At 52.2% G+C, this 130,016-nt stretch overlaps 42 protein-coding genes and 1 non-coding gene across 43 annotated transcripts; 17 read left to right on the top strand and 26 right to left on the bottom strand.

The window, feature by feature from the left end:
• Window positions 1–440: 440 nt before the first annotated feature.
• On the bottom strand, window positions 441–2,156 carry BDZ83DRAFT_722146 (uncharacterized protein; the record flags this gene model as incomplete). Its single annotated transcript, XM_060512443.1, has 1 exon — window positions 441–2,156. One exon carries the CDS (start codon window positions 2,154–2,156, stop codon window positions 441–443), a length of 1,716 nt encoding a protein of 571 aa, XP_060361496.1.
• Window positions 2,157–11,365: 9,209 nt separating this feature from the next.
• BDZ83DRAFT_632145 (uncharacterized protein) lies at window positions 11,366–12,056 on the top strand (the record flags this gene model as incomplete). The annotated part of the gene is made up of 1 exon (XM_060508946.1): window positions 11,366–12,056. A coding segment is annotated over exon 1 (163 nt), but the record flags the coding sequence as incomplete, so codon positions are not given.
• A 2,377-nt stretch (window positions 12,057–14,433) lies between these two features.
• Window positions 14,434–15,495, bottom strand: BDZ83DRAFT_722145 (uncharacterized protein; the record flags this gene model as incomplete). Its single annotated transcript, XM_060512442.1, has 1 exon — window positions 14,434–15,495. The coding sequence occupies one exon, from the start codon at window positions 15,493–15,495 to the stop codon at window positions 14,434–14,436; it is 1,062 nt and encodes a 353-aa protein (XP_060361494.1).
• A 9,483-nt stretch (window positions 15,496–24,978) lies between these two features.
• Window positions 24,979–27,263, bottom strand: BDZ83DRAFT_585377 (uncharacterized protein; the record flags this gene model as incomplete). The annotated part of the gene is made up of 2 exons (XM_060505842.1): window positions 24,979–26,994; window positions 27,210–27,263. The coding sequence occupies 2 exons, from the start codon at window positions 27,261–27,263 to the stop codon at window positions 24,979–24,981; spliced, it is 2,070 nt and encodes a 689-aa protein (XP_060361493.1).
• A 1,208-nt stretch (window positions 27,264–28,471) lies between these two features.
• BDZ83DRAFT_755237 (aldo/keto reductase) lies at window positions 28,472–29,638 on the top strand (the record flags this gene model as incomplete). The annotated part of the gene is made up of 3 exons (XM_060514583.1): window positions 28,472–28,807; window positions 28,864–28,884; window positions 28,940–29,638. 3 exons carry the CDS (start codon window positions 28,472–28,474, stop codon window positions 29,636–29,638), a joined length of 1,056 nt encoding a protein of 351 aa, XP_060361492.1.
• A 1,489-nt stretch (window positions 29,639–31,127) lies between these two features.
• BDZ83DRAFT_585330 (uncharacterized protein) lies at window positions 31,128–32,732 on the top strand (the record flags this gene model as incomplete). Its single annotated transcript, XM_060505838.1, has 1 exon — window positions 31,128–32,732. One exon carries the CDS (start codon window positions 31,128–31,130, stop codon window positions 32,730–32,732), a length of 1,605 nt encoding a protein of 534 aa, XP_060361491.1.
• Window positions 32,733–34,392: 1,660 nt separating this feature from the next.
• On the bottom strand, window positions 34,393–35,718 carry BDZ83DRAFT_654799 (uncharacterized protein; the record flags this gene model as incomplete). The annotated part of the gene is made up of 2 exons (XM_060510751.1): window positions 34,393–34,916; window positions 35,490–35,718. 2 exons carry the CDS (start codon window positions 35,716–35,718, stop codon window positions 34,393–34,395), a joined length of 753 nt encoding a protein of 250 aa, XP_060361490.1.
• A 1,366-nt stretch (window positions 35,719–37,084) lies between these two features.
• On the bottom strand, window positions 37,085–39,015 carry BDZ83DRAFT_785980 (major facilitator superfamily domain-containing protein; the record flags this gene model as incomplete). The annotated part of the gene is made up of 6 exons (XM_060515642.1): window positions 37,085–37,390; window positions 37,451–37,513; window positions 37,604–37,788; window positions 37,860–38,347; window positions 38,434–38,518; window positions 38,577–39,015. 6 exons carry the CDS (start codon window positions 39,013–39,015, stop codon window positions 37,136–37,138), a joined length of 1,515 nt encoding a protein of 504 aa, XP_060361489.1. The 3' UTR covers window positions 37,085–37,135.
• A 439-nt stretch (window positions 39,016–39,454) lies between these two features.
• Window positions 39,455–41,569, bottom strand: BDZ83DRAFT_706088 (quinon protein alcohol dehydrogenase-like superfamily; the record flags this gene model as incomplete). The annotated part of the gene is made up of 1 exon (XM_060511522.1): window positions 39,455–41,569. The coding sequence occupies one exon, from the start codon at window positions 41,567–41,569 to the stop codon at window positions 39,455–39,457; it is 2,115 nt and encodes a 704-aa protein (XP_060361488.1).
• A 174-nt stretch (window positions 41,570–41,743) lies between these two features.
• On the bottom strand, window positions 41,744–44,729 carry BDZ83DRAFT_585306 (uncharacterized protein; the record flags this gene model as incomplete). Its single annotated transcript, XM_060505836.1, has 5 exons — window positions 41,744–43,182; window positions 43,729–43,921; window positions 43,980–44,030; window positions 44,091–44,327; window positions 44,388–44,729. Coding segments are annotated over 5 exons (2,262 nt in total), but the record flags the coding sequence as incomplete, so codon positions are not given.
• Window positions 44,730–45,005: 276 nt separating this feature from the next.
• BDZ83DRAFT_632117 (Fructosamine kinase-domain-containing protein) lies at window positions 45,006–46,502 on the top strand. Its single transcript, XM_060508945.1, has 4 exons — window positions 45,006–45,147; window positions 45,221–45,339; window positions 45,390–45,966; window positions 46,038–46,502. Exons 1-4 carry the CDS (start codon window positions 45,075–45,077, stop codon window positions 46,301–46,303), a joined length of 1,035 nt encoding a protein of 344 aa, XP_060361486.1. The 5' UTR covers window positions 45,006–45,074; the 3' UTR covers window positions 46,304–46,502.
• Window positions 46,503–46,654: 152 nt separating this feature from the next.
• On the top strand, window positions 46,655–47,869 carry BDZ83DRAFT_632116 (3-ketoacyl-CoA reductase). Its single transcript, XM_060508944.1, has one exon. It carries the CDS (start codon window positions 46,722–46,724, stop codon window positions 47,676–47,678), a length of 957 nt encoding a protein of 318 aa, XP_060361485.1. The 5' UTR covers window positions 46,655–46,721; the 3' UTR covers window positions 47,679–47,869.
• A 217-nt stretch (window positions 47,870–48,086) lies between these two features.
• On the bottom strand, window positions 48,087–49,256 carry BDZ83DRAFT_654794 (putative cellulase; the record flags this gene model as incomplete). The annotated part of the gene is made up of 1 exon (XM_060510750.1): window positions 48,087–49,256. The coding sequence occupies one exon, from the start codon at window positions 49,254–49,256 to the stop codon at window positions 48,087–48,089; it is 1,170 nt and encodes a 389-aa protein (XP_060361484.1).
• Window positions 49,257–51,985: 2,729 nt separating this feature from the next.
• BDZ83DRAFT_462708 (Alpha/Beta hydrolase protein) lies at window positions 51,986–53,695 on the top strand. The gene has a single exon (XM_060503245.1). It carries the CDS (start codon window positions 52,364–52,366, stop codon window positions 53,435–53,437), a length of 1,074 nt encoding a protein of 357 aa, XP_060361483.1. The 5' UTR covers window positions 51,986–52,363; the 3' UTR covers window positions 53,438–53,695.
• Window positions 53,696–53,835: 140 nt separating this feature from the next.
• On the bottom strand, window positions 53,836–55,157 carry BDZ83DRAFT_743348 (uncharacterized protein). Its single transcript, XM_060513139.1, is given in 5 exon segments — window positions 53,836–54,189; window positions 54,247–54,407; window positions 54,456–54,586; window positions 54,596–54,599; window positions 54,761–55,157. Coding segments are annotated over 5 exon segments (600 nt in total). The 5' UTR covers window positions 54,979–55,157; the 3' UTR covers window positions 53,836–54,103.
• Window positions 55,158–55,565: 408 nt separating this feature from the next.
• BDZ83DRAFT_755229 (amino acid transporter) lies at window positions 55,566–56,797 on the bottom strand (the record flags this gene model as incomplete). Its single annotated transcript, XM_060514582.1, has 4 exons — window positions 55,566–55,898; window positions 55,952–56,381; window positions 56,434–56,589; window positions 56,652–56,797. 4 exons carry the CDS (start codon window positions 56,795–56,797, stop codon window positions 55,566–55,568), a joined length of 1,065 nt encoding a protein of 354 aa, XP_060361481.1.
• A 1,924-nt stretch (window positions 56,798–58,721) lies between these two features.
• BDZ83DRAFT_585275 (peptidase family M1-domain-containing protein) lies at window positions 58,722–60,917 on the bottom strand (the record flags this gene model as incomplete). Its single annotated transcript, XM_060505833.1, has 7 exons — window positions 58,722–58,845; window positions 58,898–59,388; window positions 59,444–59,935; window positions 59,995–60,112; window positions 60,169–60,397; window positions 60,449–60,533; window positions 60,600–60,917. The coding sequence occupies 7 exons, from the start codon at window positions 60,915–60,917 to the stop codon at window positions 58,722–58,724; spliced, it is 1,857 nt and encodes a 618-aa protein (XP_060361480.1).
• BDZ83DRAFT_632108 (peptidase family M20/M25/M40) lies at window positions 60,842–63,493 on the bottom strand. Its single transcript, XM_060508943.1, has 7 exons — window positions 63,052–63,493; window positions 62,964–62,995; window positions 62,827–62,894; window positions 61,976–62,760; window positions 61,592–61,915; window positions 61,422–61,538; window positions 60,842–61,360 (listed from the first exon to the last, which is right to left on the bottom strand). The coding sequence occupies exons 1-7, from the start codon at window positions 63,114–63,116 to the stop codon at window positions 61,282–61,284; spliced, it is 1,470 nt and encodes a 489-aa protein (XP_060361479.1). The 5' UTR covers window positions 63,117–63,493; the 3' UTR covers window positions 60,842–61,281.
• Window positions 63,494–63,564: 71 nt separating this feature from the next.
• BDZ83DRAFT_706064 (uncharacterized protein) lies at window positions 63,565–64,697 on the top strand (the record flags this gene model as incomplete). The annotated part of the gene is made up of 2 exons (XM_060511521.1): window positions 63,565–64,457; window positions 64,513–64,697. 2 exons carry the CDS (start codon window positions 63,565–63,567, stop codon window positions 64,607–64,609), a joined length of 990 nt encoding a protein of 329 aa, XP_060361478.1. The 3' UTR covers window positions 64,610–64,697.
• A 581-nt stretch (window positions 64,698–65,278) lies between these two features.
• BDZ83DRAFT_722131 (aminotransferase) lies at window positions 65,279–66,559 on the bottom strand (the record flags this gene model as incomplete). The annotated part of the gene is made up of 3 exons (XM_060512441.1): window positions 65,279–65,464; window positions 65,530–66,297; window positions 66,350–66,559. 3 exons carry the CDS (start codon window positions 66,557–66,559, stop codon window positions 65,279–65,281), a joined length of 1,164 nt encoding a protein of 387 aa, XP_060361477.1.
• Window positions 66,560–66,917: 358 nt separating this feature from the next.
• Window positions 66,918–69,403, bottom strand: BDZ83DRAFT_462648 (fungal-specific transcription factor domain-containing protein). Its single transcript, XM_060503244.1, has 3 exons — window positions 69,181–69,403; window positions 69,000–69,123; window positions 66,918–68,912 (listed from the first exon to the last, which is right to left on the bottom strand). The coding sequence occupies exons 1-3, from the start codon at window positions 69,292–69,294 to the stop codon at window positions 67,177–67,179; spliced, it is 1,974 nt and encodes a 657-aa protein (XP_060361476.1). The 5' UTR covers window positions 69,295–69,403; the 3' UTR covers window positions 66,918–67,176.
• A 1,393-nt stretch (window positions 69,404–70,796) lies between these two features.
• BDZ83DRAFT_654787 (mitochondrial carrier domain-containing protein) lies at window positions 70,797–71,817 on the top strand (the record flags this gene model as incomplete). The annotated part of the gene is made up of 2 exons (XM_060510749.1): window positions 70,797–70,898; window positions 70,966–71,817. 2 exons carry the CDS (start codon window positions 70,797–70,799, stop codon window positions 71,815–71,817), a joined length of 954 nt encoding a protein of 317 aa, XP_060361475.1.
• A 1,059-nt stretch (window positions 71,818–72,876) lies between these two features.
• Window positions 72,877–73,575, top strand: BDZ83DRAFT_585315 (uncharacterized protein; the record flags this gene model as incomplete). Its single annotated transcript, XM_060505837.1, has 2 exons — window positions 72,877–73,116; window positions 73,189–73,575. The coding sequence occupies 2 exons, from the start codon at window positions 72,877–72,879 to the stop codon at window positions 73,573–73,575; spliced, it is 627 nt and encodes a 208-aa protein (XP_060361474.1).
• A 199-nt stretch (window positions 73,576–73,774) lies between these two features.
• Window positions 73,775–77,136, bottom strand: BDZ83DRAFT_755221 (family 2 glycosyl hydrolase; the record flags this gene model as incomplete). The annotated part of the gene is made up of 3 exons (XM_060514581.1): window positions 73,775–74,907; window positions 74,971–75,274; window positions 75,322–77,136. The coding sequence occupies 3 exons, from the start codon at window positions 77,134–77,136 to the stop codon at window positions 73,775–73,777; spliced, it is 3,252 nt and encodes a 1,083-aa protein (XP_060361473.1).
• Window positions 77,137–79,173: 2,037 nt separating this feature from the next.
• On the top strand, window positions 79,174–81,500 carry BDZ83DRAFT_462559 (general substrate transporter). Its single transcript, XM_060503243.1, has 7 exons — window positions 79,174–79,603; window positions 79,665–79,686; window positions 79,749–80,027; window positions 80,084–80,205; window positions 80,262–80,611; window positions 80,682–81,159; window positions 81,217–81,500. The coding sequence occupies exons 1-7, from the start codon at window positions 79,394–79,396 to the stop codon at window positions 81,394–81,396; spliced, it is 1,641 nt and encodes a 546-aa protein (XP_060361472.1). The 5' UTR covers window positions 79,174–79,393; the 3' UTR covers window positions 81,397–81,500.
• A 1,225-nt stretch (window positions 81,501–82,725) lies between these two features.
• BDZ83DRAFT_785950 (fungal cellulose binding domain-containing protein) lies at window positions 82,726–85,698 on the top strand (the record flags this gene model as incomplete). Its single annotated transcript, XM_060515641.1, has 7 exons — window positions 82,726–83,140; window positions 83,194–83,269; window positions 83,320–83,440; window positions 83,503–83,786; window positions 83,842–83,980; window positions 84,068–84,243; window positions 84,319–85,698. The coding sequence occupies exons 1-7, from the start codon at window positions 82,818–82,820 to the stop codon at window positions 85,696–85,698; spliced, it is 2,499 nt and encodes an 832-aa protein (XP_060361471.1). The 5' UTR covers window positions 82,726–82,817.
• Window positions 85,699–85,968: 270 nt separating this feature from the next.
• BDZ83DRAFT_585297 (class I glutamine amidotransferase-like protein) lies at window positions 85,969–86,849 on the bottom strand (the record flags this gene model as incomplete). Its single annotated transcript, XM_060505834.1, has 2 exons — window positions 85,969–86,256; window positions 86,361–86,849. The coding sequence occupies 2 exons, from the start codon at window positions 86,847–86,849 to the stop codon at window positions 85,969–85,971; spliced, it is 777 nt and encodes a 258-aa protein (XP_060361470.1).
• A 482-nt stretch (window positions 86,850–87,331) lies between these two features.
• On the bottom strand, window positions 87,332–88,914 carry BDZ83DRAFT_722123 (major facilitator superfamily domain-containing protein; the record flags this gene model as incomplete). The annotated part of the gene is given in 4 exon segments (XM_060512440.1): window positions 87,332–87,439; window positions 87,452–88,290; window positions 88,345–88,727; window positions 88,787–88,914. The coding sequence occupies 4 exon segments, from the start codon at window positions 88,912–88,914 to the stop codon at window positions 87,332–87,334; spliced, it is 1,458 nt and encodes a 485-aa protein (XP_060361469.1).
• A 1,857-nt stretch (window positions 88,915–90,771) lies between these two features.
• On the top strand, window positions 90,772–93,456 carry BDZ83DRAFT_585355 (FAD dependent oxidoreductase-domain-containing protein; the record flags this gene model as incomplete). The annotated part of the gene is made up of 1 exon (XM_060505840.1): window positions 90,772–93,456. One exon carries the CDS (start codon window positions 90,772–90,774, stop codon window positions 93,454–93,456), a length of 2,685 nt encoding a protein of 894 aa, XP_060361468.1.
• Window positions 93,457–95,330: 1,874 nt separating this feature from the next.
• Window positions 95,331–96,227, bottom strand: BDZ83DRAFT_654779 (uncharacterized protein; the record flags this gene model as incomplete). The annotated part of the gene is made up of 1 exon (XM_060510748.1): window positions 95,331–96,227. The coding sequence occupies one exon, from the start codon at window positions 96,225–96,227 to the stop codon at window positions 95,331–95,333; it is 897 nt and encodes a 298-aa protein (XP_060361467.1).
• Window positions 96,228–96,919: 692 nt separating this feature from the next.
• Window positions 96,920–98,428, top strand: BDZ83DRAFT_632066 (uncharacterized protein). Its single transcript, XM_060508942.1, has 2 exons — window positions 96,920–97,851; window positions 97,953–98,428. The coding sequence occupies exons 1-2, from the start codon at window positions 97,113–97,115 to the stop codon at window positions 98,381–98,383; spliced, it is 1,170 nt and encodes a 389-aa protein (XP_060361466.1). The 5' UTR covers window positions 96,920–97,112; the 3' UTR covers window positions 98,384–98,428.
• Window positions 98,429–99,157: 729 nt separating this feature from the next.
• BDZ83DRAFT_654777 (uncharacterized protein) lies at window positions 99,158–101,257 on the top strand (the record flags this gene model as incomplete). The annotated part of the gene is made up of 4 exons (XM_060510747.1): window positions 99,158–99,215; window positions 99,570–99,893; window positions 100,042–100,310; window positions 100,466–101,257. The coding sequence occupies 4 exons, from the start codon at window positions 99,158–99,160 to the stop codon at window positions 101,255–101,257; spliced, it is 1,443 nt and encodes a 480-aa protein (XP_060361465.1).
• A 401-nt stretch (window positions 101,258–101,658) lies between these two features.
• Window positions 101,659–102,872, bottom strand: BDZ83DRAFT_461878 (putative NADP(+)-dependent dehydrogenase). Its single transcript, XM_060503241.1, has 2 exons — window positions 101,999–102,872; window positions 101,659–101,909 (listed from the first exon to the last, which is right to left on the bottom strand). The coding sequence occupies exons 1-2, from the start codon at window positions 102,702–102,704 to the stop codon at window positions 101,737–101,739; spliced, it is 879 nt and encodes a 292-aa protein (XP_060361464.1). The 5' UTR covers window positions 102,705–102,872; the 3' UTR covers window positions 101,659–101,736.
• Window positions 102,873–103,171: 299 nt separating this feature from the next.
• On the bottom strand, window positions 103,172–105,561 carry BDZ83DRAFT_632058 (peptide N-acetyl-beta-D-glucosaminyl asparaginase amidase A-domain-containing protein). The gene has a single exon (XM_060508941.1). It carries the CDS (start codon window positions 105,448–105,450, stop codon window positions 103,516–103,518), a length of 1,935 nt encoding a protein of 644 aa, XP_060361463.1. The 5' UTR covers window positions 105,451–105,561; the 3' UTR covers window positions 103,172–103,515.
• Window positions 105,562–106,369: 808 nt separating this feature from the next.
• BDZ83DRAFT_t223 lies at window positions 106,370–106,450 on the bottom strand. Its single transcript has one exon. It is a non-coding gene; the product is annotated as a tRNA-Gly (tRNA).
• Window positions 106,451–107,533: 1,083 nt separating this feature from the next.
• Window positions 107,534–110,061, top strand: BDZ83DRAFT_585352 (uncharacterized protein; the record flags this gene model as incomplete). Its single annotated transcript, XM_060505839.1, has 3 exons — window positions 107,534–108,761; window positions 108,815–109,925; window positions 109,983–110,061. The coding sequence occupies 3 exons, from the start codon at window positions 107,534–107,536 to the stop codon at window positions 110,059–110,061; spliced, it is 2,418 nt and encodes an 805-aa protein (XP_060361462.1).
• An 81-nt stretch (window positions 110,062–110,142) lies between these two features.
• On the bottom strand, window positions 110,143–111,126 carry BDZ83DRAFT_585303 (uncharacterized protein; the record flags this gene model as incomplete). Its single annotated transcript, XM_060505835.1, has 3 exons — window positions 110,143–110,739; window positions 110,799–110,876; window positions 110,965–111,126. The coding sequence occupies 3 exons, from the start codon at window positions 111,124–111,126 to the stop codon at window positions 110,143–110,145; spliced, it is 837 nt and encodes a 278-aa protein (XP_060361461.1).
• A 1,156-nt stretch (window positions 111,127–112,282) lies between these two features.
• Window positions 112,283–113,941, top strand: BDZ83DRAFT_632044 (uncharacterized protein; the record flags this gene model as incomplete). The annotated part of the gene is made up of 4 exons (XM_060508940.1): window positions 112,283–112,543; window positions 112,635–112,986; window positions 113,041–113,356; window positions 113,431–113,941. Exons 1-4 carry the CDS (start codon window positions 112,433–112,435, stop codon window positions 113,936–113,938), a joined length of 1,287 nt encoding a protein of 428 aa, XP_060361460.1. The 5' UTR covers window positions 112,283–112,432.
• BDZ83DRAFT_632043 (major facilitator superfamily transporter) lies at window positions 113,942–115,848 on the bottom strand. The gene is made up of 3 exons (XM_060508939.1): window positions 115,551–115,848; window positions 114,682–115,475; window positions 113,942–114,628 (listed from the first exon to the last, which is right to left on the bottom strand). The coding sequence occupies exons 1-3, from the start codon at window positions 115,724–115,726 to the stop codon at window positions 114,135–114,137; spliced, it is 1,464 nt and encodes a 487-aa protein (XP_060361459.1). The 5' UTR covers window positions 115,727–115,848; the 3' UTR covers window positions 113,942–114,134.
• Window positions 115,849–116,549: 701 nt separating this feature from the next.
• BDZ83DRAFT_706012 (uncharacterized protein) lies at window positions 116,550–118,069 on the bottom strand. Its single transcript, XM_060511520.1, has 2 exons — window positions 117,515–118,069; window positions 116,550–117,463 (listed from the first exon to the last, which is right to left on the bottom strand). The coding sequence occupies exons 1-2, from the start codon at window positions 118,032–118,034 to the stop codon at window positions 116,613–116,615; spliced, it is 1,371 nt and encodes a 456-aa protein (XP_060361458.1). The 5' UTR covers window positions 118,035–118,069; the 3' UTR covers window positions 116,550–116,612.
• Window positions 118,070–119,113: 1,044 nt separating this feature from the next.
• BDZ83DRAFT_632037 (uncharacterized protein) lies at window positions 119,114–122,264 on the bottom strand. The gene is made up of 7 exons (XM_060508938.1): window positions 121,659–122,264; window positions 121,350–121,601; window positions 121,130–121,295; window positions 120,581–121,077; window positions 120,400–120,516; window positions 120,149–120,335; window positions 119,114–120,093 (listed from the first exon to the last, which is right to left on the bottom strand). The coding sequence occupies exons 1-7, from the start codon at window positions 121,796–121,798 to the stop codon at window positions 119,197–119,199; spliced, it is 2,256 nt and encodes a 751-aa protein (XP_060361457.1). The 5' UTR covers window positions 121,799–122,264; the 3' UTR covers window positions 119,114–119,196.
• Window positions 122,265–122,986: 722 nt separating this feature from the next.
• On the top strand, window positions 122,987–127,022 carry BDZ83DRAFT_461709 (family 18 glycosyl hydrolase). The gene is made up of 8 exons (XM_060503240.1): window positions 122,987–123,425; window positions 123,496–123,940; window positions 124,022–124,139; window positions 124,192–124,305; window positions 124,367–124,797; window positions 124,851–125,457; window positions 125,529–125,698; window positions 125,762–127,022. The coding sequence occupies exons 1-8, from the start codon at window positions 123,082–123,084 to the stop codon at window positions 126,911–126,913; spliced, it is 3,381 nt and encodes a 1,126-aa protein (XP_060361456.1). The 5' UTR covers window positions 122,987–123,081; the 3' UTR covers window positions 126,914–127,022.
• On the bottom strand, window positions 127,017–127,871 carry BDZ83DRAFT_755205 (uncharacterized protein; the record flags this gene model as incomplete). The annotated part of the gene is made up of 2 exons (XM_060514580.1): window positions 127,017–127,118; window positions 127,170–127,871. The coding sequence occupies 2 exons, from the start codon at window positions 127,869–127,871 to the stop codon at window positions 127,017–127,019; spliced, it is 804 nt and encodes a 267-aa protein (XP_060361455.1).
• Window positions 127,872–130,016: the final 2,145 nt, after the last annotated feature.

Genomic DNA, 130,016 nt, shown 5'->3' with positions numbered 1-130,016 from the left:
AAGTTCCATGTCCACTTGAGAAGAAAGAAACCCAAGCTTGGCCCAAAATCTTTCCTTACTCCCCTGCCCCGATGGTATATCTTTCTGTCGATCCGTCCAGCTCAAGACTGTAGTGAGCCTGTGAGGTGTTGCTTGTCCAGAGTCATAGGAGGAATATCAGTAGCGGGAGGCTGTCGATAATCCGATGACTTGGTTAAGAATGTAAAAGAAGTGAAAATGAATTTGTGAGTCAACCAAGTCTCGGATGCTGAAATGTAAAATGAGCCACCTAACCCCTTGAAAAGAACACCATATGATTCGTAAGAGCGCGCCGGACCGTCCAACCCATCGTTCAATCCTGCAGTGTATGGGGCTGAGGGTCAACCTCTCCCTCATGCAGGTCGTCAATAAGGAAAGACATAGGTGTGCATAGTCGTCGTAACGTCCCGGGACCAACAAGTCTACGCCAGAATGCCGCTCTTGCGCTTCTCGGCGCTGGTCAAGACCAGCATGGGCGCCTTGCGCTGTCCGTCTGCTACTTCGACACCAGCACGTTGGGCCGAGTTCTTGAAGACGCTGGCGAAGCTGTTCTCACCGCTCTCGTTGCTGCCAATGCTGTCAACACTCTTGCGAGTTCTTTGGCGGGAGCTTGGGCGGTCGGAGCCAATAGCTCCCCAACTGCCGTTGGTCGAAGTTCTTGAGCTAGGCAGAGAGCAGTCGATATCGCCGGCAAGGCTGCCGGATCCACTGCGACCAGAGTCAGACTCATTGTCGGTGATGGGGGTGCCCGACTCTTCCTCGGCACTCTCTGAGACCGGGCTCATGCTGCCATTGGAACTGCCAGGACCCTTTCTGCGCTCACGTCCAGCACGGACAAGGTTGTGGACTGCTGATCGGCGGGCGCGGGTGGCAAAGTTCTTGCTTCCCTCCATCTTTGCGATGGGCTTGGCCTTGAGCTCCTCAATGGAAGGGGGTCCGCGAGGCTGACGAATGGGGTGCTCGCCGGCGCGTCCCTGACCGGGTCCATAGCCGCCGGACAGAGGGGTCAATGGGAAAGAGGCCGTCTTGGGGCCAGCGGACTTGGGAGGCTCCTGAGAAGGCGAAAGGCTGGCCTGGTTGTTACCGTTCAGAGCAAGCGACATGACCTTCTTATGGCCACGGCGGAAAGCATTCGCCGACGGGGGAGGCAGAGGAGCAACCTCAGAGGGCGACTCGTAACGCTTGGGAGGGGTCGTAGTACGGTACGGAGTGGCGTGGTTCTCGGGAGGAGGGGACACCTGGACGCGAGGAGCTTGCTGCTGCTGCTGCTGCTGCTGCTGTTGCTGAGCCAAGGCGGCGTAAATTTGAGTCAGCTGGGCCTGCTGGTCGGTTTGTCCCTGGTCAATGTAGTAGCCCTGTTGGCGGGTAACGGGGTCATAGTACGTGTAGACCTGTTGTTGAGGCTGCTGCATCTGTCCCATCATCGACTGCTGAATGCTCTGAAGCTGTTGCTGCTGCTGGTACATGGCGAGCTGCTGCTGCTGAATCTGTTGTTGAGCGCCTTGCAAGTTAAGGCCCTGGAATTGCTGAGCGGCGGCCTGAACACTGAGAAGCTGTTGCTGGAGACGCTGCTGCTGCTGGGCAAGATACATGTTGGTGGCTACCAGCTGGGCATACAAGCTCGGGTCCATCTGTTCCTGCTCATCGAAGTGAATCTCAGGAGGAGCAAGAACCTGCTCAGCACTGTAGTGCTGGCTGGAGGGAACAGACTGGTAGACCTGCTGTTGCTGTTGCTGTTGCTGCTGCTGCTGCTGACCAGCATACCGAGGAAGGGCTGTCTTGGGACCGTTGTACTGGTTACCCTGGGCCTGGGCATACATGTTGGAGCTCAGGTTGTTGCTCCTAGCAGCAAAAGACTGAGAAGTGGGCGAAGCAACATTGGCGTTGTTGGTAGCAGAAAAGTTGGCGGCGGTAGCAGACTTCGGGGCGGTTCTCAAACCAGCAAGAAGATGCGAGCGGCTAGTACGGGGAGTCGGCGCTCCATTGTCGGCGGCGTTGCTGCCGGGAGTAGCGCTGGACAGCGACAGAGGCTTGACGGGACCGCCGCGACGCGAGGCGAGACCTCCGCCAGGCATGGCGAGGCTGTTGCCCGAGGAGAAGTTTGTGGAGTTCATTTGAGCGAGACCGCCTGCATCCATTGCTCAGACGGGAATCGATGTCGGTCGCGGAAATGAGCTGGCGGAATTGCCGGGTTATCCGAGTTGTCAAGACTCGGGAAAGAATGTATGGAAGCCTTGCGAGCGGCTGAGGCGACCGGGTCGAATTACAAGAAGGATAGTGGAAGAATGCGGGGCGCAGGCTGTCAAGAGAGATATTATGATACTCGGTTGGCAGTTCTGTCCGTGAAGGCAGTTGTGTATCCGAGCGATCCTTTGCGAAATCCGGAGCTAGCCCTGGAATCGTAGCAAAGGAGTGTCGACGGATTTGTTGAAGGTGCCAAAAAAGTCGAAATCCAAAAATCGTCAGTGTTTTGGATGATATTGATTGACGGCGTGGGTGATGGGTTGAGATTAGGTGGTCGCGTAACCAGGCGTCGAGGTCAAGGGAAGACAAAAAATGATTGTAATGACGAAAGAGTGGGCGACAATGTGATGCCGATGAAGGTGTGTAGACAGCACTGAGGCGTCTAGAGACTCTTGGCAAGAAGCGTTTGTGGTCGAGGAAGCAGGTGCGGACCACAAAGAACCGACTTTTCTTTGTTAAACCGATGTCGGAAGGCGCAAGCGTGAGGATTTTCGCTACCGAGTTGGCAAGAGGGAAAGTTAGGCAACTGTAGCTTCCTCAAGAAACTGAATTATTTGGGTAGCTGCGAACCTGATGATGTGCGTGTGCCTGGGAGAGATTGCGTTGCTTTGCGTCGGATGAGACGGAGCGGTGCTGAAAATTAAGAAGTGGACTTTTTCTCTGATGTATTTGTTGCGAAGAAGAAACGGATGGACGAAGTCGAAGTAGAATACAGTCGATTAAAAAGTGTTTTCTCGGATGGTTTGGGGTCGTTGTGTGTCGATGGTCAAGACAGGATGCAAAATGCACAATGCGATTGCTGGCGGGATGGATAGGGTTCCTTTTTGTTCCTATTGATTTCGTCTCTTTCGGAAGATGGGGGGATGATTGTGCGTGTGGTGGTGGTCGCGCGTGATTGCGGAGTGGTTGTGGTGAGCAAGCCTTCCAGAACCCCTGAAGAATTTGTGCGGTTGGTTGAAAAAATGATGCGAGACGGATCTCAAGAGAATGCGAGAGCTTTTTGGGCTTTGTGGGGGTTTTTTTTTTTTGTTTTTCTTTTCTTTGAATTTTCCTTTTTATCCTTCCAAAAGACGACGACGACGATAACGAACAAATCGCAGACCAGAGCGGCGGGGGGAAAGAGGAGGGGGAGAGAAAGGTTGAAGGAGGGAAAAAAAGAAGGGCGGTGAGCTAACGAGAGGAAGAGAGGGCAAAAGTAGAAGTAGAAGATGGAGACGGGCAGCGAGTGGACGGCAAGATATGGAGATGGGATGTGTGCGAGTGGTGCGTGTGGTGCGTGGGTGGATGGGTGGGTGCCGCCGCGGCGGCGTGGGAGGGAAGGAGTGGACGAAGCACAGGCAAGGAAGGCAAGGGGTGGATGGATGGTGTGGTCCAGTGGTGTGGGCAGCGGCGGCAGCAGGAGGCAGGAGCACCCAGCAAAGAAAAGAAGGGGAGGCAGCGCCAGCATCAGCACCAGCAGGAGCATATCGCTACTGCCAGTTTTGAGAGAAAAAGAGTCCAGCCCACTGAAGCAGGAGCAATGGAGCGGCGGGAGACACTCACAATGGAACGGATAGGCAGGAGACGGGGGTGGGTGGAAGGTGGAGGAGAGAGGGGGGAAGGAGGGAACCAGACCAGGACGGCGCAGGACGGCCAGGGCAGACAAGGATGTGAAGGGGCAGGCACCAAGCACCAAGCAAGCGCAGCATCCAGGGGAGCCCAAAGAAAGTGGAGATGGGGACAAGGCCAGGCCGCCAGACAAGGCCCAGGTCCTGCCAGGTCGACGGTCGTGATGCACACCACCCATGGTTCTACAGGTCCACTTCCACACCCAACTCTACCAACTCAAGGCGAGCGCCTGACCAATCAAAGAGAGTGGAGTCAGAAACGGGCGACAAAATGGACCAATGATGTGATCAAGAACCGAGAACAAGGGTCTCTCGAGTGGGTCAGCCATGTCACACCCACCAGATCCAGATGTACCTTTGTGCCTTGCCTGGAGTGCCTTCCCGTACCGCACCCTTTGACTTTTTTTCCTTCCTTTTCATTTATGAAGGTGCACTAGAAAGGATAGAGAACTCCTGCTGTGTCTGCATCTGGACTTTCCATAATGGGCAGACTCCACTTTCATCTATCCACCACAGCATGCAGGAAGAAGGAGACAGGGAGGGCACCTACCAGCAAATACCAGAAAGATGAAGGCGAAGCCGCAAGAAAAAACTAAATAGACTGCACGAATTTTACCAGTGGCACACACAAAAATTACCTGAATATTCCGTACGGATACCTCAAATGTCAAGCAGGGCAAAGTCGCGTCGGCAATGCGGCGGCGGCCTGACGGGTCCCGCTGTGGCTTCATCAAAGTTGAGTGCTGAGGCAGATATCCAGTCGAGGAATGCGACTCGGTGACAAGGCACGGCCAGGGATGGTTACTGACGGCAGCCGAGCAGCGATCCCATTTCTTTCTCGTTTTCTTCAGGTTTGATGTCTTGCTTTCTTTCCGGACACTCTATGGTATTATCCGCATCTCTAAGAGCAAACCCACACGGAGCAGGTACCTTCCACAGTAAAGTGTACCCGCGCGGGTCATATCCGGCAAGACTTGTCTGTTCAGTGCTGAGTGTATGCCTTGCCCCGTGTGTTTGTATCCTACATCAGCCGAACCATCCCAACCGTGAAGTTCGAGTTGACTCATGCTATCATGACGGATGCCTGACCTCGCGACGAAGGACGGGATTATGTATGTTGACTCATTACAAGCCTTAGGATAGGCACCTATGGAGACATCTTATGGTGCATTGGGCATTGAGCATTGAGAATCATGAGGTGGCCATGTCAGGTGCTCTTTTGCTCTTCCATCGCTCCTGCTTCAACCAAGGAGACTTGGGGTCACCTCATCCTTATCCCGAGATCGAGGTACTGAGTACCCGACGGCTACCCCAATTTGGCTAGTCGATGTGATGAATGGAAGCCCCATCGGCCAATCACCGCGTAGGTAGTCTTCCTTAGGCCAGGAGACGTGACTCGAGGTCAAAGGTAAACTCACCCCTCCATCTGCAATAATGTGCCGCCTTGGGCAAGTGTCTTTGTACCTTGTCTCTCGGTCTCTCCTCCTTCCTCAGCCTTCAGGCAGTATACTTGAGGAAGGTACCTTTGTCACTTCGTCTACGGAGTCCTGCGTACCTGTCTGCCCATACTGTTTGACTATGTAGTAGAGTAGAGTTCCTTGCGACCTCTCTGCCAGCTGCAAGTTCTAAATGCATCCGAGAGCTGTTGCTGGCCTCGCGTTTCTGGCTGCAGCATCCTGCACATCACTGGATTCTGTCACCCTCGCCTCCTGCCCGTAGGGGAGTAGCCGCTGCTGCTGCTGCTGCTTCTTCTTGATAGTTGTTCACAATTCACATCTCTGCCTGTCGTTGCAACTGTTTCCAGATTCTGGCCCAAGCATCCAAGCCATGTGTGCACAGCTCATGCAGCAGTGCGATGCATCCATCATGTCCTGCATCGAATCAAACCTGAAGACACACAACACCACCGTCACCCTCCATCACACCCAGCGAGTGACCCAATCCCAAGGACCTTGGGACCCAAGGGCGGCGGACCAAAGGCCAGCAGCACTAATCCTTTGAGCTGGAGCACCAACATTCCACGGCCCTTCGCCCCGGCACTCGCTCAGACTCCCGCGCCATCACGGAGACCATCACCCGCCCACCATCCAACACCATCCAAGACATCCATCCAAGACAACAACCGCCTCTGGCATTCTATCCCGTCTGATGGGAATCTCTTTCCCCCCTTCCCCTTGCGACATAACATTGCCTTGCTTTGGGCTTTGGCACCGATTTCCGCCATCGCCATGCCCAAGAGGAATGACTCCTCCTCCTCCTTCTCCTCCTCTTCCCATCATCTGTTCCAACTTCCAGCCACAGCACGAGCAAGCATCAACCCCCTCGACTCCATTACTGCATCAGCAACAGTCTCATCGTGATACTGCTCTTGATCGGATCCCCCAACTTAAGGTGCCCAAAAGTACCTACGAATACATCTTGTGGCCCTGGTACCACCAACACCACCACCACCACCACCACCGCTACAACCGCATGTCAATGCAAAGCACCATCACACACCACCAATCTAGGTACCACTTTACCTCCACAGTAGTGCACTACCCACCATTCTCCAAGTTGTGGCCGTTTTCAGGGGCTAAACTCTCGCTAGAGCCCGGATCGCTGGTCTCTCCGTCTATTGGGTCTAGCTCTTGTTCTCGCTCGCACCGCTACATCGAACATGCTTCCATACCACCATGCCTCCTTTTGGTCAACATTACGATACCGGCCTTATGGAACATGCTCGCCATAGCATAACGTCTCGGTCCAGCTTGCATCGAGAACCATCCAATCCAAGCAGCCGACCATTCGCCGGTGTCTAGGACTCCAGATCCCTTGCGAGGATCCCAACCTCTCCCCGTCTATTCTATTTCTGTGCTGATCAACACGGAGCCGAACCTCGCCCACCTGGCAATGGGGGAATCCACCGCAAACGCCGTCTCATCAATCAGCAACGATATCGACAGCCGTTCAAACATTGCCAAGGTGGCCTTTTTTGCCGCAACACTAGAACAATACTCTGGTGATCCTTTACCACCCTCAGCCAGAACGGCAGCCGCACCCGATCGGGCCCTGCCACGCTCCCCATCATTAAATTGGGGGGCCTACCCTCGGCGTCCTCGGAAATATAGTAACACTTTTGTCATCTACAGATAGTTCGACAGTCATTGATGTCCCGGTCGCGAGTTGAATGCCCGGGTTCTTTCTCTCGGGACCATGACTTCGACCACATTCATCAGGCCGTGTTCCTACTACAGACGATCGTGCTCAAGAATGATTGACATCGGCACAAAGAACGCTTCGCCGCACACTGGACGAAAGCAGATTGGCACCGACAACACGGCGGCGGCACCTCCATCCCCATGGCAAGCGTTGACTGCTTGGACCTCTTCCAGGGGCTCCCCCCGTACACCACACGATACTTTCCACTGATGCCGCATCTCCCCGCCAAGGCTTCCCAACTTAATTATCAGCGACTCACGGGTAGTTCATCATTTCTTCGCAAACGCAGAAAAAAAGAAGAAAAAAAAGAGGTCAATCCCACACGCCGTAATCTGTTCGCCTGAAGCTGAACAGCCCCATTACTATTGCGCGTCTCTCTTCGCTCTTCTGGCTCTCCGGCCCTCCCGCTCGTTTCCTTCAAACAAGGCGGCATAAAGTCTGATGCCGTCCGCTCTTAGCTTCTCTGAGAAGAACGACAATCGGGGCAAGCGACATCAGCTGTCTCCGTGTCTCGCTCCCAGCATCTCCCTAACCCATTGTCTGCTGGCCCTGTTTCCCATCAGAAAGCTTAGGGAAGCCTGTTTCACCTCCTTCGATAATACGGTACATGGCGTCGTGGCACCTGTACGCCTTTCTTTCGCTATACACCTCCACATGCCGAGGTACCCCGCCATCACGCAACGAGTCGTCGCTCAGAATAGCTCCTCGCCACCGAGCAGCTTGAGGCGACACAAGTGTGTCTCCCACTTCCCACCTGCTGGACTCGTCATTCTGCACCATGACTTTTCCGTCAGCTCAAACATGGTGGGAAGCTTCGCATTCATGTTCTCAATCAACATGAGAGTACCTTCAAAGTCAAGGTGTTCCTGTACAACTCCACGGATGCCAACTGGTGTCCTGAAGCTGGGATGTTGAGCATGCTTTCTCGTCAACCACTCAAGACGGAACACGCTGGCGCAACCGACTAGACCTCAGAAAGCCGTTTTGAGCCCTCATTCTCCTTCGCCCGCCCGAACCAAGGCTACAACAAGTTAGCAATGGACAAGGAGGTGGGACAGTGGCCAACGATGGGGCCCATATGAGATGGACCCACGAACTTGATGGATACGAACCTGTCTGCCACTGTGTCCGGCCACCCCAGGTTCTTACGGAGACTTTTCTCTCACACTGCCTCTTGATCCCCTTCTGTTTTCGGCCATGTTTGCCAGGGGAGGCCACGCCTTGCAAGGTTTCCAGCAAGGGGCAAGGAACCTGAGACACACCCGCAGAAGAACACTTCAAGTCCCAACGGCGTTGTCAGTTCTGTGCGCCCGCTAGGATGTGGGCATCAAACCTCCTGAAAAGTACCACAAGGTGACATTCTTGACGGATCTCGACGGGATAGGCCCACTTCCGGGCTGTGACTGTCAGCAAGGAAGGTCCCGAGGGCAGGCCTGTCGCGAGAGCATTTTCGTCTCAATTGGCCGGTGTCAAATTTCAGACACTTCAAACTCGTCCGCCTATTGTCGCGCCCAACTGCCATCGCATCACATTCCGATACTGAAAGGTGGCCTTCTTCCAGAGTCACATCCAAGGAGTCGTGACAGGTGCTTGGTGGCGATAAATTGGGTCCCAAAGGACCCAACTCCATAGGCCTTGAGAGGAAAGCCGTTCAGCCCGCTGTGAACGAGACACGACGGACGGTGGCTAACGTGCCAACTTAGCGTTCGCGGCTATAGCCCCTCCCGGCGCGCCTTGAGTTAAATTGCTTTGGGGAAATACGGGCCTCGCGACGCCGCAGACGCGTCTGCCCTGACCCAAATTGCGCGATGAAAGAATTTGTGGCTCTTCCTGCACGAGTTGCAAAGCCACACCAGCCATTCAATCCTAAACCCTCATTTCATTCACAATCCTTTCCCACGTTGCTGACAGGAGCCGAACCCCGCACTGCGAATATGGCGTTGCCGGCTTCGCGGGAATAGAGGGATTTTGGTAGGAACGGAAAATCATTGCACAGAAATGGCATGGCATGGCTTTGAAAGCTACCCGCCGCCCACTTGCTTGTCCAACGCTTTGTCATGAGCAATGGAAATCGATCCTTGCCTCGTTCCACCGTTCGTCCCATCATGCAGGCCGGCTCTCAAGGGATGGGTCTTTGAACCTGCCGCCGCGATCCGCCGGAGTGTTGAGCCCGACGATTGGTATCATCACTACTAGGTGCCCTCTGATCATTGCCTTACAAGTGCGAATACATTCGAGTTCGGTCTTGGTGACGCTTGATCACATCGCAAGGCCCAAAATACATGGTGTTGATATGTAGCACTACTTGACTTCGTGTCAACAAATCTCGAGGTCGCAGTGAGATCCCTCGCGGAATGGGCTTTGCGAGGCGTTCACGACCCCTGTGGGAAAGAATACCGGGAGACAAAATGGCATCCGGACCTATAGCCCATTGCAATGTTTTGCCCGCAGACGACCGCCTGCATGATGCATTCTGCAAGCCCTTTCTCGGCGAGCGCTTAGAACACTGCTACAGCTCGTCAAGAACGGATCTGCAAGCCTGGAGATCGCCAACGTGGCTCCAGTCAGTCGATTGCCAGCCCTCCACCTTTCACTCATCGATCGGCGGCCCAGCTGCTTGGGCCCGTAACCGCCGGAGGTGACTACAACAATAATCTTGTGATTGGTGCTGAGCAAGTCGACGACAGCAAGCAAACCCCATATGAAGGGGCTTCCTCTGCGTGGCGTTCCCGTACCCCGCTGTCGTGGTTCATGGCGGGCTACAGTATTCCCTATGTTCATGGCCAAGACTCTTCCTACTATCCGGACGAGAGATTTCTGATTGGGCGAGGTGGCGCCTCTACGGTATCTTGAGTTGAGGCGATTAAGGATTCTGTTCCAACAAGCGCGCAAAGTACAGAACTTGGGCTGCCTCGCATGTCATTGCGTTTTACCGCCGAGGGGCCAGAGATACTTGGTGAAAGCGCCACGAGGCGCGTCAATGACCAAACTAATAGCCGCAGAGCCGGCACCAGTATCATGTATACTACAGAAAGACGCAGGCTCTTCGTCACTCAACTATGGACGTTACTATTTCCGATTCAACATCATGCCCGTTCAACGAGAAATGACTAGCCTGAGCAAGCTGCTGGCAACAGGGTCTAGATGTCAGTCGGCTTCAGCCACACCTAATCGCATCCTAATGTACTGTTTTCCAAAGATTCCGGACAGTCACAACGGATGCCTCTCCATTGAATAGGCATTTTGCGGGACCGCCAGCGGTAAACAGACCTCGTGGTCCGTTGAGGAACATCAAGCCCATTTGGACACAGGAGCAGATGGTCCTCGAAAATCGTTGATCCGCACTATGTCAGCGTTCGCTCTACACAGCCGAGTACCTCGGCGAACGACACTGGACCGACGGGTTTGTCACTCTTGTTTCAAGTCGACGACATCTACGCTCGACAAATTGGGGCATCGACAGGGCAGAGTATTGCTGTTTCCAGTGTTTTGGAGGCGACATCTCACTTGCGTCGTGGAAGCACCGACTGACATTCTCGAGGCAAGCGTTGTCGATCTGTCAGTCCGCCTGCTATGGCAGAAATCACGACTGCGAGAGAGCACTCGGAGAAGAGTACACTAAGAATGATAGAGGCATACTATCGTGCTGGAATAACGGTCAGCCTACTGTCTGAATCTGGAGATGGCCAATCGAGTCACCAAGCGGAATCTTCCAATAATATGGTCAGCTCTGAGGTGCCGAGACCTTCTTGGTAAAGAGAACCTGATGCGTTCTCTGGCATCCTCCGCGACGTATGGCAACATCAGCTTTGCCGGCAAAGCGAATGGAATGTGCAAAAGTGTGTTATCAAGGAGCGTGGGAGTGTGGATTTTGGCTCGAGGAGAAGAGCAGTGGCCTTGTTTCTGAGTCTTGCGGATCGTATATGTATCCACGCGGAGGACGGACGCTGTGCGGTCACTTCTATTCGCCTCTGATGATGCTGTGGCCTGGACTGCGGCAATTTTCGAACGGCATGAAGATAGGCTTAACCAAGGGCCTCTTCGGCGGCCAACCCCTCTCACTGAACCTAAGAGCCAATGAGGGAACACGACTGCATGTCCATCCTGGACATGTCATAGGGCTGAGATCCTCGGAGAGTAAGATTATGTCTCCTGCTGTTCGTCTCCTTGCTAGCTCTTCTTTGACGGCTGCTCATCAGCCAATCAAGTAATCTTCCTATCAATCTTCGTATAGTAAACCAATAAGCTACCACGGCAGCTTCTGATGACGGATCCTGCGGCTCTCTCTTCCTAGAACTCACTCTACCCAGGGTACAGCATCCTCCCGATTGCTGTTACCTGGCAACTTACCGATACGTTTGGGCGCCATTCAACCTTGAAAATGACCCTATATCAGATTCCCACGGAATCCTTTGATGAGGCCAGGACTGCGCTCACGTCCGAACTCGGTAAAATTGTAGAAGATCACTAGGCTTCGACGGCGCCTTTCAAGTGTGCGGAGGTCGGTATCAAGGTCCAGCTGTCGAGGCGTGACTGTCAAGGATCGAGAGGGTGGTAAGCAGCAAGGCAGCTGACGTGGGCGTGATCTCACGATCTGCTCATGCGAAGAAACGCCATCTCCGTCTTGAGCTTGCAGCTCGTCCCCTTGGCCATACCTTGGCCGAGTCTCCGCGCTGTCACCTGGGCATGGTGTCTCACGGCAGAAGGAGCTCTTCGTGCATGGCTGATGTCGACGTGTCAGTTTGGTCGGTTCAAGCAATTAACATGAACGACGATACACCGCTACCCTATGGAGGGACTGTCGCCCACCCCTCTCTTCTCCAGACAACCCACAGCGGGTTCGCTGATCAAGATCCTACGCGCAACCACCACCGCCATTCCCAACAGAACGGTGTATCTGTGCGTTGTGTGTTACACGGCAGCCGTCAGTTGAAGGAGGTTATCGCAACTGCGAGCGAACTTCTCTCATGGAGAAGGAGAGACCACACACATACACACACATACACACACGTCGACAAAGGAGGGTAAACTGAAATCAGCGCAGCTCGGCTGTAGATACAGACGCATCGCAAATATGCGGCAGCTGGTCAGTCGGCCACTCTCGCCTGTTGCCGGATGCCTACAACGGTATCAACTTTCAACTGCCTTTCCCGGTTTACCCATGCCCCCCCCCCCCCGGGACCGTGAAAGTGGGGATCGAGTCCACGAACCGGCAGCCTAACAGGATCCGCCGACTTTCAAGAACCCCGTTCATTCTAGCCAGGTGGGGTTCGTCTGGCTGTTCTGGAATCTCCCGAATATGAATTGAGATGAGGAGGAAGAAGAAGAAGACAAGAGAGGATGGGACCCAGAACAGGGTGAAGGGTATTAGAGTTCTCGAGGGTGTGGTGGGCGCAACCGACCTTGTCCAGGTACAAGTGCATCCCAAACGCGATCACCGCCGCAATTGAGAAGAAGCTCGACTGGGGAGGCGGGATGCCTTTTTCGAAACATGGCCGATCACCTTTGAGCTAACCCTTGGCAGCAAATCCAGCTGCCGTGAGGAGATCACGGAGACTTCTTGTCATCGGAGACTTAAATCACAAACGCTGACTTGGTTTGGGACTTTGGTCTCCGTACCCCACGCTCGATCTCACGGGAAGGCAGAAACATGAGCACTAGGCATCATCCCACCAACTTGTGTCTTCTCGGGAACGATAACATCGGGTTGCAAGATTTGCCATGCCAGGAGGGGTGAGAATGTTCGTGGGTCCCGTCTGCCTGCGAGGTGCCCTGGGAGATGAACTCGCGAACCCCCCCCCCCCCCCCCGAATCGAAGCTAACGCTCGGAACTTTGGGTTAAAGGATTTGATCCTCAAGCTCAATCTCAGTAATCGAGCTGACGGCCATCAGAATCCGCTAGCGCCCGTGCCTGTTCCCGCAATATTGCCCGGCGCCGGGGGGTTGGGGGTAAAGTAGGAGGCTTGGTGGATCGTCTTCGGGTTGCGATGATATGCGATGGAGCCTCAGGGGTACGAATAGTGATAGATGCTTACCTTTTGAGTTGACTCGTTTAATCTCACCTAGGCAACTACTCCTGATGCGACATGTCCTGCAATGGAACCGGAGAGAGACTCAGAGTATGAGATGGAGCCCTCTCACATCAGCTTTCGTGGGCCGCGCCTGAGGTGGAAAGAACTTTGGGAGCGTCTTTGACGAGCCTCGTCAAGAGGACTTGACTGGAATCTTCCTGCGTGTTCTTGGCTGTTCGCTGCCTGGACGAAAGTCCCGTGAGACTCTGAAGATCAATAACTAGACCAGGTGAAGTCTCTTGGCGAGAACCAAGCTGGATATCCTACTCACACGGAGCGTGGAAGGAATATGCCGGGAGATGGCTCGCTTTCTTGCATCACCTGCCCTAACTTCTTGTCTACATTGATCTCTGTTTCTGTCTGGTTCCTAGATAGCCTCTCGGAGCAACTCACAACCAAATTGACGCTTCAAATGAGACCCAAGTGACCCTCTTGTTTCCCCATTGAGACTGCCCGGAAGACTTCCCGTTGAGATCGTGGGTGTGTTGATAGACTTTCAAATCAGTTAGCATAGAAACTAGAATCGAACCAACTGATACCTGAGCCTTACCCCCCGTGGCTCAACGCTAGTCTCTTAAATGCTGGAGTATATTTTTGACTCTCAAACAGCTCACAAGTCGGACTTAGGATGACACGCGCACGTAGACATAGCAGAGGTATTGAAGATAAACTTATTTCGGATTCGCCTCGGGGCTTAGATACATACACATGCATACCTAGATACTCACTCATACACTGAGCCTCTTTGTCTCAACTACACACATGCTCCCTCATCCTTTTTCCGCAATACAGACACAAAAAACACTTAGCAGCATCGTAAACATCATCAACTCATAAACATCGTGAAGCGTGAAATTGCAAGAGGGGGAAAAAAAAGAAAGAAAATCTCGAGCCCATCTGTCCACCAGTGCATGGCCCCTTTTTCCGATAAAGAAAACCCCTTTCTTCCATTCTCCAAAGTACCCGATACCCCAAGATGTAGTAAAATATGACTTTCAACAACATGCGGAATAGACAAGCCCCAAAACCATGACGTTGAGGAAAAGAAAACAAGCATTGACAGTAAAATATGCTGTAAGATGTTGGATGAAAAGAAGAGACCTCCCCGATGAGATGGTATACCAAACCCATTTTGTGCCGCCGCCGTGATGCTGATGAAGCGCCGCTTGCGTCTATCGTCACTTTACGTCCCAGAGGAAAAGGACCCGTCCCAATGGTATCATCGACCCTGATTAGACCACTCTCTTCTTTCGTTTCGACTCACTTTAAGGCCGTTTTTGCTTCGTATTTTCTTAGTAGCGCTTCTCTTCTGGTAAGACGTTCTCTCCGTAGAAACCGCCATGGTGGTGGCCATCGTCGCCGGATGCTGCGCAGGCAAGGCAGACGCCGCCTCCGTAGACTCTCGTATGTCTCTTCCACCCGGCCCCCGAACCGTCCAGAGAGGAGATGATCTCGCCTCGCACGAGAATCTCTTGCTGAGTGGCTTCGTCGTAACGAATTTCACCGTAGATAGGGGGAGGGCCAGGAAGTAGAGGTGATGTAGGGGGGTACGACGAAGGAGGAAAGACCATGCCGACGTCATCGTCAAGACCCGGAGCCGATAAATGAGAAGGGATTCCGATGGGAAGCGTCTTGGTGTAAGATCTCCTGCGGGGTGCTGGGGAGGACCTCGTAGTTTGCGCCTCCTGCGCTGCTGTCGAGGCGCCGGTTGATATTGATGACATATAGTCGGGGTTCGGCTGCTCGAAGAACGATGCATCTAGCTCAGACACACCACTGGTGAAGCTTCGTCTGCGCTCATCATAGGTGAAAACCGATGGCGAAAGCTCCGGGGGCGTGAGAGGAGGAGGCTGCGGAGGTCTCGACAACATGAACTGGGCAGGAGATTGACCCGCAGCTTTGCCCATCCGAAGGATGTGGTCCGCAAACATCACATCGCCGCTACTCCTCTTCTCTGGACCTTCGACCATCTCTTTCTCATTTCCCCTCATGTAACCGTCCTGCGGACTGATCTTCCTAGTCGACTCAGCCCCAGCAGCTAGGGTGTTACTGCTGACCCCACGTGACTTTTCTTCCATGACCCAGCCCCCGTCTTGGACGAAGAGATGATGGAGCCGTTGCTGATTGATCAAGTGATCAAGTTGGTCTTTGGCGTGTTGATCGTGTTCTTGAGACTTTTTGGACTTGTTGCTCGCCTTTGTCCAGGAAGCACCACATACCACCAAACGTAAGGTGACCAGGACGGTAAGTATTAGAAGACCGGTGCAGATATGAGAGAAAGATAGGTGGTGGTAAGAACGACCAGTTGAACGCGGCTCGCCCAAGGCAAGCTCAGCATGAGTGAGGGCGGGCATGGTTGCTTAAAGACAGACCAGCTGATTATGGGAAGTGAGTAGGTAGGCTTAAGGAAGGTCGTAAAGGGGGTCTGTCAGCCTTCAGCAGAGGTAGAGGTACCTTCGCCGATGGAATTCGGATGCGGTGTGGTGCCAGGTGGTGGTACGTCTGGGGTATGCTTGTGTCTGGTGGCCCTGGCCAAGACCTAGCAGTGGCTTGCGAGTAATGAAATGGCGCTGCTGGACATAAGCGACTAGGGGGATGTGAAGGTGGGCCTCCGCCGCCGCATCTGCCGTAAGTCGGGAGGCAAAGCTACCGAATAATGATCCGGGCTGGACCGACTGCTTTGCGTGCGGCCAAGGAGGGTGGCCGAAGAGAGGACGAGAGTGAGGGCGAGCCTTGAGCGTGTGAGGGAGGGAGGGAGAGAGAGAGAGATTGGCGGAGGTCTGTCTACATGATCGACGTGTAAGTGCTTGATCCCTTTTATGGTGCTATTTCGAGTGGATGCCGCGCGCTAGGGTGGCGCGAGGCTCATTGCGCCGCAAGCTCTGAAACCATCCGCCGAATTTGAATGGTTCCCACGCATCACTGGCAGCGGCATCACCCAGTAGGTAATTGTAAATGACTGCGGACTTACAAACAGGTTGGTTCCGAAGTCCCCAAGGGACTGCAAGCTGAGATGGGTTGAAGTGGGTTGGAGGCCGTTCCCTTGCTTGGCAGATGCAAGTCGCAATGGACGAGGGTTGAGACAAACGGAGGATATTTATGCGCCGTGTTCCCGTAGACAATAACCTTGTCGTCGATTGAGTTTGACAAAGGAGGTTCTTCGTGAGGGACCTAAGATCCAAGGGGAATGGATAAGGATCTAGGACGGTATGAGGATCATAGACCAAAACAAAGCGCCGGTGGGGTGGAAGGATTGGCGGGCAAGCTGGGCAGGATAGAGTATCATATATATAGACACGATGCTTGATGCGCCGTGTCGCGGGAGGCCAGACAATATGGGGATAGTTGAACCGTATCGCCAGATCTGGTCCCGCCCGCTTAGAAGGTTGTAAGGAATGAGATGATGAAGGGGTCGTGGATATGAGGGTGTGTACCAAGAGAGGAGGTGTGCAGAAGACGAGATCCTGGGATTGCGCGTGGAACAAAAGACGCTCGCCTAGGAGGGCCCGTTTTCAGGGTGCCTTCTACATTCTCAGTCAGCCTCCTTCGTGAAATAAGCGAGAGAGCCCCGAAAACACAACTGCACTAACCAGGTTCTCAAATGCTCTAGTATAGTCACGATGGCGAAAAGCCTTTGCTTAGATTTGCCGCAAGGCGCATTGATAGGTGTGTGGTTAACAACTTCAACTGGTCGTCTTCCAAGCTGGGTTGAGCTTAAGCGGTGTTGCAGAAGCGGGCGCGGATGGGGTGGCCATGGATGCGCCCACGGGTGGAGAAAACGACTTTCCAGGCTTGATGGACGCTGATGCTCTGTAGATGCGGTCATCATGATCCATATGCTTGAGAGTATGTAATTGACTTGACATGCCTGGGTCGGGCAGGCAACGGGGTGTTGTTGGTCTCTCCCATCCCGACTTTTCTCACTGGCCGAAGAGGCGACTGACAGTGTCAGCACCACTGCACCATAATTGGTATAGGCATTATCCTGCCCGGGCGCGGTTCTGATAAGAGGCGGGCTTCGTTGAGTGGGACGGAGAACGAGACGTTGGAGGGAATACCAATAAGGCGGTGTAGTCAAGTATCAACGGGGATGCGACCTCGAATGCGACAAGCAAAGCGCCAACTTGCTCGCATTCCAACTCCATTGTGCTAGGTAGTTCGGACTCTTGACTTGCTTCGTCGCGTGTTGGCGCCTGTTGCACATTCGAATGGAGACCAACATTTGGGGTCGATTTTTCTGGAAATGGCGCCAACAAGGGGGAGGGGCAACTAAAAGACCATAGCCCTGTCATTCAGCCCAACATGAATTCTGGGCATCCGCATGACAGGGAAAGACAAGCTGGAATGGCCCTTGCCCTGGTCGAGGTTCGGCCGTCACCCGTGTAAGTCGGCGGCCGTGGAGTCCAGACGGTCCACCAGACGAGACGGGACTTTGCTTCGCCGAGATCTGGGTCTGGTAGACTGTAGGACGGCGCAACCTCCCTTGGCGGCGGCCATCCCACATGGCTACTAATCCATTGCAGCGGATGAGTTTCTAGTCTAGTGTGGCCGGCAACTATTTGGCAACGAAGTAACGCGGGCTGAGCTGGAGTTGTGCTGAGCGATTCACGGCATGTCTTGCTAGTGGAGAGAGAATGTCGCAAGTTGTTCCAGTGACAGACCAAGACGGCGGCGGGGTACGGAGTAGCTATTGCTGACATATCCACAGTGGTTGATGGGTCATTGTATCCGTACGTACATATGTACGGAATAGACCACGATTGGTACGGAGCAGTGGCGGCTCGGCGACCTGTATCCTCTTGGTCGTTGAAAAGATTCGTACAGAACATATGTCGTGTCGCAGCGGCGGGGGACTCATTGTGTTCAGGAGCAGGTCACCCGTCGGAAAAGCAAGCTTGCAGAGACTGCCTGCGAGCTCAGACTCCAAGGGGGCGTTGTCGCATTGCAAAGCGAGTTAGTGTGAGCGAGTGGAACAGGGACGGGGTCGGTCTGCCCTGTTCAGCTGAGGTGAGCTCAAGGGTAGCCCTACCAGCCACGCCATCTGGGCCTTAGCCCTGCTAGTGTGTGTCCACATGGGGGTGTAATACGTGCAAGCTTGTTCCTTTCTATGCCTGTTCTTTGGGACGATTGGTTGCGTAGCCCAGCCCTAGGGTGTCGATCGATGCGTCCCCCTTCCCCTCTTGATGGGATTCCTTGGGCCGAGAAGAGGATCATGGTGATGTAAATGATGGGAGTTTGAAGAGTCGCCGCAAGAAGCCGGAGTTGGGTTTTGTTGGTTGGCGACTCTTGGCTGTTGGGCACCGCACTATCCAACGTCCTCAAGGGACGAGGCAAGGAGACGGCGGCGAGATGTAAACGTGTTGCACCGGCCCTCAGCTGCCGACATTCGGCATGCCGAAAGGGGGTCGGCCGGCGCGCAAAAATCGGCAAAGGGTTCGTGAGTTGGGACTGCATGACATTGCGCATGCGCAAGTCCCGAAATCTGGTAAGTGAACACTGCACGATGGTGATGAGCTGGGGTGGGTGCAGCGCGTTGAGGACTAGGTGAGGTTCAGTCACCCAGACATCCAGGACCTGGTGGACGTGGGGCAGCCGCGATAGGAGTCCGAGCTCCACTGGGCTTGAATGAAGACGAAGATGACATTATGACATTAAGGATCCGAGCAAGCGTCCACATCACCGTGGCCGTATGCCGTATGTGACGAGTGGGATGAAAGATGCGCCGTGTAGTTGCATACATAGAGGCACGCAGGCACGCAGGGTGTGCTGACCGGCCCACGACACCTCGCATGGAAGCCTCCATGTTTGTCGGTTTGTTGACGAATGAGAGACAATTCTGTGTCTCTGGTCCCCGTTGGGTCGACGAGATCTAGCCTGACGAGCCGGCTGTCAATTTCCCATGGCTGTATCCGTAGGATCGGAGACATTGCTGGGCGAAATGTTACACTACCTTAGTGAAGACGGGACTAGGTAGGTGGCAAACACCCGCCTTGTGGGTATTATGCCACGGATGCGACGAGGCCGAGGTGTAGGTACTTGCGGCACTGAGGTAGAGGATCAGAGACTCAGACAGAGTGACATGCCAGGAACGCAGCGAGAGATCTGAGCCGGCGCAGAGGCTGTCGAGCAAAGTTCAGGCCAAACCAGAGACGGTGTGGGTCGCGACAGGAAGATGGTGTGTGATGACGGTGGTGACAACGTGGAATGATTAGCACCTTCTCATGTTTGGGTACCTTAGGTATCAGAGCGGGGGGAGACATGAGGACGGGAGATGGGAGACAGGAGCCGTGACGCAGGACTGGAACCGTAAAGGCGTGTCAAACTCGAGGGTTCATCGACCGACGAGGATCCAGCGAGGGTTCATGGAGGGGTCGAGGGGTCGAGGTGATGAGAGTACGGATACGGACCTGATACATTTGGGTGAATTGTAATTGGGTTCCATGTTGGCGATGCAAAGTTCCAGTCTTTGTCGTTCAGCTGGTGTCGAAATGGCTGCGGCTTCTTATTCGTCCGTTGTGTGAACCAAGGGTCGTAGCAATTTCTCCGGGAGTTTTTCGCTTCCCACAGTTCAGTCTGGACTTGGACTTCTGGACTCTGGACTCCTGGAGTGATACAAGATGTTAGTCGCCATTGGCATATGGGAGAGAAACATAAGAATAAAAAAGAAAGTGAGGGAGACGGAGTCAAGCCCGGCACGCCTCAGTTTCTTCCTCGTCTAGACTCTCAGAAGTAGGTGGGTACATTTACACAAGTACCTCTGAAGGGGGCCTCAGGGTTCAGCTCATGTCCTGCTGCCTCGAAAGCAAGGTGTTTTCCATGATCCTCGTCGACCTGGATACATACATCTTCTCAACCTAAGGTATCCTTCGATAGTTTGGGCAGGTACAGTAGTGACTCGGGTGTAGCATCTGAAGGCGACCTGTATGAACCCAACACACGGGCCCGTTGGGTTCCTTCCTCGAGTTGGCAAGATTTTGCAAGTTTACAAGACACGACGGGAAGCAGCAAGCTGGACACCTGCAGGGAGCGCACCTGCCATAAAACTCATGAACCACTGTAGCAGGCGCAACTGCCCCTTCAGGAGCCACCCCTACGGTAACTGGCGCTTGGCCACTTGTTCCGATGGCCCCACCCGTCACCCACACCTCGGCCAACCTAAACGGAGCACTGAGGACTGGACGGGAGCTGATGCAGGCGATCACCCGCTATTAGACATTATTTTCAACACGCAACGACGACGATGATGATGGAAGGGAGCTCGAATAGACTCAAGCCACGACCCGGCTTCGTCTTCTCCCGTCTGCACTTTTCCGCTCCTTTGCGTGCACCTGCAAAACGTGTTGTCCCTAACCTTCCTCACCTTTGATTCAACGACACGTCGATGACATGACTGGATGTAAGGTATCTGCAACTCATGAGTTGCTTTCCATGTTCCGGTTCAGGGCCTTGCATGACATGCATCTCTGCATACTGCACTCTGCACGTGTAAAGCCCCTTCCTCAACGGCCGAAAGATGTCATGGCTGCTTTACGGACGTACTTGCCTTTCTTGCCGTGCCTTCCTTAAAGGTGCCAACCTAATATTCTCAGATGGCTGTCATCCTTCTATTACGTTTTGTCATCCCAAGTTAAGGTGACAGAACCCGGAAGGTACGAACTGCCATCCGGTGTTAGGTTGTGCCTGCCACTTCCAACCTTCCATCCCGTCCCGTCCTATCAGTTCCGTAATCTACTAAGTTACCTTGCCCGGTACCTTTAGGTAGGGAAGGTAGAGCCCCGAAGTTGCAGTGCCAAGGCCCATGTGCCTCTCTACGCAGTATCTACTTCGTCCCTCATCGACTATTCATCGTTGCTATTTTTGTCTACGAGAAAGCTTCCATTCCCTCCAGCCTTGTTCCCTCTCAACCTCCATTGACATCCATAAACGACTACGACTACGACGACGACGACACCGACTTTTCGTTATTCTTTTTTGGCCCCCGATGCCAGCTCACGGCGATCCTCAATGACGGCCGTCCACTTTGTTTGCCAGATGCAGCTTTGCGGCCGCCAGCGGCAAAACACAGCCACAACTCAAGACTCGCGGCATCCTCCTCATCCAATCATTCTCCTCATTTTCCAAGGTGGAAAGACACCTTCAGCTCGTTTCCAGCCATACGGTACCGAAACATCCTTGAAATCAACCCTTTTCACGTCCAATCTTCTGACGCAAGACGCAGCTTCAGCCGTTGTGGCAACATGTAAATTCCGAAAATACGAGAGTTCATACTCCTAATTCGGTCGCCCAACTCAAAAACACACACGCAAAGCACATCTCCACCATGCCCGCAGCACTCGACCTCCGGATTTACATTCACAGCAGCTTTAGCTTGTCTTTGATAGTTTCTTCCCCCGATATGGGGCGCCGCGCCATGGAGCCGACGCGGCCTGATCGCCGCTGCCGCACCCCCCGTTCCTGAGTCTGTTCTATTCCTGTTCCTAGCCCAGGACCAGGTCGACAACTTCAGATCCGCCCCCAATGCTCCCGCTCATGAGCCTTTCAGGAGTCAGGTCGCCATTCCGACTGGCCTCTTTCCACCTGGACATTGCTACGGGCATGTTTTGTTCCTGTCTTGTCTCACCCGCCCCTTTTCACAATATGATCATGATAGGCCTAGGCCGTTGCGTTTACGAGAAAAATCAAACATCTTTTGGTGCCCGTTTCCTGGCAAACCCCGTCGTCACCCCTCCTTCCGGTCTCGCCTGCCGGCCACCCCGGGCTCAACATTACAGAGGCGGCGATTGCAGTTTGCAGCAACTCGCCGACGAGATGCTGCGCGTCATCCTCTGGCACACGCACATGCGACTGTATCTTGCCATTTGTTATCCATCCGTGCATACACCAAATTCATCACCCTATCATCCCGCCTGATAATCCATGCCACGAAACACGAGTCCGCCCCCAAACGAAGCCGACGGCCGTTGCTTTACCTGCTCCACGCCCACATTCCATCAAAGCCGGATGAGAGCCTTCTCCACTGGCGGCGTCTAGGTGCTCGGTGTCGCCATTGAGGTCTGAGCAGTAACGAGGGCATTCAAAATCACCGCCATGGAATCTCTCGTATTACCAAGGACCCCTTCACACCCATATCAAAGCTGTTGGACAGATGCAAGGGTTTGCATGACAACCTCGCCCCTTCAGCGCGACTCGGCGGGCTCGCTAGACGCGTGACAGGAAGCCGAAAGGCGAAAAGGCCCTTGTCACATATCCTCCGGTCTAAAGCATGGGGGCTCGGCCAAGTGCTTATCCTTCACCGTCTAGCTTTAACCTCGAGACGCAGTTGCCCATCACTATGCATGAAATCTGCAAACCGTCATCCAGATGTGTCACAAAGCGAGGTTGATCACCTGGAGCGCAAGCATTCAAGGTACCATCTGCCTGTTTTGGTGTCAACGGCCCAACTGAACGTCACCCATCTTGGACGCGTTTATCGCAGCCACTCACGCCACTTTGCCAACAGCCTCCCCTACCGCCCGCCATGCTCCCACACCCAACCCTGGGCCCCCAACCCACCGAAACAATGCGAGGCCATTCAGGGACCCTCGCGCACTTCAGCCTTACGAAGATCCCGGCTCATTGATATGGACTGGCGTCAGCATGTTAATCGCTCCCCATCCACTAGTCCTCCCAAGCCCTTACATATCCCCTGGTCATTGGCAATCCATTGGCTGACCGGCGTCGAATAGCTTCACAGACTAACACGCGGATGCACCATCACCGTCTCGGTTTGCATCGTCGATTTGGTCAAGCCCGCTCTACGAGACTGCCTCGAATCTGGCCCTCCCAATCAAACATTAGCTTGTTGCCCTGATACCACCGCGAAGTCCGCTGACCGCCTTTCCTTTCGTCAACTGTGGGAAATTCCCCGGTGCTAAAGAGCTTCTCCCTGTTGATCTGTAAATGATCCCGCCGCCAAGTCGGGCGCAACACCGTGTTCCCTTGCCATGAAAAGTCGGCAACGCGAAGGACCATGCATTCACTGGTCTCCATTGTCGCGATCCCTTGGTCGATGAGGACGGCATCCTACATCCGACAGCTTATTTACATGACTACGCGCGAGGCTTCTGGAAGGTCATCAGCACTTGTTCACTTTCGGAGCCTCATGCTCTAACGCGACAGGTTGGGTTACGATCCCCTCAGCCTTGGCCTTTGCGGCACGCTCAGTAACCTTGACCTTCAACTCTCCACCCGTGGGCAGGGCTCAGAAGTCCTTTTTCATACCACAAAACATGTGGCTGATGATTCATGCCAAGCTGACATGTCGCCGGTGCAACCTTGGTGAGTGTCGTTCTTAGGTAAGGATGCCCTCAGCCCAGCAGCGCCTTGATTGGAACGTCTCGAAACACTGGATTCTCTGGCAGCGTCTTTTCTTTCTATCAGCGACAACTCAATCTGCCTGTCGGATCTGGCGGCTCTGTCCCACTCCCCGAAGCCAACGACAAGGTTGAGTCAGCCCTGCACCTTGAAGGAACTTTCCCTTCCTTCATCAGCCGTCATCCCAAATCAGAGGCGAATGAAGCGTGTCAAGAATGAAGAAACGTCCAGTCAAGCCCTATCGGATCGGACTGGCGCAATTCCACCTACGGCTTCGGGCGCCTCGGGCGACACTTGATTGTCAGATGGCTTTCTTGCAACGTCGAGTCACGGTCGTTGCGGTGAGTTTCCGATCATTGAGCTGACGCCATTCTCACTTGATCAAGCGATCTTACCTCTAGCAGCAAGAACACGTTCATCAATCGTATCGCTGAAAAGGGTAGTATTCTCTGAAGACCGTGGGAGTGTACGTTTGTGAGCAATGTCCGAATGACGATCTCTCGTTGTTCCGCATCTGAGCTCCGGCGCACCGAAGTCGACCGGGGCGTACCCAAGATGTGGATGATGGCGTTGCACTGGCTGACTGACAGCACTATCAAGAGGGACGTCAGCCAGCCTCACGAAAGCCTCCTCATTTGACATTCACAACACAGTCCACCAAATCACAGAGACTGAACCAGGCTGACACGTTCAAGGCTGGTCTCGAATTCGATCGCACCCGGGCGTGAATAATGGCTGCCGCCTCCGTCCATCCCTGTCTTAGTCGGCCTTCGTCAGATGACCGAATAAGGACAGTCGGGTACCCCAGCCGTGTCCACTTTTTAGGCAGCATCAGCATCACCAACACCCAGAAGGTGAGATAGTCGCCCTATGACGAGTAAGTATGGTTTTCTTCTTCTTCTCACGCCCATGTGATTGAATGCGTGAGGAATCTCTCTTGATGGTTTGCGCGGTTGTACCTTGATCGAGTCCGCTAGACATTACACACAAAAGACTCCGAGACCTAGATCTCATTCAGAGTCGCAATGTTCATTCACGCCCCTCCCCCGTCTCTCGTCTCTCCAACATCCATCTTCGGACCTCCATCTCCGCTCTCGCTTCTCCTCGCGCCAACGTCCCAAACGCCGGTCCAAAGTGAAATCAAAACCGCGACAAGTAACAATAAACAAGTTAGCCTGCTTTGCCTGCCCTGTCCTGCCCTATCCTGCCTGAGCCACCAAAAAGAACACCAGTGAATCCTGAACCCCTTTTGTAATTTTTGTAAAAGAAAGAAGCCCGCCCATTCACCAACAACCATGCTTCCACGTCGTGGCAAGTTGAGATGTAGTCTCGTTTCGTCCCACACACGAAAACGTTGTCTGGATCTGACAAAGATCAACCTCCCAGATAGGGAAGTTTTTGTAGAAAAGAGACTGACGCCCCTCGACATCTCTCCATCTTACAACCTATGCAACCGGTGATTGCTCGAAATACGTGGCATGTAGTCACATGCCGATACCAATCCCGATACCGCCCATACCAACATCCATGGGCTCGAGGCCGCTGCCGTCGCCCGGCAGGTCACGGTCCTCCTCCATCATCTCGATGAGGTTATCGAGATTCTCGTCCAGGTTCTCCGCGTCAGCTGGAGGCAGACACTTGCGCAGGAGCCGGCGGTACTTGTCAATGTTCTCGCCCGTGCCAACCATGCTGAGCGCCTCGACGTAGTCAGACTCTGACTGTCTCTGCTCCGAGAGCATGGCCTGCAGCTGCCGCGCCAGCTCGAGACGATCCTCGTACGAGGCCTCGTTGGCGTCCCCGTTGAGCATGTTAATCTCCTGGTCCACGGCCTGCTGTACATGCAGGCGGTTCTGATGTGTGATGAGGGACATGACTTGATGCTTGGCGCGGTTGGCCTCGCTGATGATTTGCGCTGCGCCGTCGTCGGCTTCGAGCTGGGCCTCAAGCTCGGCCATGTGCTGGTGTACAGCGGCGAGCTCGGCTTGCGTATTGGAGAGAATACGGCGGGCTTCCTTCTCCGCCTGATCCTTTTCGCGGAGTTCCTCGTCGTAGCTCCCCGCGAGATCTTGGAACTTTTCAATAATGAGCGGTGTGATGCGTGACTGTACCGTATTTGCAGCCTCTGAGTTGAAGGATGACAGGCCGAGTTTCTTGCTCGTTGTCATGCGTTCAGGCACCGCGTCACGGAAAGAGACGTGGCGCTGAGAATCGGGTGCAAAGGGTGACGATGACCGCTGAGGACCGCGCTCCTTCTTTGTGGCGTTGAGCTGAGCGATGAGGTCTTCTGCCCGCACACCTTCGTTATTGGGAATGCTGGTAGAGGCCTGCCGTCCGAGGAGTGCCCTAATGCATTTCCTCGCATTGCGTTCTGCTGCCAGGTGAAGGGCAGTATTGCCCTGCTCGTCTTGCGCATCGATGAGCTGCTGCACATAGGCAGGCTCATGCGTTTCTTGTAGCTTGTTTAGGATATTGTCCAAGTAATATCTTGAACACGAGTGGCTGACGACCCGGCCGTTCTTCATTACTGCCGCATGATGGATTACCGTGCTCCCCGTCGCATCACGCGCATCGACAGTCTCGAAGAGCTCCTTCATCACCTGAGGGAACGTTTGCTTTTCGTAGCAGTTGGTGAAATGCACTGCCCGCATGAACGGAGTCTCCCCCCGCACATTCTGTACATTCAGGCTGGCGCCGAAGCGCCGGAGCTGCTTGATGACGTCCACGTCGCCCATGGCCGATGCCCAGTGAAGCGCCGTGTGCTCCTCCGAGTCGATGATCCAATTTGGTTGGAAATTCGGTGGCGGCTCAGGCCGGTATGCTGGCTTCTCATTCCTGGAGAGGAGGAAGTAGTCGAGGAGCTCGTCTCCGTAGACGGAATGCTGCTGCTGCGTCAAGTCTTGGATGGCCTCTTCCCTCTTCCTCTTTCTGTGGCCCGACTGATGGGACATATCATAGCGGTCATCTTCGCCCATGTATGAGGCGGAGGCAACAGTCAAGTTGTCAGGGGTATCATCGTCATTCATCATTGAGTCGCCGACCTCGTACTCTTCTGGCGGCGGCCCGCCTTGTATCTGGTTGGCAGGGGGCTGGGCTTGTGGTGGTGCCTGCTGCTGCTGTTGTTGAAAGTTCGTAGCGGGCCATTTGGGCACTGCTGGTTTCTTTGGTGCTTTTGGCTTGCTCGTGTGTCGCGGGGCCGGGGGCGGGCTCTGTTCGCCTGGGGTGTACTCGAAGATGAGCCGCAGGCGGTCATAGATGTTGTTTCGTTGAGCGAGGGCGACGCCCTTGTCGAGCGGGATCCATGTGCCTTGGTATTTTCCATAACCGCCCTGGATCTTTTCATGCTTTTCCTTCTGTACTTCTCGCTCGAGAATGCGTGTTCGGGCGGGCTTGTCGAAGCCGGCGGCCTTTAGGATGTGTGTCGCGTTGATCCAGTCATCTTGGCGGCGTCGCATGACATGTTCCTTGAGGTCATCTCCGAATTGGAACTCGTAGACCGGAATCTAGAGGATCATTCAATTAGCGACGAGTTCATTTGCAGAGAAAATACGGACACCAAGTATCATGGTTCGTCTCTCGGCCAACCCCGGTGATTGAGGCCATCCCCTTTCCCAAAAGGAAATAAGCGCCTGGCCTGATGCCGTCGGATGACAGCATGTCGGGATTCTTGGGGGTCCAGCAGCGATTTTTGCTGAATCTGCAAGAAAAAATGACTTACACCACTGTATGTGGCGCTGTAAACGCCTGGTTGCGCATTGCCCTTGTTAACCATCGTCGCCGACCTGGAGCAAGGGACAGGCCCTGCGGACTTCTCGTCTCAAGATCAGGAGGCACGTTGGCAGTGTTTTCGGTCTAATCGACGTGAGAGAGAGAGGAATATTGTGGATGAGGCGGATTGAAGCACTTGGTGTGGCGTTTCGTTCGGGGAGGAAGTGGTAGTTGTGGAGGCGAAGGGTCGATGAGGCTCGGGGTTGAGGACCGGTATCACGGAAATTTCACCAGGTTTGGAGTGGATGCACTTTGGTGGTTTGGAGGAAAGGGCACGTCGACAACGCGAGACGCGCCTTCTTTAGATTACCTTTTACGCGAAAGAGCACTTTAATCAAGCGGCTACGCGCGCGAAAGAGAAGGGCCCGAGCGTCAACACGGGGCTGTGGGGCTCTCCTTCTTTCTTTGGATGAATGAATGAGTGGCTGAAAGCGTTTCGAGGCGAGTACCAGGGTCACGTGTCTTTCTTCCTCCATCTGTGGTCTGAGCTTTCAAGGTATTGTCAGCCAAGGCCCAGCGATCCTTCCATCCCAAGGGTCTCTTTGAAGTCACCATGAGAACGGGCATTTGCGAACAAGATTTCTCACCGGCTTCACTTGCCCAGCTTACCGCCAGTAGAAGGGAGTGCATCCCTTGTGTGATAAATCTCAAAGGACCATGTTCTTGCAGAGAAAAGATCACCGCCTTCATACAATAGCGTAGGAGTTATCGGACTTATTCGAACAAACAGCCGAAGTGTTTGCCAATAGACACCCTAGAAATGAATGTTTGCCAAAGCTTCAACATGTAACTGGCTGACTCCTATCCGATTCCGGGGGGGTTTCGGCATGGTAAAGTTACAGCTCTACCGCAATCTCACCATTAGTAATCCCTCTCACTGGCCGCATCGGCGCCGTGACGTCTTCAGATGTCGCACGTATCTCATCTACCCCGCCAAGATGGTGGGGTTCATGGCATTCTGACTCCCATGAAGCCCACTTCGAAGTAGCTTGACGAGCCTATCTAATCACGACATCGCTTCGAAAACGCAAACTATTGGCATTCTCGCGATATCGCCATACCGGACTAAAAGGCCTTATATATATCTCGACGCGCCCCGTTTCCCAGACAAGTCTCAAGGTTCGTCCGTCTTGCTCAGAATAATTACCCCGGCGTTTAGCTCCTCTCCACCCTGTCTTCATCGTCTTACTCAAGGATCCCCCAGCTTTCACCATGCCTCTCATCGCTTCAAACCCCAAGAACCGCATCATCCTGGGTCTCATGACCTTCGGACCTGATGAGTCCGCCGGTGCCCGAATCACCGATCTCGAGACGTACAACAAGGCTCTCGATGTTTTCCAGGCCCGCGGTTACAACGAAGTCGACACGGCCCGGGTGTATGTGGGCAGGAAGCAGGAGGCCTTCACTCGCGAGGCCAAGTGGAAGGAGAGAGGTTTGACGCTTGCCACCAAGGTTCAATATCCCGGACAGCCTGGCGACCATGCCGGGGACAAGGTGATTGAGTCTGTCGAAACTAGCTTGAAGGAGCTCGGCACCGATTCCGTTGATGTGAGTGAACATAAAAGGGCCATCTAGTCAGGGTTAAGCTAATTTGACGTTGATAGATCTTGTACCTCCATGCTGCGGTACGAACTATGTTCCCGAATTTGGTCTCGGATAGTGACTAATAGTGGCTGACAGGATCGTGCAACCCCATTTGCAGAGACGCTTGAGGCTCTGGACAAGCTCCACAAGCAAGGCAAGTTCGTGAGGCTAGGCCTCAGCAACTTTACCGCGTTTGAAGTGGCCGAAGTGGTCTTGACGGCCAAGTATAACGGTTGGGTCCGGCCGACGATATACCAGGGCATGTACAATGTCATTACACGCAGCATCGAGCCCGAGCTGATCCCGGCTCTGCGCCGTTACGGACTCGACCTCGTCGTATACAACCCCATCGCTGGCGGTCTGTTTTCGGGCAAGATCAAGTCCAAGGACATTGTTCCGACGGAGGGCCGCTTCTCGGACAACCACGGCACGGGAGGCAACTACCGCAAGCGCTACTTCCGCGAGAGCACGTTCAAGGCGCTTCAGATCATCGAACAGGCGGTGGAGGAGCACGGGCTGACCATGATTGAGACAGCGCTGCGCTGGACGGTGCACCACTCGGGCCTCAAGACCGGGGAAGCTGGTAACGACGGCATCATCATTGGTATCTCGAGTGTGCAGCAGCTCGAGGATAACCTCAACCAGCTTGAAAAGGGTCCCCTTCCCAAGGAGGTGGTTGATGCGCTCGATCAGGCATGGGCTATTTCCAAGGCGGATACGACCAACTACTGGCACCTGGACCTCGAGTACAAGTACAACACCCGGGAGAAACTGTTCGGCGAGGGGGCCAAGTGATCGGGCTCAAGTCTGATGAGTGGGCAGAATTCTGATGCGAGGTTGCAAGAACTGCCGTGGTAAATGCGGGCAAAGTTTGATTCTTTGTAGTCTTTGTAGTATAAACGGGCAAATGGTCGTATCAGATGTCAAAAATCGAGGCACATGAATATACCCTGTTCATGAAGCGATCTCTGGCGCGGGATGTGAGGGTGTGCTTTTGTGGGTGTGGCAGCTGGGACCAATGCCAGACTTTCCAGTCATGCGACGCCATGCGTGATGGCGTCAGGCTGGAGGATGGAACATGAGCCGAGAAGGAGTGCCGTTTTGAGGCCCTCTCACCCTCTTTGCCCTCCGTCGGTTGTTGGTAAGTGTGGTAAAGTGGTTCAAGTTGTATGCATACCGCCGCAGTGGTGCAGCTATGATAGCCGGGCAAACGCTAAGACATGTTAGAGGCTGACCTCGCCAGAGTTATCAGACGCAGGTGACAGGCTTGTCGTTCTGCTTCTGACCGCAACTTGTGACGCGCGCGAGAATTGGCGGAAGGGTGTGGTATCTGTGTACTTGATTTGGTACAATGGTAGGGCAGAGGCGACGGCGCGCAAGATACTAGTGGCGACCAGACGAGATGTCTGACCTCTCGTTCGGATACCTACCATAAGGTGCCTAATATTATCAAGTACGGACCTTGGTGTAGGAGCGATAGCGACGGAGAGGCTGCGTAAGTTTGGAGGGCTGAGTGTTGGTGGTGTTGCGTGTGCAGCATTGCAGGAGACCGAGGAGAGTGGGGGGAAAAGATGGGGGGAAGACCCCTTCCGCGCGAACCGCTCATGCCCGCCAAGTGGAAAGCAGCAAGTCAGCCAAGTTAGCTGTGTCTCGGCGGCGTAGGGATGGTCCTATCAAAAGTCACCTTGCTGGGTCATGGATATGTCACTCGTCACCACGACGGGGCGACGAAAATACATCGTGAGTACGGGATGCGATGCTAAGGAGACAGCAAGGATCCGTACGCACCCCATTGTAAAGCGAAAGTGCCTGCTGCGGTACCGTAGGTAATCCATTCCAACAATCCCGTGTGCCCGTCCGCCGCATCTTCCTGCATCCCGTCCCGAGGCCTGGGTTCCAAGTCCAGGGCATTTCCATTTGGCAACTTCCATGCGCCAGTTTAGTCTCCACTCTCCACTCCTACCTTACCAAAGCAAAAAAGTGTCCAACTGTACACATCCATTCCCGACCCAAAAGAGTCCGGCAGCAAGCACAAGCACTCGACTCGCATACTGCGTCAACTGCATACCCCTTCCCTTCCTTACTCGAGCCAACTTGCAGCTTTCTGCCTGTGCAGCAATTGGTTTCCCCATTCAAGTCACTCCTTCACTTGATTAGCCTTTCTCTGTGTACCTTACCGTTACCCTTTCTCGGTCTCTCTTATCTCTTTCTCTCAGATTCTCGCTATTATCTCTTGTTGTCCCCCCCCCCCCTTCCCATTCTTACGTTCCTTTTATCCCTTCTTATGCCTCCCAGACTCAATACAGGGCCGGATGGAACCCTCAACCTCCCCCATTTGCGACACGATCATTCCCACAACCCTCCCTTGAGCGCAACCACATGCGATTCCAACATTTCAGATTATATCGGTAGTGGTACCAGCAGCCCTGGAGTGAGCCCCGGGCTCGACCAGCGCCTGGCCGAATTTGATGCATTGCGATCCGCCGACGACGACTACTTCAAACACGATTACGACGACCAAGACGACGACATGGACAGCCAACGTCCCCCCCTCCTTCGAAACCACAACTCCCGCTCCGGGCAGCCTCTCCTAAACGCAAAGGACGACGAAGATGACGACCACCGCGGCAGGAGCTATTCCACTCGCTCTCGAGGAGCCAGCCCCTTGCTAACCCCGAGTCGACCGGCCTTCTCTCGAGGTTCGACCATGCGAGCCCACTCTCCCTCGACAATCACCGCGAACGCTCGAAGGAAATACATTATTGCGGCTTTCGTTCTACTTATCAGCTTAGTCTCCTTCGTCATCCAGACCGAGTTGTCGGCATACATCCAACAGGAACTGCACTGGGACAAGGCTTACTGCATGCTCTACCTAACCCACGGCTCCTGGGTGATGCTGTGGCCTGTCCAGCTGCTGTTCCTGCGATTCAATAAGCGCAAAGTCTCTTGGGCATCCTTCTGGCGACGACACACTGAGCTGCTTCACACCACCGCCATCATGGTCCAGAGACAGGACCTCGACTATGCGCGACCCAGCCCGCAGCCCCGCGTCTCCCCGTGGAGTTATATCGTCAAGACCACGGCCTTCGTTACGTCTGCTCTGACTATTGGTGGCTTGAGCTGGTATGTCGCTGTCAACTTGACAACTCCCTCCGACTTGACGGCCATCTATAACTGCTCCGCTTTCTTCGCCTACGTCTTCTCTGTTCCGCTGCTGAAGGAGCCTCTACGCCTGGACAAGTCTCTTGCTGTCATTGTGGCCATTGCTGGTGTCTTGATCGTCGCATACGGTGACACTAGTCCCGGCGAGGACGATGCCGCTCACCAGCAGGCGGCCGGGAACCGTGTCACTGGCAACCTGATCATCGGTGTTGGATCCGTCCTCTACGGTCTCTACGAGGTCCTTTACAAGCGATATGCTTGCCCACCTGAAGGCTGTAGCCCTAATCGCGGCATGATCTTCGCCAACACGTTTGGTTCTTGCATCGGTCTCTTCACGCTTACGGTGCTGTGGATTCCGCTTCCCATTCTGCACTGGACTGGTATCGAGAAATTCGACTTGCCGACGGGATACACGGCTTGGATGCTTTTCTGCAGTGTCGTTATGAATGCGACTTTTGCCGGCAGCTTCCTAGTGCTGATCAGTCTGACAAGCCCTGTCTTGTCCAGTGTTGCCAGTCTGTTGACGATCTTCATCGTTGCCATTACCGACTGGTTGCGCACTGGCGAGCCGCTCAGCGCTGCAGCTCTTATCGGCGGTGTCATGATTATGATCGCATTCGGCATGTTGAGCTGGAGTACATGGCGAGAGATGACCGAAGCCGAAGCGCACAAGGCAGTCGACCTCACCGATAGCGGCGATGATAGTGAAAGGGAGCGCGAGGACTAGGCGATTGCATAACTGGTGTCGGCGCAACACCAAACGGCGTTTGGGGAAACCCGGGTTTTATCTTTTTCTGTCTTCAACCTGGGTGTTGGCATCATTACATTGGGGTCGGCGGATAACTCTGGGCATTGGATTACAACAGCATGATCGTGACAGATTTTGAACTGTCGCAGCGGACGGAAGGAGGATTAGAAATGGCTACGGGCATTGGTTTACTGTTTGATTCACTGCATCCGGGGAGCTTGGCCCCGCTGTCTGCTATTCGCTTCGTTTTCTTGTCATTGTTTATTACTTTCTCTTCGGCATAGACGATATCGGTTTCGGGGTCCATGAGACACAGACCTCTTGTTAGAAAAGCAGCGAGATACAAGTTGTTGACAGCTGCTTGGTGGCCTTCCAAATGGGATGCGAATTTGCTGCGCTGCAGCTCAACTCCTCAAGACAAGCTTGTTTCTAACTCTTAATCTTCCTCGCAGTCCCATCGTTGTCGGCCGCTATCCTAATCTTCTAGATCCGTCATCGAGTCCCTCCATCCTCTTTCCCTCCCTACCGGCCCTTCCATAAGTCCCCGAATCCGTTATTCTCTTGGCATCCCGTAAAAGCCAGGTAAGCCACAAAAAGTTGTGTGAAAGACTTGCTTCAAAAAATTGGTTGATTTGAAACAGGGGGAAGGGCTCCACGTTGGGTATTAGACCAAGCTCCACGTAGGATCCTTGTAGTTGGCCACTCACGATAGTTCTAGGTCGGGGCGACGTACTGTCTGGCGAGATGTTGATCTTCTGCGCTTGACCCCTTATATGTCCGCCTGATAGCCCGAGGATGGGATATGATCGTTGTTTGCTCTTTTTGATGGAGAAGGTGAGTCGTGGATCAAAGCTCCCAGGTGTGGATAATTGGCAGCGAGGTGCCGAGGAACACCTAGAAATGGGATATATGTGGGTCTGAGTTGAGTCTATTTTCTTGAGTTGCCAAGTCTATTCAAATGTCACTTGTTGACAATGCTCAGCCTCTGTCTGTTTGCGCCTGGAGTTGCGATGAGACCTTTATGATATTAGGTAAGGTAACTCAGGTGGTCCAGAGAAGAACTGCGTAAGGATGTCACTCGGTCGCAGCGGGTAAGCCGCCTACCTCGGATCAGGTACCGGCTGCTTCGGTGTCGCGGACCGGCGCCGCACGGATGGGGAGAGTTGCTTGTGCAGATTTGACTTTCAACGGTCACCACGGGGAAGAGAGTATAGTCATTGGAAGAAGTTAATTGATCAGTCTTGTGTGAGATTCCCCAGGACCACGGATGCCAAAGCGGGCATCGGAGCTTTCGGCTGATAGAGATAGAGCTGGGAGAGAACGGTTGGGGTTTCGAGGCGTTGGTGTTTCGAGATGAGATTTGTAGGTGAGAAGATGGGATTGAGAGTTGACAGCACAGACGATAGTGTGATGTTTATGGAACGGCGCGTGTTGCGGAGGCTTTGAAGGCTTCGCTGAAGCTTGGTCTCATAAGCTCATTGGAGAGGGCACACATAAGCTTGGGACTCAATTTCTCATGCTGTAGAAAGAGAAAACCGAAAACTGGTTATTTCAAAAGACAAATTGAACGCAGACCAAGCGAACATCCGTTCTTCCAAACCCCAAAGCCCTGACTCCACGGTTGGATCCGTCAAGTTACTTACATCCATATTCCAGCGTGTACATTCACAATCAAGTAAAAATGCGCGAGTTGCGTTCTTTGGACGTGATCGAAATGTAGTTCAGAAGCGTTGTTTCCCGTGCCGCCCAAGTTTATAGCCGGCACCTCAGATATACGATTCGAAGAATAGTCGGTAGGCAGCGCTCCGAATCTCGAAGTGGGATCCGGGCTCTGAGACGGCGTTGTAGACTGATATTGATACGCGCCCGAGTTGGCGGGCTGATGATTGCTCTTGTAAGGCTCGTACGTAGGAGCCGGGGTCTGGGACTGCCATTCCGATGTTGCTCCTGGGGCGGGCACTGTTGAGTAGGTGTAAGGCTGATTCGTTCCGGCTACGGCTGGGCCACCGTTGTAGTTGTCATCGTCTTTGCTGGTCTTTTTGCGGTTGCGGAGTATAATCCATACGATTGCGGTGACGATCAGGCCCATGACTACGAGGCCGGCAATTGCGCCGCCAACGATGGCTCCGATAGGGGGACCATTCTCTCTTTGAGGGCTTGGAGCTGGGGTCGGCGTGTTTGAGCCTAAGGAGCAGTGCTTGACTCTAAGGGAGCAGTGGTGGCAGGTGTGGTTGATGAGATAGTCGACGCGGTTGATGAGCTGGAGGAAGTACTCGTAGTTGAGCTGCTGAAGGAGTCGACGAGGTAATGAACACCCGTAAACATGTTATTACCACAGTTGAAAGCCTCGAGTGTAATGATGAAATCGCCAGTTATAAACCTTATGCCGGTTGCACAGAACGGAAACTTGATATCAGTGCTGGTTTGAACGAATGTTAGTGGCTATCTTGGAAGGATGTGCTAGTAGAAGGGATATGAGGAGAAGGGAGAAACGAACCAACAAGTCGTCGAGGACCCCTGACTATTTTGCGAGCAAATGGGGCTATCGTAGTCTAGACATGATGCCCAGGGAGATGATCCACAGCCGAAGATGTTGCTTCTGGTAGTGCAGGGTAGATCTCCGCAGTTCCAGGTATCACCATCTGTTGACAAGCACATTAATGAGTGAGTCAAAGACAAGATGGGAGGATAGTTGGAAGGGAAGTGATGGAATGACAAGTCCTATGACAGACTTACTCGTCTCGAAATAACCGCAATTTTGACTGCTGTCCCGCGGCTTCAGAGGTATCGCGGCGAAGCGCAGATGCGGAGGCATCGTCGGCGCCGCAGGCCACACGTCAGCCTCAGAAGTTTCTGTACCAAGCCTGGCCGAGTTTACTGGAGAATTTACGAAGCGGACATTTTTAAGTGCGAAAACCGCAGCCAGATACCCTGCGAATGGAAAAATAGCTGGAGCCGCAATCATGGTGATGACACAAGTGTGAAAATGACGCTTTTAGAGCTAAAGTCAAGTGGTGACAGGAAGGAGAGAAATTTGGATGTGTTATGGCCTTGCAGAGGAGAGAAACGTAGAGAGCACGTTGAGTGGGAATGGCGGAGGTTTTCTAACGCAGTAGCTTTGGAACTGGTTGAAGAGACGGTCGTTGAACATCGAAGCTCGGGAAACAAAGCCTGGGCAAAGGCATTCTTTGCAGCAAGAGAGAAGGCTGAAACTACCCTGGACAAGCCTGCAGAGCCACCAGCTGATGGCAGCTTAGACAAGATAAGACGGGAGAGCATCCTCCAGAAGTGAGCCAAATCCGAGAGGTTGGATCAAAACCCTGCGACAATGTCTTGATCAGAAGATACTCATTGGTTTGGCTAGAATTGGCTGTAGGCACGGCATTGATAGGAGCTGAAGACCAAGTGACGGGAAAGGAGGGTGCAATGTAAGGAGGCGACGGCGGCGGTATTAGCTTCTGAGGCGAACAAGGCAAGCCGATAACAAGACCACACACACAAGGGACTTCAAGATTCTTCGTCTGCCGGCCCCTAATAGAAAGGGGCATTGAAGCCAACTGCATTACCTTGAACTCAGAGCTAGCTGATACTCATGGTATTACGGAAAACTGCTTCTTGCTCACAGAAACTGCCTAGAACGCCTGAATTTACAAAAGATCTTATAAACATGATTAGACCCAAGGCGAAGTCCTTTACGTTGGAAAGAAAGCGATGGCAGGGCTATGAGTGAATGAGACATACATGAAGGTAGCACACGCCACCACCAGGCACCGATTAGTACATCTGATCCATGGGTAGACAGGAGACCAGAGATGATATTTGACGTTTCGTCAGTATTTGGACACATGCGCGGCGAGTGGGCAATGAGGCTGTAGCAATGTGGCGTGCTTCCATCCAGCACTAAGCGATTTTGCGGTGACGCCACTCTCGAATGGTTCAATAATAAGCAATGATAATACGAGCGCATCACGCTTCCAATAGTCAATCGGCATTTCTCGTCCTGGCTATGATTTTGAGTGACGAGGCCCTTGCATGACCGATGATAACATACCATATGAAGCAGACCTTCTCTACCCTATTCGTAAATAACCGAAGTCCGCGTGTAATAAATAGAGAATATGGGAATGCTCTCGGTGAGATATGGCAATGTATAACTGTTGGTATCCCTATCACAGGGTAGTTGGTTCGAACCGTGGGTTGACGAAGAGGTCAATTGATCTATATGAACTTCTGCGTAAGGTGTAAAAAGGAGGTTCCAACCGTAGGTTGGGTAGGCCGCGATTATCGTAAGTATGGTCTATAAGTGGCCCCTGCGCGGGCCCGCGGCCGCGAGGTCGAATTGGACTTCCAATCCGACAATAACCCCATTCTTAGTTTGACTCTCACTTGGGGTTCAAGTTGCGTGGAGCGCAAGCCCTCCATCCTAGACCTCTTTTCTTGAGTAACATGGCTAACGGGGCGGCAAATAACATGATGAGTGAAAAGATGCCAAAGCTCCATCCCAAGCCCGTGGCGTTTGCCAAGGGCTGCTGAGCCGCGATGGCAGCACCAGCTCCGATGCACCGTACAAGATTGTACGATGCCTGGACTGTTGCTGATGCTTTGGTGTTCAAATCCGTCAGAAGGGTGCCGCAAATCTGAAGGCAACGAGTTAGGAATCGTACAAGATGATGGTTGAGTCGCAAATCTGCACTGACCGTGAATATGCTCGAGGTTGTGGCGCCGCTGATGAATTGCATTACCAAAGGAATGGCAATATGCTAGTACGGTCAATAAGGCCCAGTATCCGAAATCTGCTAGTTTGGAGCATATGGCCCAGGTCTAGGGCCAGTCCGTGATGTACTACATACCGATTCTTGCATGAGACTCACTCCGTAGCCTGCGGTGGTCATTGAGCTTAGAGCAACTAGCATGTAGATCCCGGCGAGCCGTGCCTCTTCGATTGGAAAACCCGATATGTCGTCACCTCGGCGATATCGGCTGTTTCTTCCTTGCGTGACGGATACTCTCTGGATGTTTTTGTCTAGAAGTTTACCTGCGAACCCGTCAGTCCAGGCGAACTTCAAGTGGTGTTTTACACCCGTGGTGTGTCAATGTACTACGAACCTGTCGTATAAGATGCTAAAGCACCTCCTACCCCTGAAGGCAGGTAAATGAGTCCTGCCTCTAGATAATTCAACTTGTAGACATCAATGCACTGAGCTGACAGTGAGCTTTGCAATGTCATCTTGACGGCATAGGTTATAGAGCCTATCAGGATCACGCTCAAGTTGCTTTTGGAGAATAACATTGGGATGCACTTGAAAGGGTTGGGGATGTGGTATCGCCGCTTGCCGCCTCTCAGGCCTTGATCTTGTTCAAAGGCGTCGATCTTTCGGTGCCGGGTAAGAAAGTCAAATAGACTTTTATGAACTCCGTGGGTCTTCAGACTTCCATTTCCTACGACCCGGCGTTGCGTCTCTGGGAGAAGAGTTATGATGATGAGTAGGTAAATACCGGTCAGTATGACCAGAAACCAAAATATCCATCTCCAACTGAGCTTCTCCGTGAGTAGCCCGGCGATGACCGGACCAAAACTTGGAGCAGCGTTGGTACTTTGTCAATCTGGTCAGCAAAAACTTACAATGGCGTTGATCAATAATCAGAAGCCTAGCAGATGTTTCATCCAGGGTTTACCCACAAAACGAGCATAGATCCTACATAGGACCCGCGCTCATTGACTGTTGTTATGTCTGCAACAATCCCATATGCTGCGCCGTAGGAACCTGTGATCGACTCAGCCACGTGGTATTTCACTGGGTTGCCGCAGTGTCGTATACTAACCAGATGCTCCAGCGCTTTGTACCATACGTAAAATGAATAAAGCAGAGTACGAATTCTGCAGCGCCAACCCAATATTTGACGCAACGACGAGAGTGAACATGAGGATGTATGCAGGCCTTCGACCACCTTGATCGGCGATATCGCCCATGAAGGCTGGTGCGATACCTGCTATGATCAGGTATGAGGTAACGGTGAGATTGATGAGCGCAACGGAGACGTTGAGATCAAGAGCCATAGGGACTAAAGCTGGAAAGTAAATGTAACTGCTCAAGGTGGAGAGCATGGCGCCGAAGGAAGCAACATAGCTGATCCATTTCTTCTCACTAGTCGTGAATATTGAATATGGCTCTTCTGGTGCCACCTCGGCGAACGGTGCTATTTCTGTGTCGTCATTTGGGATTCGCTTGGCTGGCGTTTTCGATGACTCGGCGGCAGCCATCTTGATGGCCGTGAATTATGTAAAGACCGCTTCTTGTGGCTAATAGTGATTATGAATGGATTGGAAAAGTTCCAACTGACCCGGAATCGTATATTTTAGTCTCCTGGCCATGTTTTTCAGTGTTTCATCCAAAAGAAATATCAACTTAATAGTGGAGGTTGATCTCCGCTCAAACAACCACCATCACACTCATCTTGTTCAAAGAGAGCCGCTTTGGGCTATGAGGACTGACAAAGTCGGTAATTATACGTCAGGTAACAAGGAGAATGCCGGTTGGCATTACGTCAACGTGCTGCACAGCGATGGCACAGCGATGGCACAGCTCTCGAGACTCTACAAATGTTACCCTGGCAAACGTAACGCACAAGTCAATTGCATACAGTTTGAATCATGACGGTCCATTGAATAGAAAGAGCACGGTTTACTGTCTCCCCAAATTTTATATCGGTATCCTTTCTTCGAACTCCAAAAACCCGTGAAAGATCATCAAATGCTCCCCTCTTCCGAACGCAATTGCCGTCTTTGAAACAATCTTGACCACGGCATCAACCTCACTACGCCATGTGAGTGGTATAAAAAAGTGTCGCGTGAAATGATGCGCATCTGCTATGTTCCTGAGGCTAATTGAGCAAATCCATCCAGCCGTATCGAGGAAAAGCAGACTCGATTTAATACATCCAATTACAGATTGCAGAGATGTAGATGTGATATGTAAACTCTGCGTCAGAATCGCCTCCGTTGAAGGTGCAATCTTGGAAGCTTCGACGGCGATAATACTGCTGGTTTGCTCGGTCGCGCGGCGAAGGCCCCGGGCTAAGTAGCTAGAGCTTTTGCTGCTGAGCCATGGAGGACAACCCTTTGAAACTTGGATTTGGGGGCTCGGAGAGAGGTCGACGCTCTTGCAAACTCTTTTCAGATTACACCATTCATAGATGTGACAATAGTTGTCCTGAAAGGCGAGTAAATGGGAAGGACTCGATGGATGTCTCAACCACCAGGCTCCCTTGAGATCCTTCTCCTCTCCCATCACAGTGCCGTCAAGAGCAATCAACGCCGCACTTGAGTTTGTACAGACCAGCAGTGATTCGGCTTCTGTGCTCAAGATTATTTGAGATGTATCACTATCACCTCTGCGGTTGAGCAAATAAGTAACTTGTGCTCCGGGTCCCCTCCCCATGGAAGTGACTCTGGTGACAATGTGACGCCAAGTAGTATCGATACTGAGAAGCGTACACGTGTCTTCGTTCCAGTCTAATGATTTTATCTCTGCAAATGCATCGTGAATCCGGAGTTTCTCGACAATCTCGCCGGTGTTCAGATCACTGACATCAATTGTGCCATCCTGGCGCCCAACGAGTAACATGTTGTTGGCTGGCTCGATGGCCGTGATGCTTTCTCCCCACTGATACACATGAGAACGAGATGCTTTTATTTCCGGAAGGGGAATTTCTTCGCTGGAACATGAAGTCTCTAGGGGGTTGTCATCGTACCCGTCTTTGGCAAGTAGGACAATCGGCTCCCAGACGTTGCAGCATTGCCCCCGAATGTCGAAAAAACGGAGGTTATCTGCTGAAAATGCGATATCTTGAATCCTTAGTTGATCTCCTGGTAGTCGAATGTGGTATATCGGCTGCAAGGTCTCAAAGAGGAAAAGGTAGATGCCTCCGTCCTCTGCCGCACCTGCGAGAACCCTGCCATCTGAGCTAGTGGATAGAACAGATAGCAATGTTTGCAGATGATACTTGTTTGCTTGGTCTTGCGTCCATGGATTACAAGTTACCACGTCGCCGTCCATGTATGATATTGCTAGGAGCTCGACCTCAGCAATTGGATTGAACACCATGTCTAGGACTTGTGAGGTAGCGTAAGTATAGTCGATATAGTGTTTCTCAAAGTTGCCGACGCAGACAGAAGTATTCCAGTCCCAGATCGAGACTGAAGCATTTCTGTAAGACAACGCGGCAAGCCTGTGGTTCGAGTCAAGTCGTATCTGCATTGCTGGGGTCCATAAACCAAGTTCGTTATCGTTTTCATCCGACGAGTCTGAGTCCCAGGCCGAGGGAGCATGCAAAACTTTGCGCTCTTCTTCTTTCCCATCCTTGATATCGTAAATTACCAAAGAGTTACCATGAGGATTGGAAAGGATTATCATTTGTTCGTCATGGTCGAATGAAATTGATCCTGGAGTGAAGTCGATAGTTCGTGACCAAACGGGGGATAGCCTGATGGGTTCTTGAGACCAGTGGGTATCCCATATTTGTAAGTTTCGAGAACTACATGAAACTAGTACTGAAGAAGCTCGGTCGAAGGCAAGGAGACGAACCCTCTTCCCGTGATTCAATGTAGCAGCTGCATCGAATGCCCCCGACCCAGCGAGGTGGAATAGTCTGATCTCTCCGCTGGCAAGACCAACAGCCAGTAGGCGAGTACAGCAGGTAACTGCATAAGCATCTTCTGAGAATAGGTATCCCGTCAATCTGTCGTTCCAATCTTTTTCTCTCGGACCTGCAATTCGAAGTCGCTTGGTCGGCTTTGCGAAGAGCTGCCCAATCATTGACTTGGGGGGGCAGAAGTGTGGGATGAGGAAATAGATTGAAGATGGAGAGGTGAGAAGAATAGGATGGAATCCAGCGAGGATGCGGTAGATATCATTTGCCCATGTTGCGATAGTGTGGAACTCTATGCTGGTAGGAGACTGACATCTGGCCACGCGGCCCAGGTATGTCTTAAGTCTCTGGGCAGTGAGCTGCAAAGTCCACAGGTTCCCAGCTGTAGCTGTTCGTTGAATCCAGGTTAGGACGTTGGTAGTGAAAAACTTTGCTAGGAGGAGAAGCGAAGACCCAGCGGCCGAGGAGGCTTGAATGAGATGGTAAGGGAAGCTGAGTGCAGCATATTCTGATAGTGGGGAAAGGGAAGTCATCCTGGCCGCTGCGACTCCTCGATGCGTTCTTGGTGGCGCAAAATTCGAACTGCACAGCAGGCCGAGACATGTTTCAGTAATTTCTGAATGTGCTATCCCAGTATTGATCCAGAAGCCCTCGTCTCTTTGTTGGCTTAAGAAGGCTGATGTCGTTAGATGTGCGACGCGAATGTATGACTGACCGTCCACGACAACGAGGTGTCCCGTCATGCTCTCCAGCTCCCTTCCATTGGCTGCTAAAGTCTTCCCAATATCCAGCTTCACAGCCTCGGCTAGCTCGTTGATGTGAAGCGACTTTGGTGAACAAATCACCCACTTCAACACACATTCGGCCAGCTCGGCGCTAGGCGATTGGGATATCAAATCGAGTGTGCGGGAATAAAGCTCGTCCATCTGCGGCGGAATTTGTCGCAAAACATCTTGCTTGTCTTCTAAACTGTATGACTTCTCCAGACGGGCTATTGTGAGGGACGTCCATAAAAAATTGCCGTCCGCTTTTGTAAGAACATCGGCAACAAGAGTCTGTATGCCATCGTATTGATCGGCATCATATGTCTGAAGAAACATGGCTTCAACAAACACTTCGATGTCTCTAAGCGAACCCTCTTCGCCCGTGGTTATCTCCGAAAAATCCGTGCGTTCCAGTGTTAGATACCGCCTAACTTGCCCACCAGGTCTGCTGGTAACCAAGACTCTGATGGGTAACGTTTGTTCCATGTTGGACAGCATGGAAATCAAGCCAGGTAGGTCTTCGGAGGAGCATTCGTCAATCGCGTCTATAACCCAGAATTGAGGCCTGTCGAATTTTGCTTTGAAAATGCATTCGTTGAACAGAATTGCCCAGAGGAAATAGTGATCCTCAAACTTGATGGTTCTGTTGTCCTCGGCCATAGAAGCTAGAGTTTGGCGCACCTCAAAATTAGAGTCGGCCATTTGAAAAGCTAAGGATCTCATCAAAATGGCTAGAGTGGAGGAAGAATTTTCCTCGTGCCTGAAGAAGTAAAAGCTGCAGTCGAGGTTGCGAGATTGGAGATGTCGGATTACATGGCCGGCAGCGATAGTCTTCCCGGTCCCGGGGCGGCCATTGAGCCACAAAAGCCTAGACTTCAGATCTCTGGAAGGCTCTGACAACGGCTCTTTGTCGCCCCAATGACCGATTGGCCCATCAATCCATTTCTGGAATCTATCACTATCTGTCAACCACGTACAGGATCCGAGGTGCTGCTTCTCGTTTATAGCAAGAAGAACTGCGTCCGGCCGTTGATCGATACGCAGAAATGCAGCAATTTTTCTCATTTTGGATTTATGTTCCTGTTGGCTTTGTACTAAAGCTGAAGGAGTAAATATTGATTAGTTTGTCAGACACAGTAATTCGTGGCTCCAAGGATCGGCTCACTGACAGTCCCGATCTCTTCGACTATGGTATGAAAGGCTCGTTGTAGAGTCAAATAGTTCGGATTGCTTGGCGAATCGAATTTACACATTTGTCGATGATCGGCCTCAAGATACTGAACATGTTCTCTTGGTAACCCTGAGGAAGCCACAAGCTATTGTCAGAAAATGAACAAGGATGACGAATATGCGTAGCTGGACGTGAAAGCATTGCCTACCAAGGACGGCAGATTCCTTTTCGACAACAAAGGACGATGTGGGGCCGAAACTCATTGGCAAGCTCTCAAAGAAAGACCAGAGGTTAATGTTGTGGCAAATATGTCTGAACTCGTCGTTGATTTGCTGTGTTGAAGTATGTGAGATATTTGCTTTCGGGCACGTTGATGAGCCGATGCTTTGACTTACATCTAGTGTTCCACTGCCGGGAATCAAATCATCTAGAAACGCCTTTGAGCCGTACCCAGCCGACTGACGGAGCAATCTCGCGACACTTGCAGAATCAGCTCCGCGATGAGGTGTGCCTAAGAATAACATAGTATGGATTCTCTTCCCAATAGTTTCGTAATTCGGATCACGCGTGGCTATGAGGTACGCCTGGAGGATATCAGTACGTTGTTACCAGTTCGGGATATGGAGTTCCTCTCGGACATACCTTTTTGGCCACCAAGCCACCCATGCTATGAGATATGAACACAATCGGTGTCTAAGGTAGGCTAGTATTAGCCATGAGCGGTAGATAAATGTATGCAGGAGGCTGACTGACATCGCCATTCTTGCGAAGGCAAGGGGAGTTGTGAAGATCGGCAAGCAGCGCTTGTCCAAAGTCATGAACTGTTAACCGGCTGTCCTTCCGTGTTGTCCAGTCCGAGTTGTACCCAAAGCTATGAATGCGGACGTGTTTGAAGCCAGCCTCATTCGGCAGCCAGTCTTTAGGCCAAAACATGCCAATCTCGGCTGAATGACTCCATGTTTTCCTCGATCCTCCACCCAGACCGTGAATCTGAACCAGCGAATATCAGTTCTGCCCCATGGAGTCGTTCGATCTTTCTCGAAAACCTACGAACACAAAGTCGATTGCTGTCTCTGAGGGCTCATGAAGCAAGTTCAGACCGAGGGCTCCCTTGATATCAGCGGCAGAAAGTGATTGAATATTGCATGAGCTGTCGGATCTCGACGACCGGGAGAGACGCGTGCTAAGCTTCCGTAGCCGATGTTGTAGCGGGCCGAAGGATGGCGCACGAACTCGAGATTCATCACTTCCGAGATTGGGAGAGAGTGACGGCGGCTCAGCAGTGATACCAGCCAGCTGGTTCGACGAGAAAATCAGCTTCGAGCTACCGATGTCAAGCGGGGGATGGAAGACGGAAGCCAAGATACGAGCACGGCAATTTAGGGCGCACATACAGACGACGAAAGGCTTTTGTCAATCGACATGGCGCCAGTACCGACCATCAAGACTGCACGTAGAACCAGGATGCCGGAAAATTTAGCGATTAACGAGAGAAACAGAGAGTCGCGTCTCATGTTAGACTTCAAGATACAGCAATTGCGAGGATACCGGCGACTGGATAGTGTCTCTCTTGCCCCCACGTGATTGGGCTCGGGGGAGACACACGCGTAAGGAGCCGGGCGGCTACAGGATGGCGAGGATTGGACCTCTCTCTGGCCACTCCTTTCGTCAGCCACTACCCCGCGTTAGACCCCGAGCCGAACCTAACTAACAAGCGCTTCAACACCTTCACCAAGCATGGAGAGCGGATACCTAGACCAGGCAGAGCATGCAGGCGGAGACTGTGAGCTTGATGTCGCTGTTTTTGCTAGTATGTAACTTCTTTTCAACCTCGATAGGTCCGGGTTAGAAGTCAGTGTGCTCACGCCTTGATATCATAACAGAGCTTCCAACAGGCTGTAGTGTTCTCAAAGTGGCACCATCAGGCCATAGTCTTTGGGTGGCCACGGTTCAGATTGTGGTTCAGCTGGAAGATGGAACGATAAAAAAGTATTTCAAGAAGGTGATTAAGGGACTCCCATTTGGACCAAAGTAGTTCTCACTCTCGCTCAGGGTGCGCGTGGTGCAATTGGAATGGACATGATGAGAGGCACATTCGAAGCTGAACAGGCTCTATATACCTTTTCTCCAGGCCAGGTCCCGAAGCCTATCGGTTGGGGAACATACACAATCGATCCCGGAACGCACTTCTATCTCAGCCAGTTCGTGGAGATGAGAGAAGACCTCCCCAGCGCTCAGGATTGGGCGGCTTCTGTGCGGGAGCTCCATGTCAACAGCATGGGGAAGTGCTTAACCAGAAAATTCGGCTTCCATGTCAATACTTATCTTGCCAATGTTCCAGTCAACAACTCATGGAACTCTTCCTGGGAATCATTCTGGAGACAGCAGATGAAGGGCCTGTTCGACCAGGACGATCGCGTTTATGGCATGGACAATGAGTTGACAGCGCTCAAAATGATATTTCTCTACGAAGTGATCCCGAGATACCTTAGTCCACTCGAAAGAGAAGGGCGATCTGTCATCCCCTGCCTCATTCACTCTGATCTATGGCCTGGAAATATCAAGCCGAAGAAATCCTCAAGTGGGTTATGCATGTTTGACGCCTGCGCATACTGGGGACACAACGAGGGTCAGTAATAAGATTTCTCGAGGCTACAGAGATCCTATGGTTTCATTGGTTAACTCTGAGGGATTTTCTAGCCGATCTGGGCATCTGCCTAAACCCAAGATACAAGCTTGGTCAACCGTGTATCCACGAATACCTCAAGCGAATACCTGCAGCCGAACCCACAGCTGATTTTGACGGTAGAATCGCTGTGTACGCAATGAAGTACCACGCGCTGCTGTCAATCATGTATTGCTTTAAAGACAAAAGTTTCAGACAGACGCTGAAGAATGAGCTCAAAGAGATCATCGGTAAGGCAGCACAATCGATGCCAGAAGGAGAAGGCGATGCGTCTGCGTAAATGCCGGCCTAACTGGGCATGTCGTTTTGAACTAGGTAGTGAACCACCAAGCATTTCCTACACAATATATCAGCTGGGCCGGTATCTTGAACCACTCAGTGGCGGGGATAAGGCCGAGATGTTCGGATGAAAGGCAATCTCTCCATTTTCAAGTTGACCGCCGTTTCTCTTAACTTGGTTCCGAATACGCTGTGTTAACATAAGATGAGGTGCACGATGACAGTCAATGCTCAGGCCGGGCACGGTCTTGTCTCCACGCCGCTAGTATAGCGGAGACACTTTAGCGAGTGACTAGGCGATGGCCCTCCTGGAACTTTCCGCTGAAAGATTTCTTCTCATCCTTGTTTGAAACGGTTCCTTCTTTCAACTCCATCACATCTACTCGCCCTACGGCTCTTCAAGCTCAACAGCCACCGTCATGTTGGGACAGGCTCTCAAGGCTATTGGCCTCATCTGGATTATCTATTCTGCCTACAGATTCTACGACGCCATTGCCATATGGATTCTTCCTTCTGTGTCACTGAAAAAATATCAGAGGAAGGGCTCATATGAGTCCTGGGCACTCGTTACTGGTGCCTCCGCAGGCATCGGACTGGGATGCGCGCAAGAACTCGCGCTGCAAGGCTTCAATATTGTCTTACTGGGCAACAACGAAGACGAGCTGGAGGACGCCCGCGCTCTCATCGAATCGGAGTGTCTCCGTCGACACAAGGACGAGATCGCCGTCCGCATCCTCAAGGTCGATGCCATCACCAGCACACCCGAAAAGGTGCAAACTGCTGTCGACAACATGGATGACTTGAAGATCACTGTATTGGTCAACAACGTTGGAGGTGTGCCCGCTCGACCGCCGGCGATCTGGCCTCTGCACGACTACACTGCCGAAGAGGTGGACAACACCATCAACCTGAACGCACGATTCATGGCTCAGTTGACCCGGCTTATGCTCCCAGTCCTCGCCAAGAACGGTCCTTCTTTGATGCTCAACGTCAGCTCCGGCGGCAGAATGGGGACGCCTGGCGTGGCTGTGTACTCTGGAACCAAGGGCTTCGTTTCTTCTTTCAGCAACGCTATTGCGAGAGAGATGAGAGCCGAAAAGAAGAAGGTCGATGTGCTTTGCCTCGTGGTTGGCGACGTGAAGACGCAGTCGAATGCTCTTGCCATGGCACCGGGTTCGCCAGACGGCAGGGAGTTCGCCAAGGCTGCCTTAAAGAGAGCAGGCAGAGCAGCTCAAAGGGGCATGCTGGAAATGACGCCTTGGTTCAAGCATGCAATCCAATTGACACTCTTTGATTACACGCCTGAGTGGATGCGGGCGAATTCCATGTCCGAGCTGTTCAAGAAGAAGATTGAGGCTTTTAAGAAGGGGAAATGAAGCTTTTTTCAGCCTGTGTCGCTATTGATTGGTTGGACGGCTGTGGTTAAGCAGCTGAATACGAAGCATCATACTGAGAACGAAGGGATAAGTGGCGTGGGTATAGTAAACAGCTTTTAATTGCCTAGAAAATGATTAAACCGAAGTTCTCAACCTGTAGGCTGCCCTCAGCGTGCATGTTAGATCAGTGGAAGTGGGCTAGTGATCATATCTTGAATTCGATTCTGGCTAATATTCAAGGGTTCGCTAGGAACTTCGGAAGTCGAAGAGACAGGTATGACCCTTTTCCGTTATACGAGTGCCAAGCACAATCGACAGCACTCTATGGATGTGTGAATCAAATTCGAAAGGATTTACCATGCTGCCTTGCGTGTTGTGATATGATCATTGGCTCGTAATTCCTCGAAACTAGGGGCAAAATCCCTCAGAAGACGCTGGGTTGATGATGCCCAAATCAATGAAAGTCTCATAATTCCAGTAATCGCTCTGAGTTCCTTGACCACTGACTGGGTCGGTCCCCGAAAATTTGGCGGTCCAATACGAGCTTCCTTGGGTATACTTGAACCAAGCATTAAGCCCATTGTTCAGATTCTTGGCCCGGCTGGCAAAAGTGTTGTTGCTGAGAGCCTGAATTGACCACTCGCCGACGAAGACGGGAAATTTCCCATCGCTGATAGACCCCTTGGCATCTTCGCAGATGAAAGTAGGTAGGTTTTCAGATGTGGTAGGTCTGCCGGCGAAGTAGTAGTGATGGGAATCGAAAACTAGGTTTGCGTCAGAAGGGAAGTACGGCGACCAGAACGTCTCGGGACGGAAGCTGCCTTGCAGCATGACTGGAATCTTCGGGTTGACTGATGCGACTCGGGAGAGGACGCCGTTGATGAACTTCGCAACCCAAGCAGCACCATTAATGCTAAGTGCATCCGGCGTACCAAACTTGGAGAAGTCACGGTTGTCCACTGGCTCGTTCAGGGGGGTAATGGTGTATGACTGAGGAAACCCGGAGGTTTGGACGTATTGAACGACGGCATCTATGGTGCGGTATGAATATTCCAGGGCAGTTTCATTGTTGAACCACCCGTAGTTGCCGTCCTTCTCTCCAATACCCAGCCCGTTGAGTCCACCTGGTAAGGAGTGAACGTCGACGATGACGTGCATGTTGTACTTCGTGATGGCATACGTCGCAATGTTCTTCAAGAACTGAACTTGATTGCCTGTGTATAGCTGAGAGCCAGGAACCTTGATCCAAGCAGCGTAGTGTGTCGGGATGCGGAGGATGGTGACACCAGCTTTGGCGAGCTTGTCGATGTCTGCGGGCTGGAAGTAGGTTGCATAGCGTCGTTCAAGAACTGGGCCACATTGTGAACCAAGACGAACGCAAAAGCCCCACTCGTCGGTGGTATTGCCGCCGTATTGACCCCAGAATCCAGCGTCTAGGACGGCTTCTTGAACTAGCCATCCACCGAGGTTGACTCCGTTGGCCTTGAAGGTCTTCCAATCAACGTAACTCTGAGTTGGACCAGCGAATGCGCTGACAAGAAAGAGACCTAGGAAGCCTAGGATATTGCAGGTCTTCATCTCGGTGATGATGTCTGGAAAGTGACAAAATTGTGATCAGAGAGGCAGTTTGACTTGGTAAGAAGACGCAGTAGAATTGTTCTGAGGGCTAATTTTTCGAACACTAGTCTTTGGGGCTCAGATGGGGATTAAATAGTGGAAGATAGTGAAGTCTAAGACATCTAAACCCATGGTCATTGGATCAAGTCCCCCGCAAGGAAATAGAAGACGACTGGCATAGACATCCGTAAACCTCTTAGCTCCGTCAGTCTTTAACCCGAGATCTGAAATGACTTCGGTCTTGTAACTTCGTATTACTGGACAATGAGGAGATTCCTCCCCCTCCAAGTGAGGTCTTGAATCACAGCTTACGGTTCTCAATATGCTTACTCTGACCCAGATGCCACACGTGTAAGTGTGCGGGGCCCCGCACGTGGAGAGAGGGCGCATTGGGGGTTACTACCCTCCGCGTTTTTCATGGATTATACGTAGAAGAGGAGATTGGGGTTACACCACCAGGAAAGATCTACACAAGCCAGGGTCATTCCCCCTCTCTTCCGCGGAAAGATGACAACACGATTATGCTTCTCTAGACGACTCGCACACGCCTAGATACTGCGACTTCTGCTTCATGTTAGGCCCTAAATCTACGAGGTGAGCGCAGGAAAGACATATTCACGGAGGCCAAACAACAACCTGTTCAGTCCCAATGTCTTGACGCTTTCGATGTCCGTAGCTTTTTGGAACCTTTCTTTAACATGCACTGAACATGCCACGAACACGTAGCACGTCGCAGGTATGAATCTTGGATTATGGAAGATACATTGCAGAGGTTCCATCGCCCTTCTCATTCGCCAAATGTCCACACAAGGCTGCCAATATTCAACTTGGTAGCGCAAGCCTGGCCAGCGTCCCGGTGGGGGAGTATCCGGTGGGCGCCATCCACTTTCCGTCGTATGGGTTCCACCGGGCGTCTCCATTAGTAGACCTGTAATGCCCCTCGGCAATTACGTTGGTCCTCCAAGATTCGCTTCAGGACGGCTTATGAGGACTTCTCGGGACAATGTCAGAGCGAATGAGACATTGAGAAATGGAAACTCGTCTAGGCGTCCATCGGCGCTTACTCGATTTCAGAGACTGCGTGTTTCAGACTTATGCTAGCTAATATTATAGCCAGAAATTCTGAGGATCTTGGGGTTTCTGCAAAACTAGATTCCGCGTATAGGTCTTTTGTGACTCACGGGAAATGATGCCTGGCAAACTTAGCTTTTGGATGCTGGTGCCAGCTTTGAAATACGTGATCGGCCCATCGTTTCAAACATGTCAAGTCGCGGAGGTCATGGTGATTGTGGATTGCACCCTGACCAACTACGTCCTAATGGTCATTGCTGGATCTATCGTTGTGTCTAAGTGAGTCATTGTTAGTTTAGTGGATCAAGTTGAATGTTTACTATTCAAACTTTGCTTATGTGGCGAGGAGATGCGCAGACGTCTTGTTATCAGATTCATATTTTTCAACCCGATAGCGAAACCCAAGCTTCCAGAATACACATATTAAGTGTGGATGACTTATCAAATTATAAGTAATTCTAATCTACTCCAGAGGCGGGCATGGTTGCTGCCGCACACGAGCCCGTGACAATACCGAGTCAGAGTTTCAACTATCATTTAGACTTCTTTGCAATGGTAGACAGTGTGCACTCTAAGGAGCGACCAGCCTAGAGAAGAACCGATAAATCCGATGGTTTTTTTTTTTTTTTTTTTGCGAGAGTAACCTCAGAAGCCTAGCAAGCTACCTTGGAACGGGTGGTTTACTCTCGGTTCGGCAGTGTTGCATTCGGGGCAAACCCACCAAATTCTATCATCAGTCAGTTCTTGGCACGTGGTGAACATGTATTTCAAGCTGTCGGGCGACGTATGGATAGTCTCTCAATGCCCAGGACAGTTGGGTTTAATGTGACATTGTTGGCAAGTGAGGTCAATGTTAGGCGGCGCTTACGAAGCGGTGTCGTGGTAGCAGAAGGTACTTATGTTAGAAATGTCCACTGCGTGCTGGCAGAATGGCAACTCTGCCGAGTGTAAGTTGCCGCCAATCTGGTCGAATGGTACATGTACGGTGAGTCAGAAAAACGATTTCGCGGAACCACCCCTTCCTGCAAAATCCAATGTTTTTTTGATGAAGGTTTGCTGACATCGCCTCAGCAAAACTGTAGCCGCGTTGCTTTTAGTTGGATTTGCGACGAAATAGATGACGAGGAGCTATCACTAAGTCTCAATTGCCTGCCCAGGAAAGAGCCCGACTGATAGAGGAAATCTGATGGTAAGGTGGGACTCGGCACACTGTCTCGATCCGATCTACAACTTGCTGTACCTCTGCGTACAAGTATTTGGTTTAGCTTGGTAAGGAAGCTGGCTTGAAAACATCACAGCATTGCACTGGCAATAGCACCCCACTTCAACGCAAGCCAGTGGGCATGCAACGATCGTGGTTGCTGGTTTCTTCCCCAACTAACTTTCCGGCTAATTGATAGTACGTTGTGCACCATTTTGCCCAATCTTTTAGTACGCCTCATTGATTTCTTAGAGGCGCAGTCCAAAACACACCATATTGCCCACATTGGAAATTTGTTCTGCCTACGCTTTTGACCCCCGACGCCGGGTTGACTGAAAAGAAAAGTGCCTACACGACAGAGTGATGGGCATTGCGGGGATGCAAGGGTGGGTAACACAAGCTAACATGCGTATGCGCCAATGCTGGTATTAATAATCCAGCCGAAACTTGACCCGCGGTCTATGAGGACTCCGACCACTCAGCAACGTCCAGATCGGCCGGTCGACCTTTCGGTCGAAGCGGGAACAAAGTATATCCACTTTCGCTGTCTACAGGTGGTTGCATATGCAGCGACGTTTTACTCAGCTCACCTCATCTTACTCTTTGTGGACGTGATCTACACATCCCTCGTTCTGTCAGGCCCACGGAGAGGCATGCATGTAGTTGCGGAGTTTTAGGTTTGGTCACACTCTAGCCTTTGTGATGACTACCTTACATATGAGATGAAGTATAAGAACCAGGCTCCCGAAGCCGTCTGCTGAAACACGTTCCAATACAGTTCATCTCAAACTTCACAATGTCTACCTTCGAGGAATACGACGTTGGCTACGCTGACAACAAGACTATTCACTACCTCGCTGCTGGTCCAGTTAATGGACCACTCCTTATATTCGTCCATGGCTGGCCGGCAATTGCACTTGCATGGAAACCCCAGCTTGAGGCGTTCAGCGCTCTAGGTTTCCGGGCCATCGCGCCGGACATGCCCGGATACGGCAAATCGACAGCTCGCAAAGTCATCGAGGATTACTCCCAGCAGAGTATTCTCGAAGGACTGCTAGCACTCCTTGCACACACTGGCCGGAAGGAGGCCGTCTGGATCGGCCATGACTGGGGTTCTCCGTGCGTCTCGACTGTTGCAGCACAGCATCCCGAAGTTGTTAAGGCCCTGGTGAACGTCTGTGTTCCGTATCGCACACTCGACTTGGGACTCAACAAGATCCTGGCCCTCGTCGACCGCCAAATCTATCCCGAAGACCAATATCCCTACGGGCAGTGGGATTACATGCGCCATTACGAGGAAGATTTTGAGAAGGCTATCGCCTGGTACGAGAAGGATATTGAGGGAATTAACAAGGCTTTATGGCAACCGGGCAAGCCAATTTATCCCCCTAAGCCCACATTTACTTCCACTGTCAGAAAGGACGGAGGATGGTTCGGCGGAATCCCACAACCTCCAACCGCAGATCAGATCCCAGCCCCCCTCCTCGAAGGTGAGGTCTTTGATGAGTTCACCAAGGCGATGAAGAAGACAGGATACTGGCCGGGATCAGCTTACTACATGAACCATGGGCGCAACCACCAGTTCAACTCAAAGGCACCAAATGATGGCAAGTTCGAGAAGCCTGCCTTGCTTATCCATGCAGCATTCGACTACGTGTGCGAGACCAAGACCACTCGGCTGGCCGAGCCAATGCGCCAGGCTTGTAGCAACCTCACTGAAGTTACAATTCAAGCTGGACATTGGGCAAACATGGAGAAGCCGGCTGAGACCAGCGCAGCTCTTTCGAGGTTCATCATTGAGGAAGTTCCGGATTACTGGCCTGGGTTCTGGGAAAGCGGGTACGCGAGGCGCCAAAAGTCAGTACTTTGAGTGCGTTGCAACCCAGCTACTTTGAGGCCATGAATTCCTATCATTAAGTTACGTGTATTCGATCAAGTTTGAAAATAGCAAGTACACTCAAATCGCTACAACATGACACTATGTCGATTTCTCATTCGGCTAAAGCGATCGTGGCAATTGTTGAAATAAGAGTGCCGAGCTGTAAAAATATATCGTCAGTAATCAGAATAAGTCATAAAAAAGAGAATAGCAAGAATCTGAGGTTGCAAACTGCGGCCAAGTCTTATGGGACTCTAAAGCCAAACCGTGCTTTTACAAGATTTGCGTGCACACGTAAAGCGTGGTCTTCATTCAGGATCTGGGTATTGTCCTGAGAATTCAGTGTCAAATGTTTATCGCTAGGGGTGACTACATATCACGCAAAGATGGTAAAATGACATTCTGAACACGCTTGGCCATCTCAATGTTGTTCCATTGTGACCTAAGTTGCATCTGATCCACGGTGAGATTGAGCAGCGAGAGGATTTGAGTGGACCGCCAAGACTTTCAAGCTTTTGGCATCTTCTCTCCCTAGGGGTGTGAGAGCATGAATTTTGACGAATCACCCGACTGTTTCTGCCTTGCCTTGACCAATTCCAAAAATGCTTCTTCCGGGCCAACTGAGCCAACCAGAACGTGTTCAGTACCCGAAACAAGTTACTTGTATGTCTCATTGGTAAACGCATCAACGGGCATTCCCATCGATCGACCTTTCTCCTCGCCCATGTAATCATGCAATTCGGCTGGTGGTGTTGTCAGTATTGTCCTGGATAGCTTAAATAGCACTTTTGATGACTGACTTTGCACTAAGGGAGGCCAGATCTCCACGATCTTAGTGCTAGACCCTTGTAGTTGTAGCCTCAGAGAGTAAACAAAGGCATGAAGAGCTGCCTTGGAGGCAGAGTATGCTGGTAAAGTCACTGCCGGAATCAGAGAAAGGTGGGTGCCGGTAATGATCAAACTTGTTAGGGTTGCTTTGCCTTAAAGTCTCGGAAGGAATTTGACCGACATGTCGACAACGCTCAAGAAGTTGACGTTTATCTCCTCCCGAAAGGCATCAAGATCAACACTGCTAGGTTCCGACAACTTGATCTGACTTTGGATTCCTGAGTTGATGAACACACAGTCCAGATCGGGAAACTAATCAACAACCCTGTTCAACTGTTAGTATAGTAAGTCGCTAATGCTTGCCGTATGGAGGCATCAAGTCCGCAAGGCCTTTCTACGCTTCGGGTCAAGTACCCCATTCCGTGGTGGGGGAGGGGGAGGGGGCGGGGGGCTTGTGGGCAGCAATTTTCTGCACTTGGGACTGACCTCTTCACAAAATCATTGAGACCTGCCCTATCTGTAACGTCAAACCGGACAGAGGCTGCCTTGCTTGAGCCGTGATTCTTGACAAATGCATCTAGTCGTTCCTGGCGCCGACCGACAGCGATGACTTTGATGCCGTTTTCGACAAGCTTATCCGCCATTGCTGCTCCAATGCCCGATGTGGCACCTACTAGAAGTACTTGCTTATATGGGAATGACATTTTAGGCAGAGAGTTGAGTTGCTGATTCGAATAGTGAAAACCGTTGAGACGTGGCAAGGTGTCCACTGGGTGAAGTGTAGCTGAATCGCGATCCTTAACAAGTCCTGATGCCTCGTAATGCCAAGCTTTATACTTTGGGATTCAACCTCGCGCCGATGCCTATTGAAACATTGAGATAGATGTTCCCGAATCGCGAGACAGCTTACTCCCGGAGCTAAGGCCAGTGTTTGTGGCTTCGATCGCTGGAGGTTAAACTGTTGGCGGCAGGCGGATTCTTTCATCGGGATTACAGAAATGCATTGCGCCTAAAGCCGAGCGATCAACCTTGTTCTGTCGTTTGGTATGTCCGAGACACGCATCAACACCAATGCTGCTTGTCGTGACCTGGGCTCACAACGAGAAGAACTACGTCAAAGGGGACCGCAAACTGCCGATCGTGCCGAATTTATATGGCTTTCATCTGCTGGCAGCTGGGTTATTTGAAATTTATGTCTATTATCTTGAAAAATCTATGTTTACGGGGGTATATCTGCACCCGCAAAATCGGGGACAAACCGTCTCGCGTCATCATAGTGCAAGCATTCGTTTTATTTCTCGGCAATAATGTACTCCGTGCAAAGGAGCTCGGATCTCAGATCCATCACATCAGCGATAGTCTTGTTGGGGATGATCTCAGCCATCCACAAAACGTGGTTCAGAGTGGTGTCGTTGCCTGCATCACCGTCGTAGTCGAGGTAGGCTGCAGAAGGCGTGAGCCAGCGGTTCTGCTCCATGATGAAGGTAGGAGGGATGAGCTGGCCGCTCATATCAGTGAGGCGCGAAGAGAGGTTCGCGAGTTGCCAGTCCCACCAGAGGCGATCCAAGTTGGCATGGTGCAGGAAGAAGATCGGGTCACCGGGGCTGGCGTTCTGGTTCTCCATCTATTACAGGCGTTAGAAATACAGCCGAAGATTAGAATTACAAGGCCACTTACGGTGCCGCCAGTAGCAAGGTGGCCACAAGAGTGAGGAGAGTCAACGTAGCAGAAGTTGGCCTCGTTGTAGGTCTTCTTCACGTAGCACTCGTCGACGTAGGACTGGTTCGCGAAAGTGAACGCAGTCTGGTTGAACTCGCGAGAGAGGCAGTACTCGTCATAGTAGTCGATACCGTAGACTTGGTCCATGCGAAGGGTCGTGTTGGCGAAAGGGCCATCAATCACGCAGTTGGTGCCTTGGGTGGTGTTGACACCGTTGGTTCCAAAGCTGAACTCGTCAGAGCCCCAAACAGAGGCCTTCTCGACGGTTCCAAAAACCTCAAGATCGCGTTGCTCGTCCCAGTAAGGCAGAGCACCAGTGTACCCGCACTCCTCTTGGATAAGGATTTCATGGAGACGAAGGAAGAGGCGATGCCAAGGAAGGAAGGCTCTGGAGGTGGAATTAGAAACATATATCGAGATAGGCTTTTCAGGAAGCTTACCCAACCCCGTGAATGAAGTTCGACTGTTCGACGTGACAGCTTTGAAGCTCATCCCATCGTGTCTTCGCACCCTTGATGCCCGTCTTGGCGGGTGATTCGAACAAGCATTTGACGGCCTGAAGGTAGTTGGATTTCTCCTGGTTCTCCAAAGTGTGCCTATTTTTTTGTCTTAGTATCTCCATGATAGAAGCTTTTGAAATGTTTAGGTGGTGACTGACCATGCCTTTCTCTGGTTCATAGAACTGCAGGTAGAATTAGAGAACGTTCCGTTGTGACCGTTGTGACCATGGGCGGCGGGAAAGACGGGCGACGCGCTAGCGATGGCAACGGCCGAGGCCAGGCTGAAAAGAGTGGACGACTTCATGTCGATCAGTGAGAGACAGGCAGTTCTAGAAAAGATCTGCAGAAGATTCGACAAGCAATGTGGTGAAGAGCAAAGCCTATTGTTCTCATGCTTTGCAGAAAAGGGAGACAGGTTTCACTTATACTGACAGCACGACCTTGCCAAGACCTCGGGATATCCCTAGATTTGTCCTAAGTTAGGAGCCTAAGGACCCGGAGTGGAAATTTTCGATTTCAAGATTCTTCGAGCTCCGAAGAACAAATATCCACCAGCTACGCAAAAAGTTGCGACGGCCCTACAAATGAAGCCGCGCATGCGGTTTGGGGATCCGCTGACCCCATCGTAAACTTGGCGATGCTTGAGATAAAGATTTGCCCCCCAGCGTCTATTCGTCTCGAGTTGCCCATTCAGTGGATGCCGGACAGGGGTGTCAATGATGCAGCGTTCATCCAAAGGTAAAATCTTAGCATGGAAGTCGACCGAGGCCCGATTTGCCTACCCGTAATCTATGTCTTGTGGGCCATGATGGATACTCAAAAACCTACTGCTTCCCTGACAGCATCCCACCTGGCATCCCACATACCGAGGGTCTGGATCCGTGGATAGAGTGGATGGCTTATTGGACGAATGAAAGCTTCAAGCACAAGACAAGCACATGCCGACTTGCGAATTGGGACGAACATGCACAGCCGTCGCAAGGATAAAAAGGGTTATCGGGTCCGGAATCCCACCATCGGCTTGGGGCAGGTCCGAGACTCCAACCCAGCCGGCGACGGCGACAGCGGTCTTACCAGACCCCCACGTGGCGTAGCTGACGACCAAAACAAAATGGAATCAGTTCCAATGACGATCAAGGACGGAAAAAGCAAGTTCATAGCAAGGGAAACGGCAGTCTGATCCGTGTTGGCAACGGTGTCTATCGGAGGCCGAGTCAGTGCTTGACTCGTTGTCGACAGAAGTAAGAAACAACCAAAGATATCCAACACCGGAGATTTCTTTTCGAAACAAAACTCCGGTCCATGCACGATTCGCCCTTCAATTGAGAAATTCCGAAGGCAGCTCAGGAACTCATGAAGTCCCCAAGATGGCCTTGTGCCAAGGACCACACGTATCAGTAGTCGCGCCGTTGAGAATAAATTGACAATTCTTCCGGAAAATCAGAACGGTTCATTATCGGAAAGTACCTACACGTGTTCTCAGACTTCACATGCATTATGCTATCTTGGTCTTCGAGCCGCAAGTGACGTTGTCTTCACTGGGCTTTTGTTACAAATTTTACAACGCCATGGAATGTGGTAGGGCCAGGTCATCATCACAGCAGTGACATAAACTGGGAACATAGTGGAGAGTGTCGTCATATAAGAGCGAAGGTGCAACTAACTCAACAGCGGCTGCAACCGAATGAAACTATTCCAATAATGCCACGTTCTCAACGTTTACTGACAAAATAGAAACTTCTATGATCAACAGTTCAGTGGGGGCAAACGCCGCCGACCGAAAGTTAGCGAACCTTATCCAAATTTAGGGGCGGACCGTGCTGTTGCACCTCAACTCAGCCGGCAAAGTCTTCCAAAATTGCCAAAAATAGGAAAGTGAAAGGCATCACTTGCTTCATCTTTCGACAATTTAATTGGTCTTTCTTTCTTGCTCATTGTGCGATTCAAACTCAAAAGGATGGATCGCATGTCTATCTTGACTTCATAATGCCTAGGTTGAGGAGGACCCGTGCCGACGCCAGTCTGGCGGCTTCGCCCCCAGTGCTACTCTAATCAAGATTTCACGACATCAACAAACTAGCACATTCGATTTATCTAGTCATATCACCGAGACTCTGATTTGAAAAGTCAGTGCAAGTCTATATAATTCTACTTATGTGCCGTGAAGGTGTCCCCCAATGCCAGATCTTGGTGAGTTATTGTCTAGTCCAGGACAGTAATCAGTTGTCCTAAGGTCTTTCTTCGTCAAGCAGATTTCTGATCAGTCTGAGACAAGTGGGATGGTAAAAGTCTTCATACTTCTTGAACAGCTCCAACGCCAACTCTTCGTCAACTGACAACAAGTCCTTGAATCTGTGACTTGTCAGTACTGGTCTTAACCTGCGCTCTGGTTGAGGCAACTTACAACGGCCTCACAAACTTCATTCGGCCTGTCTGTCCCAGAACATCTTCGGTCTGCTTCAAAACGCTGCGATCGCGCGCTCGGAGCGCGACACGAAGGTATCGCGTAACAATTTCAAGATTGCCAGACTTTCCCACGTCATACAACTTGTCAAGAAGCTTGCAGTAGTGAGGCAGAATTGATCGCGGACTTTCAATGAGTAGATCAAGAAAGACTAAAACTTGTCCCGCTGTCCAACCTTCGACATCGCTACTAGACGGCCTGAACACAGACTGGTCCGAGAGGCTGCCCCATTGATCTGCCAATTCGACAGCCTTCTTGTAAAGCACAGAGCTAAAATCTGGCTTTGGGGGCGCGCCTGGTTTGTGAAACCAAGAATTCCAATCGACGCGGCTCAGGGCAGAGGTAGCAGTAACGTCGGGCGAGAAGAACTTGAGAACACAATCCTTGAATTGTGTTGAGTCAACCGCGGCACCGTAAAATGTTCCGAAATACTTGATTGATGAAGTGTTAGTTTTCAGAGCATAGGCAGCAAAACGGTAAACTTACATGTGGGACAAACTTGAGCCACTTCTCTCGCCCGACTGTCTTTTCAAGGTAGCACAAGAAAGTGTAACCTTTCTCATACGAGATTTTGGACATGATATCGTCCGGCCTCTTGCCTTTGAACTCAAGCACCAGGCTAGTGAAGACGCTGTCGTCGCCGCCATACATCTCAATAGATTGGATAAGGTCCTGCCAGCCAACGATGGCTTGAAGCTCGACCTCATCGTCCCCTCTGAGTTCGCGCACGATGTTCCTCTCAGTCCAGACAGTCCAGCCCTCATTCAGCCAAAAGTGCTCCCATGACGCGTTGGTAACAAGATTACCACTGTAGCTGTGCGCAAACTCGTGCGCGACCACAGAGATATTCTCTCGGTCTCCCGAGACAACAGTGGCGCTGTAAAAGTTGAAGATGGGGTTTTCCATGCCGCCTAGATGGAATGATCTTGGCAACACGACCAGATTGTAAAGTGGCCACGGATACTCGAAGATGAGATTCTACCACGCCGCAAGTCATGTCAGCTGAAGACTTTTACTACTCTGGCTCAGCTACTTACCTCTGCAGACTTGATTATTGCCTGTAAGTCCGGCTGAAACTCCTTTTTGCAAGCTTCCAAGTCACCAGGGGCGCAGTAAACATAGCTTTTCGGTCCAATTTTCTCTCCAGCCAAATTTCTTCCAAGAGCTGTGTAAGTCATGGTATATGTGAGGACTTTTCTCGAAGGACTTACCCGCTTGCTACGGCGAAGAGGTAGTTCGAGATTGGAATCTCCATCTTGAATCTGTAGGTCTTTTGTTCGGTCGTGTCCGTGATTGGTGGGAAGATCAACTCAGACTCAGGAACACCACTCGCTACGACAGGAAGTATTGAATGAATCGTTATGTCGAAAGTGCTTCTGATGGAGGGTGTGTCCTGGCATGGGAAAATGGAGCGGGCATGAACCGGTTCGCACTGGGAGACTATCGAGCATCAGCTGAGACCGACAAGTCGCAATGCAGCCCAACACTCACACATGAAGGGGTATTGTTTATCATCTGTCTGCGAGGGGCTGAACCACTGAAGGCCAGTGGTGTTCTCGGTAGTTTCGAAGTCGACCTTGCCAGCGACTAAATTAGCCAACTCCATCATTGATGATACAGCAGGGTCGACAATTCAACGTACTGTGAGCTCAATCGTTTCCCCTTCTCCATAACGTCGTCCAAGTTCAATGCATAATGAACTGCCATTCTCTCCATCGTCGGGCTTCAATGTCCACACAGCCTTTCCCCCTTGATAGCTTACTCCTTTGATGGCGACATGACTTGTGTCTAGAACAATTTCGGCGAGACCATGAACTCGTGCTTTACCAGTGATTGCAGTTCGACCAATCAAGATCTTACGGTCAAAGTCAATCGTCAAGTCAAGGGCCGTATGCTGGGTCGAAAAGTCTTGAAAATTTGAGCTAGTGTTGACATCTGTGACAACGTTGGTTAGACACATTGTGCAACTGCGAGCGGACGTCGTCCAGGCTTGGGAAGACAAACTTCGCTGCTATTTGTCAGAAAGAGAGAGTGGTAGTAAGGTCTATTTTGATGATTCTTGCAAGCGAATGATGCTAAGTAAGGTACAAATTGGTAGACGTGATTCGGGTGCGTAACTCAATCGTGCCCCGCATTCTTACGTGCCCCTCACCTGTCGTTCAATATTGCCTATTACGGCAATCCGGTGCACCCCGCGGCTAGCTGCAACGCCTACTCGTAGAGACACGATGGCAGGAATTGGCTCGTTCAACTTTACCGTTTGAGGCCATTGTGTACGTAAGTCTAGTTTCAGAATACAGCTCATCGTTATCTCTAGAAGTCATTTACAAATTTTGCTTGCTTTGACGCCAGAAGTTCGTGACCTCTTTCAGATAAGCTCCGTAGAGCTTGATGGCGTTGATGCTGTTGAAAATAGGGTTAGCCCCAATGGAACTCCAGATCTTGGTGCTGCGTATCGACTTACTAGTTGCTCTTGTCCAGCTTCTCGTTAGTGGAATGTTGTCCATCGGTAGGCCTACCTACAGGCATGAGGAGCACGTTCTTTTTCAGGGTCTTCTTGAAATCCAAGGCGATGGGAATGCTGGGCGACGTTAGTGCTAGTCTATCACGCTGGGATTCGACGTAAAGGCTAACCTTCCACCTTCACAGGTCAAAGCAGGGTCAACGCCCCACACGTTCCGTGTTGCCTGAATCGCGGCTTGGTAATTCCAGTGGCTCGCCTCCTCGTAGAACCAATCATTTGGATGACACTCAATTTCGAGGTCGTTCTTGCTTCCTAGGCTCTCGAAACGGTCCTTGATGTGTTTTCGCACCCGCTGGTCAATGTCTTCCCACTTCATGAAGGGCACAGTACGGATGCTGAACTTTCCAACGAGCTTGGCAGGTATTGATGTGACAGCTCCGGCCCCAGGCAGGGCATTCTCTATCCTATGCAGACTGAGAGATGGCTTCTTCCAGCTACGGGGCAGAGATTGAGATTAGCTTGCTGACCTGAGGATGGAATGCGGGTGAACGTACCGAGCGACCAGAGCGTCAGCCTGATTGTCATGGAGGCTTCTGCCCCCTGTGCCACCGTACAAAGAGTCTTCCGAAATGTTCAGCTTTTGGTAGCTTTCATACTCTTCCTTTGTGACAGCTTGGACATTGTCGTAGATTCCGGGTACCAGAATCTGGCCATTCGAATCCACCAAAGAAGACATGATGTTGACCATGTCTGTCATTGGCTCCGAGATCTGACCACCGAACCCACCACTATGGGCATCCACTTTGGCACCGGTGATGGTGACAAGGTAGAAGATGATGCCTCTGAGTCCTTGAGGGACGCTAATCTGCTCGTCGCTCACCCAAACCACATCCGTGATGCAGACCACGTCGACGTCCTTGAAGTACTTGTCTGCTTCATCCTCCAGTCCCTGCCGAAGGCCAAACGACGCGGTCTCTTCCATGCCTTCAAAGCAGAAGACCAAGTTGGCCGGTACGTCTACGTTAACCTTCTGGAAAGCTTCTATCATGTTGATCCAGCCAATAAGAGGACCCTTGTCGTCTGAGGTGCCTCTGCCGCAGATCTTGCTGTCTTCTTCAACCGTCATCACGAATGGCTCGTGCTTCCATCCGTCCTCGATAGACGCAGGCTGAACATCGTAATGGCTGTATACAAGCACTGTTGGCTTTTCGGGGTCGCTGCCATAGCGTCCCAATACCAAAGGAGGAAGGTCAAGGTCTGTGCCCTCCTGCTTGCCCAGGTCTTTGAGTGTCACATCAACACCAACGGCCTTGAGCTTGGTTGCAACCCATTCGCTCATCTGCTTCCACATTAGATGCTGTTATATCTATGACTTGATGGCATATGGCTTATTCGTCTAGCTCACCGCAAACACATCCTTCCTGCTTTCTGCATAAGCAGAGATTGAGGGAATCTTGATGGCATCTCCGAGTCCTGTGCGAAGTCAAAGTCAACTATGGCCATCTCAGTCAAAGCCCAAAAAAAAAACCTGTTTGAACGTACTATCGATGAAAACACTCTCAAGCTCATCAACCCTGTCTTTCAGATTAGCGAGGCGAAGGTGCAAGGGTGTCTCTCATGTTCCACGCACTTTGCATAGAAGCTAGCTAATGCTTCATTGGTATCATTCACCGGGCGTGCCGGGGCGGGAACCATCGTGGCGATAGAGGCGACGTTCTTAGTCAGCAAAGAACGGGCTTTTCGACTACAATCAAGCTTCGTTTAGCACTATCGCCAGCTGCAATAATTGACTCTGGGCGCTAATTTTGGTGTTGAAAGAGGGGAAGTTGGGCTTTCCGAGTCGAGTCTAGTCGCACCGAGACCCACGTCAAGCGAGATCGGATTACGAGTGATGCAGCGTGGGGACCGATACAAAAGTCCACTTCAAAATACTACCGAAAAGGGGAATTGGGAACGAGGGGAGCTGACTTACACCAGATTAGACATTTTCATGAGAAAGGACACGACAAGGTAGGGAAGAATACGACGAGATCTTGCAGTCTTATGCAATAAGTCCCATGCAAAGAATCGTTTTTCCACCAGATGAACTTTCCTTTCTTCCTTGATGTTACTATTCATTTAGGCACACTCAGCTTCACCAAACATGCAGCAGAAACGCAAGATACTTGTTGTTGGCTCACCTCGCGACGTCATATCTAACGAAGTATGGGCAGATTTCAGCTCACGCTATGAAACTCTGATGTACGACTATCCAAAAGTACAGGACTTCTACCAGTCCATGACTTCCGGCACCTGCAAGAACATTGACGGAATCATGCGAATCGGCATCAACACTCCGCCCGACAATGAGAAATTGGGCATGGGCTGGACCAAACGAGCTCTACCACATCTTCCATCATCTCTCAAGATGATTGTCAACTTCGGACACGGTTTCGATGAAGAAGATGTTTCAGGACTCAATGCCCGTGGCATAGACTTCTTCAACACGACGGGCGGGAGCGAGGCGACAGCCGTGGTTGCGGTATATCTAGTCATCTCGGTATTCCGTCAGCTAAATCGCTACGAGCGAATGCTTCGCGAAGACCAGTTCTGGCCGGCCTTGAGGCATTCATCCCAGAACGCAGTTGACCCCTTTGGAAAGAAGATCGGCATTATCGGCATGGGTTCCATTGGCCAAACCGTCGCGAGACAGGCGGCTGCTCTTGGAATGGAGGTCCACTGCATCGATAGGCCTAATCTTCGGAGGATTCTGGAATCTATAGAGCATGAGAATGAGTACGTCAAGGGGCTCTTACCACCGACAATATTCCACAAGGATCTTGAGGGCCTCGTCGCTTCCGTGGACTGCTTGGTTCTGGCATGCTCTTACTCCTCGACGACACATCATCTCTTGTCGAGGGATGTCTTCTCTAGAATGAGGAAAGGAATTCGAATTGTCAACGTGGCCAGGGGTCGTTGTATAGATGAGGAAGCGTTGTGTGATGCCATTGAAAACGGCATCGTTGCCGCGGCTGGACTTGATGTCCACTACAACGAGTGAGATTATAATTCTCCCCTTATTATACCATTTGTGCGAAGCTGACATGCGTAGACCGAACGTCAACCCAAGGTTACTGAAGCACGACTGCGTGACACTTCTGCCTCATCTCGGAGGACTAACGCACGATTCGATGCAGGTAAATGCTTGAGCTGTGCCTGCCACAATACGACCTTTTTCATTTTGCTAATGACAAGACAGAATCATGCTTTGATGGCTTTGAAGTCAGTAGATGACTTCTTTGCCTGTTCGGATTTGACGTAGGACGTTTAAAGGGAGTGGGGTTGGATGACTCATGTAAATGACGTACCTATTAGAAGATTCCAAGGAAAAACCAATCCAGTCGCACGGTTTACACGGCTTTGGGAGCTGGATAGCATTGAATTTGTTTCATATGTGACTTGTAAATGTAGTTCAGATCGGAAGCACCATATGCCATTACAAATGTGCTGCTCATAGTTCTCTTATTCTTTTCTTCCATCAATCATACGCTTCTACTGCTGCCTCGACAAGAGGCTAAGCTCGATCACTAGGTTGATTGACCAAATATATCGTTTCAGAGTCACTGGCTACGCCGCTGCAGACAGTAGGATACATGAATTAAATAGGTGAGGTAAGGATCACACATATAATACGCTTCGCTCTGACGATATTGATAAAAGGGTGTTCTGTCAGCTTTGAGTTCTGAATTCTCTAAGATCTAAGGTAGGTGAGCGAAACAATGCAAACCCTTCTCTAACTGAATCCACACCTTCTCTTTTCGTTTCATCTATGAGACGCTTCTATCGGTGAGGCAGGGAATACGTTTCTGGATTGCTTTTTACTCCTCAGCAACGACGTATCCCCATTCGTGCTCTACCCGGCCGTAGATGATATCCTCCAACCAAGACTTGATCGTGTTGGAGTACGCGGAGCGCGGCGTCTTATACCCCTCCTCAGTAACCATCATGGGGAACTGAATTTCAGTATCGCCATACTTGATCCCCGAGACTGGGGTGATGAACATCTATAGATTACCCGTTAGCCGTGGAAGAGATATTGATAAGCCAGGAAGACACAGGTTAAACTTACCGCAGTGCCAGAAACAAAGGCCTCCACCAGTCGACCTTCTTCAGACGCTTCCACGACCTCGCTCATGGTAAATGGGCGCTCAACAACCTCCAACGGGGCGAGCTCAGTCCCAGCCGTCGATCCTTCCGCCAGCCTCTCTCTCGCAACCTCCAAAACACTCCGTCGAGTGATACCATCAAGGATAACCTCCGTATCCAACGAACTAGTAACAAGCTCAACCCCCTCACCCCCCTTCTTCTTCCACACAACAAAGAAATTACTCGCCCCAGCCTCCGTAACAATCCTCTCCTCCCCAAATAACCACAAAGTCTGCGTACACCCCTGCGCCTTAGCCGCCGCATGCGAAACCATAGCAGGCCCATAATTCGCGCCCACCTTCGCGGACCCGAACCCGCCAGGCCAGGCACGGATATGCTCGGGGCTGCTGGCGAGCAACTTGATGCCCGGGTGCGGTGCATTCGCCGACCCTCCCAAGGACTGCGGGAAGAGCGCGGCGAAGAGGAAAAACAAGGCTTCGGGAGGCTGGTTTATGCCGAGCGCGGAGCCGCTTCCGACCATGGCGGGTCGGACGTAAATGTTTGTGCCGGGGTCCGGGAGCCAGCGGGGGCATTCTGTGCCGAGGAAGGTGGTGATGATGGCGAGGAGGGCGGAGGGATTGAAGGAGGGGAGGCCCACGCGGGCGTTGGACTTGAGGAGGCGGGCGCAGTTGAGGTCTGGGCGGAAGAGGCGGAGTTTGTTGTCGTGGCCTCGATAGGCTTTCATTCCTTCCTGGTGAGGGTGTTAGTTCTGGGGGTTACGTAGCGGGAAGAATTGGACTCACAAATGACTCTGTGGCATAGTGCAGAACGCTTGCTGTTGGCTCGAGGGCGATTTTGCCGTAGGGACTCATCACGGGTGTCCCCCAGCCAGTTTTCATAGACCATGGGACTTGTACCATGTGTGCCGTAGTGCAGTTCTGGCCCAGTCGTACGGGATCGTGGGCATCTGGGACGGGCAATTGGTCTGCCTCGGGGACAAGAGTCTTTAGCATCTTGGTGACGTCCAATTCTGCGTAAGGGCGTCGATTGTCGGGCAGGCCACTCGCTTTTGGCGGTGTCGCTGAAGACGTGCTGATAGCGCTGGGACTCATTTTGCTGTCTTGACTCAATGGTAGGAACGGAGATAAGTATGGATATTATTGAGGTGGACGAAGCTCAAGAGTTCCAGTTACAGGCCGAAAAATCTTTCTTGTCGTTCATCTTACACATTGAGAGTGCGCTTCAACGTTTTATAAGTCCAAACTCCGAGATAAGCGTCTTGTTGACTTGACAGCATCCCTAGCCCGAGCTTAAGCTCAATTGCCATGATGAGAAGACAAGATGACCTGGAAATGATGAATTTGAACCATCAGTAGAAATTACCCAAAACGGCAAATGAGAACGAGCGCGCCAAACCGTCTCCACACCGACCAGCTCCCGATCGGAGGCCCGTCGGCCGGCGCCCGTCATCCCGCAGAAAATTTTAAACAGAAATCCTCGGCGATGGGACCTGCATGTCATCGGATACCGAGCCCACATTCCGAGATCTTTCCATATTCGCGAAATTCCATTCTCATCATTGTCATTGGTGCGCTGGCAATCCACAAGCGCAGGCGTTCCCGATTTCCTATTATGGTATTTCCACAAAGTCAATGCTCCAGCCCCGTTTACACCGCGAATAAATCTCGACTGAAAACTTGTCGGGGTCCGTCTCCTCGTCCTCGCTCGGCGTGGCGTCAGTCTCGAGATCTATTAGTCGAACCTTGATTATCTCCCAGTTGTAGCGCGAGCCGCGACGCGTGTACTCCTGGTCGACGTAATTCAGCACGCGGTGCGCGTGTCGCACGTTCCAGATGCCCTCCCTCTCCCGCGGGAATCCGGCGATCCAATTCTTGACCCAGTCCTTGACCTCCTGCTCCTCCGACATGTGGTAGCAGTTCATCATCGCCGCGACCATGCCGTGGGAGTATGCGTTGACCGCCGCGCAGGAGGCGTAGGGTACGCCTGCTGCCAGGCGGCAGACGAGGAGGACAATTTTCTTGGCTTTGGGGGGTAGTTGGCGCACCGCGCCGGGCAGGTATCTCGTTTCCAAGCGAAGGAGAGACACGAGGTAGTGCATGAAGGTTGTTGCAGCTTTGACGGGCTCCGGGGCATATGGGATGCTGAGGGGTCTGATGGAGATACCGGGCCCTTCTGCGTCTTCGTTGTAAGGGTTTGCGGTGTGCTCATGTAAGGGTGGTACGTCGCAGTCAGGCACTGTCTTCCGCCAGGCTTTCAACTCCTCGATAAGGCCTTCTGCTTGCTCTCGCCAGTGGAGGTCGTGTTGAGGGTTGCTCCTCCACTCTTCCTCCAGCTTAATGACCCGCGGTAGGATGTACAGCAGTCGGTCTGCTGAATGAGGTGAGTTTACTAGAGATCTGCTTAGAGAGTCTGAGACGTCCGGAGACGCTATGCTGTAGCGTACAGAGTATGCCCTGTCAAAGATATCCAGAAGCGCGGCGATCCTAGAAAATGATCGGATAAGCGACTCTCCTACGGGTGAATCCTGCACGCGGTTGAGGTGTTGTGACAAGAAGGTGACCGCAGCCCGGCTATGGATGTACCACAACTTCATCTGGCCTCTCTGTAGTTCAAAGTTTGCCAGCAGCAAAAGAGTCGCCAGCCATGAGATGGCGTTGTCTTGGTTCGGCGGACAGCCCGTAGCGACCCCCTCATCGTCGAGCTGTGCCATGCGCACCGTACCAAGTGCAGTGACGAAGTGATCGAGGGCTTGCAGTGCCGCCTTGCTACCGAGCGCCTCCGTCGGCCTTGCCTGAGAGATATCCAGGGCTGCTAGCGCTAGTGCAGCGTGGAAGAAGGCCTTGTCGAGGTGCTCAGCCTGTAAGATATCATTGAGCGATAAAATTGAAAGGGTGCCGTATGGTGAAGTGTCTGTAAAATGGTGGTAGAACACCATGTCTTCAGCGAACTTAGCGCTCTCCAGCAATCCGACTGGAATCGTTGGCACTGAAGTCAATTGCCGATTCGCTTGTTCTGATTGTGTTTGTCGCAGCAAAGGCGAGTCAATATGTGGGTAGACCGGCGTGGCAGCCGGAGTGGCTACGCTCTGATAAGGTGTGTTCAGCCCATTATCCGGATTGTCTTCATCTTGTCCACAGAGAGCGGAATCATCTTGCATAGTCGTGTCATCAAAAGGCGTATAGAACGAAGGCGTTTCCGTTTGATGCCCACTGGGAGACACCAGCGCATCTTGGTGAATGCCTCCAGATATGAGGGCGAGTGACGTGGCCGCCTCATAGCGGGACAACTCTTGTGAATCGTCGAAAGTTTGATGGCTTTCATCGGCCGATTGAAAAGTTTCATCTTCTGGTGTCACAACATGTTGGCCAACTTGATGCAACTGCGATGTGGGCTCTGCGCCCTCTGGGGCATTTGATGAAGGCGATGGCTCACTGGGAGCTGGCGTTTGTGCCTTTTCTTTGCGTTTTCTCCCGTGTTTCCTCTTCAGCAGATCTGTCTGATCTCGAAACTTGATTGGTGTTGCATAACCGCCGCACTCAAGATTGAGTCTGGTACACTAGATGTTGCCAGAGTCAGAGCCAAACTCGAAAAGACTGGCGAAGCATGGACTTGCGTTGTAACAATGGGGCTTCTTTTCATCGCATTTCAGTCTGCGTGAGCGACAGGTTACGCAGCCTGTGCGATCGCGGGTCGTAACATTGCGCTTTCGGATACCGTGATCAACCATAGACACAAGGCGTATGAATCAAGCGCGAGATATCAAACAATGGCCTCTTATCTGATATGATGCGTGCTATCTCGCTGGCGATGAGGCGTGACAACAAAAGATGCGGATAGGGAGAAGTTGCATGAGGGCAAGTGTCGTTCAAGATTGCCCTTTTAGGGTGCTTGGGTCCCCACAGCACTGTGGAGTCAGGCGACTTCCCGCTAAATCGGACGCCCTCGTCACACTGCACACCTCCATACAGGACCGTCATCGGTGCTGACAAGCTGCGTAGTTGCTGGTTTACATGGATCTCGAGAAGAGCTGTCATAATGTCCGTCAAGTAGTACTAGAGAGGATGAGGCGAAAAGCCTAGGGATTGTCAATTGATCCGGATGATTGACCAATTTGTTTTCAACGATTGCTCGAATCGAGGTCTGAAGCAACATCAGTTCTGGACCCCCGCACACTTGCCCAGTTTAACCAGCCCGGTCGTAGGACTTGGTCACCCCAGGCTCTTCTCTTGACGAAACTGAAGGCATCTGTTTCTGGTTCTTGCTGTTCGCCGTTTCTCAATATCATCGACTGCACTGATGGAGTGCTCCTCATGGCCTAGACGATTTCTCTTCCTATCTCAGAAGCAAGGGAATACCGAAAAAGGGTAGCATTGGCAATCGGTGCTCGAAACCATGGTTGTATCATCGGACGAGGAGACTAAATGGGAGGGATGAGAGAGAAAACAGAGAATGGCCCGCTAGCCGAGATAAGGTAGAGAGAGACCCGTTATCGTCGACAATTCAGACATCGCGGGATGCCCACCCGCCGATACAATCGCAGGCCCGAATAAGCATGATGACAGATGAGCGCAGTTTCATTCGATGAAAACAGACGGACAGGGGCAAGGCAAAGCTTCTACTCGTGAGCCCCGAGATCGACGTGGTCCCCAGTGTCGGCGTCGGAGTCTCGCCTGAAATCGCGGCGCGGGAGCAGCCGCACATCGGGACGAACGGCATCGCGGAGCTTATCGTGGGCAAAAAAGGTGGGCAAGGAGTTCAGGACCAAGAGAGTGTTAGTGAGCGCAAATGTCGTCAAGGGCAGGGCAGAAAAAAAAATCTTCTCAGCTGAAGTGCCCCGTCCCAAGTGCCGAAAACGAGCGATGGAATTGGCGCGCCCTGAGTCTTGTTGGTTCTGGTTCCCGAGAGGTCCGGCGGACATTCCGTCACTGCCTTCAGTTTTGGTGCGTGGCTGCCGTGTTTGGGGAGATAAGGGGACATCGACGTCATTGCGCGCTCACTGATTGATGACTCAGCTCCACACCTCGGCTCCACAGCACCCCTGCCAAGGCAATGGGGAGCTGGCAGGAGCTATGGGAGCAATGACGACGGACAAGAGAGCAAGAGCACCTTCCTGCCGTTTATTATTCCACGGCCAGCCACATTCCTAGCTACTTTCTGTATTCTCTCAGTCGCAGCACAATTTCTTCTTCGGTTCTTTAGGAATATCGTCAGAAAATCTCCACTCTAAAAATGGCATCAAAAACAACACAATCGGAACTCCCGACCTTTACACCGGTCGACTATGGAAAGTTCTTCGGCGCAGGCGCCCTCGCGGCGACCCTCACCCACGGTGTAAGCCACCAATTTTCTTGAGAACGCTCACACGCACCCGAATCACAAATGCTCACGCTCACCACAGGCCGCGACACCAATCGACGTCGTCAAGACGCGCATCCAAGTCGACGACGCAATGAAGGGCCTTAACATGATCAGCGCGGGTCGCACAATCGTCGCAAAAGAAGGCGCATCCGCCCTCCTCACCGGCTTCGGCCCCACCGCCGTCGGCTACCTCGTCCAGGGCGGCGGTAAATTCGCCGGCTACGAGTTCTTCAAGAAGCAATTCATCACACTGGCCGGCGGTCCCGATAAGGCCGTCGACAAGCGCACCGCAATCTACCTCGGCGCCTCCGCCACCGCCGAATTCTTTGCCGATATCCTGCTTTGCCCCCTCGAGGCGACGCGCATCCGTCTCGTTTCCCAGCGCGGGTTCGCAACGGGGCTGGGGTCCGGATTCATGCGCCTCGCGCGCGAGGAAGGGTTCAAAGGGTTCTATTCTGGCTTTGTGCCGCTGCTGTTTAAGCAGGTGCCTTATGCCGTCGGCCAGTTCTCTGTGCATGAGGCTGCTGTCGAGGTGATTTACCGGACTATGGGACCCGAGAGGAAGGCCAAGATGACGCAGCTGCAGTCTACTGGCGTGGAGCTCGCCTCTGGTGTCGTTGCTGGTGTCGCGGCCGCTGTTCTCTCTCACCCCGCCGACACGTTGCTCTCCGCTATCAACAAGGGTGCAGGTGACAAGAATCAGGGCGCCACGAGCCGCATGTTCCAACTTGCCAAGGAGTTTGGTCCCAAGAGGTTGCTTCTCACCGGTCTGGGCCCCCGTATCGTCATGACGTGCGGTCTGGTTGCTGGCCAATTCGTCATTTACGCGCAGTGCAAGACGCTAGTTGGCGCGCCTGCGGGTATCGAGATTCACAAGGAGGAGTCTTTGTAAAAATGAAAGATCTCAAAAGATCTAGAGTGTTAAGAGGATAGACAGACTTTGGGTAGTGGCTGGCGTTTGGGTGCATTGGTTAGGCTGGTTAGAGCGGGTAGATGAGCGTTTGCTTAACTCTTTACACTTCATTAATCACGTTTCGTCAGTTGAAGCTATTTCTTTGCATTTCGTGCCTGTTTCTGCTCTGATGATCGGTAAACGTTTTCTAGAGAGGCACGATGCAACCAGACTTCCCTTGGCCAACCTCTGGAGCTTTCGCTACACACCGCTGGTCATGGGCCGTAAGTCTCGCGTGTTTCGCAAGCAACAGTCGTGATCGTATCCACGGAATGCGCGGATAGCACGGCTTGCGTTTGCATCAATTTTCCTGCGGGACCAGGGTTGATGACTCGAGGGAGAGCAACTGAACATTGCTTGGATCGGCAAGGTATGCCGTTGACCTGCTTAACCTCATATTGTTGTTTACAACAGGCATAAGGTCTGAGGCTATTGTCATACGCAAGATTGGCAGTAGAACAAAGCAAACCCCATGGGTGTCAAATCGACGCGACCTCGCCGCAGGCGAGTGCTCACGCAGGGCAACACGCACCAATTGCATAATGATCAACTTACGAATACGTCTTAATAAAGCTAATATCGTTCTTTGATCTCATCACGTACAACTGAGTGTGTCTCGATAATCCGGGGAACCGTCATTGTGTTACCATGCTCTCATCCGAGAACAGATCGGACGTGCCAGATCTGTAAGTAAGTTTTGATTCCTAGGCTATATTCCACTTTACAGCTCACCACCAAAACGTTGGATTAGTGTCCGCTATTGAACGCTCCTCTAAGGTAACCTCAAGCCAGTGGCTTACCTTGACGGTTGCTATGAACCGGGGCCAAATCTCATTCTCTACCTACCTCAACGGCCTATGAGCCGGGCAATAAGATCTGGCCAACATCTCCAACCTGCAACGTCTTCTCCTCTGCTTCCCTTTCCTGGTTCCATCACACTTTTATATATGAATAGAACACCACTGCCAAGGCCGAGAACGGTGTGATCAAGACGACAAGATGTTCGCCAAACTCCTCTCCCTGCTGGTCATCAGCACAACCCTAGCATCCGCCGCCTCCTACCAACTCCGCACCTTCGCCCCCTCCGAACCAAGCGTCCACGACAAGCTAGTCAACGTCGAAGAAGAACGCTTCTGGATCGGCCTCGAAAGACCAACAACCTGGTGCCCGGATTTCAGCGGAGGCTCCTGCCCACCAGGCAACACCACAGTCGTAGACGGCGTCTTTGGCAGGATGAAGGTTCGGTTTTCCCCCTCTCTACTGTTCTCCTCAGTTACCTCACACTCGATCTGACACTCCCTCCCCTCACAGTCCATGATGTCCCCAGGCCAACTCGTCTACCTCGACCCCTTCGGCGTAATAAGCTACACCGCAGGCGACGCTCTGACATGGAACACCATGCCGCACGGCTCCAACTTCAACTGCTTCGAGGCCGTCGAGATCTGGGACCCGGCGGACGCGACTAAGAAACTCCGCCTCGTGAAATTTATCAACCTCGGCGACCCGGCCGCGTCTGCGCGCCCGTTTTTCTATTCGTGTCCCATCGAGGGCAAGAAGCACTCCTTTGTGAGGGTGCGGTGGACGTCGCAGCATGGGCATCGCGAGTGGGGTGTTGATTGGGACAGTCAGTGTACGGCTATGGAAGGGCTAATTCTTGTGGAGAGTAAGGTTGAGATTGGGGCTTATCAGTATGTTTGATTTGGGGTTTTGCTACGGGAGGGAATAGGGTGGCGGAAAGCGGTACGGGGAGGCACGGCAATGCTTTGAGGACCAGTACCGGGACGTTGATCAGTCGCGACAAGGTTGTCTACACAATCTCAACAAAGTGAAGGAACATATTTTACAACCTCATGTCAGTCTCAACTTTAAGCTATACATACATTGATCCCACAACCTCCTAATCCAGAACAAGCTCAAACTCAAAATCCTTGCTTTTGAGCTCATACTGTGGCAGCGTCGCCGGCCCACAGGACCCCGTCCCGAGACCGTGATGCGCCCAGTCCAGCCTGACGACCGTGTCCTCCCTCTTGCGCTTGTACAGCTCGTACGGGTGCTTGCACTCGTCCAGGTCCTTGGTGGTGTAGTGCATAGCCGAGAACGAGGCGCCTTCCAGATCGCCGTAGCGGGCGCGAATAAGACGCTCAGCGGGCTTACTCTTGTCGACCACGCCCTCTTCATCGGGCAGCTGTCCGCGGAACTCAACCCACCGGACGTCAGTCCTGTTGCCGCCGTCCTGCGGGAACTCGTAGTCCACAAAGAGATTATCAACTGTCTCCTCCCAGTTTCCAAAGGCCTGCGCCATCTTCTTATCCGAGTAGCTCTCGCCGGGGCCACGGCCCCACCACGCGACCTTGTCCACACTCTTGAGGCCGAACGTGAAGCCAATGCGGGCAAACGTATCCGGCACGAGTGGGCCACTGGGCTTGCCCTTGATCTTGATGTAGATGGCCTCACCGTGGAAAGTGTAGGTGGTGTAGATGTCGACGCCCCAAGCGAGGACGGGCGGCGCGATGCGTGAGTGAACGTTCACGACAAGACCGTGCTTCTCCTTGCGCCACTCAACGCGCTTGATGTTGTGGCTCGTCTGGTGCAGTCGGCGGTCCTCCCACTGCTGTCCGAAACGGCCACCACGGTCGTTGTCGGTGAGAGCGCGGTAAAAGTCTACAACGAAGGGTGTGGTTAGGAGTTCGATGTGCGGGTGGGAAGCCTTGCGCCAAGAGGTGAGGGTGCCGAGTTGGAGGTCGAGGCCCCAGGTCGAGAGGCCTGTTGCGGAGGTGATGGAGAGAAGGGAGGGGGAAGTTTGTTGAATGGTGGGAACGGGGTCGAGGAACGGGTTGGAGAGGGAGGAGAGGATCGTGGACATGGAAGGGGCCTTGGAGAGGGCGACTTGGCCAAAGGCAACGCGGTGGCCTTGTTTAGCCCAATTTGTGGCTTTGGTGAGGAAGAAGTCGATGTGGAGGTAGGCTTCGGCGGTGAGGTTCTTTGGAAGGCCCTTGATCTTAAGGTGGGCCTTGGTGTGAGGTTTGATGCCTGTAACGTGTTAGATGAACTGTATAGAAGGGATTGATGACAGGAAAGGAAGGGGCAACAAACCCTTGGGGATTTCGACCTCCTGGTCGCCACCAATAACCATGCCGTCGGCGACGATGTGCCAGGTAGCACTGAGGTGGTCCAAGGACACGATATCGTAGCGGTTGATGATGGTGACTTCGTTGCCCTTGATCTCGAGCGTCTGGACGGGCTCAATGGCCTTGCCGTACTCGACCAGGCCGGGGGTGGGTGTGTGGTTGGCGAAGCATAGGCCGTCAAAGACAAAGTTGTAGTCATTAGGAACGTCGCCAAAGTCACCTCCGTAGCCCATGTACTCCTCACCATCATCGTTTGTGGTGCGCAGACCCTGGGCACTGTTAGTATGTGATCAAAGATGTCAGAAGGGTAACTTACGTGATTGGCCCATTCCCAGACGAAACCTCCCATCAGACGCGGGTACTTGTAAAAGGCGTCAATGTACTCCTTGATGCCACCGGGACCGTTGCCCATGGCGTGGATGTACTCGCAAAGCACGAGCGGCTTGGCCCAGTCCTTCTGCGACGCCGTGTTGACAATCTCTTCGGCAGAGGCGTACATCCTACTATAGATATCCGCCGTCGACGCATTCCAGTCGCCCTCGTAGTGTACAAGACGGGACTTGTCGATACTCTTGATCACATCGTACATGTGCTGGTGGTTCCGCCCGTAAAAGGATTCGTTGCCAAGAGACCACAAGATGACCGAGGCGTGGTTCTTGTCGCGCTGGACCATCTGCCTTGCCCGATCCTCGTAGGCCTCTCTCCAGTCCGGGTTATCTGTGGCCCAGCTCTCGCCCGCGTTGCCGAGGACGCCAAAACCGTGGCACTCAAGGTCAGCCTCATCGAGGATCCAAATACCGAGCTCGTCTGCGAGGTCGTAGAGCCGGGGGTCGTTGATGTAGTGGGAGGTACGGATACCGTTGACGTTGAAGTGCTTCATCAAGAGCAGGTCGCGCTTGAGGAAATCGTAGGGCACCGCGCGGCCAGAGTCCGGGTGGTGTTCGTGGCGGTTTACGCCACGGATCTTGATGGGGTCGCCGTTTACGCTGAAGACCCCCTTGATCAGCTCAGCGCGACGGAAACCCACGCGCTGGACCAGGCTGCACTTCTTGAAGTTGAGAACCAGGGTGTATAGGTAGGGAGTCTCGGCCGTCCACTTGTGCGGGTTCTTGACGCGGACGTCGAAGCTATTGTGCCGGTCAAATATCTTCATGTCCTTGGCGATGAGCTTGCCGTCGGCATTGAGAAGCTTCATATCGACGTAGGCGCCCTGGCTCATCTCGACGTCGACCTTCAACGTGGCATCCCTGTAATCGTCGTCCAGCAATGTGTGAACGTGGTAGTCGATGGGATGGAACTTGGGGAAAGCGTGGAGGTAGACGTCTCTGAATATGCCACTGAGCCACCACTGGTCCTGGTCCTCGAGGTAAGTACCGTCGCATCTCTGATAGACCTCAACGGCGAGAAGGTTGTCCTCGCCGACCTTGACAAAGTCTGTGACGTCGAATTCGCTGGGGTTACGAGCTCCCTGTGAGTATCCGACTTCCTTGCCATTGACCCAGACGGTGAAGGCAGAGTCGATGCCCTCGAAGCGGAGTCTCAGCTGGTGATCCGCAAAGTCGTCACCAACTTTGAAGGTGGTTACATGTCTGCCGCATTCATTGTCATCGTAGGGAATGTTGGGTGCATCGACGGGCCAGGGAAAGTTGAGATTGGTATATTGAGGACCCTTGCCGTAGCCCTGGCATTGCCACATGCCGGGTACGACGATGTCGTCCCACTCTGAGGTGTCATAGTCGGTCTTGTAAAAGTCCCGAGGTTCGTGGAAAGGCGATGTGGTCAGGTGGAATTTCCATTTTCCGGAAAGAAGGAGTGACTTGGACTTGGATGTATCCCTGGTAAGGGCATCCTCTTCGGTATTGTACAGGAAGAAGTAGCTCCGTGGGGGGAGAGTGTTACGATGGAGCACCTTGAGGTTGCTCCAATCAGGAAGACTCTGCGGGAACGAGTGAGTTGGAGCTTTAAACACGGCGGTGGTTGTTTCCTCTCTGGAGGGTCCGGCTGTGGACGATGAGCCCTCACTTGACGAGCTACCCAGACGACGATGGCGGCCTAGCTTCCGCATGTAGACACTCAGGTGGAGGTCAGTTTCGGAAGAGATATCGACGTAGTCATCGGAGATGTCGGACATGTTGGTGGTAGTACAGGGCTCGGCACCGGCGACCGAGGCGGAGGCGGATGCGGATGTGGATTCAAGGGACGGGCAAAGACGGGGACAGTGGAGACACGATGAACGGAGATGAGGAATTGACGGGGCATGCAAGTCGGTATCCTGAGCAGTGTGGTAATAGTGTACGGAGTAGTGTAGATAGCAAAATAATCACACACGATAATGAGGTGTTGAGAGTGGATAGAGATTGGGAAATGGTGTCCGGGAGAATGTGGAAGTGGAGGAGAACACTGGCGATTGGAGCTTTGGGGTCGGAGCTGGTGAGCTCTGGCACCATCTCCATACGAGCCGAGCCCCTAGGTGTCAGAATTCCACGGTCAGAAACGTCACCTGAGCACCCGACCTGAGACGGTGCAGCGTCAGGGAGTGCGGGGGAATCACGAGGGAACAGCTGCAAGGGGAAGGATTGGGGGAAGCGGGGTAGCTGTTGATTGGCCGACGAGGGCTTAGGTAATGATTCAGAGTTGGAGTTTAAACTTGAGGGCCTGAGGATTACTTCCTGTTCTGAGTCCTGAGGCCATAAGGTAACCCGGTTTGCTCTCACCCTGAGGAAACAAAGATGCACGTGATATGTCAGTGTCTGTTTCGCTCTTGGGATGACGACCGAACACCTGGAGGGTCTGGGTGCCTGAGGTAGAACAAAGCACCGGCCGGGAGCATTTCGGATATCCTCGGCCTCAGCTCCGACTGAACGCACCTCCGGCAACATCTTCACACTTCACAGTGGTGGGAACCGTTGCTCTTTTCATTTTCAAAAGGATGATATATCAACCGCTCCACGCATCACCAGACCAGCCCGAATCCTCTGCGTTACACGAGCCGTTTGCTCTCTGTTCTAGACCAACTCCCGAGTCATGCTGGGGCTCCATCCGAGAATTTCTCCATTCCTGCATCCTGTCTCAGCGACTCGAGCGACCAATCCTTTGCTTCTCCTCATGAAGCGGTACGTTCCGCCAGGGTCCAACACCCAATCCCCGGACCCGCAATTCCCCAGTCGGGGCTAGCGCAGAACTGTGGCCTCGGCCTTCAACCCCGTCTGGGGTTCGGGGGAGCCTCTCCACCCGGTCTTCGTTCCTCCTTTTCCCGAGCTTTTTTTTCTTTTCTCCTTCTCTAATTTTGCCTGTTTTCTGTCGCGACTCGCCCAACCACCTGTTCATGGGCCGTTAGTCTCGGCGTTCTTCCGTGACAGGCTTGACATTGTATCCCTACTACGCTCGTGTACGGATACTGCACAGCCGTAGCGCGCGTGGCCCGATGTTTGAACTGCTTTGCCTTGCGGCAACGCGATCTTGATCTCACTGCGCCGCATCCGTCACGGTCTAAACTTGCTCCAGAATAGCGTACCGGACTTTTTTGCCGGGCATCGTGCCGGGCACTGCATCGGCCTGCCGCCGCCACCATCTCTCTGTTGGTTCGACCTGCCTTGGCTGACGCTGCTCATCGTCCAAACCGGAAACCGGCGCGTCGCATGTATATCTTAAGCTGGTTTCCCCTCATCAGTAACCCATCTCGGGTCTCTCGTGCTGCCTTGCATCAGGAATTGACATGGATAACCACACGAATCACACGTCGCATTCTAATTTTCTGCCACGCTAGGGTTAAATGTTCTCTGATACCTGGGGTTGAAATCCAAGGGAGATGGGGTAACCATGAGGAGGCGAAGCTGTGCGGAGGAGATCCGTCTTTCAAAGTTGGCGCCGTCTTTGACAAGTGCTACAGCATTAGCCGTTGGATCGCTAGTTACGATTTACGAGCGCAAGAACGGATCATATCATAGCCTTTTTCTCTTGAGCCCCGTCGAGTCGCCGCAAGACTCCGCTAGAATATCGTCCACGTGCCGCGGCTCCGTCTTCCCCGTGTAAACCAGCCCATTGCCTGGTTGTCTCTCGCCATGTGGGGAACACCACCAACGTTAACCCCATATCCAAAGCTGGGACTGGTGGCCGAGTCTACGGTGTGTGGGAGCACCGCAAGATGGGGAAACTCATGTAACGGTAGTTCGAGGATGGATACCGACCCGTTGGTTGGGCCAGCGTTGACAAGCGTCCCTGTCTGTTGATCCCATGCCTTGGCCAGGTTTTCGCTTCGCTCTTTAAAAGAATCGGCCCATCCCGCGCATCTCTCTTGCGCGCGTCTGCTTCCTCCCCAGTTGCCACTCCCGAACAAAACAGCAGAAAACGAGCGCGCTGCGGTTCAGTTGCCCAATCTCGGAGCCACAATGGCAAAACTCGAAGACGAATTCAAAGGCCAGGCGGTGGTCGAACACGACAATGAGCCGCCCGCGTACGATGAAAAGGCCGCTGTCGGCGAAGTGAAGGAGATTAATGCCGCCTCCGTCGCGTTGACTGCCGCCATGGCGGAGCAGCAAGTCAATTGGTGGTCGCCCAACATGATCAAGTTGTACGGCATCATGGCCATCGGCTATCTTGTAATACTTTCCTAGCTCACACTATTGGCTGAGATGAGCTAACGAATATGCCTTTCATCAGGTGTCAACCATGAACGGCTTCGGTGAGTTCACACACCGCGAAGTCAACAGGATATGGGTTCATCAGCTAACGCTAGTCCTTCAGACTCGTCCCTCATGGGAGCGATCAACGCTATGCCGCCCTATCAAGAGACCTTCGGACTTTCGAGCGCCGGTTCCACAACTGGTATCGTTTTCATGATCTACCAAGTCGGCCAAATTTGCAGTTTCCCATTCTGCGGCATGATCGCTGATGGCTGGGGTCGAAGATGGTGCATCTTCATCGGCTGCTTCATTGTTCTCATTGGCACAGCTATCCAAGCGCCTGCCCAACACCTGGGGCAGTTTGTGGCAGGCCGATTTGTCCTCGGCTTTGGAGCTTCTCGTATGTCGTCCTCATCACGAGCAATCATGCGAACCCAGATCTTTAACATTGCATAGTCGCCTCTGCTGCTGGACCTGCTTACGTCGTCGAGCTGGCGCATCCTTCCGCTCGTGGAACCATGGCTGGTCTTTACAACAACTTTTGGTGGCTTGGAAACATTCTGGCCGGTTGGACTACCGTGAGTATTCCCAACTTGTATCGTGACGGCCAAACACCCCTAACTAAACATGGTAGTACGGAGCGAACCACCACATCAAGACAAGCTGGGCGTGGCGAATCCCCACCGTCGTCCAGGCCGCTATGCCTGGAATAGTCATGATATTCATCATGTTCTTTCCCGAAAGTCCTCGATGGCTCATCTCAAAAGACCGCGCAGAGGAGGCACTCGCCATCCTGGCCAAGTACCACGGCGACGGCGACGTCAACTCTCCCGTCGTGCAGCTCCAGTACCGCGAGATTATTGAGGATCACCACTCGACCACCGACGAGAACCCTTGGTGGCAGATGAAGGAGCTCTTCAACACCAAGGCCCGCCGATACAGACTCTTCATGGTCATTGCCATGGCGTTCATCGGCCAGTGGTCGTAAGTGACGCCCCTCTACTAGGCAAACCGCTTATTTTAGCCGTTTAACTGACCACACCCTGCATCACAGCGGAAACAACGTCGTATCCTACTTCATGCCCGAGATGTTCAAGCAGGCCGGCATCACCGACGACAACACCCAACTCCTCCTCAACGCCATCAACCCAATCTTCTCCATGATCGCCGCCATCTGGGGCGCGACCCTCCTCGACAAGCTCGGTCGCCGCTTCATGATGCTGGCTGGCTTGGCCGGCTCGCTCGCCTCATACATCATGCTCACGGCCTTCACCGCCGAGTCAGCCAACCACAAGAACCTCTCGTACGGTGTCATCGTCTCCATCTACGTCTTTGGCATCTGCTTCGCCTGGGGTTTCACGCCGCTTCAGACGCTGTACGCTGTTGAGTGTCTCGAGAACCGCACCCGCGCTAAGGGGTCTGGACTTTCGTTCCTGTTCCTCAATGTCGCTATCATGATCAACACCTATGGTATCTCCGTCGGTATGGAGAAGATTGCGTGGAAGTTGTACCTTGTGTACATTGCCTGGATTGTAAGTTCATACCAACACTCTTTGACATTGCCTGTTGCGGTTGCTGATGACTTTTAGTGCATTGAAATGGCAATCATCTACTTCTTCTTCGTCGAGACCGCTGGAAAAACACTGGAAGAGCTCAAGTCCATCTTCGAGGCTCCCAACCCGAGGAAAGAGTCAACCAAGAAGACAAAGGTTGCCGTCGACGAGGCTGGTAATGTTGTCAACGTCGGTGCGACCACTTCTGGTATCTAAGTAACAATGGATGCTCGCGCTGGTGTCTCGGCCTTGATTCCATACATAGTACATCCGGTCATTTGATTATTGAATGAAATGAGGAAGGGAAGAAATGAGAGATGAGATAATGGAAGGAAAGAAGAGATAGCGCAAAGCATTTAGACACTGAGTTGCTTGTCGATCTAGGTACTAATGCTCGACGCTTCTTCCACGATACCCCCTAATTTATATAGCAAATATTTTTCGTACCCCGCTTCTGGTGGGATTCTTGAAGAATAATATTGACTTGGAGACCCCGTTGCATCGATCAACTCTCTCTTGGAGAAACTGACTCTCGTCACTGCACTCGCTCCGTACCAGACTTGGTATGAATGTTACACCGAGCCATGCCACCCCACCACCACGGATTCCCGACGGGGCTCCGCCAATCGAATGCCCCCATTCCCGCCGTCTGGGCAAACTACCCTCGTCGTTCTTCCCAATTCATCTCTTCCCAACTCAGCCATCTACCGCTTCCCGCTTCTGGCCAGGTCCCATGCTCTCCACAATGCGCCCGTGGGGAAGCAGATCCTCTGGGATCCGAATCTTGGGACAGGGCCCGTCCGTCTTGCAGTCTGCAGAAATCCATCGCCAAAGAAGTTTGCCGATCTACCGCGCCTAACGTGAGCGAGCCGACTCCCCAGGAATGACGGGACGCGTCCCTGACGGCTTTCTGGGGGTCTAAAGAACGAAGCTCAAGAGATCACCTGTCTGCCTTGCATCACGCCATGACGGCAATTGCAGACCGCGGTCATCCCACAGAGGGAGGGTGGTAACCATCATGTGATGACCTGGATGACAGGCCTCGATTTCCGTTTTGGGTAGTCACGATCTTGGGCCGAGAGGATGGGGAGAAGCTTGGCCATGTACGTCGTTCCTGGGACCTGCGTGTACAAATGAGTTCGCGTACCATGTGCTCTCAGTGGCCCCTCTTCCATGGACCTCCAAACGGAAGCTTTCCTTCCTTCAACAGTAAACGGGAGTAGTGCGGCCGGTTTGTCGGGAAGCTGAGGCCGCAACCTCATTTGACTTGGCCATGGCTTTGGAGAGGTGATTGATGGAATTTGGGGGGCTGTGGTCTTGACTCGTCTCATTTCCGGCGCGGAGGCACGATGGGCTTGCTCGACTTCCCGAAGTCACTCTTGTTGGCAGTGTGTCTAGTAGCCCGATATATTCCTTTGGGATGCCGGCGATCCGACGCCGTGTCATTGTCAAAGAGAAAGGCACACATTCATTTATAGCCCTGGCGTGAACCACGCCCTCGTCGATCTTCCTCCTTTTCTGTTCCATCCCCACAAGATCCTATATCACCTCCCGGTATAGATCCAGAGGTAACTTCACTGCTCACCTCTCACCCCTCGACAACTCGTCTTTCAAAGACAAGAAGTCTTTGGCCCAGGATGAAGTACGCCAACCTCCTCCTGGCTGCCCTCGCGGCTCCGATCCAGGCCGCCTTCACCTGGAAGAATGTCAAGATTGGCGGTGGCGGCGGATTTGTTCCCTCAATCGTCTTTCATCCCACGACAAAGGGCGTAGCGTACGCTAGGACCGACATTGGCGGGCTGTATCGCCTCAATGCCGATGACTCGTGGACTCCGGTGACCGACGCCAACGGCTTTGCTGACGATTCCCACTGGAACCGGTGGGGTGTTGATGCTCTTGCGTTGGATCCCCAGGACCCGAACAAAGTCTTCATTGCCGTCGGCATGTACACCAATAGCTGGTATGTATATTGCATCGTTCTCAAGTGCTTGGTTGTATTGACGTAGATTCTAGGGACCCAAATAATGGACAAATTGCGCGCAGCTCCGACAAGGGCGCGACCTGGTCCTTTACTGACCTGCCTTTCAAGGTGAGAGTTACTTCCACTTTCATCAATCGCAAGCACTGACATTAATCAAGGTCGGAGGTAACATGCCGGGAAGAGGAAACGGCGAGCGTCTTGCAGTAGACCCCAAAAACTCTAACATCATCTACTTTGGTGCCCGAAGTGGTAATGGACTTTACAAGAGTACCAACGGAGGCAAGTCTATACAAAAACCCCTAGGTCGCTGTGCATATGATTGACGTTCGACTACTTCTCAGGTACGAGCTTCTCCAAGGTCTCCTCCTTCACCGCAGTTGGCACTTTCCGTGCAGGACCTGCCGACAACGAGTACAGCGGCGACATACAGGGTATCAACTTTGTGACTTTCGACTCAACTTCGGCCGCTCTCAGCGGAGCTACTTCTAGGATCTTTGTTGGCGTTGCCGAGAACACCACTTCGTCCGTTTATGTCTCTAATGACGCCGGCTCGACCTGGTCGGCAGTCGCTGGCCAGCCTGGCAGATACTTCCCCCACAAGGGAAGAATTCAGCCCACAGAGAAGGTAAGTGATGGAACATATCCTGAACGACTGACAGCCAAGTGACGAGGTGAAACAGGCTCTCTATCTCACGTACTCGGACGGTACTGGTCCCTATGACGGCACTTCAGGCTCCGTGTGGAGGTACGACCTCACTGCCAACACTTGGAAGGACATTACTCCTGTCGCGCCAGGCTCCGACCTGTACTTTGGCTTCGGTAAGCTTCTATTTCTTTTGGATCCGAGTCGTCGAATCCGAACATGATTAGCGGCACTCTATGAGCTTATTTACTGACTTTGTCAAGGTGGACTGGGACTTGACATGCAAAAGCCCGGAACCCTGGTTGTTGCCACTCTCAATAGCTGGTGGCCGGATGCACAACTGTTTAGATCAACTGATTCTGGGACGACATGGAAGAAGATCTGGACATGGGGTACCGACGGCAACCAAAACATCAGTTATGCTCAAACCAGCCCCAAGGTAGGCAAGAACACCCTTGATTGGAATCTTCAAGATACATTTATCGTTGAGAGCTTTTGTACTGACTGAGAATAGGCACCTTGGATCAAGACCAATTTCCTTGACGTCGACACCAAAGATTTGGGCTGGATGATTGAGTCCCTTGAGATCGATCCCCTCGACTCAAACCACTGGCTTTGGGGAACTGGTCTGACCATTTTCGGTGGCCATGACCTTACCAACTGGGATACAGGCGCCAAGGTAAATATCCAGTCCCTCGCAGATGGCATCGAGGAGATGTCTATCCAGGAACTCGCCAGTGCTCCCGGAGGCTCAGAGCTCTTGGTTGCCAACTACGACAACAACGGATTCACGTTTAAGGCCAAGAGCAACCTCGATACATCGCCACAGACCACTTGGACCACCCCCATGTGGGCCAGCTCTGTTGGCGTTGACTATGCTGGTAACAAGGTCGCCAACGTCGTTCGCGTCGGCAACACCGCAGGCACTCAGCAACTGGCTGTCAGTTCCGACGGCGGAGCCACTTGGAACATCAACTATGCCGCCGGCACGACGCAGTACGGCGGCACAGTCGCGTACTCCGCCGACGCCGACACAATCCTCTGGTCGACTGCAACTCTCGGGGTTCAGAGAAGCCAGAACCAAGGCTCTCTCGCCGTCGTCTCCAGTATACCAGCCGGCGCCATCATCGCCAGCGATAAGAAGAACAACACCGTCTTCTACGGCGCCTCCGGCTCCAGCTTCTATCGCTCCACCAACCTCGGCGCAACGTTCGCCACCTCCGGCTCCTTCGGGTCCGCCACCGGAATCCGCCACGTCGAAGCCCACCCGGCCAAGGCCGGCGACGTCTGGGTCTCAACCGACGTCGGAATCTTCCACAGCACCGACTATGGCGTCACCTTCACTCAGGTCTCCACCGCCCTCACCAACACGAATAAGATCGCCCTCGGCAAGGGCTCCGGCACCAACTGGAACCTATACGCTTTCGGCACCGGCTCTGCAGGCCGCAGGCTCTACGGCAGCGCTGACCTCGGCGCCTCTTGGACGGACCTCCAGGGCACTCAGAGCTTCGGCGCCATTGACAGCGCCAAGCTCGCCGGTTCCGGCAATGAGGAGAACCTGGTATACGTCGGCACCAACGGACGCGGTGCCTTTTATGCCTCTGGCGCCATTGCTTCCTCTGGCGGTGGCGCGTCCACTGTCGCGCCGACATCGACTAGCAGGGCTTCGAGCTCCAGTGCTGCTGTGACCTCTTCGACTTCCTCTGCTAGGTCTTCTACTTTGACGACTTCTACCACGGTCCGAACTTCGACTAGCTCCGCGCCCGTGGCTACGGCGACGAACCTGGCTCCGCAGTACGGACAGTGTGGGGGACAAGGGTGGACCGGTCCTACGCAGTGCGTGTCGCCATACACTTGCACTGTCGCGAATCAATGGTATTCTCAGTGCCTGTGAATGGCCAACGGAGGAGTTTCGTCATTAGTAGGAAACGGGCATGTGATATGAGGAGTGTAGAAAGTCACGATACAGTTGATGGAGCTTTTCATTCGCCTGTAGGATGAACGACTATGGTGATAATTCATTATTTCTATGAATGTCCGCAATGAGCCTGTATCTTGCGTCGACCTAGCATGCCCGTCTCGCCAGACCCCCATACCAAATGGTCTCTGCAGACGTGGATGCTGCATGATCAACATACGACTGACTTATGCAGAAGACTCTCCATCACTCCCTTAAGAAGTGTAGAAAGCTTCGCCCAATGAGAACACCATCATGAGCGTCCGAATACCTTGTCATTGCGTCCTTGAAAGGTTCTTCGGGAATAATGCCGGCCTGGTGGCGGATCTGCAGCATTTCGCTCATCATGAAAGGCGAGAACTCAGGGTGGCCCTGCACCGTGATGAACCTCCGAGGGACATACATGGCTTGAATTGGGCATTGCTTGGTGTGGGCTAACAATTTGACGCCAGAAGGCAGGTCGATAACTGCATCGCGATGCGTTTGATAGATGCTCTTATGATTGCAATAACTCATAATCAGCATATCTTAGGGTCTTAGGATCTGGGGACACAAAGGATCTCATTCACGTCCTTGTTTGGGCGAGGGAACAGACGTACCAGGCTCTCAGATCCAAACACATCTTGACCCTCCTCTGTCAACTTCAGCTTTGTGACTGAAAGCTCCCATCCTCCGGGGGACCGAGCAACCTGTGCACCAAGGGCGCGAGCAACGATCTGGTGCCCGAAGCAAACACCAATGACGCGAACACGGCCCTCATCCAGAAGCCTCCGAGTGAAAGCCGTCAGCCTCAAAATCCATCCATCATGCGCGTAAGCCGAATGCCGAGATCCCGTGATGAGCACGGCATCGACATCCTCAGGCTCGGGGTAGGTGGCATCCACACCGTCTTTAGCCACCACGTTGTACGAAGTCAGCGCCAGCTGAGACTCCAGCGTCTGCGGTGGATCAAGGCTTTCGCATGCATTTCTGAGAAGTGTCGTGAAGATGGTGTCGAAGCGGCCTAGCTTGGCTGATACGCTAGGCAGCGGCTCATCGGTAACGAGGATAGCCAGTCGGATCGGGTCAGGGGTCGGGATGGAGCCCATTGTATGCAGTGCTTACGCTGGTTTGAGAAGAATTACTCGTCTTTACGAGGAAGCTGAAGCGGCAAGAAGTGTGATATGGTCTTTCAAAAGGGACGACTCATGTGAGAAGCGCCACTGACTTATAAATCTACTCTTTGAGGTGAGATACCTGGAACCCCAAGGTGACTTGAGTCGACAGCTGTAGGGCTGTGCTGCCTCCATGATTCTGCCTCCGGCTGACACAATAGGCAACATTACATCGCCTCGATCGTGGGGGCGCGAATTTATTGCACTTTTCCACAGGGATTGGTTAACGAATACGGGTCCCGCGAATGTCTTCCCAGGAGCTACCTATGTGGCCGTTGCTGACTGAAGGCTGCCCCTGTAATTCTAATTTTTGAATCATGCATCGTGATAGCCAAAGATTCCATTGTCGTCTCAGTGTCACTTCTGTGTGAGCCTAACATTTCCCAAATTTTCTTCGCTCAATTGCCGCCGGTTCATCAACTCTCAGTATCCTCCCTCGGCATCTCCTCTAACGAAGTCTGGTTCCCAGATGCCGGCTCTTTAATCGTGATATACTGACTATGAGCCCTGATTCTGCTCCCGTACTTGTATAGTACCCATGGTACTGGCACCAGAACTACCGAGACAAAGCCTAGCAGACTGCTTGCCCACCCGATCCCCATGGAGGAGAACATTTGCACCGTGAACAGCGGGAACGCACCTCCACCCGCATATCTCAGAAGGCTGTTGGCACTGAGAGCGCTCGCGCCATGCAACGAACCATAGGAGTTCATAATGTACAGCGCGCCGCTGCTATAAACCATAATGTTGCCCACGGCAAACGGCACAGACGCAATGACTGGACTAAGCCAGTAGACACCCTTGTCGGCTGTCCATCCGAACCAGAACAGGCTGGCCGGATTGAGTGCGCAGCCAACCATGGCGCCATAGAGGCGATACTCCGGGGGCACCGCACCAACTCCATATTTTGCCTCCAGCGCTGGGTAGGTCTTGCGGTCAATGTAGACCACAGCTACAAAGCCGATGACGCAGCCCAGCGCGATAGAGATGAAAGTGAGACCCTGCTGGCCTGGGGTGAAGCCGTAATGGCCCCCGAAAACGTACGGAAAGGCTGCAAAAAAGCTGTAAAATACAGCGAAGTTGAATGCCATATAAATGGTCATGAAGAGCACGATTGACTCGACAAAGAGCATTTTGAAAGGTTTGAGGACGATACGTTGGATGATCGCACTCGAGGGGAGGGCAACCTTGGGCGAATGTGCTTGAGGCGCATCAAACTGCTTCTCAGCACGCATACGTCTCTGGAGGATAGTCTTCTTGTATGTTTCGAATTGTGGAAGGGCATAGATGTAGTTGAAGGCTACCATGAAGAGGACGACCCATTCAAGCCACCGGAAATCCTTCTCCTCAGCCAGAAAGCCCCCAATGACAGGTCCTAGAATTGACCGTTAAAACGATGTTGAAAGAGAGCAGCTGGAGAGGTTCTTACCAAAAGCCGGTCCGAGGAACGGAGACACGAAGTAGAAAGGATAGACGAAACCCGCCAGCGCAGGTGGCCATAGATCAGCGTTGGTCCCGCCACCGACGGAAACGACGGCGCTCCCAAAGAAGCCGGCGAAGAAGCGGCAGACAATCAGTGTCGTAAAGTTCTGTGCTAGTCCTGAGCCCAGGATAAAAAGTCCAAAGACTGGAACAGTGCTGAGGTAGACGATCCTGCGGCCATAGTATTCACTCACGGGTGCGGCGATGATGGCACCGAGGCCCAGAGCCCAGAGAAAGAGGGAAAGGCCGAGGAGAGACGCAGTATGTGAGACTCCAAATTTTTCCGATACATCGTTGGCGCCAGAGGTGTAGACGGAAGAGGCGAATGACCTGGGCGAGTAACATTTAGTCTGAGCCTTCAAGTTGTCTTCAGAGTGTATTGATCTTACACGTTAACGCAAAGAAAGGCCGGAATGCTGGTGCTGTAGATGCGCTTCCACAATGGCCAGTTGTATGGGCAGTCTGGATCATCTGGTCCCCTCCAGTCAGGCGGGTCAACTTCTTGTGGGTTCGCCATGCTGCTGGGCAACAAGCAATTGTGGGAATCCTCGTCTGAGCCAGATATTCAGCAAGGAGCTGGCGATCTGTGGCCTTGATTCGAGTTCTTTGATGAAAGTTGTAGACCGACAAAAGAGGGGATGAAGAGATACTTCTCAAAGGCACTTCCAATAGCGGGAAAAAATGACTTTGCTTGGTACAAGAGTAGCTTAAAGCAGAAATGGCAAATTTTCCACCTCGACGCGGTGGAAAGCAAAGGCCCCTGACTCTGACGATGACCTCCCCCCAGGCCAACCTCACCAATGAGAGAGAGTCAACGAAAGTCGCCCTTAGAAGGTAGGACATCAGGATTTTACACAAAAAGTAAGCAAAACGAGGAGCCCAGCCCCCGCGGAACCGCAAGGTCTGCGAAGTAGGGGTCGGCCCGTCACGTCACTAACGGTGTGCATTAGCTCGCCAGCCAGCCTAGGTCGCGTATCCTGTCAGATGTAAGGCGCAATCTCACGAGATCCATCCGGAATGCCGTATGCGGCATCAATTCGCAACGCGGCCAATGGAACCACCCACGTGAAGCGGCGAAGCCAGTAAGCAACCATAATCTTGTACGTAATGACATACCTAAAGTAGAACACTTCGTCAACCTTGTTGAACCATCCTCAACCTCTATGTCTGCATCTTTCTGAGTTTCTGTCGAAGTTCGCTTGCATAGGCAGTAAGCTGAACCCTTGTTCGCAAACGCCCCACTGTACTGCTTGGCAAAAGACCCTTAAGTCGATTCAATGAACACCGGCCCCATCTTCCGGGCGGGCGTGTTGATTTCCCACCTCCCTCTTGTGGCTGGATTCCCCGAGCCCCGCCAGGGAAGCATTTGTTTTCTCGAACCTCGCTCAGAGGCAATTGGATATTTGGTTTGCCAACCTTGAGAACTATGCGTCTTCGCCGTGGATGTCTGGCCCTATTTCTGCCCTACGGATGTCTTGAAAATTCTGCCGCAGCAAGGCGAATTGCAAATGAGGGGAATATTTTGTATCCCCTTGATCCACTATACCTACTTCGACGTCGTCTAGGCAGCAACAAGCAGTTCACACGAGAGCCCTTGTCAGTTGTTCGGAGGGTTTATGTCTAGTCCCAGAGGCTAGACTCCGACACAGCATCGAATTGCCCCGAACGATTCACAGTTACTGTAGGTAAGGCATAGTAATGTTACACGCGAACCAAGCCTCAGTAGGACTTCAATGTCAAGCATGTTTTCATCAGATTCGTCATCAAAAGCGGTCCGGCCTCACGAGCTGCTGATGAAGGGTGAATAGGTTAGTTCGGAACGAACGGTTGGACTCTTCTAGCTAAATTTGACTCGGCCAGAAATGATAATGGTCGAATTGCAATCACTCAAGTCCCGAGACTTGATTCGTCAGGCCGAGCGGCAAGTCGGTGGAAATCCGCCGCAGGACACAACATCTGGAAGGGGCCACAAGAGCATCTCACGACATGTCTTGGAATTTCTTGCCGCGTGTTCAGGGTGGCACCGTACTTCTGCATGTGCTTTGAGTGCGGTGCTGCAGTCATCTCAAGGATGATGTGAAAATTTGACGAGACGGCTGTCCCCCACGTCGCGCATCTACAGCCTCCTCTCATTCTAGGCACCCAAGTCGTGATCCGGAAAGCATTAGAAGTTTCGAAGAGTTCCTTCGGCGATTTTCTGTGGCAAGGCTGTCTGCCGTAGTTGCTCCATGGACTTTCTATAAGAAGGTAGGTCCGGATGCCAGTGCTTGCGTCTGCTGAATCAAGCAAATCAGTCGAGCACGAACTCTTCTCTTTCCTTTCTTTGATCCTTTTCTTCGAGCTGCTTTCGTTTGGATAGCAGGCAAAACTCATCATGCGGTTTCTTGTTACCACAACCATTCTTTCCATTCGTGGCGGAACGAAAAAGTCCACTTACATCAGCTTACACGATCCCCAGTCTGATCTTTCCACCCCTTTATCCAACCACGATGAGGTAGATGTATGGATCTGCGACGGCTCAGAAGTCACCGGTGATCTGATGGACCAGTGGTTGGAGCAGTCTAGCCACAGCCCCAAGTCCATGCTCGTGAGAGATGCTGAGGCTATCTCTCGTTTGAGACAGAGCGCTAGGGGTCGCTTATTCGATATCGCCGCCTTCCCTGAGTACGTGGATGGTCTCTCAAAGAAGGAGTGGGAAGAAACTCTCTTTCGTGAAGCAGAGATGCTTTACGCCAAAGCCCGTGCCGAAGCTGATACTCAGCGCGTCAACGCCAACATCGAGGCCAAGGGGTCTTCACCGAGTGAAACAAACGTTTTGCTCATCGGCGCTGGCATCATGAACCTGATCGCCGCCCATCTCCTTGCCAGACGCGGTTACAAAGTTCGCGTCGTGGACCAAGGCCCCGACCCCCGGGCTTGCCAGCTCAAAGACTGGACTGCGCTGGGAGTCACAAGCGGTGGCCACAATGCCCGCATGTTCACAAACACCGAGGCAGACAACTACAACGAGCAGGACAGCGAGATTTACCAAGACATGCAGTCAATCTTCCGCAAGACTGTCCGTGGCGGTGGCTGGAGTGTCAAGTCTCCCGAGGATCTCAACGCCGCGGAGAATGACTGGGTCAGTGCTTTCGAGCGTGTTCCAGGCTGGATGGCGGCGCACTTCAAGAAGAATATCCATGAGGTCAACGTTGAATCCGGAAAGCTCTGGAGGGAGCTTATGAAGAACGAACCTCAGCTCTTCGAGGATGTCGGGCTTCACGAAGACATCATACGCCTGTACGTTGAGGATGTGGCCTTGGACGCATCGGTTGGGCTCAACCAAAACCTGGGGGCTCTTCTGGAGGCACCATCTACCGAGGAATTCTTGGAAAAATATCCTGTATTTCGCCCGGCTGCAGCAGCAGACCATCTTGCTGGAGGCATCATCGTGGACGGTTTTACGGTGAACATTCACTTATTCGTGGGCAAGGTGATCGATTCCATCTCCAACCTCGGCGCCGACTTCCTTTGGGACTGCGAGGTCCAGGCCATCCAGCGCAACTCCGCAGGCGAGGTGACTGTTTTGAAGTCAAAGAAAGGCGACTTGAAGGCCGATCACTTCATCTTGAGTCCTGGTACAAACGGCAGCGCACTGCTTCAGGGAACGGCCAGCGAGAACCTCATCCAGGGAGTCCTAGGTATCTGGCTGCAGATTCCCAACTTGGACCCAAAGATGCGCAACTCAATGAAGATACATAGACGAGGACACAAAGTCGAGGATATTAACATCACTGTGGCAAAAGACCGCGAGACTGGGGAAGACATCCTTGTCTTTGGCGGCGCATACGGCTACGTCGGCCTAGGCCGTCCAGACCCAGACTCTCCTGAGATGAAGGCTCTCTACGACGAGCTGGAAGAGGTTGCGCGCATATATTTCCCGGAAGGGTACGCAGCCGCCAAAAGCCGTGGCCCCAACGCCATGTACCCTGGGGGACATCGCAAGTACTGTGTTCGCCCGTTCACACCTACTGGTCTCGGAGTATTCGAGAGAATCCCCACAGCAGGCGGCGGCCAGCTCATCATCACTGGTGGCAACAACACGGGTGGCTTCGCTCAGGCGCCCGGAATGGCCCGCGCAATTCTACGGTCGTTCTTGGGCGAACATGATCCTGTCCATATTCTCTTCCACCCAGATCGTGGCAAATTACCTCCTGCAGTCAACTACAGGTCTCGTACCCCGAGCCCGAGCCCGGCCTTGGCAAGTATCGAGGCTCAGAAGACCCCACTGAGGCTACTCCTCGTTTGCTCCGACGGTCCTCAGCACCGCTACCTGCGATACCGCCTAGACCAGGCCTTCCCTGGCTACCGTTGCGTTCAGGAGACTAGCGACGGTCAAGTACGGCAGCTGATGAACAAGGGCCGTGTTGTCGACGCTTGCTGGCAACAATACCACGGCCTCAGACGCGGATTCTTCGGCCACGATGTCCGACGCGCAGCGCACTTTGATAAACTTGTGCCACAGGGCCACATTTCGCCCGCGCCAGATCTGGTGGTTGATAGCGTCAACTGCCGCGCAGTGTGGGATGCTACCGAAAAGTGGCAGCCGGAACTAACTATTGTCTCGGGGACCAAGTACATTGGCAAGAAGTTGATGGCACGGGCGGGACTGATGATTAATATGCACACTGGCCACTTGCCGGAGTACAAGGGCAACCACTGCATCTTCTTTGCATTGTATGATGGGGCTGTGGACAAGGTTGCGTCGACGCTGCATCAGCTAACGCCAGAGCTTGATGGGGGGGATGTGCTTGATAGGGTGTTTCCGGACGTTGACCCCGAAGATGACGAGGATACGTTGTACACCAAGTGTCTCGAGAAGTCGATCGATAGATGCGTGGAACACATCGGACTGTTCTCGAAGGGAAACACATTGGAATTTGTACCACAGAAAGCTGGAGGTAGGACATTTCGGCACTGTGATCGTACGCCAGCAAAAGAAATTGCGTTATGGTGGTCACTGAAGGCAGGCGTTTTATCAAAGTCGAGCCTAGCGAGGAGAGAGGTTGACAGAGCTTAAGGTGCCCCATTTCATAACAGTACTTAGATACATACTATCCTATTGAGTGCTATAAGGCGACAGTACATTAGTCTCTAGGTTCATTTACCTATCTATTCATTCCCAAACTCTCCTAGAGAAAGGTCTGGAAAAAAATCTGCGGAAGTGAATTTGCTTCTGAAATCTAGTTGCAACCACTACGCTATCACTAATCCTGATTCTATCTAATAGCTCTCGCTTGCACGAGAACGACACATTCTCTCAGTCACGTTGAGACTACCTTGCGGTTTGCTTAGACTTGCCATTTCTGCCTCTATGCGTCTTATCTGTCGCGCAGATCGCTTGACCGTATCCCTCATTCTTTTGTCCAAAGAGCTGAGGTCTTCTTTGGTGGACTACTTCAAATACCTCGAGCCGTCTTTGATCGGTTTCTTAAACGACCTCACCTGGGAAAGCTTTGGCCTTGTTGCAAGAATCCTTTTGCTTTCCTACAGGGCTTTTCGGAAGGCTTTTGTGTCCAGCTTGCCTCGCTGCAGCTTCGTGATTTGTCGGGTCAATTGATTTACGTGACTTTGCATGCCGTCCAGCTTCTCTTTCCCGCTTTTCCCCCTGTTTTTTGAGGACTTTCGTATCTTGTTGACGTAATTTTTGAACTTTCTATGTACCCAATCATTTTTGACGAGGTTGAACAGGATCGAAATGACAGGGGCGAGCGTTTTCATATACTCCTTCCAATCTGTCTGCGTGTCTTCGGTTTCCAATTGCTGAAAGCGCTGTATCATGACCTCGAAAGGCGTGTTTCCTGGAAAACAGTATTCGCTCCGTTTAGTTGTATCGCCTTGCCAGCTCAGACCTTCTTAGCCGTACGTGGTCCATGGAGTGACCGATCTATTCCAACGATCGTTAGATAGATGTCAAACAACAAGATGTGTTATTGACTTCGTAGGTTTTCTTGGTTTCTTTCTTTGATGGTATATTCATTGACGACTGCACAGGTGTGCAAAAGGTGTCGGTGGTACTGATGGGGATTCCATACGCTGTTTGTAGGGAGAAAACTCCGGGAATGAGCAATGTTGCGACCAGCTGCAGTTTTATCGGCGTTGGAATGAGGAAGGTTCAAAAACTAACATCCTCTTTCTAAGCTAATAGTTAGTGAACAAGGCGTTACTTTGCATGATAAAAAAGTCGTCGTAAATAGTAGTCCATGTTGCTCCCGTTCCTACAGGCTTTCTCATCGCACCGAAGTAAGGTTTCAGCCTCACTGCCACTGTCTGCCCCGTAGGAAGTTGGTTCCGAAGCGAGTATACCATTGAAACCGTAGGGCTCATCCTTCCAATCGTAAATATCGGTGACTTTGGGAGTGAACTATCCGCCGCTTCTCGTCAAATAGATAGAGCCTCTCTCTAAACTCCATTCAAAGCGTGCATCACAAATAGGGCATATTGTTGAGTGAACGCGACCGTTATGCGACGACGATGACTCTGCGTACCGAGGATCACTTGCGGCAATCCTAAAATCTCGCGACTAGGATCGGCTAAATACCCACGAAAAGGCACTCCTTACGCATAGCGGTGGATTTGGGTGGCCTTCCAAGATGATGAGTTCAGAATCAGGATCGAGGGGCTCCATCAGCTGCTCAAAAATCCTGTGAGGACAAAGCAAGCGTCCAAACCTTCCTTGAAGCTCCTCGAAGTTGGTTTCTAGAATCATGCCGTCAAATGGTTGGTCATCTGATAATGGCGTCACGGGAAACTTCCAAGATACGGTATAAAACCTTACCAAGGACTTTGCTCCGAGATTCGTATTGAATGTCCTGATCTCTCCATGAATTGAAGGCGGCTTCATTTTCTGTATCGAAAGCCCCTCGCCGATCTGTCTCCAAACTGAGCACTCCTCTAGACACCATTCACGTGGTGAAGGTACATTCTTTCTCCTGTACGAAGCCAATCGACTGTGGCTAACTGTAAATCCTGTTCCAGGATGGCAAGTGGTACTGAGATATGAGCACAGAGCTGAATGAAACCCTCGGAGAGCCGGCAAAAACGCTGATGGCCGAGGTTATTCCGCCACAGACTTGAGAATTGAAGTCTCGGGTGGTCCTTAGCGCAGTACGAGCAGAAAAGGCTGTCCCCTAGCTTCGACAGACGCTTTCTGAAATCTGCCGACTCCTTTGATGTAAGGCAAGCCTGGCAGAATGCTTGTTCCTTCGCAGCCCTCACCACGGACTCGTCCATCGTCAAGTCACTCGGTGAGCTTGATTTATTTGAGGAATGCAGTTTTTTGAACGTGCGGTCTTGATTTAAGCGCCAAAAAGTCCAAGAGACTTGTCGCAGCATGTAAAGGTCGCTAAGCTTGGACTCGTGCATGATTGGTAGCAAAATCTCATCCGGTAAAGCAATCATTCGGCTATGATGTAAGTTGGCAATGAGTTTGGCTTCCCAGCTGTAAATTCCGCTGGGTAGACCTGGCATCAAAAATTCCACTCGATTCGTGCTGTAGATGGTGTTTGGGCCGGTAATTTTGCAGGTATTGGCCTTGTCGCCGGTGTCAGAATCACTGGTGATCGTTTCCCAGTCCCTGTCCACGAGGCCTTCATCTCTTGTGTCTCCGTCGATATTTTCAGATCCTGAGTTGGATACGCATGGCATGCGCATTTGCTCCATTGCGTCTGGTTCTCTACCAGCGATCTTCTTGCCCACATCATATAGATCCTGATTTTCTTCGATGTCCTCGTTCCTTTCAAGGCCCCGTTCCCTCCAAGCACTGATGATAGTGCTGATTCTAAAGGACATCATAGCGTAGCGTCAGGCGGAATGTTGATGGATGGAGGAGACAGTGCTACTGTGAGAGAACTCTAAAAATGGTCCTGGTGATTGTGTTGAATATGTTCAGATCTTTGGTTCAGTTCATAGTATTTGAGCGAGACACATAGCGGAGATACCAGTGACTCATGGATAGCTTCAAGAGTTTTCGCAGGAACCTAGATGGGCTCTCCGCATCAAGGTACATCTTGGAGTCATAGCTTGAAGGGCGAATTTGAGTTTCGAATCTTCTCCATGGCTTGCATTTCAACTTGAGCTGTGCTCACAATATTCGTCCACGAGCAAACGATGATGCACTATTATCTCCATAGACAGATTTCTCATCCTCCGGACTTCTTGACAGGAACGTTTGCTTTTCCCACTGAGTACGGAGCAATCGCATGTGCAACGATTGGGGGGGGGGGATCCAATGGTGTCAAGCAGCGAGTCTAAGAAATGGACAAAATCCGCGTGTTTCAATCGGGTTCCAGGGCAGAAGCGATCGGTTCTTGGCATTCACCGGGCCGCAGCCGAAAGCTCGGCGCCCGCGCCCTCCGAGTAGCCCCTTGAACAAACCCGGTGGCATCTCCGATTGACTGACCCGTCCGATCGGGCCCACCAGAATAAAGAATGGATGAGCCCCCTCTAGCCTTGAGCTCTTGGCCAAGAGTGGCGAAATTGCTCTGGACAGAGCCCTGCGCCACGGGGCAAGATCAATTTCTGTTCAATGCATACGGACCGGAGCGCTTTATATAGCAATAAGGCTGAGAAGATACGAGAAGTGGTCCCAGTAGCCAGGCCATGTTTTCTTCGGAGCCTCAAAAGATATAACGTCGAACGAGGTGTTTGTTTCCAACGGTCCAGTATCTCTAGAGTATGACTCGTCAACGAGCAGAGAAGCCACTCTTTCATCATCTCTCTCTCTCCACCCCCGACAACTCAGTCCGCAAAACCATGTCTCCCATTCAGGAACCCAGCGTTCCCGCTCTCACGGAAATGGATCAAAGGGGGGACGTTGTCTTCGTCGTCGGAACGGCAGTCGACAACACCCCTGCCCGGAGCTTCCGCGTCTGTTCCCGGACAATGGCACGCATCTCCCCCGTCTTTGACCGCATGCTACACGGCAACTTTGCCGAGTCTAAGCCGACAGCACCGAGCTCTGACCTCATCGGCCTTTCACCATCCGGAATGAACGGAACGACGACATCGCCGGCGAGAGATTGGATCGTCCACCTTCGCGACGACAGGCCCGAATCTTTCGACCTTCTCGCGAGTATCGCTCATAGCCAGTTCCAGAGAATCCCGCGAGCCTTGTCGATTGCTAAGCTTTACGAGTTGACGGTACTGACGCACTACTATGACGCGACTCCCGTGTTGTCGCCTTGGCTCCAAACTTGGGTTTCGGGCATCGCAGAGTCACCAGAAACGACCAGTAGTAGCATCGCTGGACCCGAGGGAGAGCTTTTGATGCCCAAATTACTGTGGATTTCGTGGGAGTTGGGTCATAAGCAGCTCTTTGAGTCGACGGCACGGCGAATGGTAATGGAGAGTAGTGGGAATTTGTTCGGTGACGAGAGCGGGCTTGGCGATTTGAGTATGCCGCCGGACGTCATCGGTGAGTCCCTTTCCCCCTTAACTGTAGCAACCCTATTTGCCTTCTTTCTCTTGTGGTTATAAGTTGTCATGAGAATCTCTTCACTGAAACCTATTCCATAGAACGAATCGCTGCCATCAGGACGCAGACAATTCAGTCCATCATGGACGTCTTCAGCACTCTGGCAGAGAAGCTCGTCAGCGTAGATGAAGGGCCTCGGTGGTGCAGACATGCGTCATACATGGGGCCGCACCGGTGCGAGAGCATGATACTTGGCAGCATGACCTTTTGTCTCATGAGGGCAAGTCTATGGCCGATTCCAGAGGCTGACGACATTGACGAGAGCGTATTGACACTATACTCGACACTGATGAACCTAGTGATCCACGACATTGGGCGGCCGTCGGATAAGGGCGGCGTTGATCACAGCGAGTGTAATCCCAGGGGCTTTTTGATGGAAAGAATTAAGAACATTTTGGCGGACGTGCCGAGCCCTGTAGGGGAGGCACACCGGAAACAATTGGATAGACAGATACAGAAGCTACTTGTTTGATGATGGTTACATATAAAATAGGATAGACAAAATGGATGCAAAATACTTCAACCGTCGTTAAGCCAGTGCAACATTTTCACCGCGGGTTCTCTCCCAAGAGAGTATGGCTGAAAAACAATTGAGATTGCAGCAACCCAATTACCAAGACGAGTTGATGCAGTGTCTGAGTATGCGTAGACTCGGCATATTGATTGTCAAGAGTTTGAAGGTGCATCGTGGCTTAATCTCTTTATATCCAGTCCTCCTGTTCATCCTTGGGTGACGTAGCCTGGGGTGTTGGCAAGTTTGTTGACTCGTTTTGCCTTTGACTTTCTCGGGCTATTTTAGAATCTACCGTTTAAACTCTCTTTTGACACCAAAAACTCTCATTTACCTCCTCTCAAAGCTGTGCGAGGTTACTTTGCTGGAAAACGAAATCGTCGAAATTCTGGCATCTGGTGTTGACGCCAACGGCAAGAGGATACTTGGTATTGCTTTGTTACGGGATCTAGGGGTAAACAATCGCAATAGTGTGACCAGGGATTACGGGTATTGAGTGGTTGCAAGTTGCAAACGTATTCTCTGCAGTCCTAGCACGATCGAACAAGCTTATGCAAAGACTTTTTCAACATTCTCGATTAGCGCTTCTGTGCGGCCGAGACGGTGAGACCTCGTTGATGAGGCGTGGTGTCTCCTCCCAGCCCCCTTTTCAGAACCGGAACAACTCCCGAAAGATCCCTGGTGGCCAGGCTTGCATTTAGGGCTGCTGCGGCGAGCGCTAATCGGGCGTCAATAATGCCCGAATTCGGCGGACGACCGTGCCACAGCCGACGGGATGAACAGGCCTCACTGAGTAAGCATAGCCACTGGAGTGGGTTGACTACCAGCCAACGTACGTTAAGTTTCGGTAGTGGAAGTATTTTTATCTCTTCATACACCGAAATCCGAGGCGGGAAGAGTATCGAACAGGAGTATCACCATTCATACATGCACTGAAGTCATTCCAAGATCGCGAACTGCTTCGACTTAGCTGAGCCTTCCGGTAAACCGAAAGTACATGGCGAAGCAACTCAGAATCGAGAAAACATCGATGGCAACTCAACGGCATCGGCCATGTCGAGAACGCGGAGCGGCTGTTTGAACTGCAAACGCCGCCACCGCAAATGTGACGAGGGCCGACCCGAATGTTTACAATGTATCGGCCAAGGGATTGAATGCGAAGGATACCAGACCGTCCTTCGATGGGGCTCAGGTATCGCCTCGAGGGGGCGCTTTGCCGGAGCGCTTGTGCCTGTCGAGATCGAAGCGCCTCCACCCGCCAAGCGCAAGAAGAAATCCAGGCTTGATGAGAAAACAAGAGAAAGTGACGGCCTTGCAGTAGAAGGCTCGTCTGGGACTTTAAAACAGCTCGATTCAAGTGCTATTGCAGTTCCATCCACAGTACTCACAGCCGCGGCTGGTTTAGGCGCGGCGCCACTCGAGACAACCTGGCCGGGTCACACAGAGCAGGACAGGCGTCTTTTGGAAGAATGTGAGTCAAATGATCATGGCGTGGCTTATCATACCTGTGGAATTTTCTCCCGGGTTTGGTGGCGTGCCAGAATTGAATGCTCCATGCCTCAAACCTTGAACTTCATACGCTATGCTGGCCACTGACAGAGTATCTTATCCTACTTTAGTCAATGAAACCACCGTCTTTATGCTTCATTCAAGTCGTCGGGATGGCTTGTTCAGATCGAAGCTTCGCCAGCTAGCAGAGAGATCTGAAGCGCTCTGTGCTATTTTGCTGGCCACACACCTCTACATTTCGCATCCAGATGATCCTTCGCAGCTTTTCGAAGAGTACTACCTTCGAGGCCTCTCGCTCTTCCGCAATCAGTTGGAGTCATTCCATGGGAGCGTTGATCTGGGCGCAATGTACGCTGGGCTTTTTATCTGCACCCTGAATGTGAGTCATCTTGCAAGCCGTCAATATGACACTCACGTGCCTTGCCGTGATGCACGCAATATGTTATGTCTCATCTCCTGAGCCTGATTTGCAGTGATTCCCGCCGTAGAGGGCCTTTTCTATAAGTTTTCAGTACTAATTCTTAATGAACACAGCTATTTCAGAGTACTCCTTGGTCCATCCACCTCGAGCTCATGACAACAGTCTATGGTCTCAACAGTGACCTCCACAACTCACCCGTCCTATCTGAACCTGAAGCACGGTTTGCGTTAGAGCTAATGGGTCTCATGGATATGCCGACCTTCGTTCGCGGTCGCTCAACCTTGTCATTGGGGATCTGGAGAAGATTGCGGCTTGCACAGGGTTCAATAGGTATGAAGAGAGGGGGCATTCAATCTGTCTCAAGCCTCCCAAGATCCTTGCTCGACATTTTTGCGAATATTCAGGGCGAGGACTCTGACACAGATTTCTTGCAATGGTTTGGAGAACCGGGAGAGATACCGCAGATTCATCTATGGGAGGCATACCGTTTAGCAGGTATTCTGACTGGTCGACGCCTACGCAACCGAGCAAATACAGGCATCACGGCAGCTTCATCAATATCGTGCCCTGCCGCTCCTTCCGCCGAAGTACTATTAGGCCGCTTGGTCGCTTCCATTGACGCGCTCTGCGACGCGACCAGCCGGCCCGAATTTTCAGAGCTTCTAACAACAAATGCACTGCTCTATCCCTACGTAGCTGCACGGCTGGAAGTGGGTGTCTTGCTTCGTCAGCCCACCTGGATGGAATCACTCCGGCGAGTAACAAGAAAATACCAACCATACGGCAAGACGGCGAATGCGCGTAACATTGCCGAGATGCTAGATGAAGCCTGGGACTTAGAAGACGATGCGTATGATATTGATGAGCAAGCAAGACGGCGGAATGTAGAGGTTGCCCTATTCTGAGGAACTACCACGAAATTTTACTATGGGAGTCTGTATCTTCCTTTTCCAAGGCGGTACAGGGTTGACAGTGTCATGAGAATTCTTTTCATACATGTCTTTCAAAGTTATCCGTATGAACTCTGCATCTCATAACCGTGCTATATTCATATATTTCGAGCCGGACTTGAGTGAGCTGGCCCAAACTAGCAAGATTTCGGTGAAGCATGGTTGGAATCAACACCTACATCTCCGCGACATACCTTTGCTTGGAACTGCTTGATTGTATACTTAATACATTCGTACTATTGTGACATCCACCTGACCCCTGATAATGCATGTTATCAACAGAAGAACTTGCAAGGTAATGCACTCATGGAATGAATTACGCACGAAACCATTCCAAGTGTTTGAAGCTATTTGCATGTACCGCACGTTATGACAAGATCAAGAAGTATCCTTTTGACCGAGGACGTCGCCTCAAATAGTCAGTTGAGGCAATTTCACTTGTGCCGTGAAAGTCCACTGAGCACCAAGCTCAGTTCCGTACCATTTTCAATCTCGGCCCTACGAGCCTTAAGCTCTTCCACATCCCAGTTCGCGAACACGAACTGGCCATTCAGGAAAGATGTCTCGGGGCTGGTGACCCAGACCAGAAAGTCCGCAGGGAGAGAGACTAGGGCGAGTCAGTGGCGAAAAGATAGCTGAAAACGTCTCTTCTGTTAAGGCATCACGGAAGGGGTGGAAGTATAGAGGAAAGCACACCATCATCGTAAGGAAACTTCAGCCCCGCCTCCTCGAGTTCCTTCGCCATCGGCGTTCGGATGACACCAGGGTGAACCGTCACAGTTCTCAGCTTATCGGAATTCTCCGCAGCCAGATACTCCATCAGTTTCGGCAGGACGGCCTTGCTGACGACGTAACCACCCATTCCAGGGACAGGAGGCATGAGCATGCCCGCGGTGTTGAGACTGACTAAAACAGGCTTCGGACCGGTCCTCTTTCCGGAGATACTAGTGGCCAAGAGAGACTGCGCTACGTTCAAAGTACCCTTGATGTTGACTTCCAGCGCTTTCCAAAGTTCTTTGACAGGCATTGTCGAGATTGGGCCGAGAGCCGGGAGCACACCAGCTGCGTGGATGACGATGTCAATTTGTCCAAAGGTAGACACAGTCTCAGCCATGACAGACTTCATGGCCTTGGCATCGCTGATGTCGGCTCCGTGAAGGCGAAGTTGCACGTCAGGGCCCTTTTGAGAGATGGTTGCGGCTGTCTTCGTCAGGGGTTCCGTGCGACGGCCGATGAGAATCAGGGCCTTGGCACCGGCGGTGGCAAAGGAGGAAGCCGCCGCCTGTCCGATGCCTGATCCAGCTCTGGTGATGAGTACGACTTTACCCGCAGCGGAGTTGGCGGGATTAGATGCAGAGATGGCCGGGTAGCTGGCGCCGTGGTTGACCTTAGTGTAAGACATCTTGTAAGCTGTGAGAATTTCTTAGGTGACTTGTGGCAATGGAAAGAAGGAGAAATGACGAAGATTGAAGTTGATATGAGAAGTATCATTTACATCTTGAGCTGTACGCGGCATCTTGCTAGGTTTTATACTACACCTGATTTGCTTCATCAGTTGCGGTTTCTTGCATCTTGCCTTAGGTTGCTCAACTGTTGTGTTTGCGAGGCTTCCAGATAGTAGAAAGTAAAGCCTCAAAGGTCTGTATTATTAATGATCTTACCAAGCAAGGGATGGTCTTGGAGGGTATTGAGACCGGAAGATAGATTGGTAATTGTGATTGAGTTCCAGCTCTGAAGAAATGCGGAGATACGATTACCTCAAAGAGGCACCACCGAGGCTCCCATCAAAATGTGTTTGCCCACTGCTTGATAATATTACCATAGGCGTAGATTTTTGTAATGGTTTGCTAGATAAAGTTTCGGGTTTAGCTACTGCCAAATTCGTCTCGTCTACAAGACAGCGTGCCGAAATTCCGGGTGACAACAGCCGTTGAACCTGGTACTCCCGCGCGGCCCGTGGATGATGCGGAACTATTGAATGTGCTTAAACAATCGACTTTCAGAACCTCATAAACAACGACGGTGCACCAGAACTTCAACGCCAACGCTTGGAGCACCTCATAGTGATCCCGGGCCCCTTCTACTGAGCATACATAGTTCAAGCCGTGCACTGATTATAGTATTCGTTCAAGCCTATTTCCAGAACTATTGTTCTAATTATTACACGTATCTCGAATTTGAATTGATATGTCAAATAAACCCCGAGACCACTCCTAGGCGCGCCCCGTCACAGCTTTGCCTGCAATGACTTCTTTGTCGGCTATCACAGAGTTGTTGTACGCAGTCACATCACGGAAGTAGAGCTCCGTTCCCGGCGTCTCGTAAGTCCCGTCACTATCCAGTCCCCTAAGACTGAAGATCTGGTGCGTACGTCCGGCTCCCGAAGTAACGGTGTTGTCTGCGTATCGGGAGTAGTTCGCGGTGCCATTCCTATCCGTATCAATGACGCTGCCTACCCATTTTGACCCCTCGCCCTGGAAGGCTTCAAGGCCGGTCGGGTAGACGGTGTTTCCCTGGACGTGAAGCTTGAGGCCTTGATCCAGCTGTGCCCATAGGGTCAAATTTCCTGCCGGGAGGTATGAGGTAGTTGTGTTGCAGTAGAGTGGGTACGAAAAGGTCGTCTTGTAGTCCCAACCAGGAACTTTCGACGTCTCCTCCCCGATTGTCGAGAACGTGTTGATGCCTCCGTAACCGTTGGCATACAGACCTCCGACGTTAGAGTATGAGAGACTCTGCTTCCATGTGGCCGTGCCGTTGCCCTTCTGCGTAGTGAGGAACGAGGTGATTGTGAAATCACGTTGCACCGATAAGGAATAGTCCAGGGTCGAGTTGAAACCGGTAGCGTTTTGCTTGAGCGTCTGTGAGAAGGCAATGGAGGGCTCAGGGTTTGTTTTCTTGGAGATGACACCCGTCGTGATGCTTCCTTCGTCGTCAAGCCATAGGAAGACCTTGCCTACAAGGTACCAACTACTACCCGTGGTATTTGTCAGACCGGCGCTTGACTTGCCATCGTCCACTAGACCGACAACCTTGATGCCAATAGTGTGGTTTTTCCCATCACAAAGAAGAGGCAGCCATGGGGTAATGTCGATCTCGTGGTCCCGCAAATCGAATGCGTTGATACCCACAATCGGGCGATGGAGCTGCGGCACAACACCGCCAGTGAAGATATCCGGGAAAGGCCAGTGCACACCCGCCAACTGTCCGTCGATGAGGACTTGGACTTCTCTGAAGGGCGAGTATCCCGGATAACTACCTACATCCGGCACAAAAGCATCGACGGCTGACTGCGGGACGTTGCTCCACCAAAACTCCTCGTTCCCTTGTCCCTTGACAGACGTGGAGAAGACGGCCCGGTTGACGTTACGAGGGAATTGAACAGAAGCAGTGGCGTTCTCTTCGGGGTAGGTCCAGAAGCTGGCAGTGACTGGGCTCTTGTTGGCAGAAACTGGCAGGATGAGGTCCGCTGGCGCTTGTCCTCCGGTCTGAACGGGGCTCTTGAAGAAGGTGGCCGTGAGAGTGGAGTTGAGCAGGCCCGTGTAGACGTCCGTGATGACATTGTCAAGTTGGAAGATGAGAGTCTGCGGTTCTTTCCAGAGTGATAGATACGGCGTGGAATCCTTCAACCAGGTCCAAGTAATACCGTACGACGTGGGCTCGGCGGTGGAGGTCGCGAAGATGTTGACATTGCCCAGGTATACCGATCCCCAACGATCAAATTGCCTGCCCTTAACTTCGACGGTGAAGTTGAGCACGACGTGATCAAAGTCAAAGTCTGGGGGTGAATAGTTTCCAACGAAAGGGGTGCCATAGCTGTTGGCAAATTGGTGCTCCATCAACGTGACCGTAACTGCTTGCCCTGTAGGCTCAAGGACAGGCTCGGCCACTTGGAAGGTATCAAGCAGTGGTGTTCTCGTAGAGGCTGGCGGCGCGGTCGCGCTAGGCGTGACATCTGCGTCGTATGCGATACGATCCATATGAGCCAAGACATGCCCGACTCTGGGGCTCCGCACATCCAGCTCTTCGTATTGCGCCGCGCGCTGGACGTGGAACTGCTCTCCGCAAGCCAAGGTTGCAAGGGATCCGAGGAGAAGGAGTCCTTTGAGTAAGCCCTGCCCGCCGCCGGGCTGGTTGTTGATTGTGCCCATTGCTTCGTCAGGAATACTTCTTGACTACTTGATGGCTCAGCAGACACCTCCAATGCCTTGCCACAGAGACGAAGTGAGCAAAGAGTTGGTGACGGCGACATTCGAGAGGTGGGACGGGCGTGGTTTAAGAGAGTGTAATGGAAGAGCGGGAGTCCGGCAACCGGCGGGATGCACGTCCGGTGGGGCAAAGTCACCAAAACCGGCAGGTGACAGTGGGTGTGATAGGATCGCCATAGCGCCATTACATGGGTTGCCCAAGCAAGATAAGATGAACCCCTGGGCTTCGACGATTGTCAAGGTTCAACGGCGTCGAAGTTATTTTACAACAGATATTAATACTCCTTTAACCCAAATACCGCAATCGGGCAGTGTTTCTATATGTGAAGCAGGAAGAAAGGAGATAGTTCTGACCAGATTGAAGTGAGATGCAGCTTTGAGGCTTCTCATATTCAGAAAGCATTGTCGCATCGCGGTATATAACGAGTACATGATTGACTTTACAGGTATTTCGCGTATCACTGCATTGAACATTCTCACTCTAAATGAGTATGTTGATAATGACACAATGTTAGTCGGCTCATTCAATGCATTCTCAAGAAGCGTTACGACGCAGCTGATCCTTGCCGACCGAAAACGTCAACTTACAGCCGTTACAAGTTCGATACACGGAACACATAATAGAGCTAGTTGCACCAACAGCATGTAATGGCCAAGCCGACTGGAGATCGAGATAACATACTCTCCGTTCCTAAATATCTAATGCCCAGCCAATGCTTGAAGTCCCGGTCTACTTTCATGGACAGTTTTGACTAACTGCTATTGCTGGTCTAGCTAGGTTCATGCCGACGAAGCAAAAATCAATTGGATCGACTGTCTGTCAAAATCGCACAGCGAGCTCTGACGGCACGAGGCAAAAGAATGCGTCGAGGGGGAATCGAACTCCCGGCTCCCCGACGCTGCTTGATGGCAACGGAGAATTTTACCACTAAACCATCGACGCGATTTATCGCAGGTGTTGACTGAGAAATTTTGTGCTCTGGAGTCTTATGCAATATGGAAAATTATGGATCGTAAGGGTTGCGGCAATAATGAGGTCCATCGTGAGCAAGGGTCATGATACCCTCAATCACGCGCTAGGGCGTGGACCTACGGAGTGCATCTGAGGTGGGGTAGGGAATGAGCATGAATAAGGCCCGAAAACCTATGGGGAAACCACATGGCATGGAATCGCGAACGAGGCTTCTAGAAGTAAACAGCCTGCCTTTGTGTTGATTACGGCTATTTTTCGCTTTACTAAATATTGTTGCGTCTTCTTTCCGATGCCTCAGTAAGTCTCAACTCATGTTGGGCCTATTCCTTGTGTTCTGTCTTAGCACTCATTGCTCTGCTGAGCGATTTTGTGTCGTAAATTGTCGAATTTTCTTCGTAAGAAGAAAGATACCAGCTGACTTTAGTACGTGCACCTTGTTCTCTTGCAATCATCGACAACGCAGAATTTTAGGCATCGATTGATATCTCCACTGGTGTCGTTGCTCGAGGAATTACCTACCCCAATGTCTACTGCCATTTGACCGCAATTGACCGCACTATTTGCATCATCATCTCTTCAACTTGAACCAAGGCAATCACGTTTGGGGCAGGTAATACCTACAGCAGCAGCAGGATTTAGTCAGCCAGGTCCGAGATGAGTAAGGCGCCGACAGAATGGCAGAGGGATCTTGCCTGCATGATTAGCGCCCATATCACCGCCCTTCTTTGACAACCTCCCCACCTCACTGTGATCAATGCGCCCCCATCCTTCAAACCCCCACCACCGACCAACATCGGCCAACTTCACTGCGTCACGTTGAGGATTACTGTCAAGACTAGAGAACCTTCAAATCTGCGCTCACTGCGACTATTGCAAGCCGTTCGACGGGAAGAAGCGATGGAAAGGTCATTGTCAATGGCCGACAATGCTCTGACAAATGCGCGATCCAATGAGGTGGACGATGATTTCGACCTCAGTCTGTTTCTCTCCGACGAAGCGTTTTCCGATACGTTTCCCAAAGGCTCGAGGAATCCCAACGATGCAGTGGATGGAATGCAGTCTGAAGATGGACGGATTTCTGCATCTTCAAGCGTGTCTGGGGGTGTCCCACTCTTCGAAGAACGTGAGCCACTACAAGACACGTCGAATACCACGGAGGGCGGAACGAAAGTGGGCAGTCGCTTCACATCAGCAAACATCAGAGTCCTGAAAACATGGTTCGAAAACCACGAGCGGCATCCGTATCCGACCCCGGATCAGGCCGAACGATTACTGAAGAAAACAGGGTTGAGCAAACAGCAACTTACCAACTGGTTCGCAAATACCCGTCGGCGCAGGAAGATTCGCCCAGGCGGGGCCTCCACGCCCGCCCGGACCGAGGCTGGTTCTAGTCCCATAGACGTGCCCGTTCGACGACCAACGCCCATGGCATTCGAGCAAATGAACCCGATGCAACGATGGGAGCACTCTCCACCAGATAGCGAGCCTGCTTTAGCTGCCGATATTTCTCGCGCAGTCGCTGCATCATCTAAGCCTCCAGGACTCTTGGGCCGCTCTCGATCTTCGGCAGGATCTTGGGAGAACGCCTCTAGCATCAGTAGCGTTGGCACATCTCAATCAAGTGGGGGGTCGCGTTCCAATGGTTCGGCATACTCCCATGGCTCTAGCAAATCTCCGACCTCTATGGAGACACTCCGAAAGGACCCAAATCGTCGGAGAAGACGAGCAATGCTAAAAGAACGAAGGGGAAACAGGTTGAGCCTTCGACAGATCAATACGTACCAATGCACCTTCTGCGCTGAAACCTTTAAGACAAAGTATGACTGGCAAAGACACGAAAAGTCCCTTCACCTCTCACTTGAGGAATGGGTGTGTTCTCCGCACGGGTCGACCACACAGCACCCTGAGAAAGGGGAGATTTGCGTCTTCTGTGACGAGGCCAACCCAACCCAACAGCACCTCGACGACCACCATCAAGCAGCCTGCTCGGAACGGCCGGTCAAAGAGCGTACGTACTACCGAAAAGATCATCTCCGGCAACATTTGAAACTTGTACACAAGACAAGTCAGATGTCTAAAACCGCCGAGACTTGGAAGGTTACCACGGACAAGATTCGGTCAAGATGTGGCTTCTGTGGAATCACCTTTGACTCATGGGCGACGCGCGGGGACCACATTGCGGACCACTATCGAGACGACGGAAACACCATGTCAAATTGGAAAGGGGATTGGGGTTTTGAGCCCCAAATACTCGCAAAAGTCGATAACGCGGTGCCTCCTTGTAAGTGAAACTTACCTAGTCTTTAAAACTCCAAAAACTCACCATTCCACAAGGCGTAATCCAGTTTGAACAAAGTGCGCCTGTTCCGTACTGCGCAAGTGTTTCGCCGGCTGGTTCGGCACCGAGTGCATACGAACTCCTCAAGCTTGAAGTAGAATACTTTGTTCGTAACTACTTTGAGGAACACGAGCGACTGCCCTCGGACGATGAGGTCATCTACGAGGCTTGTACTATCTTGTACGCCTCCGAGTTTTTCAGGCCCAGTGGCACGCCGAATGCGTCATCCTGGCTTCGAGACTTGTTGATGAACGATACGGAGTTGTCTGAAAAGGCGCGTCTCCGCCCAATGAACCAATGCTATCAACTAGCCAAACTTCGCGCGACTCAACTCCAGATAATTGGCAAGACGGACATCTTTGAGGACTGTGAACTAGAGGCTCAACTATGCAGGCATCTCAGAGAACACCTCGTTCTAGGCCTCACGCCCTCTGACGATGATCTTCAGCAAGAAGCTTGCGTCATTCTGAACAGAATAGAATCGGCATCGACGAACCCTTCAAGAAGATTTGCTGGATTCATAGTCCGCCTCATGTGGAAGTCAACATCGTGGCTGGCACCACTACGTCAGAGGGCCGAAGCCTTTGCAGGAGAGTCCTATGAAGAACTAGTACCATGTCTAGATTCCATGGCGAACACGTCTGGTAGTCACCTCAGCAGCTTCTTCACGGGGCTAGCTGAGCTGAACCAGTTGACGGGAGAGGCAGAAAGGCTAATACCAATGTCGGCTGGCAAAGTACGACCAACCACTCGATTGGGATCAGCTTACACACAGATATCTTCAAGCTACTGCGACCCCGTCGACGATCAAGATTACATCTCCCCGGGCTTCAGTTTCGATTCTATGTCAACGAAACCCAGTGACCTATACACGCGGTTGCAAACTGCCAAATCAATCTTTGAAGGATCTGGACACTCGCTTAGACGATCTGAGCGGTCAAGAGGCACTGATATGCCGTTCTTTCTGAACGACCCTAACAGATATGCTCGTTTGGAAGGGGAACTATCGCGGTTTGTTGCGACCACCATTTCACCTCAGAACCCCAACATGCATATTCCTTCAGATGATGAGCTCAGATACCATGCAAGATGGGTAATTTTCGATGAGTCAATACTGCCATGTATCCCATTGTAGGATCACGCGAACTGACTTACCTTTGGCAGTGATGACCCGTGGAATCAAACGGCTGCAGACATCCCTGAATGGCTAGCTGAATTCAAGAAAGGGGTCGGCCTGGAATGAAAACATTGAAAGTCAAAGAAGCCCTCACTTGACCACAGAATATCATCCCGACTTTCTGCTCTTAGACGACAAGCACTCTACTTACACTACACGGTTTCCCTCGAACACAATCTCGTTCTGGATCCTCCCAAGACCATCAATCTCAACTGCAACAATGTCCCCATGTTTCAAAAACACACCGCGCGAGTATCCAACGCCCCCGGGCGTGCCCATCATAATCACAGTCCCCTTTCTCAACGTCGTCCCTCGCGAAAGATGCACGATAACCTGCGCCACTGACCAGATCATATCAGACGTCTCCGTCTCCTGGACGACCTTCCCGTTGACCCTGGTGCGGAACCGCAACGCATGCGGATCCGGAATGACACTCGGCGACCAGATGGCCGGCCCGATAGGAGCGAAACCATCAAAGGACTTGCAGTAGGAGTACTGGCCACCCGAGGCGCCGGGGATCTGGAAGTTGCGGGCGGTCACGTCGTTTCCTGCGGCGTACCCGAGGACATAGTCCAAGGCGTTGTGAAGAGTCGCGTTCTTGACGTCCCGACCAATAATGACGCAGAGCTCACCCTCGTAGTCTAGCTTGTCCTGCGCGTCATGGTGGACAATGATCGGATCGTGGGGGCCTGCGAGGGCATCTGGAGGCTTTGTGAAGATGATGGGAAAAGCGCATACGGGAAGCTATGAGCCGCTGGTTTAGGGAACCGTGCAGAATACTTCAAATGGACATTTTTACTTACATTTGATTCTATCGCGTATCGGGCATAGTTCAACCCCAGGCACATTATGATGGGCGTTCTTTCCAACGGGCAAAGCAGCTACATCGCGGAGTCGGTCGAATCAGCATTGGTCTTCGCGATGTTGGAAGGAAAAGTCCACAGACTAGCTGGCCGCAAGCTCTCTAACACTTACTTTTACCGCCGTGTCCCTGATATTTGCTCTCTCCAGTCCGACATCTAGATTCCCGTGCAGTCTCTCGATAGTGTACCCAAACTCACTAGTTCGTACGAGATTGCCGTAAAATACACTCCCTTGGTGTTCATATCTCACGAGGGCTTGAAATTCCATCGTTGCACATTTGACACCATTCCCATTAAGCTCGAGGAACATTGGAAAAGAACTGCCTTTCTTTAGAGCAGCCGCGACTCTGCGACAACGTGCTTTTAAACATGAATCCAGCAAACCACTCGAGTGCCTACATAGCTTTACGGATCGCTCGTCTTCGATGCATCTTGAACGGTCGGTAACTGATTATTTTCTCGTCCGCACCCCCTGGAGACCGAAGATGCCGTCGGCAGACTCGGGTGGTCTACCACGGGCCTCATGACCTCTCTAGCAATCTGCATATCGTTCGCGGCGCGGCGCGCCGCGAACGCCCTGTACCCGTGCACGGCAGCGCGCAGATAGGCGCTGGGCTGCACATGGAATGTTGAGATGAAGAAACCAAAGACCGGATCGGCGATTTCGGGGAAATTTGTGCTTTTGGGTGTCATTGGGAAAAGGCAGTATGATTTCTCAGCTTTGGGGCAGGAAGCGGCGGATATCGCGGGGTTGGAGATCGTGGAGCCTGTTCATGTTCGGATGAGTTTTTGCCACGTCCCCATGGAGATGTCGGACACGGAAACATGCCAGTCCAGCGGTCACCGAGAAAGTGGAGAGCGAAATCCGGAGTGGTTTACCTAGGTAGAGTGAGTAATCGAGGACGCCGATGAAGGAATGAGGGCATAAGGTGTTGATTGATTACTAGAGGGATTTCCCGTCCTTTCTCACTTTATTCCGACGTGAAGGGCATCTTCGGGATACCCCGCTCCGAAAGCGAAACTCGGCTATTCCGAGTAGATCAAGCGCAAAGGTTCTAATTGAAGTTTTGAGCCGCAGGAGGACAAGAGCGTGGGGGCAATTGGGTTGCCCTTTTTAGCTTATTCAAGGAACAGCGAAACAATTATCCAAGGCCGGACGCTAGAGTGAATAGACTCGGGCCGCAAGTAAGAACCGCGAGGCCGTCGAGGGTACCCTCTATCCAATCAGATTCCACCGAAAGCGATGTCTACCGGGTGACATATGTAGCTAGCCTTCGAAAAATTGGTCGTGTCCAAGAGATTTACACTCCGTAGAAGTTGCTGCGTGACCTGCCCCTCAGAGTTCGGCGCGAATGGCACTCAGCGGTTCGGTAGTGGGGCACGGCATAGATCCGACGCGGGGTTTCCTGCATGATGCAGGTTCAAGCCGGAGACCCCTTTAAGTAGCGGGGGTGAGCTACGGCCGTGACGGGACAGGACAGATTGTGAATCTAGATAATAACAAACTTATCCAAGGTGATCATCACCGGTCCAATTGACTGCAATTTCTTTTCCGTCCAGGGCCAGATGCCAACATGAGAGTCCTCATCATCGGCGCAGGTCTCGGCGGCCTCGCTTGTGCGATAGCGTGTAGGAGAGAGGGGTTCGAGGTGGTGGTCCTCGAGAGGGCGAATAGGCTGGTCCCGGTAAGCTCAACTGGCGCCGAAAACTGCCATCCGCAAGCTTTATTCCCGCTTTCAGTGATACACTCGTTTATCCAAGCTAATATTTATCTAGATCGGCGCAGGTCTCCAACTCCCACCCAACGGAACAAGAATTGCAAGACAACTTGGCTACCTCGACAAACTCCTCCAATGCGGGGTCGTCATCGATGGGATGGAGTACCGCAGGTACGCCGACGGCGCGCACCTGCACACGCTCTCGGCCAAGGACGCGCAGGCCCGGTACGGCGATCTCTGGATGGTTGTGCACCGGGCTGATTTGCACTACATCCTGTGGCAAACGTGCAAGGAGATTGGCGTGGATCTGTGTCTTGATATGGATGTTGAAAGGATTGATTTTGACGAGAAGAGGGTGTATCTCGAGGACGGGGATGATATCGGCGGGGATGTGATTATTGGTGCTGATGGTGAGTAGGATGTGCAGGCTGGGAGGAGTTGTGTTTGCTGATGGTTGATGACAGGGCTCTGGTCTATTTGTCGTGATCAGCTTCTTGGAGCGGCTTCGCCGCCGGTTGAGACGGGAGATTTGGCATATCGCGCTACGTTTCCGTTTGACTACCTCAAAGCTCTCAATGATCCCCGTGTCGACGATCTCTGTGCGCGGAAGCAGGCTACGGTGTGGATGGGACCCGACAAGCACACCGTCTTCTACCCCGTCAGAGGCGGGCGGGAGTTCAACCTCGTGCTCATCAGGCCGGATAATATGCAACCGGGAGAGAAGCGTGTCCAAGGAGATATCGAAGAGATGAGGGAAAGCTATCGAGGATGGGACGAGACGTGAGTTTCCGGCTGCTTCGCAAGCTGCGAGGTGAGATTTCTCGCGTTGCTTCTGGTACCTAATCTTTGCCTAGATTGACAAAGCTCATCTCATTGATACCGAGAGTGCAAAAGTGGAAGCTATGCACGCACCCCGAGTTGAAGACGTGGACCAAAGGCTGCTTTACTCTGCTGGGTGATTCATGCCACCCGAGTCTTCCCTACCAAGCCCAGGGCGCAGCCATGGCTGTCGAGGACGGTGCCGTGATCGGGAAGCTTCTGGGCCTCTTGAAAGATTCCTCAGGGGCGGATGACATGGCAGCACAGATCCCCGAAATCTTGAAGCTGTATGAGACGCTTCGGAAAGATCGGACGACGGTGAATGTGCGGGGTGCGACCTCGAATCGAAAATGGTATCATGTTCGCGACGGACCGGAGCAGGAGGCTCGCGATGCGGAGATGACTGGCGCACCGCTGAGGGATGGATTGTCGCCGACGGGGTGGCGGTTGATGGATGAGGATTATCGTATGGAGTTGATGGGACGGGATTCGGTAGCAGAAGCCATGGAAGCTTTCAAAGAGTGGGAACAAAGACAAGCCTGACAATGCTTCTGTATAATGATTGACTATTAATTGATTCTATTCCCAAAGCTGTTGAATTATGCCTCTCGATAACGCCGAATCTAAGTTAAGTAGGAAAAACCTCCCATACTGTATAGAGCCATAACACATTGTAAATCACTTTTTCCTTTCCTGGCAATATGCATTAATGATAGTGGCATCGTAACTCATGACGTCTTCAGGCATCTCTCGTGTATTCGGACTTTTGGCGCCAAACGTGACCGTATCTCATGATAACGACCGGGATGGGCGCCAGGCAAATGCTGAAAGCACCCAGCATGGTGAAACCCCAACCATAACCGAAAGACTGCACCATGGGTCCGCTCGCAAGGGGTAGGAAAGTGCCAGCCAGGCATCTCGTAACGATGACGCCAGTCATGGCGGAAGCAGAGTACAGGCCTGTGGCGTCGACAACGTATGCGGAGAGGGGAAGGGAGGCCATGAGGAGAGTGAAGCCGAGCATCGCGACCGACAGAAGAAGAAGACCGACAGGAAGGTGGAGTTCTGCGATCCAGCCGTACGCGGTGATGGAGAGGGGCAGGGTGAACGCGCCGATGATGACGAGCGGAAGGCGGTACTCGGGACGTCCGACGGGGTCGTTGCCGCGAAGCTTCACGTAGATCCTATCCAGGCTAAAGTTGCTGACGATGACACTGATGAATGAACCAATACCTATGATTGTTAGAACACAAACGTACCATGCAAAAGTTCAGAGTAGGACTTACTGAAGGACATGAACGAAAGACCAGTAAGGGCAGGCGAGAAGCCATACACGTCCTGGAGGATGACAGGCAAGCTAATGGACATGACGTAAAAGTAGGCGAATGTTATGCACCCAAAGAACGACAATCCCATCAAAACATTTGACTTGAGCAATACAAAGAAAGGCCGCTTGATCGACTCCCACAGCTTGATCAGGCTCTTGTGATCATCAACTCCGGCAGGATGAAGAGGTGCCCCGTGCTCATCCGCATGCTTCGCAGCACGTCGTCTCAAGATGGTCATCTTATACGTCTCCCGGAAGCAGGTAAGGAACAAAATCTCACACACAGTCGCCAAACCAGCACTCATCCAGAGGACCTGTCTCCAGCCGAGGGTCTGCGCAATGGCGCCGCTAATCATAGGGCCGACCGCACCGCCGATGAGCGGGGCAAGAGATACTATGCTCATCGCCGAGCCGCGGTTGTCCGGAACAAACATGTCGCCGATGATGGCCGGGTTCAACACATTAGAAGCGACCGCGAGACCGGTGAGGCAGCGGGCGCCGATGAGGAGCGGGGTGCTGGTGCTAATAGCGGCGAGGACGGTGGCGATGATGAAGAGGATGTTGGCGGCGTTCATGACGGGGTAGCGTCCGTAGATCTCGGAAAGGGGCGCGATGAGGAGGGGGCCGGCAGCTTCACCGAGCTCCCAGATTGTGACGAGCAGGGCGCTCGCTGGTGAGTTTGTGCCTTCATTCTGGTCTAGGTCTTGGATGATGTGGGCAGCTACGGGGACTACTGAGATGCAGGTGAAGGTGCTGTGACGTATGTCAGCTCAAATGTGGCCATGAGATGTTTGATGCAATACGCATCATGTTCGATGGTTGTCGTACACGGTGAAAGCGGTGAGCGCCAGCAATGCGACCAGAGTCCATTTGAAAGGTGCGGGCCATTCCCTGGGGTTCTCAGGGTCGCCATTGGGATCAAAGTCGAGTAAGTGCTTTGAGATGTCTTCCTCGCAGATGGGGTCTTCGACCAGCAAAGGCTGCTCCTCGTCCATGTTTGGCATGTCGTCGGCCGGGGATTCCAATGACAGAATTGTATTAGGAACAGAAATATGGTAAGTATGTTCAGTCAAAGAAAAGGTCAAGGCAGTGACAATGAGCAGCGGCTAGATGAAGGGACCACTCGACTAGGTAAGGCAGTAGGAGCCGGCTAACAGAGCGGCATGGCAAGCGCCCTTTGCGTGATTGCCCCACGCCCTTCGCCATATTTTTTTTCTCTTCCTTCTGGCCCGGACGAAAATTTGAAAAGCCGGGGGGGTCGGGAAGGTGGCGACGGCGGGGCCGCTGCTTGCTATCCGTCACACGTGACATCCGCTTGTGTGCGACCGGCTGTGGCATCCGGGTATCTTTGATATTGAGGAATTGCAGTATCAGAGTATCTTTGGTTCCATCTGGCTAGGTATCGATGGTGATTTTATCTTGTATCTTCGCATTCCGCAAACGGGGAACACAACATCAATGAGGGGTCCAAAAGATCGATCTGAGGAAGCACGGGCAGTAACTTCTGGATCTTGAGATTGACTCTTTTGATTGGTACCTGACAGCCCCGCATCACTCTTGTTTCGGCCTAGTGCGGGGTCGGTACTCCGAGACTCTTCCTCCGGCCGGCCGGTGGTCTCGGTGAGCGCGAGATCTAAAAGCATCCACTCACCGTAAGGCGCGAACGACATCCTCGGAGACCGTGCCTCGTTGTTCCTATCATCCTCAATGCGAAAACCATGCTGAGGTGGCGCAGCGATGAAACATAGATGCGTCATCTCGTGGTAGAGTGCTTGCACAATACCACAGCCAATTCCTCGCCAACTCAAGAGGATGTCTCACGCGTTCCTGTGTGAAGTCATGATATATTTGATATTTTGTATCTACTCACAACTGAAACCCCCCTAGGCGTCAAGACTGGACCGGTTTCACAAATCCAAGTGCCTCGTCCCATTCAAAAAGTTCAGGAATGTCTTTTCCATCCTCCCTAGGGGTTTTATTGCCTTCGCTCATGTCGGAATCCTCGACAGCCCCATTCACGGTGTCCTCACTGGCTTCGTAGTAGATATCTGCGGCATCATTTTCGGCTTCCTCCAGCATTTGGCCCCTAGTCACTTTCTTCTCAAAGATGTCATCAACGGCGGCTTCAAGCAGGCGACCGATAAGCGCCTTGTGATCACGATCCTCTCTCACCATGTTTTCAATCATCTCCTTCTCTTGTCTATCAAGTTCCTCGCGTTGACGGCGGATATCGTCGAGGCTGAACAGAGTGCGGTTCTCCAGAACATTCTTCGTCAGTACCATGGCCTTGATCTTCTCATCGACCTCGGACATCAAGTCCTCCAGCTGAGCAGCGCGGGAGACGTCTTGAAGAGTCTTGGCAACTCTCAGTGCCGTCCGCAGGTGTTGGCTGATTTCGCGGGCAGTCGTGGGCTGTCTGTGCACGGCCGTGTGCCTCAGCTGGCGTGTACGGAAAAGAACATCCTTGATGGTGGTGCCTGCAGGCGTGGTCGCGTGCGCAGGCAAGTTCAGGCCAGCTCTGTTGAAGACTTTGGTCCACTTCGTCAGCTCGACCGCTGAGGGACAGTCCCAGCCTTGGGATTGAAGAACGCCTGGTATCCATTTGGTCGCAAAATCAAAGCAGCATTCCTCCAGAACTCTCTGGGTGGTGGTGAGGATGTCATGTTGCGTTTTGTAAGGGAGGCAGGCGGGATACAAAGAAGGGAGCCCAGGGTGTGGCGGTGGACTTGTCAGAGTGACCCCTTATGCCTTGTCAGTGAAGTTTCGTAATTGGAGAATTGTTCATAACTTACCCGAGTCGATATCGCACATATTTGCGAGATCTTGGGGAGGCGTTATAGCCTCGACTAAGGCAAGAGGCTCGTCGGCAAGAGGCGCGTCTCCTGGGACCTCTTCTGCTATGGGACCAAGAACTGCTTCCTCGGGATATGATTCGGGAATATGATCAAGTTCATCGTCATCATCCTCGCCTTCCGACTGACTCATCTCGTCTAAGGCGTTTGCGACCGATCTCACTGCATCGACCTCCGAAGCCTCTCGGTCAGCATCTTGCTGCGGGGTGCTTTGGAAAAGGCTCGGAAACATGACTTTAGCGCGGAGGTCGGACTCAAATACCCGGCATTCCAATAGGTGCTGCGACATGAGGATGGTCTTTTGCTCGCCAAAGCTGATGAAAAGTGGCTTAACGGTGGTTGTGTTCTTGATCAGGACCTCTTTGACCTTCTTCTTTCTGCGCAATAGAGCATCATTGCCGCTGAAGATTGCTCTACATGTGCAATACACCCTCTCAAGGTCTGCGTTCTTGTAGGCCATGGTGATAGGCTTTGGGGAAGATGAGAAACTTTCGACGCCAGGAGCAGAAGACGGTTGATTGGGGGTTGGGCTGTATTCATATACGGTGCCCAAAAATATCAGTCAAAGCTGGTTGGATGCCATGCTGCATGTCTTTGTTGGTGGTCGGCCTCCCGCAGCGACCGTCCCAACACATGTTCAAGACACCGAAAAGTGGCGAAAGGACCTGCGGTTGTTTTTTGGTCCCATGCAGTTTCCATGCTACATCTTGGCTTATTAGGCTCCAATGCATACCATGTCATTATTCTCGCAATTCCAACCATGCAGGTCTAGTTTTGGTCTAAATTTTGACATCAATTTGGTTGCTCATTGGTTTGAGTCTGCCAGCCAACAACGGCGCCTACGTTCCAAGGCAGACCAGTACTCATGCTGCCAAGTCTAGAAACAGCCATCAGCCCACCATGCACATCAGGCATACTGGAGAATCTGGCTGCGGACCAAAGAGAGCCTCCAAGGTGCGTTCTGTTGTTCTTTGAACAGAAGCCTAAAGAAACAATTGCGAAAGAAATAGGCATCTACTTGCTCAACTTTGGTGCCATTTCTTTTCTCGAAAATTGTTGAACATGCTCTAAGGAGACTTTAGAAGAGATATAGGAGCGAGGTACAAATGTTTCATCGCAAAAAAGGGCCTTCGAAGGGTATGTAAGAAAAACACGAAAAAAGAGTTCAACCTCCGCTGCCGATTTGGGGGCTGCCTCTCTCGGCGCTCACTCTAGGAAATGAACTCCAACTTGTGACCTGTCCTTTGCATGGTCTCATTGGCGTATCAATGGTTGACTATAAATTACTCCATCACTAATCAGAGTTTGACCTGATCCGCCGTTCAAGACGGGCGGCTGCAGGAATTATGGAACCTATATCCGTTTTTTGGTTTACTTAAGCAGTTATTCGGATGGCAGACTGGAACAGAAGAAGTCATCTGAGGAAGGTTTGGAAAGGCAGGTACGGCCGGTCTCACTTGCTCCCTCCCTATGACCCTGGCGCTCGAGGACGCCGCATCCTAAGGCCGCTGAGAAGTCATATTTTGGGCCAACCATCCTTCGCTCTTTGGTGTATTTGTGTAAACTTGTAGCAGTCATTGAATTTAAGGTAATTATCTTCTCCCAACAAAATGGAGGTCATTCTACTTAGTAACACTAATACAGTAATACTCCTGAGCCCACATCTTTGTGGCGCAATTCTCCCCATTCGTCCCCAAAACCGGGTTCCAAGCATATAATTGAGCCAATGTGACTCCATTGGAGCTTGAAAATGTAGTGCAGGTCGCTCCCGAAGGTGCTTCGGCGTATCGAGCACAGTTAGAGTTGATGCCATCTTGCGTCGGGCCAGGGGCAGCCACAGTGATACCGACGCAGTAGTACTCGTTGGCCCACATCGAAGACGCACAGTTCTCTCCGTTGGTACCGAGGACTGTGTTCCATACATACAACTGATCAGTTGAAATGCTGTTGCTGCTCGCAAAGTCGCCGCAAACTACTCCAGACGGCGCCTTGGCAAACTTGGAACAGCTCGACACGATACCTGTTTGGGTTGGGCCTGGGGCTGTGACTTGAGTAGCAGTTGTTGAGACTGCAGCTGTGGTTGTTGTTGCGTGTGTCGTCGTCGCTGCTGATGATGATCCAGAGACACCAACACAGTAGTACTCGTCCGCCCACATAGAACCAGCGCAGTTCTCTCCGTTTGCTCCTAGTACGCTGTTCCAAGCGTAGAGCTGAGCGGTTGTGATGTTGTTGCGAGAAGCAAAGACGGTACAGACGTCACCGGAGATAGCCTCTGCGTACTTGTTGCAGCTGGACGTGATACCAGTCTGGGTTGGGCCCGGTGCAGTCACGGCGGATGTCTGAGTTGGCTTCCACGTGCCGATACAGTAGTACTCACTAGCCCATAAAGCTGTCGAGCACTCAGAACCAGCAGTGCCAAGGACAGGGTTCCATGCATAGAGCTGTGTTGGAGCAATTGAGTTACGCGTTGCAAACGCTTCGCAGCCGTCTCCGGCAGTAGCGCTGGCGTAGTTATTGCACTGCAATCACAAGAGTTAGTCTTGCACTTTGGTTATTGCCAAAGGTTGGTCTTACGTTGGTAACCAGCCCGTCTTGGGTTGGGCTAGGGGCTGTTCCTCCTGAGACGGGATTGACAATATCTGTTGCAGTCGTCGTGGCCGATACGATGCCACCAGCACCTCCTCGTTGTTGATTCCCGGCATTGGCTTCTGTGCCTAAGGGTGGTGCAGGCAATGTGTAGGTAGCGTTGACGCCAGGAGAACTATCCAACAACATTGGTCAGTCCACTTCACACTTGGCATAAGGTAGATCAAAGTTCTACTCACCTTATGCATACCCACTGGCCCTCTGTCAAACCGTCACAAAGTCCAAGGATGTACGTATTCCACTTCTTAAACTGGACAATAGTAGTGTCACCACCGATGGATGACGCGATACTCGTACTTGAAAGATATTCATTAGCACTAAAATCGCGCAAAGTGGCAAAGATTGGTTCGGAATACTCACCACGTCTCGTTGCTTCCAACCTTCTGTAATGTGCACCGCTGAGGAAGACATACTGAGCCAGACACAGCGCAGGTTTCACTGTTGGTAAACCACTGAAGTGCGCCAGTGCTCACGCCATACTGAGACGATAGGTCATCGCATGACGATGCCTGCCTAGGCTCCAATCCTGGCATAGACCTTTTGATCCAGTCCAAAGCATTGTCTCTCTTTGATGCAACGGCGGTGCCAATAGTCTGACCAACGCACGTGGTCGTGGCAGCGGCGGTGGAGGTGGCAGTGGCCACGGCAGTCGTCGAAGAACCCACGTTTACGGAAGACAGGGTCGACGCAGTCTGATAATCCCAAGGCAGTGCAACGGTGAAGTCGGGCACAGTTTTGTTGCAAACATCTGAGATATCAAAAATCTGGTCTGCGAGATACTCTGAGTAGTCGGTATCCGGCAGGAAGATGGACGATACGCGAGTGTAAAGCTGGTTAATGAAACAGTCATTGCACAACTTGATGTCATGTCAGTAAGGTATACATCGACAGCACCAAAGACTAACTCACAATATCGTCTTCGTACAGGTTGGCTAGGCGAACGTTCGCCTCGGGGATGTCGGTGGAGTTGCCGCCGCAAGTGGGATCTGAGGGATTGGCATTACAGTCAACCCGCAACACATCGGCTCCGACCCACTCCTGAGATTCTGTGAGACAGTATGTGTAGTTGTCGGATCTTCGGAAAATCAGCATGATTCCGCGAGAAAACGCTTCGGGCAGTGATACGAACCGAGATGATAAACAGGCAAATATGAGGTTGTCAACAACGCGCTCAGTAACCGTCCAAATGGGGACAAGCTTTCCATATGCTGTGAAACTTTGCTCGAAGCAGGGATCAGAGACATTGTAATTCCACGATCCAACGGCTTCAGCACAGCCTGAGTCGCAGACAGCCGTGAGGTTGTCATCGGTCCACCAGTAGTTTTCCAGGTTCATCGTCATCTGCAGTAACGTCTGGTCACATTCTGGAATAGTTTGGTTTCTATCTTGCTCATTAGCCCAGGTAGAGTATAAGAGGCAGCAGCTTCAAGATACTTACAGCGCTGCAATGCAGTCTGATGTGACGTTCAGTGACTTGGCGAGCTTATCGCCGTTGATAGCTGGGTAAAGATTGAAAGAATGACATGTTTGAAGAAAACCAAGTGCAACGAACAGAAACCACAATGAGTGAATCTCCATGATGAGGGAAATTGCCTAGAGCGGCGGGCTCTGTGTTGGTAAGGAATGGACGGACACAGGATTGGTGCTGCGGCTCATCTCATGTGCGAGGCCTTCGGTATATGGACTTGATTCATTCACAATTAACTAGGAGAAAATAATTGACAGATGACCAGCTGGCTAGAGTCTCTCGTCGATGTTGTCGGCATCAGATTCGGCACTAATGGAACGGAAATTGGTCTGACAGCAGTAATCCCAAAGTCCTGAGGGGAGTTGCATTAGGCTGCAGCCTGCAGCCTCTAAGTATGGGGCCTGCAAGGAACGCTTTACCCTAGCAATGTGATATTGAAGCCGAGGAGACTGAAGAACTGCACGCGACGGGAGTGCATTCTGCAGGGTTGAAATCCTTGCCGGAGTCGGATGTCCCGCGACTGAGTCGGCAATCGCATTTTTCTTCCTTCACGCGAGCTGCGACGCATCTTGATAGGTCTGCCTGCTGGTTCAAACTGCAAGGAAAAGGAGTTGTCTCAATCTTTCTTGCCTCCAAGTGAGCACAGCGGCCCGATGCCGTTCAGTAGCCTACGGCGCAGCAGTCATCTGGACTCAAAAAGTGGTTCATGTCAGCGGCATTTTCGTGCCGAGGGGAGCCAAGAATGGCCAAGAGTAGCCAAGTCCAGGTAAGCTTTTTTGTGACAGGGGCCAGGGGTTAGATGACATACTCCGCCCAACAAGGCTTGAAGGGTCACATCGCCAGCTCCATGCAACCAACCTGCTTACTCCCTGCGGCCGTTGGTCTTGAATTTGGGATGGCTTCGGAAGCAGGTGAGATGATAATTCAGAAAAAAAGGGTCATTTGATACCAATTCAAGTCAGGCTGACGAGGAATTCCTGCCAAGCCGGTCGAAGCCGCCGAGACAGTCTGATCATCAGAGCCTGGATCGACATGTTGAGGGTGTTCATAGGTGAGCTTTTAGCAATCTGCAGTCCATAATTATATCTGGAACAGGCTGTATCAGACGCTACATGTATCCATAGCATCAGCTCAATCTCACTCTGCATCAAATGGCCCGAGTCGAAATGCGACTATAACCCCTGCAACCCGGGGTGGATCTAGAGCCAGTAAGCGAGCACGCTGTCGTTGCCTGTTGGTGAACAACACGCTGGTTCTCGATGGTCAAGAGCTGGGCATGGGTTAAGACGATTGCCATATTTGTGTCTTGGGAGCTGCCGTTCTGCTCTGGAAACTTGTTTGCTTCGTAGTCACCCATCATTCCAGACTCCAAGAGTCGTTCAAGGCCGCGGGGATGTTTCCACTCATTCTTCTTTATGCCTTTCTGGCAGCCATTCCTTTCCTCATCTCAGCCGTTCCTTTAGACTCTAACAACCACGTCGCGCCCATCACTCCTTATTCAATTCCTTCTCTTGACCACCTTCTTACCGGACGAGCCCTTCCGACTGGCACATGCAATGCAGACACTCCATGTGAGAATGCCGCTTGCTGTGGCACCAATGGGCTTTGCGGCTACTCTCCAACAGAGTGTGGCAAGGGCAATTGCACATCAAATTGTGATGCAAAAGCTCAATGTGGACAGTACGGCAAAGAAGGCTCTCAGGAATGCCCCTTGAGTGTCTGTTGTTCCGAGTTCGGGTAAGTGATATGGTTGATGAACCTTCACCACACCATGTCAAGCATGCATTCGCTGATCAATATGCTATAGATTCTGTGGTTCAACAAGTGATTTCTGCGGTAAAGGCTGTCAAAAAGATTTTGGCGGATGCGGAAACGTCACAAGACCATCTTGTTCAGGCAATTCTGTCTCTAAGCGCACAATTGGTTACTATGAGGGATGGTCCAACACCCGCAGTTGCCAAGCAGTCTCACCGGAGGACCTCAACTTGAACGGATTCTCTCACATCAACTTTGCATTTGCATTCTTCGACCCGAAGACTTTCCAGATTGCTCCCATGGACACTGAGACCGGAAAACTTTACAGCCGATTCACAGCACTGAAGAAGAACAACGCCGGGTTAGAAGCCTGGATCTCTGTTGGTGGCTGGTCATTCACCGACCCCGGAGCTACCAGGACAGCCTTCAGCGACATGACGAGCACATCTGGCAACAGGCAGAAGTTCATCTCTGGCCTGATTGACTTCATGGAACACGTAAGAACACCAGCAACAATCCAATTTGAACAGCATCATTGAAGAGTTTGTTTCTTAAGACTGACATCTATGCACTTGCAGTATGGTTTCGACGGTGTTGATCTTGACTGGGAATACCCTCAAGCCGATGACAGAGGCGGCGTGACAGCAGATAAGAAGAACTACGCTCTTCTTACGAAAGAACTCAGGGCTGCTTTTGGTGAGTTTCCTATCCAATTCCATGATATTTCGGCTTGATTAACCTGTACCAGGCTCCCGCTACGGAATTTCCATGACGCTGCCGACGTCATATTGGTATCTCCAACACTTCGATCTTGCATCTATTGCAGCAGATGTTGATTGGTTCAACTTCATGGCTTATGACTGTAAGTCTCACTCAATCTCCAACACAACACCACTAAACCCTAGACTAACATCACTTTGAAGTGCACGGAACTTGGGACGCTGCGTCCAAGTTCGTCGGGCCATACCTTGCACCTCATACTAATGTTACTGAGATCGACATGGGCCTTGATCTCCTATGGAGAGCTGGCGTAAAGCCTGCCAAGGTCATTCTGGGGCTAGGTTGGTACGGACGCAGCTTCACGCTTTCCGACCCCTCTTGCAACAAGCCCAATGGCGTGTGCCAATTCTCGGGCGGTGCCTTGGCAGGGCAGTGTTCGAACGCATCGGGCATCTTGACCCTGCAAGAGATCAACGGAGTCATCGACTACAACGGCGTCAAGCCCGTATGGGACAAGGATGCCATGGTGAAATGGATTACCTGGGATGACAACCAGTGGGTCTCGTACGACGACGATGACACTTTTGAACAGAAGCGCAAGTTTGCCAACTCCCGCTGCTTGGGAGGCACGATGGTAAGTAATACTTTTCTGCCTAGAATAATCGCCAAGCTCATTCAGTGATTTAGGTCTGGGCCATGGATCAAAGAGACCAGGGAGAGGACAATGGATTGGCTCCCGCTTCCGGTGTAACCACTGGTCAGCAAGAAGACGCCCAGGAAATGGCTCAAGGACTTGCCGCTGGAGTTTCATGTTACACGACAGATTGCGGAGCGAGCTGCAAGAAGGGCACTAATCCGGTCACCCAGATGAATGGGCAGCCTGGCATGCTCTCAACCAGTGATCGCTGCGACAAGAATAAGTACCGCACGCTCTGTTGCGATGACGGCACAACCATGGGCACTTGCAAGTGGCGCGGCTACCGCGGTCTAGGTCTGTCATGCATGGGTGGCTGTGATGATGAAGAGACCGAGGTCCTCCAGGATACGAATAACCACAGCAAGAATGGTGACCAGACGTGCACTGGTGGTATTCAGAGTTACTGCTGCAAGGGCTTCGAATCGGCTCCGACGAAAGAAGAGCTAGAGGAGGAAGCCAAAGAAAAAGCCGAGGAGTTGGCCGAAGAAGCGGCCGAACAAGCAGCTCTCGACATTGCGGCCAAGGCCTTCTGTCGACTCGCTATCCCTGCTCTCTTGGCACCCTTGGAGTTGATTGAAGCTGCGATCCCGATCATTGGTATGTTCCACGACTTTCATACCTCTTTCACGTCGCGCCTGCATTTCCTATTCTAACCTGAGTGACTCTAGGCGAAATTCTGGATATTGCCGAGATCGCCGCGACACCAGCCCTGATTCAACTTTGTACCGACGGCATCGAGAAAGAGGGTAAAGCGGTGTTCAAGGTTTTCGGCAAAGAGCACTCCGTTTCGTTCAACAAGCCATCTAAGACGGTGTCACGACCGCCAAAGTCTACTCATGTACGTTTCATTTGCCATCTTTCTTCTGGTTTTTACACGCAGCCAAATGCTAATGTTCAGCAGTCACCGGCAAAGACCTCTTCGTGTCCTTCCAACGCCAAGCGTGCGGATGATGGGAGACCCTGCAAGAGACAAAAGCGATACATGACATCTCATCGAACCAGTGAAATCGTAGTCTCGACAAGTAGGCTTCCAGGCAACGGCTACAAGATTCCTTGCAATGGTAATGGGGGCGTCTATCCGGAGGCTTGCAAGAATTACAAGTCCATTGTGGACAACTACCCCAAGTACAAGACCATCACCTGCCCTTACCGCAAGATCGACGAGAAGAAACGTCCCATCACGGGAGTCTTCAACCAACAGCGGTCGACAGCCCTCTGGGATCCTGTCATCAATGCGCCTAACGGATGCTCCCCAGACGAATACCCGCCAGCGGTCATGGCACCTGTGAACGATGGGTACAGCTTGCTCACTTCCATGATCAAGGATGGTGATACAGAGGTACGGAGATTACTCAGTGCGAAGCCACCCTCGGTAGATGGACAGATGGTTCGTTATCTCGACCTGGTCGACAACCGGGAGGCCGGTAAGATCTTCGACAAGTGCCGTCAGCCGCCTGTGGCTAGTGATATGCATACTACCGTCACCGTCATCAACCCAGATGCCCGAGTGCCCATCGAGTGGCATCTGACAAAGGTGGCACTGTCACGTCTTGTTTGGGAGCTCGACTTTGATGGTCTCCCTGATAACTCCAACGACTACGGCATCGCGGACAATATCTGTGTGCCCACGATCAACGGAGTGAAGCACCCCGGCTACGCTCTCCTCAATGAGGATGTCTATTTTGACTCGCACGCCGCAGAGGCAGCTCTGAGAGACACCTGGCCCAATGGTCCAGCGCAGAAGCGTTGGGTCGAGCCAGCAGGCTTGGTGGTAGAGGGTGTCAACTCTACCAGGATGGCAACTCCAGAGGAGCTGCGCGATCACCTAGGCTTCGATGAGTGCACGGATAGCAGTTGCTCACGAGAGATTGAGAAGCTGAAGGACGTCGCTAGAACGTTCAGGGACAAGGCCGAAAGGGCGGCCAACTCGCCCGCGGAAGCGCCGGCACCTGAGGCAACGCCTGTCCATGAACACAGCGTCGTCCAAGCCCTTCCTCCGAGCCAACCTGGACGGTCGTTTGACTCTGATATTCCTATGTATACTGGTATCTGATATGTTTAGATCTTGACTGTAGATTCTAATACAAATTCACAAACTCTGATGATGTTCATACCTCTGGTTGTGACGCACCTGTGCCGCTTGATTGACCCTTACACTAGATGCCTGCCTTCTTCAACCATTCCGCTAGTTTCCTGCGGCCCTCTTCGCCCTCGTAGTCTTCCGGCCACCCGTTTTGGACCATGATCTCTTGGAGTGCCTTGGAGAAAAGTCAGTCGGTCCCATCGAAACTAGGTGCGCGGCAGCTTACTTTTGTTTCTTCAACCCAGTGGCCTTGCGACAGGACACCTGGGTGGTCATGACGGGGAAGGCCAAAGTACTGAAATGTCTTGTACTTGTCGATGATTCCTTCTAGCCACGTCTCCAGTGGAAGAGTGATATCATCGCACAATGTCTCCCTCCACATCCTAGGGTCGCCCTTTTCATATCTCCCCGCTGGTTCGGGGTAAACAGCGCCCGTGATGATGTACTTCGTCACTGTGCCATCCATCGTGTCCAGTATCCATATGTCGCCGTCCCTGTTGACACTCATAGTGAGGGGAATCACCCAAGCTGGAAAGCCTTCAAACGACTGAAGGTCGTGGGACAGAGCATGCAGCCATTTGGGCTTGAACACTCCAACGGCTGGTATCAAAGACACGGCGGCAAGGTAGTTGATGGGGAAAGTTTCCGGAGTGACCCAAAGGGGGTTGCCATCAATGTAGGGTAGATGCTTGATTAAGTCTACCACTCGCTCGTTCAGATGTCTCATTCCAGAGGCCGCGAGCGACTCAGGGGTGATTTCTGGCCAACCCCCCGACGGCGCGCGGCGAACTAGAGAGGGGTCGATGTGCGGCAGGCTCTTGTAGAAAGTCGCAAGAGAGGCGATGGTGTTGTCGCGAGAATATCGAGGCTGTTGACCCGGAAGGCGTGGGTCTGGTGGGAGATGTTTGGGGTCCGGAATAGTCTCCATCTTGGCATTCGTCTTGGCATTCAGGGAATGAGCGATGTAAAAGAGTGGTCGGGAGAGAATGCTTGTTCACTCAAGAAACCCCGCGCATCGGCTCCCAATAGGCTCACGGGTACCCGTGCATGTAAAATTCCACGGGTACCCGTGAATATGACTAAGCACGTTCGCTGCACGGGTCTTGAGCCAATCGGGGCCGCGGCTTGGGTTCCAATTACCCTATAATTTACGATTTAACCACAATACACTCTTCGGGCAGATTCTCAGCATACAACGCCTCCTGTTCGGCGTTGTCTCTCTCAACTCGTTTCCAGATGTCGCCCATACCTCTCCTGCTATTTCGAAAAGGGTTTTCTCCCTCCTCAGCGATGACAAGCTCATCAACCCGTTCCTCTTCAGCTCTGTCCCAGTCTAGATAAGCCATCATCTCTTCCTTAAGCCAATCTCTTGACCCCTTGGAGGTGGTGCAGCGTTTGTTCATCTGCTTGTAGTCAAGACACCACTCATAACATTTCTTCCCATAACGCAGCGGAAGTCCCATTGCCCTCCGATACTCCTGGTTTGTTTTGACACTTCCACGAGGCTGGGCGGCATACCAGGCGGTTCTCGCTGCACAGTACCGTCCGTATATTGCCTGAGGTGAATCGTATTTTAGAACCGAGGGCGAACGCGAACGCCGAGACGGTGGTTGCATCTCAGGTGGTGACATCCTGGCATCCACTGCTTCATCTGTAGTCGATTGAGTCAAGGCTATTATGGACTGTACGGCGTTCGACGGAAGGCTTTCCGTGACTTTCCGTGTAGTGGCACAGACTGCACTCGGTGTTGGGGCTAGGCCTGGAGTAGGAATTGGCTCAGGCAACAAATGTGAATATCGCTGAGGGCACGCCTTTGAGGTCATAATATGGCCAACCGCATGACACCTACTACATGTGCTTGGGGCCCGTGACGCGAGTTCAACGATTTCAAAGCTGCTTGGGTCTCGCCTAGTGCTTGAAACCGGAATTCGGGGGTTCTCCGATTGCAACCTGGGCTCGATGCGCTGGCGAGGCTCTAGTAACAGCTGCGGCGCCCCTTCACGCCTCAGGTGCCAATGCGCATGAAAGTGCTCACGTAGCAGAACAAGATTTTGTTCCTGTAAAGCCTTTAATTTGTGTAGACATGGCAAACCGTACACACGAGAGAAGGCCCCCGTACAGACTGAGGAATGGTCTGTGCCATTCTTACTGAGCAGCTTCCGCTGCTCTTCTACTTTCCGGAGGGCTTCATGCGATACCCAGCCAAGTACTGCGCCATATATTGTTCCCGAAAGCTCGACCGGTATTCGTGTCTGTTGCTTGGCTTGATTAGATCTCAGATCCGAGAGCTGATTGAGTAACGCGTGCTTCATCGCTCGCCAAGCCTCGAACAGATCTAACGTGGATCTCTTTAGGTGCGATTTGAGCAGAGCATGGATGCCTTCAACCCGCGAGGTAGCCACGTTGCCAAAGTGCGTGTGCTGATCAACCCAGGCTTTCACTAGCTTCTCCTTGTACGGATGGAGCCAAAAGGACGTAATGTAGCCGACTTCTTCAAGATGGTCCGTAAGATAGCGTTCCTCGAAGTGAGAAACACGCTCCTGAAAGGTCATCTCAGACGGCGAGCTAACAATCAAATGCCAGGACTTGTAGAACTCTCCCCAGTTGTCAGTCGATGACTTCGGCGCTGCAGGGCTACTGGTTGTCTTCGTCTTGACAAGGTCGAACGCAGAGTAGCAATGCTGAAGCACCGCCTTGTTCGCATGCCAGAGGCAAAGCAAAGATGCCGAAGATGGAAAGACAGCGGCTACAGCATTGATGCATGCTAAGCAGCGATCTGTGAGGACAACCGCAGGTAGGCTAGCGTTGCACTGGTCATACAAGGACCTGACCCGCTCCAGAGCCCAGGTATAATCATCTTCCGTTTCGCCACTGAGAAATGCGAACGCGATACAGAAGGACCGCTGACAAGCATCGACGCCAACTATGTCAAGAAGCGGCATACCGTACTTGTTGGTCTTGTAAGTGCAGTCCAGCAACATTACGTCTGGGTAAGCTTGTAGGAGGGCTAGGGAATCTGGATGGGCGAACAAGACAGCTGTAACGCGGCCATCTGGTGCGAATTGCATTCGAC

Source organism: Colletotrichum acutatum, assembly GCF_030867785.1.
Source record: "Colletotrichum acutatum strain CBS 112980 chromosome Unknown BDZ83scaffold_96, whole genome shotgun sequence".
NCBI lineage: Eukaryota > Fungi > Ascomycota > Sordariomycetes > Glomerellales > Glomerellaceae > Colletotrichum > Colletotrichum acutatum.
This window is presented reverse-complemented; position numbering and strand designations above follow the sequence as displayed.

Excerpts from the sequence above, each read along its gene's own strand:
- BDZ83DRAFT_632117 (XM_060508945.1), top strand. The coding sequence starts at position 45,075 with ATGGAGAGCGGATACCTAGACCAGGCAGAGCATGCAGGCGGAGACTGT. Across the intron at positions 45,148-45,220 it reads TGATGTCGCTGTTTTTGCTA|AGCTTCCAACAGGCTGTAGT; the intron begins GTATGTAACTTC and ends ATATCATAACAG. Across the intron at positions 45,340-45,389 it reads TAAAAAAGTATTTCAAGAAG|GGTGCGCGTGGTGCAATTGG; the intron begins GTGATTAAGGGA and ends ACTCTCGCTCAG.
- BDZ83DRAFT_632116 (XM_060508944.1), top strand. The coding sequence starts at position 46,722 with ATGTTGGGACAGGCTCTCAAGGCTATTGGCCTCATCTGGATTATCTAT.
- BDZ83DRAFT_462708 (XM_060503245.1), top strand. The coding sequence starts at position 52,364 with ATGTCTACCTTCGAGGAATACGACGTTGGCTACGCTGACAACAAGACT.
- BDZ83DRAFT_632108 (XM_060508943.1), bottom strand. The coding sequence starts at position 63,116 with ATGGTTCCCGCCCCGGCACGCCCGGTGAATGATACCAATGAAGCATTA. Across the intron at positions 62,761-62,826 it reads GCAGGAAGGATGTGTTTGCG|ATGAGCGAATGGGTTGCAAC; the intron begins GTGAGCTAGACG and ends ATGTGGAAGCAG. Across the intron at positions 61,916-61,975 it reads GCTGACGCTCTGGTCGCTCG|CTGGAAGAAGCCATCTCTCA; the intron begins GTACGTTCACCC and ends TCTGCCCCGTAG.
- BDZ83DRAFT_462648 (XM_060503244.1), bottom strand. The coding sequence starts at position 69,294 with ATGGTTGATCACGGTATCCGAAAGCGCAATGTTACGACCCGCGATCGC. Across the intron at positions 69,124-69,180 it reads AGAAGCCCCATTGTTACAAC|TGTACCAGACTCAATCTTGA; the intron begins GCAAGTCCATGC and ends GGCAACATCTAG. Across the intron at positions 68,913-68,999 it reads GGCACAAACGCCAGCTCCCA|AAGATGAAACTTTTCAATCG; the intron begins GTGAGCCATCGC and ends TTGTGACACCAG.
- BDZ83DRAFT_462559 (XM_060503243.1), top strand. The coding sequence starts at position 79,394 with ATGGCAAAACTCGAAGACGAATTCAAAGGCCAGGCGGTGGTCGAACAC. Across the intron at positions 79,604-79,664 it reads TCATGGCCATCGGCTATCTT|GTGTCAACCATGAACGGCTT; the intron begins GTAATACTTTCC and ends GCCTTTCATCAG. Across the intron at positions 80,612-80,681 it reads GCGTTCATCGGCCAGTGGTC|CGGAAACAACGTCGTATCCT; the intron begins GTAAGTGACGCC and ends CCTGCATCACAG.
- BDZ83DRAFT_632066 (XM_060508942.1), top strand. The coding sequence starts at position 97,113 with ATGACTCGTCAACGAGCAGAGAAGCCACTCTTTCATCATCTCTCTCTC. Across the intron at positions 97,852-97,952 it reads TATGCCGCCGGACGTCATCG|AACGAATCGCTGCCATCAGG; the intron begins GTGAGTCCCTTT and ends CCTATTCCATAG.
- BDZ83DRAFT_461878 (XM_060503241.1), bottom strand. The coding sequence starts at position 102,704 with ATGTCTTACACTAAGGTCAACCACGGCGCCAGCTACCCGGCCATCTCT. Across the intron at positions 101,910-101,998 it reads GAAGTTTCCTTACGATGATG|TCTCTCTCCCTGCGGACTTT; the intron begins GTGTGCTTTCCT and ends GACTCGCCCTAG.
- BDZ83DRAFT_632058 (XM_060508941.1), bottom strand. The coding sequence starts at position 105,450 with ATGGGCACAATCAACAACCAGCCCGGCGGCGGGCAGGGCTTACTCAAA.
- BDZ83DRAFT_632043 (XM_060508939.1), bottom strand. The coding sequence starts at position 115,726 with ATGCCAAACATGGACGAGGAGCAGCCTTTGCTGGTCGAAGACCCCATC. Across the intron at positions 115,476-115,550 it reads GCGCTCACCGCTTTCACCGT|CACCTTCACCTGCATCTCAG; the intron begins GTACGACAACCA and ends CATACGTCACAG. Across the intron at positions 114,629-114,681 it reads TCTTTCGTTCATGTCCTTCA|GTATTGGTTCATTCATCAGT; the intron begins GTAAGTCCTACT and ends TAACAATCATAG.
- BDZ83DRAFT_706012 (XM_060511520.1), bottom strand. The coding sequence starts at position 118,034 with ATGGCCTACAAGAACGCAGACCTTGAGAGGGTGTATTGCACATGTAGA. Across the intron at positions 117,464-117,514 it reads TATGTGCGATATCGACTCGG|GGGTCACTCTGACAAGTCCA; the intron begins GTAAGTTATGAA and ends ACAAGGCATAAG.
- BDZ83DRAFT_632037 (XM_060508938.1), bottom strand. The coding sequence starts at position 121,798 with ATGGAGATTCACTCATTGTGGTTTCTGTTCGTTGCACTTGGTTTTCTT. Across the intron at positions 121,296-121,349 it reads TTTGCCTGTTTATCATCTCG|ATCCGACAACTACACATACT; the intron begins GTTCGTATCACT and ends GATTTTCCGAAG. Across the intron at positions 121,078-121,129 it reads ACCTGTACGAAGACGATATT|TTGTGCAATGACTGTTTCAT; the intron begins GTGAGTTAGTCT and ends CATGACATCAAG.
- BDZ83DRAFT_461709 (XM_060503240.1), top strand. The coding sequence starts at position 123,082 with ATGTTTCCACTCATTCTTCTTTATGCCTTTCTGGCAGCCATTCCTTTC. Across the intron at positions 124,306-124,366 it reads CAACTTCATGGCTTATGACT|TGCACGGAACTTGGGACGCT; the intron begins GTAAGTCTCACT and ends ATCACTTTGAAG. Across the intron at positions 124,798-124,850 it reads GCTGCTTGGGAGGCACGATG|GTCTGGGCCATGGATCAAAG; the intron begins GTAAGTAATACT and ends TCAGTGATTTAG.